The 143,759-nt window shown below is 45.0% G+C and overlaps 3 protein-coding genes, 3 long non-coding RNA genes and 1 pseudogene across 9 annotated transcripts; 3 read left to right on the top strand and 4 right to left on the bottom strand.

Moving 5' to 3' along the window:
- Nucleotides 1–26,655: 26,655 nt before the first annotated feature.
- Nucleotides 26,656–29,616, bottom strand: LOC140696660 (uncharacterized). Its single transcript, XR_012073170.1, has 4 exons — nucleotides 29,439–29,616; nucleotides 27,829–27,952; nucleotides 27,602–27,679; nucleotides 26,656–26,766 (listed from the first exon to the last, which is right to left on the bottom strand). It is a non-coding gene; the product is annotated as an uncharacterized lncRNA (long non-coding RNA).
- A 42,565-nt stretch (nucleotides 29,617–72,181) lies between these two features.
- Nucleotides 72,182–74,656, bottom strand: RPL37A (ribosomal protein L37a). The gene is made up of 4 exons (XM_006207275.3): nucleotides 74,546–74,656; nucleotides 74,030–74,158; nucleotides 73,527–73,609; nucleotides 72,182–72,308 (listed from the first exon to the last, which is right to left on the bottom strand). The coding sequence occupies exons 1-4, from the start codon at nucleotides 74,546–74,548 to the stop codon at nucleotides 72,245–72,247; spliced, it is 279 nt and encodes a 92-aa protein (XP_006207337.1). The 5' UTR covers nucleotides 74,549–74,656; the 3' UTR covers nucleotides 72,182–72,244.
- Nucleotides 74,585–79,436, top strand: LOC140696466 (uncharacterized). The gene is made up of 4 exons (XR_012072861.1): nucleotides 74,585–74,824; nucleotides 75,423–75,541; nucleotides 75,899–75,999; nucleotides 79,131–79,436. It is a non-coding gene; the product is annotated as an uncharacterized lncRNA (long non-coding RNA).
- A 5,064-nt stretch (nucleotides 79,437–84,500) lies between these two features.
- LOC140696468 (uncharacterized) lies at nucleotides 84,501–86,559 on the bottom strand. Its single transcript, XM_072961603.1, has 2 exons — nucleotides 86,190–86,559; nucleotides 84,501–85,727 (listed from the first exon to the last, which is right to left on the bottom strand). The coding sequence occupies exons 1-2, from the start codon at nucleotides 86,286–86,288 to the stop codon at nucleotides 84,774–84,776; spliced, it is 1,053 nt and encodes a 350-aa protein (XP_072817704.1). The 5' UTR covers nucleotides 86,289–86,559; the 3' UTR covers nucleotides 84,501–84,773.
- A 4,911-nt stretch (nucleotides 86,560–91,470) lies between these two features.
- Nucleotides 91,471–143,312, bottom strand: SMARCAL1 (SNF2 related chromatin remodeling annealing helicase 1). 4 transcript variants are annotated; one of them, XM_006207276.4, is made up of 17 exons: nucleotides 142,709–143,311; nucleotides 140,273–141,153; nucleotides 139,617–139,667; nucleotides 136,175–136,414; nucleotides 133,724–133,774; nucleotides 129,016–129,202; nucleotides 126,896–127,046; nucleotides 125,407–125,565; nucleotides 122,300–122,365; nucleotides 115,996–116,136; nucleotides 112,617–112,835; nucleotides 107,033–107,103; nucleotides 103,685–103,787; nucleotides 97,477–97,659; nucleotides 96,043–96,143; nucleotides 94,976–95,072; nucleotides 91,471–91,773 (listed from the first exon to the last, which is right to left on the bottom strand). In XM_006207276.4, the coding sequence occupies exons 2-17, from the start codon at nucleotides 141,093–141,095 to the stop codon at nucleotides 91,543–91,545; spliced, it is 2,874 nt and encodes a 957-aa protein (XP_006207338.2). In that variant the 5' UTR covers nucleotides 141,096–141,153; nucleotides 142,709–143,311; the 3' UTR covers nucleotides 91,471–91,542. The 4 variants fall into 4 exon arrangements, with proteins under 4 accessions (XP_006207338.2, XP_072817702.1, XP_072817701.1 ...); XM_072961601.1 differs by having other exon boundaries at nucleotides 140,273–141,076; nucleotides 142,709–143,310; XM_072961600.1 differs by lacking the exon at nucleotides 122,300–122,365 and having other exon boundaries at nucleotides 142,709–143,312.
- Nucleotides 91,770–93,548, top strand: LOC140696467 (uncharacterized). The gene is made up of 2 exons (XR_012072862.1): nucleotides 91,770–91,954; nucleotides 93,138–93,548. It is a non-coding gene; the product is annotated as an uncharacterized lncRNA (long non-coding RNA).
- On the top strand, nucleotides 114,166–114,812 carry LOC116280552 (tetratricopeptide repeat protein 23-like pseudogene; annotated as a pseudogene).
- Nucleotides 143,313–143,759: the final 447 nt, after the last annotated feature.

Below are 143,759 nucleotides of genomic sequence, written 5' to 3'. Positions count from 1 at the left end.
CTCCAGTCCTGGAATTCCTAATCTGGGGTCCGTGGGGTCCTTGGCAAGCTGTGATGCTCTGTAGTTTCATGCAAAATGTTGAGGGTCTGGGCACTTTCCTGGGGAGAGAGTCCATTGATTCCCATGCTAGTCTCAGATCAGAGACGGGCTCATGGCGCAGGCCCCGCCCCTGGTCCGCCTCCTCATTTTACAGATGCCTAAACAAAGGCCCATGGTGAGTTAATGGCCGTGAGACAGGAGTTAGGCTTGGGGCCTCTCACATTTGTGCTGTGCCATGTCCGTGTGGGTCGCCCTGCGCCTGGAGGCTTCCCTAAACACTGTTCCTCTTTCCTGGATTTCCCCCTTGGTTCCCGTTCTCCACCTCGGCACACACAGTGAGTGCTCCTTGCACTTACTCAGTCCTCGAGCTGGCTATGTAACCGAAGGGACTGAGAGCAAAATGAAGACTGGGGCCTGGCAGAGAGCAGGGAAGCTGACCTTTTTCCAGCTGTCCCAGGAATTGCAACCTTGGTGCCAAGGTACCCTGGGTCCTGGAGGCAGGGTGGGCAGGAGGCCCCTGCTCAGGGGTGCACTGAACAAGCTGAGGGACTGCAAACCAGGGAGGGCAGCCACACCTTGCCCCATGAGAGACCCCATGGGACACAGGCCTGCCAGACTCTGATTGTCCCGGTGCCCACACCCAGGCCAGGGCGGATCAGCCGGGGTGCTGGGCCCACCAGCATGCTGGGCACAGAGTGGCTGCCGTTATGGGGTGAGGACGGGGAGGGGAGGCCAGACAGGGCGCAGGGGCCAGGACTCAAGAGTGGGAGGCTGACACCCCACCCAAGGGAGGCAGAGGGAGGTGGACCCCATGTGAGCAGAGGCTCCAGGACCCTGGGCAATCTCCACTGTCCCACTGGACTTCACTTCAGAGATGAAAGTGTTAAGACTCTCAAGACAAGAGTAGCAGAACAAGTACACCAGCCACAAGCCCCAGCAGCACCCAGACAGCACGTCACAGGTTTCAAAGAACATTCACATCCTTGCCTTTATTCTGACCTCTCATTAGCCCTCTGAATTCATCAGACCGGTCGTCTTTAAGCCCCATTTTACAGGCAAAGATAAGACTCTAAGGTAGTAGACATAGCTTAAACACATGAATTCTGGAGTCATATATAGTTCACCCCTCTGGGCCTCAGTTTCCTAATTTACAAAGGGAGTTTATCACCCTTCTGTAGGGTCATTGTAGGATTACAACAAATAATGTATAAAATGCCTTCCATAGTGCCAGACACAGTCAGAGTGCTCAATAAATGGAAATATCGGCCTGCCCATGGACCTATCTGGCTTTTCCCAAAATCCTATTCATGAACACTTTTCATTAATTTTCAACATTCACAAGCCATCTGTACCATTACTGGGCACAGTATTTTTTTTAAATCTATCTACCTTTTTATACTTAAATTTATTCAGTGGGATAGCTTTATTCTAATGTCATAAGTGAAAGACCAATGACACTCACCTTAAATAGAAGGTGATCATAAAAATAAATTTATGGAAAATGAGAATAGTATGAGAATCTTGCCTGATACCTTGGCTTGCTGAAAACTTAGAGCCCGTACTTTCTCTTTGTTAAAAAGGAAATTGGCAGGCCTTAGCCCCACTCTGAAACTTCGCTTTGACTTAATCTACAGGGAATAATTCTGTCACTATTCCATTCAGTGGTGTTATGTGCCCTGCACGTAATAGGAAGTGGTAGAGCCAAAGTTCACCAGACATGTAGCGTGATTGCAAAAGATGAAAAACCCACACAAACCAGTTCCAAATGCTTTTCATGGACACATGGACTGAAAGAATTCACATCAGTTCCTTAATAGTGATTGCCTCTGAGGAGGGACAGAAGAGGAAAAGGTTGTGGTCAAAGGGACTTTAACCATATTTGTAATGTTAAAATTATTTTATCAAAAACGCTTGAAGCAAATAGGAAACTATTTTTCCAGTTGCTAATTCTGCATAATGAGAGCATGAATGTTCAGTATTCTTTAGACTTTTATTTATTTTAAAATTTTTCCTAAAGTTAAAAAAAGAGAGAGAGAGAGATAAAAAGAAGGGGAAAAAAAGAGTTTGATCCAGCAAAATGCTCCCAGATAAGGTTGCGGGAAGGGTTGAAAGTTCTCTGGTAAGTAAGGGGCTGGGTTAGTTTGCTAAGGCTGCTGTCATAAAATACCACACACTAGGTGGCTTACACAACAGAAATTTATTTTCTCACAGTTCTGGAGGCTGGAGGTCCAAGATCAAGGTTTGGTTTCCTCTGCGTTCTCTCCCCTTGGCTTGGAGATGGCTGCCTTCTCACTGTGTTTTTCACATGGTCTTCCCTCTGTGCATGACTGGATCCTAACCTCCTCTTCTTATAATGATACCAGATAGATTGGGTTAGGGCTCACTCTAATGACCTCATTGTACCTTAATGACTTGTATAGAGACTAGCTCCAAATACAGTCACATTCTGAGGTCCTGGGGGTTCAGACTTCAGCATATGAATTTGAGGGAAACAGCCCATAGCAGGGCTGATGACCCCTGCTGACCTATCTTATCATCCAGGAGTCTCTTGTCACCTCCCTTCACTGACTCTGCTACCCTCCCTCCTCTTTCCAACATGCTGGACATCCAGCCAGGGTTTTCGAACCGCCCCACTGCCAGCATCTTTTTTTTTTTAATTGAGATACAGTTGATGTACAATATTATATAAGATTCAGGTGTCCAACAAAGTGATTCACAATTTTTAAAGTTTATATTCTGTTTATAGTTATGAAATATTGGCTATGCCTGCACCTTCTTGATCCTTCCTGGCATCAACTCCTGCTTTCTCCAGCCAGCCTACTGAGGACCATCCGTCCTCCTCACCCCAGCTCAGCCCTGCTAGCTCCCTTTGAGTCCACACTCATCTTTGGATCCTCCACTTAGGAGTCAGACTAAAACTCTGCAGCTTCACCCAGCTCAGACTAACTACTCATGGACAGCACACACAAGACATTTCCTCCATCTCAGTCTAGCCACTGAATGCCCACAATCCTGTGTCCTGTCTTCCTTCTTGAGGTGCGTCGGCAGTAAGTGTGTTTGTGGCATTCCCCTGCCCCTTCCTCTCTCTGCAGTTCTCATCATTTTCAGGTCATAGATTGTATCAGTAAACATCCCATCAAGAGAGCAGAAAGCTCTCTAGACACTTAACCAGAGGAAATTTAATATAGGGAATTGTTTACAAGGGGGATGGGAGAGCTGAGGAGTCAGGCAGGGCATGGTGAGACGGCTCATGTGAGTAAGGGTGACGCCCTAGAGATGGACGAGCAGCAAGACAGAAAGCACTTGGGTCCACTGCTCCCTGGAACCACCACACTAGCTCTGAACTATATGAGCCCAGGCTGTTAAGTGGAAGAAAACTAACCTCCTGTTGTGTTGAAGCCACTGTTGCTTGGAATCTCTGTTAGGGTAGCCAAGCTCATATCCAGCAAATGCATCTCTTTTTATATTATCTCTTTGGAGGCAGTTTGTAGAGACAGGCCCTCTTCCTTCCCCGAGGAGAAAAACAGACCTGTAGCCTTGGCCTTGCCATCTGAAATGCATTAGACACATTCATTACGCTCAAATGAGTGCTGGAACTTGGGTGGCCAGTTGCCTCAGTTTATGCAGGTATAGGGGGTTTTGTGGAGGTGGAATTTTCAGTGCTTAAATGGGGAGAGGCCCGGGCACACCAGGGTACTTTGCTCGCCCCACCTTCTCCTCGTGCTTGCAGCACCTCTCAGAGTTGCAACCCTGTCCTCCCCTCCCGTGTCCAGGTCCAAACCGCAGTGCAGGTCACCACCCTCACTGAACCTGGTTGCCTCCCAGTGTCTCTTTGAACAAGACGCGGCAAGTTCTTCCGTGTCCACTGTTTCATTCCTGAGGAGAATAAACACCTTTCTGGACTCAGCCTGCTGAGCAGAATCATCAGAGCCCTTCCAGCAGCCTTGGCCCTTTGCACCTGAGACATTTTCCAAAATAAATTCAGTTTCTCTGGATCTGAGGTTCATGTCGCATTCCTTGCTTCTAGGAATTTTCCTGACCACACATTGTGTCTCTGGTCTCGCCTCAAGTAGGTGATGATGGGGTTCTCCCACCACACAGTCGTTGCTGAGCTGAGCTGCTCATCCTCTCGGAAGCGGAGCCTCTCCGTGAGGGCGTCCTCCTCAGCAGGGACCTTCTCTCTTCCTGCTGTCAGCTGAGGAGTAGCTTGCTGGACTGGAGACAGCAATGGATTGAGTTCAGACCTTTGTGTTTGGAAGCCTGCCTCTGCCTCTGTTCTCTCTATAATATTGGGCAGGTTGCCTTGCCTTGCAGAGTCTCAGTTTTCCCATCTGTATAATGGAGTGGAATTGTAGGCTGAAAAATTACCCCCAAAAGATATCCACATCCTAAACCCTGCAATCTGTAAATGCTATTTCATTTCAAAAAGGGGTCTTTGCAGATGTAATTAAGAATCCTAAAATGAGGAAATAATCCTGGATTATCCAGGTGGATCCTAAATGCCATTACAAATGTCCTTAGGAGAGCAAGGTAGAGGGAAATTTCAGACAGAAGAGGAGGGGGCAATGTGACCATGGAGGCAAAGATGAAAATGATGCAGCCACAAGTCAAGGAATGCTGGCAGCCACCAGAGTCCATAAAAAGATAAGGAACAGATTCTCCCCTAGAGCCTCCTGAGGGAGCATGCCCTGATGTTAAGGGCTGAACTATGTGTGTCCCCTCGAAATTCATATGTTGAAGTCTCAACCCCCAGTGCCTCAGGATATAGCCATATTTGGAAATCAGGTTTTTAAAGAGGTGGTTGAGTTAAAATGAGGCTTTTAGGTTGGGGCCCTAATCCAATACGATTGGTATCTTTATAAGAGGAAAGGACACCAGGGACTTACACATACGTGGAGGAGGACCATGTGAGGACCCAGTAAGAGGGCTGCCACCTGCAAGTCAGACAGAGAGGCTCAGGAGAAACCAACCCTTCTGGCATCTTGATCTGGACTTCCAGCCTCCAAACTGTGAGAAAGTAAATGCCTGTCATTTAAGCCACCCACTGTGTGGTACTTTGTCATGGCAGCCCCAGGAAGTTAACACAGGTCGTGATACCTAGCTCATAGTCTTGTTCTAAGATCAAAGCAATCACAAGGTGTGCCTGCAGGGCTGTGGGGAAGTACTCTGCATCTTACTCCGTCTCAGTGGTGTCTGAGCTCTTCTCTCACGGAGACGTGTCTACATGTTCATTCCTCTGCCCAAGCAGAAGTAAAAAAAAAAAAAAATGCACAAGCCATAATGGCTTTTTCTTTTTCATCTTCTCTCCTTTTTTTTTTTTTGGTGCCTGTTTCCCAGCTTACCACTCCATCTTCCTTCAGTGAACCCCATCATCTACCAGGGCTCCATGAATAGCTAATAACTGCCTGTTAACATATCTGTCTCATCACCACTTAACAGCAATGACAACAGCTAATATATATAGTCAGGCGTTGTGCCAAGTGCTTTTTCTAAATTACATCATTTAATTCTCTGAGTGTCCCTTTAATATGGGTACTTTTATTGTTCCAACTTGACAGGGAAACCAAGACACAGAGAGATGAAAGAGTTTGCCCAAGGAAGTGGCAGAGCTGGGAGGCAAACCCAGGCCATCGATGCCCAAGCCCACACCCTTACCCCTGCTAAACCACAGGAGGGCAGGGATCCACCCTACCTCAGTTACCTTTAACCCTCCACTGTGTGCTTGGCACAGAGTTTAAATTCAGTGAAGCCTGGCTGGCTGAATAATGAACGAATGAGTTACACTTTCCATATGCCAAAGAAAAGCCAGGAAGATGCTCTTCAGGACTTTTCTTTGTCCAGCTTCTCTTCAGCTTGACTCTGCCTCTATTGCCTCAACAGCAGCCCCCACCACCCCATCCTGAGAGGACCATACCCACATCACACTGTCTCTGCTTTTAGCCTCTTTCACCCTGGAGCTGAGAGCACCTGAGCTGAAGCATCAGCCCCTGCTGCCCCTCCCCATCCATCATTCAGTGGTGCCTTGTCTCCTCCTCCATCACTCAGTGGTGGTTTTGTCTCCTCCTCCCAATGGCCACTACTCACCCATGTGGACAGAGAGACTGGAATTCTCAAAAGCCTGATGAGAGAAGTCTGGATCCAAAAGGATTATGGAAATTGTGAGGGGCCCTTTACACTTGCCTAAAGCCACAGAAAACTGGGTGTTATTTTTGACTTCAAATCTGGTCTTCTTTCCAACATACCAAGACAGTAAGGCTGGAAGATGCGGTATCAGAATCTGGTTTCAATTCCTACCAGCTGTGTATTGCTAGGTAAATTATATACATTCCCTAACCTTGAGCTCCTTGGCCTACAGAATGGGAGATAGGACTATTTATTGTCTGTCTTTACAGTTAGTGCTGGCTCCAGCAATCACCTAGCCAGGCTCTCCTGGGCCGAGGTCACTGAGACAATCCCGGGAGAGAGGACCCAATTCCAGAACTACATATTTCAGTAATTGACCAGTCTAGACCTCCACCAGTCTCACTCCTGGTGGTCCAGGCCCTTTGGGGGAACAGGCTAGTTTCCTATTAATAACGGGGAAGGGCCTCAGAAACTTTGATTCTAGGTCAGTGCTTTCTGCATCTGTCTCCAAATGAGACCCAGAAAAATGCAGGAAAAGTAGCAGCTCACCTGAATAATTCCATCCCTGAGTAAAACCCCATGACATCTCTTTGGAGTCAAGAAAATATTTACTTGGCAATTGTGTCCTAACTTACTCAGTTGTCCCTCCTTTGTGATGAATGCCTAATCACTATGGAAAATAATCTCTTTTCTAAACTATGTATGTCATGACTTAACCCATACCAGAAACATGCTCCCATGTCTCATCTCTTCTAAACATTTTAACACACATGTGAATGAAAGAAAACAATGCTTTCAATAGAGATCTGCAGTCATGTGTTCATTGAACACAAAGAAGGCCAGCCCTGATGTCATCATTGTAAACCCCTAGAGCAGACTTTCTCACAAGCTCTTAGCATTTTGGACCAGATAATTCTTTGTTTGGGAGGCTGTCCTGTGCATTGCTGGATGTTTAGCAGCATCCCTGGCCTCTACCCAGGAGATGTTAGTAGCACTTCTCTTCCATCATGACAATAAGAAATGCTGCAGATGTTGACAAATGTGCACTGGGGGAAAAAACCATCCCCAGATGAGAACCACTGTCCTGGAGAAAGGGACTAGGCCTGGGAGACTCTCTTCGCCCTATCCGACCTGCAACTAAATACTTTACAGACGTGCTTTTTGACAACGCTGATGAATTAAATGTAGGCATAAGAGTTGGTTGAGCAAGGAGAAAAAAATATATATATATTTTACACTCTGAATGTACAAAATGTGCACATCTTAAAAGACCTTTTACTAAGTTGGCTTCTGGATCATGATGCACAGCAGATTCTTCCTAGGATTCCAATATTTAGCTAGGCAGCTGTGACGACACTGCAAAGTAGACCATTTGTGACTTCATGTACTTTTCTTCAAAAATGGCTGCTCTCCTAGATGTGTCCTCCCCCAGTGAAGTGTTTGTTCTTATTCAATTTCTCTACAGAAAAAAGAAAGTTTACACTGTAGAAATTCCTCAGCAACTTGTCAGAATTTATAGAGAATGTGTTGAAGCTACAAAGCATATAAAAATGGCGTGTGAAGCTTGGGGAAGGACGGGAAGATGCCAGGCTCACTCTGGACAGAAGGCAGACCTCAACATTCGATAGGCTGGTGCTGGAAGCCATATTTTGCACTATGTTGTGCTTGAACCTCCTGGCAGTTGAGAGTGAGTCCTTGGAATAACTGGTTTATTAGAAAGAAGCTTGGACTACCTGTTCCTGTCCCTTTTGGCTCCAGTATTCTAGGATCTGACAATTGTCTGACGTGGTGGATTGTTACTATGTGGCGCCTAATGAATCAAGCCTCCCTTGGGCCCCATTCTCTTTGCTGGGTCACTTTACAGCTGCCTCCACCAGGAGATAGAGTCAATTTTCCCACTCTTTGGACCTGGGATTGGCCTTAAGACTTTCACTGAACAATAGAACACAGAGGAAGAAAGCCTATGAGACCTTCAGGGTTAGTCCTTAAGAGGCCTTGCAGGTTTTGCTTTCACTCCCTTGGAACGCTGCCAGGGGCATGTAAGAGCACAGACCAGTCTCCTTAAGGATTAAAGACCACGTGGAGAGAGAGATCCAGCTTTTTCTGTTGTTGCAGCCAAGCCCAGGGGTTTGCAGACTCACTTACCATGGAAGAGCCCTATGAAGACCCACCTAGTAAACCCACAGAACTGTGAGAACTAGCAAATGGGGCTAACTTTAAGCCACTGCATTTTAGAGTTTGTCACACAGCAATAGATAACTGAGCACCTTATCAAAAGATTGCTTTTAAGAAGCACCTTATGAGCAATCTCCAACATGTGCAGCACATTACAGTAAGACCTTCCTCCTATTGCTGGAGCTTTTCTCCCAAACTAGAACAGACTTTCAGGCTATTTCCTTTTTTGCTGTTTCAGGGGCCATGTCTTCAGGAAGAAAGATTCCTTCCCTGACAGCACGATCAACAGCGCGGGGACGCAGAACAGCAGCAGGCGTAATCAGTTTTCACTAAGAAATTCACTGTCGCTTGGTCTTTCTCTGCTTCCCATTGTTTCCTCTGTGTTTCATCTCTAATTTCTGTTCAAAGAAGTTTAGAATAAAATTGTTCTAACACATCCTGTTTCCTACAGATCAACAAAAGGAAACAGACAAAGGCCATAAAGACTTTCTGAGTTATTCATCAACTGATGGCCCATCTTCAGCCCAACAGACAGAGCGTCAGAGGGCCATCGTGTACAACCTTGGCATAGCTCCTGATGGCATTACCTTTTCTTCATAGCACGTAGTAGAACTCAACTGCAGAAATCAGAGTAGGAGAGATTCTCTTTTGAGTAGCACAATCTCCAATCCCAAAGATACTTGAAAAGACTGTATATGGTAGGGCCCTCCCTACTGAATTGTCATCTGAATGGCTATTAGGGACAATGGATGTATAGTTTCTTGCCATAGCAAATTGCAGGGCTCACACAATCCCACTGCCATTGACCTGGTTTTATTTCCCCTGACTTGATGCAGTCCTAGGAAGAAGTTGAATTTGATGATTATCTTTGCTGGAGGGAGAAATTTAGCATCAGTGGAGGTCATTGGCATTTGGTAGGTACCCACTTGATCTCTGATCAGTCATATGTAATTCTCCCACTTAGAGATGCACTTTGCAGTTCTTTCTCCAAGCTCAGTTTTGAACATGTTGAGATGTCTGTTATTCATCCAAGTGGAGATGTTGAGTAGGAAGTGAGATTTACAAAGTCAAGAGTTCTGGAGAGAAGACTGGGCTAGAGATAAAAATTGAGGGATCAGTCATCAGCATATTGAAGGCCTACTGAGTGCTCAGTGCAACAACACAGCATGGTGAAGCAGTCAGAATAATGCTCTGAAGTGGGCTCTGTCTATGTAACTGGTGACCATGAACATGACCCTTTCCTTGTCTTGAGACCCCATCTCCCCACTGGTAGAACAAAGGGGTGAAATGAGACAATCTCTAAGGTTCCTTCACGAAAGATGTTTGTGATTTTAGGATTTTAATTGCTAAGGTGTTCCCTACCCTCAAAGAGCTTACTCTCCTGCCAAGATGAGCAGATTGAAAAGCCGATTAGTCATGGAACCACAAGGACAAAGAGCAGAAGTCTTCTGCCCTGAAGTCAGCCTGTTCCTACAACAGAATTATTTTACATGGGAGTAGTCCAGAAGACTTCTTGGAGGACCAGGGTGGAGGAGGGGGAATGATGTGGAAGTTTAGGAAGCTCTGGTTTGGAGGAAATGGAGGAGGGTCTTGCACATTTTGGAAATGGAATGAATGAAGGCACAGAGAAGCAGAAGGGCATGTCATTCAAAAGGGTTTTACTGAAGAGAATTGAAAAAAAAGACTTATTTACAAGAGATATGTGCAAAGTTCAGGGAACCATGAAGAGATGGTGAAACACTCAGGGCTTAGCAGCAGTGATGAAGTGGTGGCTCACTGCTGGGCTCAGGGGAGCAAATGCTGTTCCCAGAGCCTGGGCAGAGCTAGAGGGGTGGAAGGGTGCTGTCTGACAGGAGGGACAGTCATGGAAGGTGGTAAGGCAGAGAGGAAGCGGGTATGGAGAAGGGGTGCAGAAAAAGGGAACCTCCTGCACTGCTGGTGGGAATGTAAATTGGTGCAGGCACCATGGAAAATAGTATGGAGCTTCCTTAAAAAACTAAAAATAGAATTGTCATATGATCCAGCAATCTTACTCCTGGGCATACATTCAGAGAAAACTCTAATTCAAAAAGATACATGCACCCCAGTGTTTATAGCAGCACTATTCACAATAGCCAAGACATGGAAGCAACCTAAATGTCCATCAACAGATGAATGTATAAAGATGTGTGTGTGTGTGTGTGTGTGTGTGTGTGTGTAAATAATGGAATGTTACTCACATAAAAAAGAATGAACTAATGCCATTTGCAGCAACATGGATGGACCTAGAGATTGTCATACTAAGTGAAGTAAGTCAGACAGAGAAAGGCAAATATCAAATGATGTCACTTGTATGTGGAATCTAAAAAATGATACAAATGAACTTATTTACAAAATAGAAACAGACTCACAGACATAGAAAACAAATTTATGGTTACCAAAGGGGAAAGGGGATGGGGGAGGGATAAATTAGGAGTTTGGGGTTAGCAGATATACATTAGTATATATAAAATAGATAAACAAAAAGGTCCTAAAAATAAATACATTTTTTAAAAGGAAAAAAATTTTAAGAAAAAAAGGGGAGTTGGCGGAGTATAGCTCAGTGGTAGAGTTTGTGCTTAGCATGCCCAAGACCTTGGGTTCAATCCCCAGGACCTCCATTTAAAAAATAAATAAATAAGTAAATAAACCTAATTACCCACCCCCCCAGAAAAAGGTCCTACTGTCTAGCACAAAGAGCTATATTCCACACCCTGTAATAAACCATAATGGAAAAGAATATGAAAAAGAAAATATGTATGTATGTATATGTTATGAACCAATTTGCTGTACACAAAAAACTAACACAACATTGTAAATCAACTATACTTTATTTAATTAATTAAATAGAAAGAAAAGAAGCAGGGTAATAAATAATTCATCTTCTCCCTCTCCTCCCACTTTTTGATCTCTACCCAGTGCCTCCCACTGGACAACCCAACCAGAAGGCCCAGGCAATGGGGTCTGGGTGATGTGGTCCTTAGAGGTCAGCATCCCAAGGATGCATGGAGCAGAACAGACAGGGGCAGATGATGAGTCTGCTGGGGGGTGGGGCAAATGAAGAATAATCAGCACACAAGGGACATAGAGAAGAAGAGTTCAGTATGAACTCTTTCCAAGAAGGCTTGCTTTCCCTCTGTCCAAATGTAAAAGTTGCTCTGAGTCTCAGTATTCCTGACTGTGAAATGGGCCATGCCTACATCCTGGGTGGTAACGAGAAGCCTATGATACGCCAAGTGGAAGGACCAAGCACAGGGCCTGGTTCGCACTGGAGGCTCCGTGTATGTTAGCTCCTTTACTCTTCTCTGCACACGCCTGAATGGCCCTTTGACCAGATTACCTCTCCAGGTCTGATGCTCCAAGTGATCTAAGAAGTTGCATATCCGTTTCCCTCTATCCATTCATTCGTTCATTCAATAGGTGTATATTTACTGAGCATCAGGTGTGATTGCTGTAGATACCACAGTGGATAATGCAGATGTGTTCCTTGCCCCTTTTCCACCCTTCCTCACACATCTGTCCCCATCTCTCTGATTTGGGTCCCTAGGGTTTCTCTCCTGATTCGCACTGATTTTATACCTTCAACATCTCCCTATCACCACCTCTGACAGAACTGTGAGAATGATCCTGGTTTTCACCTGGACAAGCTGCTATTTAACTTTTCCAGGGACTCTGAGCTCAACGAGCACAGGAAGACAGAAAAGTAGTTGGCTTCATTCTAACCATGAGTCTGTGCCGGAATCAGCTGCACAGCCAAGCAACCGAGAGAGAAGGACCCACCAAGAGAGACAGAGATGGAAAGTTACTGGGAGCCCAGAGCCTTTCTGAACTGTCATCGGAACACCACAAGCTTGGGGGCATGGGAGTGTCCAGAGGTCACCAGATTCAGAGAAACTCTGAGCTGAGCCTCATCGCCAGCCGTTTGTGGCACTGTGCATTGCCTTGCAATTCTAGCAATCTGTGATTCTGTTCAAGGTTCCACCCTCTCTCCAGGACTCTGTATTTAATCTATAATGTGAAGAGTTTGGATCAGATGACTTCTGAGTCCCCCTAGAAGAGTCTAGCTCAGGTATTTTGAGTCTATGGGTGTGGGAAGGCTGAGAACTTTAGAGTTGATTTGATGGTTTTGGATATTCTGGTGGCTTCAATCGTTTTCAGGAAGGTTGAAGATTCTGCAGTCTCGGTAATTCTCCTTCTGAGCTACCACCCAATCTATCCTGGAAAAGAGCCTACACAATTATCTTTCTACCCGGGGGCTTCGGGTAGGCGTCCAGATATGCAAACACTGCAAAGAGAGCATGAATCAGAGCACAAGAGCTAATTGGTACATTGGCGTCCGTTGGAGCCCAAGGCCTGGCCTGGTCCCTAAAGGGTATGACTGCACTGGAGGTTTAGTCACTTTGGCTATCAAAAGAACTAAACTGCACTTGATGAGAAGCTGAACCTGGAGAATATTAATAGATAATCACAACGATAATCACTCTTTACTGAATGCTTTCAATGCGCCAGACTCTACGTCAAGCACTCAGCAAGAACCTCGTTTAATCTTTACAACCCTCTTGGGTGGGTATTATTATTCTTCCCAAGATACGGATGGCAGACTGAAGTTTAAAGGCTTAAGTAACTTGCCCCAAGTCCCTCGGCTATTAAGGGAAGGATCTGGATCTGGGACTGAAACCCAGGTCTGTCTGACTCTGAGATCCCCGAGTAAGCACCCGCTATGCTCTCAGGGCCCCAGTGGACTTTGGAAAAAGCTTTAGTTCATCATATCTGCCTCTGAGGGACTGCTCAGTAGGATCACAATGTTCCCAGTTTAAAGACCTTTGGGATAAACTTTGCAGATTTTCTGCATTCATAACCCCATCTCTGGCTGTGTTTTGTTAATGTCTCAGCCACCCCTCCTTCCTCTGTTTCCAAAAGTCCCCGGGCCACGTTAATACGCCTATATACAAACTCCTTGGCTTTACATTCTCTAGTTGTTTCATTTGGTGCCCTGTCTAAATTCTTTGGGAGGCTGTAGGAGGAGGAGACAGCAATTTGGGCTGAAGGGCAAAGACCAGGCAGAGGGATATCCAAAAATGTGATACACAAGCTCTTTTTGCTACCCAGAGGTTACAGAAATTATGAACGTAGACCTGGGTTCCAGTGGTAGCTCTGAAGCATCATCCAAGTTACCTCCCCTCTCTGAGCCTCAGCTCCCTTGTCTGTACAATGAGGTAGGAAGAAGTCTATCCAAGGTTATTATTAGCACTCCTGGGGATCATGCATCTCCAGGCTTTAGCACAGTGCCTACCACACAGTAAATGCTCCAAACTGGTAGCTGCTATTTGTAGAATGCTCTCATTGGCTGTCAGCTTAGTTCCTTCTCACTTACGTCATGCTGGATGAAGTGGTGCCTCATCTTTTCTGATAGGTTAAAAAGCGTGTCTGCCTCTGGAACTCTCTTCAGACATTGTTCCCCTTCCCATTCTGTGAGCAGGAATAGGACCTGTGGCCTTGAGAAGAAGCATGAATGACAAAGCACTATTGACTCTGCACCAACTGTGTACAAAGCACCAAATTAGGCACCGAGGAACTGCCTAATTATGGAGGAGAGCATCCATAGAGGGTTGAAGAGATAACACCAATACTCATGAAAGTGCTAGGTTGTAAGGATACAAGAGAGTACATAACTCAGCGCTACGCTGGTACAGAGGACAAATGCTAACGTTGCTTAAGACTCACTAATGGCTCATTCACATCCCTGCAGATCTTTATCAGAGGCTCTAGGGAAGTCAGGAATCTCATACTTGGTTGAAACACAAAGAACCTGTGAGAGCCAGGACCATACTGCCGGCACTCTGTGCGGTTGTCCTTGCACGTGCAGCGGCAGTGACTTGTGTGTGGGCTGCTGTTTCCATTCCCGGAGGGCAGAGCTCATGTTTGGGCTCGTAGGGTGTTTCCCACTCAATAAACAAAATGTGGCCACAACAGGATTAGGGCAAAACGGTGAAGGGAAAGATCACTGAACTAGAGGTCAGGGGACCAAGGTCCTCATTCCATCGTGACCACTAACTCCTTGTATGACCTTGAACAAGTCTCTTGCCCTTCTATTTATAAAATCAGAGAGGTAGCCAGAAAGGGATTTTTGAATTGTGTTCCATGTTACCCTAGGGTTTCTAGAAATTCTGGAGCTTCAAGGGCAACAGTGGGTTAAGAGGACAAGTGAGTGGCAATTTGGGGTTCTCTGTCATTCTCCTTTTACCTTTCCCTAACTTCAACCAGAACAGCCCCCATTTACATCTTTTTACACACTGAGGTTCTGTGGCAGCTTTCTTGGAAAATCACCTAACGTGTCTCCCTCCACCATATTCCTTTTCCATACATGTTAGCTGAGGCCTAGAGAGGTAAAGTAACTTGACCAAGGGCATCCAGTGAGTGGCAGAGATGGTACTAAAGTCTCTTTTCTGATGATGTTGACAGTTAATGGCTGTCCAGGGATAAATGTCATTCCCCATATCCTGTAGATTTGGAACATGTATGGCTCCTAAATTCTGAAAAGGGGCAACTGCAACCTGAAAGTAGGGCAGTGACTAGGGACTGGGGATCCATCAGAAAAGATACTTGAGTGCCAGCTCTGACAAAGTCCACCTGAAGCTCAGACAACGCCCAGTGGAGAAGCGGACACAGGATTGGGTCCTTGATGACTCCACTCCCTATTGACAAAGAAGGGGACCCAAGCCAAAGCAAAGAGACTCATTGGTCACTCTGAGGCCTTTCTAGAGTGCTCTTCAACTTCTCCACCCTCTAGCTTCTTAGCTCTTGCCCCAGAAGTCAATATGGCATGCAACCAAAGTTTCTTTATCCTTACTTTTTGTAATTAATAGACATTATTTTTTAAAAGAAAAAATGAGCAGGAAGTACAGAGAGCTCCCATCCACCCCCTCTGCACTCTTCAATTTGTGTCCTACACTTGTCATAATTGATGAACCAATATTGACACATTATCATTAACTACAGTCCAAAGTTTACATTAGAGTTCACTCTTTGGGTGACATAGTCTATGAGTTTTGACAAGTGTGCTATATCATATATCCATCATTACAGTATCATACAGAATAGTTTCACTGCCCTGAAAATCCCCTGTGCTGCTCCGATGGATCCCTCTTTTCTCCCCCTATCCCCAAACTTCAAGTAACCACCAATCTTTCTATCGACTCTATAGTTTTGCCTTTTCAAGAAGTCATATAGTTGGAATCATACAGCATGTAGCCTTGTCAGACTGCCTTCTTTCACTAAGCAATATGCATTTAAATTTCCTCTGTCAACCAAAAAATAATAATGCAAGAGGCTGCAGATAAGAAAAGCGTTTATTTGGGGATCTTAAGAATTGCAATTCGAGAAACACAGATTCAGGTAACCCCAAAAGACTGTTTCAGGAAAGGGACAGAGTCAAGGTCTTATAAAGGCAAAAAGCTATGAAGTCGTTAAAAGTTGCCTGGCAAGAATTGTGATTGATGAGTCAGAAAACATTCATCCTTAAGGACTCGTGAGCTGTTTTAGGGTCGGGGTCTGATAAATAGACAGTCACAAGTTATTTTAGGGTGAGTGTCCGATAAGTATCTTGAGTTTTGGGCAGGTGTTCTGGGTGACTTCACCAGGTCAAAATGTCAGATTCCAACCAGACTGAGACGTGTGTAAGTCACACTTCCTTAATGGACAGCTAGCTCCAATTTGGGGAGCTCTCTAAGCAGTACCGAGTCCATTTTAATTTTCCTTTCACACCTCCATGTCTTTTCATGGTTTGATAGCTCATTTCTTTTTATCACGGAATAATATACCATTATATGTATGTATGATGTGCCACAGTTTATTTATCTATTTACCTATTGAAGGACATCCTCACCACTTTAAATTCTGGTAATATGAATGAGGCTGTTATAAACATTCATGTGCAGGGTTTTGTATGAACGTTAAGTTTCCTACTCTTTTGGATAAGTACCTAGGATTGTGACTGCCGGATCATATGCTAAAAGACTATGTTTATTTTTGTAAGAAACTACAAAACTGTCTTCCAAAGTGGCTGTACCATTTTGCATTCCCACTGTCACAGTATTTTAATTTGCTATTAAATGTTGTTTCAAGAAAAAATTTTAAACTCCGAATTATTAGCATGAATTTTACTGTTCATTTTTATATTGTGCAACGCCAGTTTTAAAAGCAACTATAAAAACATTCACTCGTCTACAGAATCACCAAAATTACACAATTTGTATTTTGTAGCTTATATGTGCATATCTATTTCATTCTCACCAAAAGAGTGGGAACACTGCACAGAACTGACTCAGGTGGTTTTGATATGTGCACCTCCTACCAAAACTCTCTACCTTCAATGTAGTAAGGAAGGAAGGATTCAAAGGACAAGGAACTAAGCATTCCCCTGCCCTTTTCCTTCTGTCATCACTGGTTGGCTTACATAGGGAAGTAGCAAGAGTAAGAAAGGTTCCTTGGTTGTTCTGTTCCTTAGAACATCATTGCCTTCTTTCTGCCTTTAAAGCAAGCTGATTTGAATGGAAAGCATAGTTTTTCAGGGCAGTCAGTCCCCTACTTAGTCAGCTGTTGTCACATTAATACGGAACAGGAGTAGGGAATTCTGGTGTTCAGTGAGACTCAAAGCACCCAGCTTTCATAACACATTTACCTTATACTCATTTTGAGTCTCACTGAACTGCCATGCCTGATGTCCACTGGAATTCCATGGTCCTGGGGCATCCCCAATGCTTCTGGGCCAGCTGTGTGCTCATGTCACAGGTGAGATAAAAGCTCCCAAGTGGGTGAGGGTGTGAGTTGAGTGCTACCCGGCTCATCTCCTCATTTTCCTGGGGTCAGCCTTAGCTTAATTCATTCACATTCCTTGGTAGACTGTGCGTCATTCTTTTTGGGGGTTTCCTGGGCAAATGCTTAGCAACTTTCCATTTGTCAACAACAAGACAAAGGGCTAAAGGCCAGGGAGAATTACCAACCTGTAAGAGAAATCAAGATTTTCAGGGACACCCCCTCTGCCCAGAGCATTCCCTTATTTGGCCCAAACCACAGTTTTACCAAACAAGGTCCACCTAATGTGACACAGAAACAGGGAGGGAAAGGAAGTAGGGTAATTTATGTCATTTCCATCAGAAAATGTTAACACCACTGCACACAGAATGGTTAATCCAGAATGAAGCAGCGAGCACTTGCTCAAAATCGATTTAACGCTTTTCTCAAATCACCTCGGATTGTTGCAAAACCTCTCTGTGCAATTTAAAAAAAAGAAGAAGAAGAAGAACACTAAAGAAAGAAAAGGAAAAACAAAACAGAAAAACAGCAGTTTCGAGTTGGGAACAAAGAGTCCCAGAATAGTTTTATTTCCACACTACAGTCACAGCAAAACAATCCTTTGAAAAATGCTTTTTAGTTAACAAGTCTATTTACTTGTCTCCCTGGGTCCTTGAGACAATGCAAGAGTTCCTTGTAGCACTTTGACACCAAGTCCAAATCCTCTGCGTGCTTTTGAGGTCATCCTCGATCTCAGTCTCTTCCTTTCCTGCAGTCTGTCTCACATTAGTGGGTCCCAAGTTACGCAGGCTCCACTCAGAGGACACCACTTCTAAGGAACACACATGGTCGTGGCTTCTCACAGGCACTCTGGACTACAGTGGATCCCACATGGTCTTTTCTCTCTGATTTCTTTTATAAAGTTTGCCTTCCGTGTTCTGCAGTTTCGCTGTGGTGTATCTTAAAGAATGTTTGGTTTTGTTTGTCCAGTTTGAGCTTTGTTGTGATTCCTGAATCTAAACATTCCCACCTTTCATCAATTCTCAGGCATCTTCCCTTCAAATGTGCTCACCCCAATATCTGTTTTCTCTGCTGGAACTTCTGTTAGTTATACAGGAGACTTTCTCATTTTCTCTTCCATGTCTCCTAATATCTACTTCACAGTTTCCATCTATGGGATCCACCTGGATAATTTCCTAGATTTACCTCCAACTTCAATAGTTCTTTCTTCAGCTGTGTCTAATCTACTATTTAGTTTGTTCATTGAGTTTTACAGTTGAACAAATATTTATTTCTAAGAAAAAGTACTATTTGTTTTATTTTCTGTCTTCCTTATTTTATTCACTTTCTAGATATATATTATGTTTTTAAAGCTTTACTTTATGCTATTAGTCATTTTAACATAGTTTGTGGTCTCCTATGATGATTTTATAATCTAAGATTCTGGGAGTTCAAGTCCTGTTGTTTGTTAGATCTGTGGACTCTGGCTCATGGGTTTTCCTTGTGTGTTGTGTGATTTTGGATTGTGAGCTCATCTTCGTCAGGTCTTTAATCTGGAGAAACCAGTATCATCAAAGTGTTTGCTTCTAACAGAGTATCATTGGTCCAGACAGAATTTTATGTTGTTTCTTAGCCCAGAGGTTTCTAGGTTGTACAAGAACTATTTATTCAAACCCCAAACCCACTAAAGGCTTATGCCAGTGATTTTGAATTCTTAAGGGAGACATTTTCCCCTCCTGACCTAGAGCTCAGTTCAAGATAAACAAGCTTTCTTCCCATTTTTTTTTTATGCTAGAGATTGCCTATTTCTGGTCTACAATTGTTTAAAGGATGTTGTCCTTCCACGGTCTTGGCTTTATGTAGAAGTCTCAGTGCCAACACTCCACATCCCAGAGGCTCAAGATCTTGTTTCTTGTCCCTGAACAGTATTAAAACCCCTGTGTAAATAAAACCAGTACTAACACCAGTACCACTCCTCCATCCCACAGTAATTGCAAAAGACAGCCCCTGCCCTTACTTTTCTAGTTTTCAGTTCCCTCTTGGTTTCTGGCTCCTGGAGGTTTTTTGTACACTCAGCCCTGTTAATAACAGGTAGTATTTCTCGCTACACAATGCTAACTGCGCACACATATTGACTCATTTAACTCCAGTAATACCTCTTAAGTAGGTACTATTATTACCAGTCTCATTTTCATATAAGGAAATTGAGGCACAGAGAAGTAGAGTAACTTACCCAAAGTCTCATGGCTACTAAGTGAAGAAGCTCAGATTGAAACTTGGGCAAACTGGTTTCAGAGCCTGTAGATCCACTTGTGTAAGATCTACCAGAGTCCAGCAGGTATTCTGTGAGAATTGTTCCACATACAGAGACATAATTTGATGTGTCTGTGGAAGAGCATGAGCTCCACGTCCTTCTGTTCCACCATCTTGAACCCCTCCCGAGCGTGTGTTCTCTGTCAATACTCTATACTGCTTTCTTATTTTGGATATTTAGGTGTTTTATCGTGGGAAACTATTTAGACTCCATATTGCATTTTCACACTATTTCTCCCCAAAGTAAATGAAGAATATGTGAATAGAAGTGCTTTCTGTCAAACAGACAGGCAGCCTGGTGATTTTTACTAGCTAGTCTCATAATGTTGAAGCCTGTATCTTGGGGAAGAAGCCAGAATCCAGGCTCTATCATGGGTACTTCCACTCGCTCAAAGTAAATGACTTAAATTTGGGGAAATTTTAGTCCATCAGAGTCATCAGGGACTTCAAAGACAGTCTTTTCCAAGGTTTGGTCCTCAGACCACCTGTATCAGGATAAATCAAAGACACTTCTTAAAAATGCAGATTTTGAGACCCTACCCCAAACCTACTGAGTCAGAGTTCCTAGGGTTGGGCCTAGGAATCTGCCTTTTAAAAACAATCTCTCTATCAGGTTCTAATTCTAAGGTACCCTAGAATTTGAGAGCCACTGCTCAGCATTTGCTTTGGAGCCCAACTTGGGTCCATGTTCCTTCTCACAATGTGACCATGACAGGCACATCCCTTACCTTCCTTTTATGATCTGTTACCACACACCTAATGCACCGATGAGGAAGCAAGCCCACAGAAGATGGTCCTCTGCTGGGCTCCCATTGCACCTAGGTTCCTCCTAGCACATCAAGTACCACCTCATGGTATTATTAATTGTCTTGACTGATGGTCTATCTTCCCGTATAGGCTGTGAAGGCAGAAAATATACCTCAGTCAGCTTTGTGTCCCTAATGCAAACCATAGTACCTGACACGTGGTAATCATTCACTGTTTGTTGAATGAATGGATAAATTGACTTGAGTTGCTTGAGAGCCACTTGCTAATCAATGATGCTGTGAGGGCTACAGCCCAGGTGGTAATTTCTCATGAAACTTTAAATCTTCTGACATTGCCATCCCAGCAGCCATTTTTCTCCCATTCTTTCAGAGGAAGATGGAATTTCCTTTTTTTCCTTCTTTTTTTTGCCAAAAGCAGGTCTGAGGTATGGGACAGCAACTCATTCTTCTCACCCCAGTGAATTCCACTGTGAAACAGGGATTGCTATCCAGGTACCTAACTGGGAGGGGAGTGAGGGCAGGATGAAGGCAGATCACTTAGAAGTTGTGATGTGGCAATCATTCAGAAGTGTTGTAGCCCAGACAGTGATGTAAAGGGCTCAGCAGCCTCCAGACAAAACATTCATACTTCTTGGCACTGGGAGGCAGGGAAGCTGGGTTGAGATGCCAGTAGGCTCCCACCTGTCTTCCTCCTCCAAACATGACCCTTTGACTTGCAGCCTTGCCCCCTTGTGCTACAGTTTCAGTGAAGCCTGGCAAGGAGACCCTGTGTTGGGATAACTAACCCCAATTCCCCATCAACACTCCAGCCCACTGATGTCTCTCCAAGGGACCTCAATCCACATGCCTTTCTTCACATAAGGGTTCACCCCAAGAACTCAGTCCCAAGTTTAGCCAGTTTGCTTAAGGTTGCTGCTCTGGGAAGAAGAGAAGGAGTTCGCCAAAGACTTTCAGTTTGTTTCTGTGTGAAACGTTCTATTCTAGCTCTTTCTATGTGCTAGGCACTGTCTACATTCCCCTGCAGTTTATTGAGATAAACAGAACTTGGACCCCAACCTGATTGCTCAGATGAAAGACAGACATTCACACACATTTAACACACCCCTTGCCAGGTCATCATTCAGGGGACAGTTTCAGACCTCACCGTATCCTGCCTGAACAACTTCTACCCTTTGATGTCTCTGGAGAAGCCAAATCTTGGGTGGTGGTGTTTTAGTGCTCATAGGGCCTACGTGACAAGAGGCACGAAGCTCCAGAGGGTGACCTGCATGCCTCAGTGTCACAGAATCTCAGGTCTCCCCCCAAAGCGTCCCTGCACAGGAATCTAGAAACAGCAAGAATGCTCCTGCCTCCCTCACACGTCTCACTCCTGCTCTGTCTGTCTGCAGTCTCCTCACCTCCCTTGTTTCACCTCTGACTCACACTTGACTGTATCTCTCAGTTTTCACTAATCTGGAAACCTCCTGTGATGCTATTATAGGGGTGTTGTCAGACAAGAATGGAGAATTTCTCCCACCCCCCACAAAATCTGCAGGGGATTAAGAAGACTTGTGAGTCCCAAGACATTAGGACAGCAAACATCAAGGGGTCTGCTCAGGAGCCCTGTCCTCTGCCCAGAGACACTTTGTTTATTTCTTTGTTTGTATTTATTTAAGACAAAGGGGAAGGTACTGGCTCAGGTGTAAGCTGAAAATTCTAACATGGAGCTGAGGCATGATGAAGAGACATTACTTATTTCTCTAGGCCCTGATTTCTCTCTCCTTGTCTCTCAACTCTGCTAACTCTGCTTGGCTCCATCTCAGATCTGCTCTCCCTTGGGGTGGCAAGATGGCCACAGCAGCCCAGGCCCTCACCTCACCTCTAGTCCAATTCCAATGGAAGTGCCAGGACTGGTCCTCGCTGGTTCTAGTTGGTCTGGATTGGGTCATATGACTACTCCCAAACCTATTACCATTGTCAGGAGAACGCAGTTCACCCATTGGCCAGACCTGAGCTTCCGGCCACCATTCCCCCAGGGGTGGAGTCAGCTCCATCAGGACCCCACAGAATGGAAGAAAAATGGAAACAGAGAAAATGAATGCTGATGACCAAAATCAGCAAATGTCTGTAACAACTAATATTTTGAGTACCATAAACAATTTACATGCATTATGTTGTTTAGCACATATCCCATAAGATATCTATAACTAATGGTAAGAAAATCCAAATTTTATCCCAACTGACGGAGAAGGTGTGAGAATCCAGCTCTTCCTGCTTTCAGAGCTATTCTCACTCCATTTTGCCTGTAAATCACCCTATCCTACAAACCACTCAATCTTGAAAATCCAGTCTTCTACCACCTCTCTTTCTCCCTTAACCCCACATCCAGTCATCACCAGATTCTGTCGTTTCTACCGCCGGCACACACAGTCTCCACTCCATCTCTCCTTGCCCTGCCGTCCCGCTGCCTCTGCCCTGGGTGGCCTTCATTGCCTCTCTCCCAAATAAAGACAGTAGCTTCCTAAGGGATCCTGGTGTCCCTACCACAGGGTCCCACACTGATGGGCTCAGACCGGACGCAGTTTATAGACCTGCCTCACTTAGCCTGATTTTTTTTTTAACCAGCATTTTTAAATTGGTGAAAGATTCCTCAAACATAATTAGTATTTCCAGCTTCTCTTTAAAAAAAAAAAACAGGAAGATCTGGAAAAGTTTTAGGCAAGTTTTACAAATTTCTCTAAGCTTCAGTTTCCCATCTAAACTGGAGATAATAATACTTACCTGATAAGGTCGCTGAAGTGATTACACGTGGACCCGTACAGAGAAGGTAGGCTCACATGGGCTTCCTGGCCTCCCTGACTATGAAGATGCTCTCCTGGATTCCTGTAGCATCTTTCTTTAGGTGCCCAAGTGGCTCTCACCTGTGTGGTCTCCGTGAGCCTCGTAGCACTCCCATGACGGGGTTAAGAGCAGCTCTGGACACCACTATGTGAAAAGGAAAAATATGATGCTGGGAAACTGGGACTTTTTTCTAATATCACACCATCAGGTAGAACCAGGAATAGTTATTCTGCCTAATATTTTATCCAGGAAACTTTGCCAAGTCATAGTTTGTAAACATTTGTACAATGTCTGAACAGAAGAGATCCAGGTGGGACAGAAGGAAGAAGAGCTGTTTGTCCTACCTGCAACCAGCCACTGAGGGGAAGTTACACAACCTTCTCTGAGGCCGAAGGATTTAGGGGATCCTGATCACGCAAATAATATTCCTTCTGGAAAGACAATGTCTACCACTGCACCATTGATCCAACTAAATGCTGTAATCAGTCGTGATTTTAGAGTCATCAGTTGTAGTTCTTGGAGAGAACAGCATTATGAAATACTTTGAAACCATTAAAAGCAATGAGGCAGATCTATCTATATGTACTGAGACATGGTTTACTAAAAACTGAAGAGCAATAAAAATAAACAATTGGAAGACCTGGCAACATTAAACCTGAATCTCCCACGCCCATAATGCATAAAACTGCATCGTGGAATCGACACTACATTGTAAACTGACTGTACTTCAATAAAAGTATATTTTAAAAAACTGCATAATGGCTGCCTGCCTTAGGAAGGGCATCCATGCTTCTGTTTGCCCACCTCCCATTATTGCCCTTCTTTTTTAAAAGTAAAATTAAAATATTAGAATTACTAGAGCCACAGATTTCACCCAAAAGTACAAATAGGAATATAGTGAACAGTCTTCTTTCAACTCATCCTACAGCCAAAGAGCTCCCCTCCCTCAGCCTTCCAGAGCCAGTCCGTACACACACAACCAAATACACGCGCATATAACAAGTCATGCTCTTTTTTTCTTTTGTTTACAAAAATAATAGCTCACTAAATTCCCTGCTCTTTTTTTATTGAGATATAATTGATTTACAATGTTTCTAGTGCACAGCAAAGTGATTCTGTTTTACATATATACATATATATATGTATATATATAATCTTGTTTCTCAGATCCTTTTCCATTGTAGGTTATTAAGAGATACTGAATACAGTTCCCTGTGCTCTACAGTAGATCCTTGTTGTTTATCTATTTTATATTCAGTAATGAGTATCTGCTAATCCCAAACTCCTAATTTATCGCTCATTTGCCTTTCCCCTTTGGTAACTATAAGTTTGTTTTCTCTGTCTGTGAGTCTATTTCTGTTTTATAAATTAGTTCATTTGTATCATTTTTTTTCTATTCCACATATAAATGATGTCATATGATACTTGTCTCTGTCTGACTTACTTCACTTAGTACGATAATCTCTAGGTCCATTTATGTAACTGCCAATGACATTATTTCATTCTTTTTTATGGCAGAGAAATATTCCATTGTGTGTATATATATATATACACACACCACGTCTTCTTTATCCAGTCATCTGTTGATGGACATTTAGGTTGCTTCCACGTCTTGGCTAGTGTAAATAGTGCTGCTGTGAACATCGGGGTGCTTGTATCCTTTTGAATCAGAGTTTTGTCTGGATACATGCCCAGCAGTGGGATTGCTGGATCATATGGTAAGTCTATGTTTAGTTTTTTAAGGAACCTCCATACTGTTCTCCATAGTGGCTGCACCAATTTATATTCCCACCAACATAAACTCCCTGCTCTTTACTCTATATTTTCTCTTAACAATGTCTCTCAGAGATTATTTCATATCTGTACAAAAGAGAGTTTTCTCATCACTTTTTTTTGCTGTTTTTGTTTTATTTTTGCCTGTTTGGTTTGTTGTGTGTGGAGCGGGGGCTGTTTTTGTTTTTTTACTGCTGGAGAGAATTTCATTATAGGGATATACCATGGTATATTTAACTGACACCCTACTGATGCACTTTGGGGATATTTCTAATCATTTGCTATTATAAATATTTCTATAACAAATAATCATATGCAAATGGTATCTCACACATAAGTTAGAGTAAATTCTAGAAGTAGAATTGCAGGGTCAAAGAGTGTATGCTAAAATGAAGCTTTTAACGTCATGGGACAAAACATGGTATCAGAAAGATTAAAAATGGCTCTGGCTACACTTGTTGCATGGCGCTGACTGACGCATATTGATGTCTTGCATTGTCTCTTCCACTAGCCAGTAAATTCAAGCAGGGCAAGAATCTGTCTTTTTATCACTGAGAGTTCCTGCTTACCCACAGGCCCTGAGTCCATGACCTAATAAGAAACCATCAGGCCCCCTAAAAAGTCTCCAAAGGACACCAGAGGGGAAAAGGAGAGTAACTGAACTCCAAGGTCAGGCCACAGGAGAGTGAACACGTTTCCTTCCAAGACAAGGGGCTGTAACAGGCGCCACTCTCCTAGTTGGCCTGAGTGAGAACACTACTGTGAGGCCAGACTCTCTGTTCCAGGAAGGGAAAAGTTGAGCTGGAGATAGAAAGGTGGTCCATCAGGGGAAAGACAATCAACCCTCTGGCCTCATTTTAGTTTTAACTAGATCCACATTTGTTCTCCAGCTTGGCAGAACGATGTTGACAAATGCCTTTGTTTTCATCCAGATATTCCCCAGATGGTTTCTGGAGTCCCTGAGCGGTGTTTTAACACAGACCTGCTCTTTGGATCATCAAGAGGTCTCATCCCTAAGCAAATTCAATACAACAAAATGCACAAGTCCTTGGTGCTAGCTTGAATTTTCTCCAAACCCAGTATTAAGGCCTGATGCACTTTTCAAACATGGAGGCCACCAGTAGGCCCACAGTGAAGTTTGCTGAATGCGTGAAGACAGAGTGTTGAAGGTGTCGGAAGATGACACAAAGGGTTTGAGGATCTCTTCCCTCCCAACCCAGTAAAGCCAGGTTTGGGAGGAGGAAGGAGAAGAAGGACTGGGGGAAAAGGGGGAGGAGAGAGCTGGTCCTGCCTGGGGAGAAGGGGATGAGCCTGGAAGGGAAGCAGAAGAGAAGTGAGGCAGAAGCTCTCCACAATCTGCTTCTCTCTCTCTCTCTCTCTCTCTGTCTCTCTTTCCCAGTCTCTCTCTCAGGAAAGGAAAGGAGGAGATGGAGATGGGAGGAGAGGAGGGCAGAGGACAGAAGAGAAGAGGAGAAAGGAGAGGAGAGTTGGGGACACAGGAAGACCTGCAGGGCTTCCGGGCACCTGCTTCCCAAGCGGGGAAGAGCAGACACCTAAACCCCCACCGAATGTCCTTAATGGAAACTGCGGGTCTTCCTGGAGGAAGACCACAGAGTCCACGAGAGGCTGCCTCCTGGGAGGTTATGGAAACAGGGGCTGCGGGCAGGCCAACTGGAGAGGCGTTTCGGCAACGGTTTGCCCTGGTATGTGAAAAATTTTTCCTGCTTAGATAGTTGGCAAACATTTGAGAGGCAAAATGGAATTTATTAAGAGAAAATATTTGTCAAGGATTGTTCCGACTGTTCCCTCCCCCCTCTCTCTGTTCTTTTCTTTGTTTCGCTCTCTCTCTCTCTCTCTCTTTTTTTCCCCAGTCTTCCTCTTCTCAGGGTGGAGGACTTCATCAACAAGATTCTTTCATCTTCCTTTGCAGTTTGGATCTTTAAGCCTGTCTCAAAAGAAGAGGGAGCCGGCTTTAGGGGGAATGCTCGCCACCGCCCACCCCCACCCCCACCCCACAACAGGATAGCTTCTCTCCCTGCAGGTGTCAGCTTTCCCCCCTGGGAAGAGCTTGGACTGACATGGAATTATCTTTCCAGAGGATTCCTCCTGTTTCCCCTGGCATGGGCTTGGAGCTCATAGAACTGCATCTGAATCTATAATTATTATTAGTGGTGTGGCTTTCCTCTTTCTGAGCCTCCATTTCCTTAGGAGTAAAATGAGGGGGGAATAATACTTATCTCTTGCCACTGTTGTGAAGACGAAATGAGAAAGCGTGCTGGTACAGGGTCTGGCCCGGAGCAAAACCTCAGCGGATGTTAGTTCTGCTCCTTCTGGCACAGGACAGAGACCCTGGTGGTAACCTGCCCACAGGGTTAATCAACCAAGGCTTAGAATATGGAGCCTTGGGTATCAGTTAATAAATGAGAGGTAAGACCCAGCCTTGATGAAGCCTACACTTAACCAGAGGCAGCAAAAATAGACAATGTTTATTGAGAGTTTACTAAGAACCAAGATTTTAAAAACCTTTACCAGTGTTATTTAACCTACCCAACTACCCTCCTATTATCCCAAGGCCAATAGAATTAAAGTGGCTAAACCAGCATTGTGCCCAGACCATCTCGTTCCCCTACTTTCTTAATGAAAATGAATGCCCCATTGCTGCAGCAATGAAAGGGAAACACAGAATCATATTCTTGAGAACTGAAAGGGCTTGGAGATCAGCTTTTCCAGTTCTGTTTTCAGGAGGAGGAAAATGAAGCCCAGAGAGGGGAAATTCTCACCCAAGGCCATGTAGCTGGCGATGGTGGAGCCAGGACTAGAAGCCTGGCTTCTGGAATTCTGGGTCAGTGTCCTACCACCTAGAAAGAGAGGAAGAGTCACATCCACTGGGGAGAGAGATTGCTGGTTGGTCACATTGCCCTTGAGAACTGCGGGTCTCAACTTAGATTCCCAAATGGGAATTTAATCCAAATCTCAACCACCCCAAACCAAATGTTTTCTCAAGCACCTTTGATTGGGTGCCTGCTGTGAGGGAGGCATCCCAGAGTGCAGACACCATAGGGGAGACTGAAGATGGAGGATCCCGTATTGGTGGACTGGGACATGGCCAGAGATGAGCTAGAACTTGGCAGCTGCAGGAACATGAATGCAGAAGCAATTGTTAGGCTCTGTGTGGAGATGCCGAGGAAGAAGGACCTGTGGCCTGCTTCTAGAGGGGTCAGAAAGATTCATCTGCAATGACCCTGAGAAACCATGGGCAAGTCTTCATTGTTTCCCATCTAAGCAGAGCCCAATCATACCTGTACACACAGATACAGCCATACAAGTTCTTAAAATATTGGAAACATCCTGTAGCACTTGATAAACAGCCAAGTGAGCCCCACTAGTGCCACTGCCCACCCCACCACCACTCTCTTGCGCGGCACCTGCATACCTTCCTCCAGTCCAGCAACTAAAGAGTTAACGCTTGACCCAGCAGAGGTCCTGGAGAGAGCCTGCTCCTGCCTTTGGAGCTGGCTCTCTGTTAAGACTGGTCTAGGACTAAAATCATTCTTACTGTTTTTAGATAGTTTGAATGTTGCCCCCAGATGAAACTACCCAAATGGAATGAGGCATCTAAACAGAGCCACATGGGGTCCATCTGAGGTGGCTCCCTGGAGGACAAATCTTGCAAAAGAAATCTGAAGGGGTAAGAGATGCAATTTAGTGGCTGGGAGAGTGAGGGTTTGGACAAAAGCTCTGATTAAGGGGCAATCCTCCTGCGCACTCTGGGGTTTAAACACAGGGTTCAGGCGCCGCTGTGGACATCCCTCTGCCCTCAGCTGCCCTCTGGGCCCCTCCCCTGCAACAGACCCTGAGGGCAGGCCTAGCAGCCAGCGGCCACATTATTAATACTCCTTGATCTGCCCGACTCCCTGTGGTTTCCCTGCCAGCAGTACCCTCCCTCCCCTCATTGCTCCTGGACAACACGTGCTGGAAGAATGCAGGTCAGAACAGCCACAGAAGGCTCCCCAGCAACCCCTGAAATCCTTTGCCTGGCAGACCCGCCAGCGGTTATCCAGGCAGGGTTGAGGGTAAGAGGCTTTCACTGGGATGCAGATGTTTTGCTGGTAGAGGTTCAGTAACTTCCAGGGGATGGTGTTCTATATCTTGTGACAGCCGGGGAAGGGTTCCTTAAGGCTTCATCTCAGTCTCTTCTATTTAAAGGGAGAAAGGGCTAATTGGACCACTCACCTTCCCCTGTCTTGCTAAAGAAATACAGGGGCCAGACGGGAACTCATTTCACTGGCTCTGGAGCTGGACAGTCCTGGGTTCACATCCGGGCTCCTCCCTTATCAGCTGTCTGACTCTGACAGGTTACCTAACCTCCCAGAGCCCAGTTTCCTCATCCATAAAATTCAAATAATAATTTTATAATAATAATAACTCAGGGTCCTTGAAAGGATTAAATGAGGTGGTGGATGGAACGCACCTACCCATGTGACTATGGTTCATCCCCTTCTCTTCCTTCATCTTTTGAAGCTGGGCAAGAAAACAAAAATTATGCCCCTAGCCATTCAAATATTTATAAAGTAAGTTGAGGAGTTTCTTCTGCCAGCCAGAGGCTTTCTCACATACCTTCACCTGGTCTTTTCTTTCCTTGGGCTCCCCATCCCTGGTCCTCTCCTGGGAATAAAAGGGTAAGAGGTGCCCAGAGAGTCAGAAGATGGTTCCTGAAGCTGAGCAGACATTCCAGAAGGGAGGGCTCATGAGCTCAGGAGCCTTCCCAGAGAGCATGGTGTTTAACCATGGAACGTCACTTCTAGGAATCAAAGTGAAAACATTCAAAGATTTAAAGTTTCAAAGATTTAGAGATTTACAGATAAGGATATGAGATGCATGTGTGTCTATACACACATGCATATGTTTGACACATATATTTATTTGACATTTAGGTTGTGATAGACATATGATGTAAAATATATATGTGTATTTATATATAAACATAAACTAAATGTCAAGTAAATGCCAAACAAATTAAATAAATAAGTAAATAAATAAATATTTATGCTAGGATATTATCAAGCCATTAAAAATTAGGTTTGGTGCACCCCAGTGTTTATAGCAGTGTTATTTACAATAGTCAAGCTATGAAAGCAAACTAAGTGTCCATCAGCAGATGAGTAGATAAAGAAGATGTGATACACACACACACACACACGTATATATATACACACACATACGCTATGGAGTATTACTCATTTATAAAAAAGAATGAAATTTTGCCATTTGCAACATGGGTGGACTTGCAGGGTATTATGCTGAGTGAAACAAGTCAGACAAAGAAAGACAAATCCTGGATGGTATCACTTATATGTGGACTCTAAAATAAAGAAAACTAGTGAATATAACAAAAAAAAAAGCAGCAGACTCACAGATGTAGAAAGCAAACTATACCTATAAAAATCGTAGCTATAAAAATGGTTACCAGTGGAGAGAGGGAAGCGGGGAGGGACATGATAGGGGTAGGGAATTAAGAAGTACAGACTACTGTGTACTTATTTACTAAAATAAATAAGCTACAGGAATCTATTGTACAGCACAGAGAGTATAGTCAATATTTTATAATAACTAGAAGTGGATATAACCTTTAAGATTGTAAATCACTGTATTGTACACCTGAGACTTATGTAATATTGTACATTAACTATACCTCAATTAAAAAGGGAAAGAAATACAGTGAAGCACCAAAAAAATTAGGTTTGGGAAAATATAGTTATTAAGGGAGAAAAAGTACAGTGGAAAGTCAAGGCAGAAACTGTATTCATGGCACGATCTCAAGTATTCAATAGATGTCTGAGTACAGATGCAAGGCTGGAGGGAAATTCACCAAAATATGAATTCCGGTCAACTCTGAGAGCTGGAATTAAAAGTGAGTTTTATTTCCTTCATTACAAAAGTAATCCATGTCATTGTAGGAAATTTGAAAAATGCAGAAAAGGTTGATTTGAATTTTTTAAGTATCTTAAAAAAAAAAAGAATGGGTGGTTTCAAATGGACCCACCCAGAACATCAGCGGTCACAATGATCAGCTCCTCCCCAACCTGCTACCCACCTCCAATGTTTGCAACACTGTCGTCCCTACACAACTACACAGGCGTGCATACACGCAGGTGCACACACAGCACACCTGAGATTCCCACCTAGGTATGGGGCCAAGTCCCTTGGGGTTGTTGGAGGCGCCTGAGGCTGAGAAGAAGGTGTCTGCTGGAAGGGTGGAAGAGAAAAAAACAAGCGGAGGCGGGGCATGGGGATTGCAAGGGAGACGTGAAATGAAAAGGGGGAGCTGGTTTCTCGGAATGAAATTCCTGCAAATCACCATCTTCGTTCAGAGAGATGAGCTGAGTTTTTTCAGAGAAAGGAGAGTCTACAGGATGGCTGGGGTGGCAACTGCTTTAAGAAAAGTGGAAGCAACTGTCTCAAACGGCTTCGCGGTAACAAACCGCCCCATGACGGTGGCTAAAAGAGCAACACGCGTTCATTGCGCTCAGGTACTTGCGGTTTGGGCGGGGCGGGAGGGGGCGGCTCGTCCCTGCCCCCACACTCTGTTGGCTGGGCTGGCTGGACCGGGAGCTCCAGGATGGCTCACCCACAGGGCTGGCACCCCAGCGCTGGGTGTACAGCCAGGGCCATGGGCTCAGAGCATCGGCTCCTCCCTACGTGGGTCTCCCCTCTTCACAGCCTACTTTGGCTTCCCCTCAGCACGGTGGCTGGCTTCCCAGAGTCAGCATCCCGAGAGACAGGAAGCGGCAGCTGCCAGTTTCTGAAGACCTGGGCCCAGATACAGGCCCAGCGCCTGGTCTGCTGAATTCATTCATCAAATAGACACAAGGCCAGATTCAAGCGGAGAGACAGGGGAGACAGATCCCACCTCTCAAGAAGAAGAGGGTCAAAGAATCTGGAAACTGTGTTTTAAAACTGCCACAGAGGGGGACAGACAAGATCAGTTCTTGGGGGAGGGGGGAGGTTCCTCCAGACCAAGCAGTTTATAACATCTTAGCAGTCGTGAAGGATGGACAGGGTAAGAAAGAGCCACACCACAGCATATCCGTAAAGCAGCAGCCTGCTCCTGCCAGGCAAAGGAAAGCTCAGTTTCTCTCTTTGGCCCACCTCCCTGGCCCCCACAATGTGGATCCCTCCAGCCTCTGGTCTACCCCGCTCCCCACCCTACCCCGCCCCTAATGACTTTAAGCAACCTCCTGACCGTCCCCAGGGCTATGCTGTGACTCCTCAAAGCCAGCTCTAGAAGCCAGAAAATGTCAGAGATCACTCAGGTGTCCCTGAGAAGGCCACTTTCTCCCCATGGAAATAAGGAATGGCCTGATGAGGGGAGGGGGAGCTAGCTGTGCTTTGTCCAATCAGTGTGCAGCCCCATGAGACTGCTCTTCTCATGGACTTCAACTCCATAAAGGATGGAGTCTGGCCCCTCATACTCAGAGGACACTGAGGCTTACAGCAGGGAAGAGGCTAGCCTAGAAAAGACAGGACTAGAACCCAGTTCTCCAGACCCCAAGCTCAGTGCCCCACCACCCCAGCCCATCTCTTAGGGCATGTTCATGGCCTACTACAGAGTTTCTGCTGTGAGTGAGGCACTTACCACAGAGAAGCTCATTTTTGTTGAGAAGATATTTCTAGTCCAGCACCCCCACCCAGAAACCCCGGGCAGGGCATCAAAACATTTCCTCTAAAGAGGCCAGGGGCCAAGGAGAGGTCTGCAAAGCTAGAGCAATCTGCTCCCCATTCCCAATCTCACCACCCCCACCCAACCCAAACTTCTCCAAAGTCAGCAGGGCCACCTTTCGTAAAGGTGGGGACTGTGCTTTCCATGACATGACATAGCCAAGGCTCATACATCATAACAACGATGCTCTCAGTGAATTAGGTAAAAAAGGATGCTGTGTGACAGGCTTCTCATGCCCCCTTCCACACCATACACACACACACACACACACAAACACACACACACACACACACACCTGGCCCCCCAGGTCCCATGCCTGGGATTTTGCTATCTCACTTCAATATTGTGGCTGTCACAGTGGTGGGAAGACTGGCACCTGAATCCAGGCGTCTGGGCATGAAAGCCAGGAGTGTTAAAGTTCAACAGCACACCCACCAGGTCACCACACATGGCTGTACAAGTCGTAACCTGCCTCAGGGCATCCAGGTGAAGGGGCAAGTGGAGACTGAAATTCTGCTGGGGGCTGACTTGCCCAGACATGCCCCTTCAGGCCGCAGGGACCCTGTGCCCCTCACCCTTCCCCACCGGCAAGCAGAATCCACCCTCCCAATATTTCTGGTTTAATAAGCCATTTAACAAATATTTATTGAATATCGATTGTGTGCTGGAAACTTACAGACACTGGGAATAAAACAGAAAAGCGAGGCAAACAAAATCCCTACCCCTGTGAAACCTGTGCCTCCTGGAGGAGACAGTATCAAGCCAGGGGTCGTGAGTGCTATCAAAGCAGTGAAGTGGAGAAGGCACGGAGGGTGCTGGAGCGCTGCTTTAGACACCTGGGTCTCGGAAGATCTTCCTAAGGAAGTGATGTTTGAGCCAGGACCTGAATGGAGTAAAGGGGCCAGGAGGAGATAAGTGAGACCCAAGCTGAGGAGGCATCAACATCAATGCCCTAAATGGGGGGATCCTGGTATTTGAGGCCCGAATGAAGTGAGTCAAGGGAAGAGTCGTAGGAAATGAACCTGCAGAAATAACAAGGGCTCCTGGCACGGGTGAACTGGCACTTGTTTAGTGCCAACTAGGTGGCAGGTACCTGCCTTATTCACCTCTCAAAACCACCCTAGGTGGACACACCCAAAAATCCCGAGCAGGGCATCCACACATTTCCTCTAAAGAGGTCAGAGGCCGAGGAGAGATCTGCAAAGCCAAGGCAATCTGCTCCCCACTCCTGAGCTCACCACCCCGACACGACCCACCGGGAGTGAAACTTCTCCAGTCACCAGGGCCATCTTTCGTAAAGGTGGGAACTGTGCTTTCCATGACATGACGTAGCCAAGGCTGACACACCGTAACAGCTCAGCCTAAATCCCAAACCACCAGACCCTGTAATCACCCTGCCAGGACACGAAGAACAAAATCTGCTTTCCCTTCCAGTTCTGAAGATTCAGGACGTATTTTCCATCCACTTAATAGAGAAAACCTCCTATCAGGTTTCCTTTCAGCCTTCCTCCACTCCTCTTTTCCTTCCTTTGATTCTTTTTTCCTTTATGTATCTTCTTCATCTGTGCTTGTGTGCCGCCCATCTCCCTCTTTCTCTTACTCTCTCGCTCCCTTTTCTTCCCAATTCAATGCAATGGAATGTTTTTCTTTGGGGATCATGCAGGAATTTCTGACATCTGGGAATGGGGACAAGGTGTATGTATTTAGAATATACATATTGAGTTCCATGTCAAGAATTTGCTATTCCTTGATTACAGTCTAATCATATGTGAGGGCAGGAAGACTTTCTGCTGAGGCACCAGCCTCAAGAGAGATGTTCTACCAGCTGTCACAGCCTCCTCCCTGGTCGTTCAGTTGAGAAGCAACATCAGACATCCTTGGGCCATTTCTTACCGAGCAAAAATTTTAGAAGAAACATGCTTCTGGAAAAATAATTAGGACACTTTTAAAGAGACATCCATCATAAAACTTGCTCCTATCTTCTTTGAAAAAAAAAATTAACATTGGAGTAAATCAATCTGGGATTCAAATTTCCAGGGTAGGATTAAAAGAAACATATAAAGGTTCAATGCTAGCAATGATTCTAAATACACATCAGCTTCATGTGTCAAACTGTTTTTCGAATTCAATGCATTTATGAGTGCCTTATGCCCCACCTTAGAACAGAGACATGGAGTCGTGAAAGATGCTTTGTTATCAGGCAACCCTGCTTTTGAATCCTGATTCAGCCACCTACCGGCTGTGGATGTAAAAATACTTCTCTGAGCTTCAGTTTCCTCATCTATGAAACAAGAGCCAAAAAATATCCAACTCTTAGGGTTGAAAAGATTTGATGAGATAATGTTTTAAAGCCCTGGATAAATGTTAATTTCCCTCATTCCCACATCCTTGCCTTCGGTGCAGAGAGAGATGATTCAAACAGGTATTACCACGACCTTAAGTCAAGAAGATTACAACCTTGTTGAAAAGACAACACTTAGTAATATATAATAAGCTGCCAAATTGGTGCAAAGTTGGAAACAATCGACACACAAACAGTAAGGGCATAAAGGGGACAGCCTGACTGGGAATGCTTCACAGAGGAGATGGCTCTTGAAGAATTGCTAGTTTGGAACAGAACTGAAGCTGGCATTTCAGGCCCAGGTGTGGAGGGAAGAATCAGACTAACGTGTTTGTGGGGAGTAGGAAGACAAGCCCAGACTGACCAGAGAAGAGAAGCTGTGGAAGGGAGCCACACACCATGATGCAGCAGGAGAGGGAGAGGGGCAGGGGCTCGGTCTGGAAACGCTGAGCAACCAGGCAGAGGCAGGTAGGCATGACTTCATCAGAAATGGCATTAATTGCAGGTTCTGATATCATGAAATCAGAGTTTGATGGAATGGAATGGAAAGCCAAAGGCCTGCAGGAGGGGCCAGTAGCAGGATCATCACCAAAGGAGGGAACGGGGAGGGTCACTCATGGCTTAGATGCTGGGGTAAAGGGGAGGAGGGATCAGGGTTGACTCCTGGTGTGAGTCAGGATAGCAGGGAGGAGGGGGAACACACTGACAACACGGACACTGAGAAGTTAGGACGGAGGCTGCCTGAAGAGGAAAGCCGTCTGGTGGATTTGGGGCCGGTTTATGTAAGATGGCTGAACAAGAGCCCTCCACGTGGATGTCTCCAGGGCCTGGTTCTACTTCTATTTAATGCCATCCCTCCTCTCACTTTCTTCCAGCATCATGTTTCGTAAATCCTCAGCTGAATTCATAACTGGGTCTGCCTCGAGGCAGGAAGTTATGCAATCTGTCCAGAGGAAGCCAGAGGCAAGCTCAACACCTGCGCTTCCAAAGTCTTGGGCCCCTGAGATAGTCAGCTAGCTGTCCCCCAAATGTTGTGTGCCGACTGCCTCACCTTTTTGCAGAAGGAAAATAAGAGTTTCTGGAAAGGGCTTGATTCCATATCAGGCAAAATCTCATGACTTAGGGAGAGTCAACACCATAGAGAATCTTAGAATCCAGAGATAACCTGGAGATGTTCTTTATGGGCTCTTGAGAATACCCTTCCTCAGTCATGTACATTCCAGCTACTTTCTCCCAGCTGGGAACTTGTCTGTTTCTGTAAGGTGCCCTTTGATGAATGGTCAGAGGGACCTTGCATGGGTCTCCCTGCCCATGCTGCATCCTGCCTCCAGAAAGGCTCACCCTTATCTGCTGCTGCAGTTTACCATGGCTTGGGCTGGCAGAGCTGTGTGGGATTCTGGGCACCAGAATAGCGAGCAGGCCTGGAGGCAGCCAGCATCAGGAATCGAGGAAGGGAGTTCCAGATGGAAGCAGCAGAGTGTGAAGATGCTTGACTGCAGGCCAGCCCCGGGGCGGGGGGAGATGTGCGGGGGCTTGGAATGCCCTAAAAGGTTCCAGACCAGAGGAGAAAGGCTGCTAGGAAAGGCTGAGAGCATCGGCACGCAGACCCAAAGGAACGCCTGGTATTCAGCTCCTATGTTAGAAGATTTGGGGAATTGCAGGCTACCCGGGATTGAAATCACCCTCACCCTAAAATCCTCATGTTCACCCTCGAGCCTCCTGCCGAGATGACCAAAGCGGTGTTTCTCAGAGATGGAAATCTGCCACGACTCTTATGGGTCATTCATTCAAGACCCCCTTCTGTTGCCTTCTATGAAATGTTGAGAAGGATAGAAAAATCTCACTTCAGATTTTTCTGGACAACTAGAAGGAAACATAAACGCAGAGGAAATGATTTACATCAATTACAACAAAATCAATAAAAGTTAGAGAATGTAAGAACTTCTCAGGAGTCCAAGAGGGTGTGAGGCACAGACTACAGTCTCGAAAGCGAGTCTCCATGTTCTTTTGTGGAAGAGACAACCACACTGGGCCTCGGTTTCCTCATCTATAAAATGGGGAGACCATTCCCTACCTTGCCTCACTTGATATCACAGACAGTAAAGCCTATTTGGATACTGAAGACCTTGACATCTCCAAAGGAAATTTCTTATGACTTCTCCAAGGTAGAGACTTAGGAGCCACAAGGTTATCCAACCAAGGAGATGGGAGAATGAGGGCCCTTCACCCCTAGATCCTTTCCCAGAAGCACTGACGGGTACTTGGGGCCAGAGCCACCTGCAGTGTGCCGCCACACGGCGCTTACCCTTTCAGCTGCTGCCACACCTGCTTTCAGGTGGTAGGTAACCTGTTTTATTCCTACTGATGGAATCCTGACTTGACCACTCCCAGGACTGTGATCCCGAGTCCTCCAGGACTATCTCCCGCCAGCCTCCATCAGAGTCCCAGGGAGCAGGTACCTTCTGGAGGCAGGGCCGAGTCACATGCCCAAATGGAGGCAAAGAGAGAACACTGAGGACTGGCTTAGAGCCCGGGAAGCCTGAAGCACCATCTCAGCCTGCAGTTTCAGCTGCAGCCGAGGGAACCCCAGTGTCCTGATGAGCTGGCTCGGTGGGGAGTGGGGGACTAGTCTGGGGTCTCCCACCTCTACCTCAACCACAGTAGCTCTGATGTTATTGGTCCTATATACGGGGGTTCCATATATGCTTTTGTTCACTAAAGGGGTTCCGTGGCTCTAAAAAGGTTTATAAAACTCTATCTACACTAATATATTTTATAGGTAAAGAAACCAAAGCCTAGAGGTGTAAATTAATTGTACTCAAGACTTCTTTAGAATCGGATACCAAATCCAACAGATGAGTTCTACTGGGGGAAGTGCCCACGCTGCCAACCCCAAACTAATGTAACATGCACATAACATAACTCCCATCTATCCTATATTCTCGCTGTGCCTTCAGCTCCTACTGTTCCCTCAATTTCTAAGCACTTCTAGGACAGGTAGAGATGCTATTTAGGAAAATATCCCCTATGTGTCCTCCCTCTAGGGCACTGCAGACCCTCCCCTCAGCTCTGCTTTGTACGTCTTCCATCATTAACACTCCATCCTGTTGGTAGATCTAAGCTATGAACATCTTGAGGGCAGGGACCACGACTAATTCCACAAATCTGTTCAGTCTCCGCATTAGGCACAGTGCCAGTAACTCGGGAAAAGCTCAGTAGATGGTTGCCTGAGTGAGGAAAGGAGGGAAGGAGGGAAGGAAGATACTTCTGCACAGACATAATCTCCTGGTTTCTCTTCTCTAAGTAAGCTAACCTCCTCAGCTTTTTTTTCTTCTGGGTTACAGAGGGCAAATGCTGTAAATCCTCTCGAAGGGGAAAGTTGGGCAGATGTACTTGGGAACATTTGAAAAACTAGGTTGGCATTGGAACGGAAACAGCCAATATATTTAGCTACCCATGGCATGCCAAGGCCTTATTGAGACAGAAATAAGCACTGTAGGAGGAATCTCAATTAAATATTTTTCCAAGCAGTCAGTTCTGGGCTTTGCCTGAACATGGATATAGAGCTGGGGCGAAGCATAGGACAGGAAGCCAAGAGGATTCTGAGCGGGGCTTCTGAGACATCTTGGGGCTCAGCTGCTTGTATTGTAAAGCTGGTGACCCCAGGGGTAGGGGACTGGCCTACCTCCATGATCCAAAGAGCAGGATACCCTCCTTTCAAGCACGTTCCAGAATCCCCTACATGGGAGGGACCCATCATCTCCTCCACATCTATTCTTAAGTAGTGCCATGTCTCTAAAATATTCTCCTACAAGCTCTACCCGACCATTTCCATTAGTTACCACTGCCTAAGAGTCTTGCCTTCTCAAGAAATAAGGTTTCAGAATGACCTGAGGGGAGACCACGCTTTGGGCATGGAACTCCACACACATCCTGCTTATCTTTGTTAAAATACTCAGTTCTTCAATCCAGAGGCATAGGGATGACTGTCCCAAGTTGACTAGGGTGTGAGGAGGGGTTCCATGCTAGGCAGGCTGAGGATGAAAGGGGCTACCTGGCAGTGCCACAGGCAATCCGGTACAGAAGCCAGATCTGTCTGCCAACACACACATGTGTGAATAATAATAGTATCTCTCCTTTTTCATATTTGGGATCATACTGTCTTGAAAACATCTTTTCTTACTTAAAAATGTATCATCAACATTTTCCCATGTCATTGAGTATTCTTCTACGACGTGATTTTTAACATCTATATCGCATGCTCTCATTTAGAAGTCAGACTTTATTTAGCCAACCTCCAGCTGTTAAGCATTTAGATTGTTTCCTGTTATTATAACGCTGAAATGAACACCCCCAGGGCGCAGCCTTGTGTTCATTTCTAATCATTTCAAGAGACAGAACGGCCTGGCGGTTAAGAAGGGCCTTGCAGCTGCTCTCCCCAAATGGCAACCCCTCAGTCGTTAGACGTTGCTCAAGTGGCAGAGCCTCCCTGGGCCTCATTTTCTTTATTTGTAAAATGAGAATTTACTTGTAAAAAGTATTTCTAGTATTGACCTTATAAGATTGTCCTGAGGATTAAGTACGTTAATAAATGTAAAATGCTTAAAAGAATGCCATCCTTGACATTGTGTTGTTGGTTGAAAAAGTACTCAACAAACTTTAATTATTATGTCTTTAGGGTTATATTCTTTGATGAAGGATTTCTGCATCAGCAATTTTATACATTTTTAAGGCCTCTGAGACAGAGCCCAATTGCCTCTCTGAAGGATTATGCCAATTTACATGCCCACAAGCAATTTATAAAGACGTTGGGTGGTCCACAGTCTTCCAAATCTCTTCTTTTAGAATAGTGAAGATGTTTGCTTTCACCAACCTGGATTTCTCTGTACTGGTGGGATTTAGCACTGATGACCCCTCTTTCTTGAAACCGCAATTCCCTGGCTCTCTCTCTCTGTTCTCTGGGTTCTCTTATATCTCTGACCTTTCCTCCATGTCTCCTGTTGCATCCCCTTTCCTGGGACCAAGTAATGCTGAATGTTTCGTCGGGTCCAGACCTCAGCAGCCTCCTCCTCTTTCACCACATCCTTTTTCTCGGAGGTCTCAGCCTCTCCACCTCCTTGGTTTTCCGACGCTTGTAGTTCTCACTTATCACTAACGTCCTAATTCTGCCTCTCCACGTGGGTGTCCCTTCATCTCAAATCTCCAAGTCTAACACCAAGTCCATCATTCTCTGCTTCTTCTCCTCCACCTCCCGATGCAAGCTCCTGTTTCCATCTTCCTGTCAAAAAGCTTAAGACTTCAAAGACGTCTTGAACTCCTCATCCTCCAACATCTAGGCAGTCATCAGACCCACATATTTTTTCTTGGAATCACCTGAAATGTCGCTCCCTTTCCATACCCAACACTATCACCCTTATTCAAACTTTTATCAGAAGGCAGGCCCTCTTGCCAACCAGCTCTCTCCTCCTGCACACACCTTCCTTTGATCACCTCTGGGACGGATCTCTCAACACCCAGCCCCTCCCCTACTCAAGCATCCTCTGCAGCCCCCATTGCCTGAGTGAAGCCCATACTCCTCCATTTGACATTTAAAGACTTCAAAGAACGGATACTACTCTATATTTCAGCCCTGATTGCTGGACATTTTCTTTTGTGATTTTCTTTGCCTAGAATATCCATTTGCTCTAAATCCTATCCATCCTTCAAGTCATTCTCTTCTCTGAAGCCTTTTCTAGCCCACAGTAATAACTTGTTATAGTTGGGACACTTGGGCTACAGGCAATAGTTTGAGAAATGCTCAAACTGGCTTCAATCGTAAGGACATTCACTCTCTTGCCTCAAAGGAAATCTATGGGTAGAGTAGCCAACAGGGTCAACTCTAGCAAACACTGTTGCTCACCCATATCTATTTCTCTCTTCCCCTTTCCTAGCAAAGCTTCGATTGTGCTCGAGTCTCTACCTCTCCTTCACTCAGCCTCGTGCTCTAGGGAGGCTGACCTCATTTCATAACTGAAGTAAATACTGATTAAGGACACAGGGCCTAAGTTCAAAACTTAGTTCTGCCACTTCCTAGCTGCGTGGCCCCTGGGCAAATCATTTTAACTCTGCATTGCAATTTCCTCACGTATAAAATAAGGACAGTAATAGTACTTCTTCTGGAGCATTGTAACACAAGTGTAGCGCTTAGCACAGAGCCCGGCACATAATTAAAGTGTATGTTTGGAGTGCCTGCTGTTTTGTACCCCAACGAAGATAATCAGACAGTCCTGGCATTCCCATTGTCTTTTGGGGGGTAGCCACGGGATCCAGTGCTGGTCGAAAAGTCATCAGGGCAGGCTGCTGGGGACCTTCTGGGGAGATTATCCTAACTCTTAAGGAGGAGACACGAGGTCTACTGCCCGCTGTTTCCATGGACTCTGCCGTGTCTGATGTCTGATGTCCCGGATGTGCAGCCTGAGCAGGTGGGCCCCAGTGTTGGTTGAAGAACGTCGTCCTGGACCCAGACTCTCTTGTCTCTTTGCTCACCGTGCTTCCGTGTGCTGGTTTCTTCCAAGCAGCAAGTTGACTGTAGCAGCCCCAGTCATCACGTTACAGGCACAACAACAACCAGAGAAATAGGGAGCTTGCCCTTCCCTGCAGCTCTTTAGGAGTGAAAGAAGTTTTCCCACAGGCTGCCCGGAGGACCCCCGTTCCCGCCTCATTAGCTAGAATTGCGTCACCTGAACCAACTAATAGCAAAGGAAATAGGGTTTTCCATAGCCCAATCAGGGCAAGCCTAGGGCGGGGAGAGGGGTCATCATCCCCCGAGGCAAAAACGCAGCAGCATTTCTACTGGCTCCTTTGCCCACTGGAAGTGGTGTGAAGGTGAAGGATTTCCATGTAAGGCTCAAGAGACCTGGGTTCTGGTCCTGGCACTGCTGCTAGCTAGCTGGATGACTTTGAACAAGTCATTTAACTTCTCTCGGTCAGCGTGCTCATCAGTAAAGCAGGAATATTAACCTTGCCTTCTTCTTGTAAGAATCCAATGAGACTACGTAAGGTGGCACTTTGAGAGCTTCAAGCTGTTCTGTAAAGTGCGCGGATTTTAAGGGGCTGTTTCCCTTCTTCATGACTCCGCTCTCAGGCAACGGAGCTCCCCAGCCAACAGCCAGCTCGGGAAGTGGGTCAGGGATGGCTGTTCCCTCCCCTCGGCTGCTCTTTTGGGGCCGCCTCATCTCATAACCCACTGCTGTATCAGCAGCCCCACGAGGGGTCATCTGTCCATCTTCACCTCCATAACCACAGGGCTTTTTTGCACTGGAAAGTCTTTAGGAAGAAAAATGGCCTGCCTCCTTCAGATGTCCAGGCCCTTCTGCCTCAAGCCTCATGTCAGAGGGGCTGGGATGTTACGTTTTTATCTAGAAGGTCTAGGTCATCTTTCTTTTGACCCAGTCACCTAAGATCTGTAAAGGCCAGACGGGAAGGTTTTAGAAAGCAGCTTTTGAGAGCATGGACTCCAGAATCAGGCAGTGTCTGGGTTAGATGTGGGCCTCAATGCTCAGTAACTGGCTACTCTAGGCAAATTATTTAGTCTCTGAACTAAGTTTCCCCATCTTTAAAATGAGGCTATCAATGTCTACTTCGTAAGGCAGCTCTTAGATAAAACATGCAAACCACTCAGCACTGGTTTGTGCCTGGCACGTAGCAAGAGCTCAAGAAGCAGCGGCTAGGCCTTCCAGTCTATTTATACCGATTGTTGGGAAAAACTAATTCTAGCTCCTATCCATCCTTCGAGGAGGTAAGAGCCTTGGAAAGAGAACAAAGAGGTCTGGATTCCAGTCCTGGTGCTACCACCACAAACAGTGTGGTCTTGGTCACCCCATTTCTCTCTCAGCTTCCATTTCCTGATCCATAAAGTGGTGGGGGGTGCAGGGAGCAGCCCCTCAGACTGCTCCTTATGCCAGATGCTCATGAGTTTATTTTTGTGGCTTCCAAGTGCTTCCGTGACAAGACTTCCCAGAGTGTCCTGTCCATCAGATATTCAGAATCGGCTCCCAGGATGGTCCACGTCCAGGCACTTGCTCCAGGGAGTTCCTCACCATTTTCGGGCACAGACACTGCATCTCCAGATCGGCGCTGCTGCTACCCTTTCGCTTCTATCCAGGGCTCCTCCTGGGTTTCCATCCCCACCCCATCCCCCAGGCCTCTGTGTCCTTTCACTTTCTTGTCTCCTGCCAAAATTCCTGGCTCCCTAAGCCAGGTAGGAAAGCAGTTTAGTTCGACCCAATCTGGCACTTTCTCAGAACCTCCCCTGCCTCTGGCACATTCCTTGTGTTTGGGCAGAACCCAGGGAGCTAGAGAATTCCTCTCCCTCCTTAGCGTGGGTCCCCGTGTTGGCATGCCAACAGCCCCAAATATTTAAAGCAATCATGAAAATGAGCTCAGAGTCCCATGCCAGGGCCTTGAAAGGAATTAGGCTAAAAACAGGACAAAGGAAGAGGTGAGGCCAGACAGAAAATGCCATGAAAGGCTCTGCCCAGCACTGCCAGGACCCAGATCCCTCCTCACTGGTTTCATTCATCTGTAGCCAGGCACTGTGCTGGGCACCAGGGAGGCTAAGCTAAATGAATCATCGTGCCTGCCCTCGAGGAGCAATCAGTTCAGCGGGAGAAGCTACACAGACAATCAGAGTACCGAATGGTAAGTATGGGCAAGACGTCACCAAAGGCACAATGGAGCCACAAGGAGGGGGGTGTCACCTCGGCCAGGGAGGTCAGCAAGGCAACTCCTAGACCACTGGCCCAGGCCTGGCTTGGGACAGGCGTTTACCAGGGGACAAGGTGGAAGATGTGCTCCCAGGCAGAGGGGAAACAGCAGATGCCAATGCACAGGCGCCTGAGGCAGGGTGGAGGAGAGGGAGAGAGTGCTCATGGGTAGCTGCCTGGTAAACAGTAAAGACCCGGCGTCTCTGTTGGGCGTGCTTCTGCACGTGTAACGCACAAGACAGAGAACGAAGGTAGCCTTACAATTTAAGATTTTTTTTTTAAAATGTTGACAGAGGTGGACATTTGGATGCTTGTGGACAGAAGGAAAATCTTGAGCAGAAAGCCTTTATCAGAAGGGCCTTTGAGTGTGAGCCAAGCACCGTGTGTGTGTAGGGAGGGCAGTGAGGCTGTGTGCCCACGAAGCAGCACCTTTCCTGTGATCAGTCCAGGGAGGCTGATCCCCTGCTGCAGGGGAGATGGGATTTCCCAGGTCACTTATGTGATGGAAGAGAGTCGGCTTGGCAGACTGGGAGAACTGGCAGTCCTCCAGGCACCTGGCACTGCACAGGGAAGGTGCCAAGGTCTAAAGCAGATGCCGAAGTGAGTGAGTTGTGATTAAGGGAGCCCCAAAAGGAGATGAGAGAGGTGGGGCAGGCCCAGCGCCTGCTCCTGCCAGAGTGTTTCCAAGTCTTCACCACAGGGGTGGAGAGTAGCTTTGACCTGAATCTTGGTGTGCTGGGTAGTCACAGAGAAATTTCTTTTGGAAAGAAATGAGCAAGATGAAAATGACGCAAGTGAAATGATCATCAGGTGCTGTAAAAAAGGAAACCTGTTATGACCAAAACATCTGCTAATAACAGTGCTGGTAGCAGCAGTATCTTTATTTATTTAAAAGGTTCTAACATTTACTAAGCACCTACTGTAAGGCTGGCTATGTTAAGCCTCACAGGCACTTAATCTTAACTTCACAGGCACTGAATCACAACAACTTCAAGAGATCAGTATCCTTATTAATGCCATTCTACAGAGGAGGAAATTTCTCCTCAGAAGCCTAAATGAAGGTCCAGGATGCCCTAAAATCAAGCAATGTGCATTTAAAAAGTGAAAGTGTTAGAGGCTAACTTGTGTCCATCCCTCCCTTCAAATTCATATGTTGAAGTCCTAACCCCCAGAACCACAGAATGTGGCTGTATTTGGAGATGGAATCCTTCAAGTAATTAAGTTAAAGTGAGATTAAGGTGGCCCCTAGTCCAATAAGAGAAGGAGATTAGGACACAGGTACAAAGGGAAAACCATCTGAAGACACAGGGAGAAGATGGCCATCTACAAGCCCAAGAGAGAGGCCTCAGAAAAAATCAAACCTGTCAGCACTCTGTTCTTGGACTCCCAGCCTCCAGGATTTTGAGAAAATACATGTGTGCTGTTTAAGCCACCCAGGCTGTAGCGTTTGTCACGGCAGCCCAAGCTGACTAATGCAGGGAGCAGTGGCCCAGGGGTGCCTTAGAGGAGCTAGGTGAATCGAGTCTGCAGGAAGCAGGCGGTGCCCATTCTGGGGAGCTGACCACCACATGCCTTTGCTTTGTTCTTGGCTGTAGGGAACTGGAGCACATCTTGGCATCCTCATCTGAGCGCTGAGCGTGACCAACCTCAGATGGTCCAGAGTTGTGTCGCAACAGTGCCACTGATGAGTGTCTTCCTTCACAAGATCTGGACTTGAAATCAATAGATTTAAAGAGATTAAAGCCCTAGATAGAAAATGAGCAAAGCCACCATAATCTTTCCTTTATATACCTTTATACGCCAGACCTCCAGGAGAGGTGAGGTCAAGGGGGCAGATCAATATCTGCTCGAGAAGCAAAACTGGTACGCTAAAGGAATTCACACTCTCACCTGGAATAGATCGGAGTCCAGAGGATGGACCCTCATGAGAGACATCATTAGGATTGGTCTGTAACGAGGTCAGCAGTCACTGTGTCTGGGCTCTTGAATTCTTCGAAGCAAGTTAATCATTAAAGGGAAGAGGCAAAAATATAGTCTTGAAGTTTGGTTAAATTAAAATTGGTCTAGTCAGAGAGTGGGTTGGGGAAGAGGGTTTCAGGAATTCAATCTGAGGAGACCCAGGTTGCCCTGGAATCTGTAGTTAATCTGGAAATTACCAGAGAAACAGACAGAATGAGGGCTCCAGTTTTCAGGATGGTGGGGTATAGAGATGGAGGAGTCAGGGAGAGGCATCTGAAACTTCAAGAAAGTTGGATTTCTGTGCTGAGAATAGACTTTAAAATAGGTACAGGCTACTAGGACAAAGGGAAGGCTAGCCAGAGAAATATGGAGGACGTCCTGGAGGAGGCACTCTGCAAGCTGGGCTCTGGAGGAAGGAGGATATGAAGCTCAAAGAACAGCCGAGGGTAATTTTTCCCGTAGAAAGTGTGAGAGAGAAATTCAAGACAGTTCAGGGGCAGCAGGCAGGAAGTCCCCCACGAAGAGTTTAAGGCTGGAAGGGAAGTATTGGGCAGCACCCTAGAGAGGGGTGTGTGTGTGTGTGTGTGTGTGCGCGCGCACACGCATGTGCACACACTCTGGGACTTTAATGGGGAGGATCACTTGATCAAACATCTCGGGTGAGAAGAGAAACTGTTAGAGCCAGAGCTAACAACAGTGAGTTGTGGAGAGGGCTGGGGGGACGCAGCAGGTGCCTTCCATGCTGGGAGGGGGGCAGGGATAAGGGGTCATGAAGGAGGCCTGCTGGAGTGTCAAGTTGCAGCTCAAGTGATATCCAAGCATCTCGTATTTCTATTTTATCATTTCCACACTTACTTCCAGCAAGCAGAGCACGCCATCTGCACAATGTTGGGCCAAAGAAACAAAACCCAAGAGGAAATTGCACTACGGGGCAGCATAATCGGTCCGATACGCCTGGGATATTAGCTGAGACATGTGTGTCTTCACTTATCTCAATATTAACATCCTGATTGTTTCGAAGCAGGACGTTTCCCATTTGGCCTGGCCAAGAGGCAGCTCCAAAATCAGCCATGAAGTGGCAGCTTTCCGGTCTCGCCGAACTTCTCTCCCCTGCTCCTAAATCACGTTTCTCCCCAGTCGCTGCAGATAATTCTCACGTGTTGACAGGTTATACACTTCAAGACAAGACACCAGCAGCAGTCTGGGTCTGAACAAGAACCAAAAGTGCAGCAAGGAGGCAACGTGAGATGGATGTTAAGTGACAGGGGCAGAAGGTGACCTGCCCGCCCTTCCCAGCTGTCTCTCTCCTTGGCCAGCTGACATGTCTTCTGCAGCCCATGGGGGCAGTGGCCCATCTCAAATAAGTCATGCAAACTCCTCAAGCCTTAGTTTCTTTCTATGAAAAGCAGGCTCAGCAATGCCTACCTTGCAGGGCAGTAGGAAAAACTCCTAATACAATGCTAGGCACACAATATCCACAGTTTCAAGAAATACTTTGAGTAATAATACTCATAGCGAAGGCTTGTATGGTGCTTACGACATGCCAGGAATGGTTTTAAGTACTTCATTTATATGACTGATTTAATCCTTCATAACCCTATAAGGTGAATCCCATTACTGTCTCCACTTTACGAGGAGGACGCTAAGCCACAGAGAGGTTCTGTAACCTGCCCATGGTCACAGAGCTGGGAGACCAGGGATTCAAGCTCAGGCAGTCTGGCTCCAGAGGCTGGGTGTGAATAGATAAGTGAATTAATTAAAAAGCTGGTGTATTGGTGTATGGATGGACAAAGAACGTGGATCCTCTTGAGCTTCAGTAAGGGGCAGGTTATCTAAGCAGCACACTGACAACCTGACAGCTGGAAGCTCTACTCCCTGCCCTGTGGGGCCTGGGCACCACAGCCAGTCATCTAATGCTGCTGTGCGGTGGCCTCACCCGCTCTGAGCCCCCTTACTGACACAAGGACAGTACATGCTATAATCTGGAAATGTAGAACTGGAAAGGACCCAGAGATCACCTAACCCCTGACGGTACGTTTGAGGGAACTGAGGCAAGAGAGGGGACGTGACCAGCCCAGGGCCATGCGGCGCCTGAGACGGGACCCACGTCCTTGCCCAGCACTGTTTTCATGACACCATATGTCCTCTTCTTCGTGCCAGGAAAGTTGAGTCTGAAAGTTGGAAGAGCAATTACAGACAAAACAGCAAGGCTTCTGAAGAAGAGCTGAATGCATGAATACACGGTAAGCTGCTTTACAATGAGGTCTTCCCTTCTTGCAAGTTCCTATTTATGTGAGTCTGATGAAGTCATCAGGCCCTGCCTCTTCTCCTGCCTTGAAGGCACAGGGAGGCATGGAGGGCACAGGACACTGGTACAGAATGCACCCTCCTCGACCAAACAGGCCATTTGCTGTTCCCCAGCCATCACAGCCAGCACGCACTTTCTGGTCTTGAGGTACCTTAGGCCAGTGTGTAAAGTTCTGGCTCCAGCATCAGCCAGGCCTAGGTGTGACTCTCCATCCTCAGCTCACTGGCAGGTGACCTTTGCCAAGTACCTTAACAGTCTCCCTGTCTCCATTTTCCCATTTATCAATCGGGGATAAGAATCCCCTCCTTGTGGGGTTATATAAATGAGATTAACACATGCACAGAAAGAATTTAGCAGAGGGCCTGGTACTCAGTAAACGGGAGCTAGGATTGCCTACCTGGGAGGTCTTATTCCACATGCCGTCCTGACTTATGGTTGTTTTGGTTTTCGTCTTATCTGCCTCCTAAGGAGATGCCTATCTTACTGGCAGGATCTGGGCCAAGTTCATCTTTCCACTCCTGCTGCACCCAGAGCCCTGCACAGACTCGGTGCTCAGTGAGCATGTGTTCAGTGGATTCAATCGAAGTGAGCAGGACACAAACAGGATGAGTTCACTGTAACCAGAAGCAGGGGTTACAGATTGTGTAAAAAGCCTGCGGTGACTGCCTTTCTAAATAGGCTTCAGCGGTTCTGGGTAGGAATGGAGGCGGGGCATGGCTCACCACTCTCATTACTCATTTTCTTATGGGTGATGAACACAGTAATGATCACCTCCTCCTGTACAGGACTTCAAATAGTCCGTGTCGGGCTCTTCACACTCTCAACCTCATTTCATGCTTACTGAGGTAGACATTATTATCCCAATTTGAGGACAAGGAAACTGAGGCTCAGAGAGATTATGTCATTTGCCAAAGGTCAGAGGCCAAGTGCACAGCTGAGGTGCGGTATGAACGCAGGCCTGTTTGACTCCCAAGTCCACGCTCTATGCCCGGAAGCCTAAAACTGCCTCCCACGTCGGCCCTGCGCCTGTTTCTGTGTGGCCATCAAGCTAAAGGGGGCTTTTACACTTTTAAATAGTTGGGGGGAAAAATATCAAAAGATGACTAATATTTTGTGACACATGAAAATTATATGATATTCCAGTTCCAGTGTCCATGAATAAAGCTTTATTAGAATGCAGCTACATCTCGTCATGTATGTATTGTCTGGCTGCTTTTGTGCTGTAACAGAGGAGTTGGAGTCTTTTCAGGAGAGACTGCATAGCCCTCAAAGCATAAAATATTTACTATCTGGCTCTTTACAGGAAGAGTTTGCTGACCCTTGCCCAATGCCCTGCTGCTTCTTACCGATTAATGTCCTGCAGAGAAAACACCCCCTTCTCTAAAAGTATTGCTGCAGAAAGGACACCCGCTCCTGCAGCTAACAGTACTGACCCCGGATTCTGACTCTCCTCTGCGTGCCCAGCCAGCCCTGGGTTCTCACACCTACCACCCACCTCCCGGAGCAATTTGAAAGGCAGAGCTGGGGGCAGCCTCTGGACTCCGCCAGGCACGGACAGGCCAGAGCAAGCCTGGAAGGAGAGGGAAAGGGATTTAGACCCAGAAGTCAGCTTGACTTCTTTAATACCCTCACCCCCTTGATTCATGGTTTCCTGCCACATCTTGTTCAGCTGTGGACGTGCCCAGGCCCCAGGCAGGGACAGGCAGGCCAGAACCGATGAAAGCACAGGGGCCCCGTGCCCCACTGTCTTATCCGGCTTCCACCCTGGAGGTGGATAGAGGCCAGCTCAGAAGAGCCTCTGGAGGAGGGGATGGGGAATGGGGGCTCTCAGGCTATTTCCTCTTCATCCTCATCTTGAAACAAGAGCTTGGCCTGGCGGCTGTATCCCCCACCTGCCCCACACACCTGCAAAAAGCAGGCCTCTCCTTCACGTTGCGTAATCACCCTGGGAGAGTCTACAACACCCTTTGTCCTTCCATTGCCCCCTGGGGGGTGAGCTCCAAACAGCAGATTTTGTTCTTTGTGGCACTCCTTCATTCAGCAGATTTCTGAGCATCCGCTGTGTGTCCAGCTCTGTAGAGACATGAAGGAGGTAAAAGTAATGGAGGCTCTTTCTATTTGTTTCAGGACACAAGATACACCAAATGGAGAAGCTACAGAACAATCCCAGCACATTCAAATTCTCGTACAAATGCTGAGTGCCAGTCACACACTTGGCATGCTCCAGATACTTCCACATCCGTGCTTTTACTTAAGCCACAAAACACTTTGGTAGCCTGGGTATCCTTAGACCCATTTTTACAAGTAAGGAAACTGAGACTGAAAGTTTGCTTGATCAAACGGCTGTTAAGAGGTGAAGCTAGGCTTTCAATGCAGGCCTCTGGTTCTAAAACCTGTGCATCTTTAAGAAATGGGATTACCTCCCACAAGGTACAGTTGGGTGCCTGAGTGGGTACAGGTTGGTGATGTTGAGACAAATTTCTTACAGAAAAAAAGTCTTAACTGAACCCTGATGCAGCAGCAGAAAGCGCACCAGACTAGCAATCAAAAATTCTTCTAGACCCAGCTCTGCCTTTTAATGAGTGATATGGCCCTGGGTGAGATTTTTTTTTTTCTTCATCCCTGGGCCTCAGTTTCTCCTTCTGTAAAACTACAGTGGAGAAGCTGGACAAAGTGATCTCAAAGTACCACCCAACTTCATTGCCTCTCTCTGAATCTGCTTCACGGCTGCTGCACTTAGGCACAGGATTCATCATTCAGCTCTGGCCCTGAATCACAAAGCTCAACCCTAATGCCTGTATCAGAACCTTAAAAAGACAGAGAAGCCCTAGTGAAACTCAGGTAGTTGAGCTACATTGGTTCAAAACACAAAACTAAATTTTAAGGGAAAAATGGAAACCAAAGATGTTATATAGATGCTATCTTCCCCTCCTAATTTCATCTTGCTTGGCTTTTGTGGAATTCTTTCTAAGAATAACTCAAGCTTCTGTTTAAAACTTGAGTTTTCAGAGCGTCCTGCAGCCAAAAACAAGAGACAGGCATGTTGAAAAGGAAGCTGGTTAGGGCTGGCCAAAGGAGGACTGAGGCTTGAGGAACGGGGAGGATTTAGGCAAAGTGTGGGTGAAGACTTAACAGAAGGAAAGGGAGAAAGGAAGGAAGGAAAGATGGAAGGAAGGAAAGAAGAAAAAACAGAAAGGACCCTAAGGATTTGGGGGGAAATAGTGAGGTTACCAGTTGACTTTGATGGGAATTACCAGGGGGTTAAGAAGGAAAAACTGAAAATATGAGTGTCCTGAATGCTTTCAGTGAATTAAAAATGTGACTTGACATCCTAGTAGCAACAAGCACACCTAGCACCCAAATCTTGGTCTCTAATACCATCCTTGGTATTAGCAGGAACTTGGGCTTCCTGGAGAATGGCTGATTCTACTGCTGCAGCAATAAATAAATAAATTAATTAATTAATTAATTAATTACACACACCCACACCCACACAAGATAAACATCTTAGAATGCCAGAAAGTAAGAAAGTGCTCAAAAATTTTTTTAAAAGTTTAACCCACATTGATGAAAGTATGTTATAGGGACACAGGAGCCAAACAAAAGAGCTCCCAATGGACAAAGCTGGAAAAATCTTTGCAAACAAAGTAAGTAAAGTGATAATGATTTTTAAACCAAAGTAAACAACAAATATCTGTAAGTCTATATTGTTATAAGTATATAATATTCTAAAAAATAAATGAATAAGTAAATGAGGAGGAAGAGTAAAATCTCTTATAGATGAATTCCAAATAATTTATATAGAAACTCCTCCCTTAAGAAAGGGGAGCATAACCATCAATTCCTTAATGTGAGCTGTGTATAATGACTTTCTTTCAAAGAATACAGAATGAAAGTGCAGGAAAAGAGTAATTTTATAGCGGAGAAACTTGACAAGCACAACTGTCTTCTTGCTGTGTCCTCACATGTCTTGTCCTCTTTTTATAAGGGCACCAGCTCCATCAAATCGGGGTCCCACTTTTATGACCTCTTTTAACCTTTATCACCTCCTTACCGATCCTGTCTCTAACATATGATTTTGGGAGGACACAAACATTCAGCCCCATGACACTTACATACAAACCAAATAGCATACTAAATATGCATACTTATGCATATATATGCATATAGCATACTTTTTTTAAATCTCATGGGCTGAAAAATAGTGATAAAAGAAGAAAAATAGGAGCAAGACCATTCATGGAATTTTAGATAGAGATATATGTGTAATAACATTATTGTAATACAAAGGATTGGAATAAACCCAAGTATTCATCAATAGGATGTTGACTTAAATAAATTCTGATAGATGCACACAATGAAAACATTATGCTGCTGTTAAAAAACAAGAAAGAGGATGCTCTCTGCATAACACTCTGGTAACATCACCAAGGTGTATGGTTAAGTAAACAAGTTGGTGCACTATCTATTTAACTTGCAGAATATTTGTGCAAAAAAAGATGACGTGGCAGGGGAATAAGTGTATTTGCATTTTTATCATATGTGCATAAAAAACTTGGTAAGTTATACAAGAAACTGATAACTTTTTAGCAATGAGAAAGGGAGTGGAATCAGGATAATGGGGGCAGGGCAGGGGGCAGAATTCTGACTATGTATCATTTCCTATTGCCTTTTTAATTTTTGAATCATGTAAATGTAGTATTTATTCAAAAAATAAGTTGAACAATGGAATAAAATGTGGTGATTTACAGAAAATCATTAACTTAAATAATAGCGAGGTGATATGTGGCTATGGCAGCAGTCATGAAGGTCCTGTGCAAATGACAGGTGCAGAGAAGCTCTTTTAATTGCCTGCCAATGGTGCCTTGGTCTGGCTCCGACTGATTGATTAGTTGATTACTGATCGCCCTTTAAATCTTATGTGCTGGAAAATAAGGTGATAAGAGAAGAAAAAATACACAGAGACTATTACTAGATTTTCATATGGAGAAGAAACTGAGAGAGGTTCTAACTCAGCGCCCTCAGCAAACAAAAGAAAGCGTAGGGGAAGGAAAGCTCAAGGCGTGTCAAGGCTCGCTGGCAGGGCTGAGACCTCCCTGAGCCCTGGGCCTTGCTCTTTTGGCAGCTCTGTCTCCCATCAAGCATGTCCGAATGCACCCGCGTTGAATAAAGTTTGTTCGTATGATCTCTAAAGCATATTTCTAATTTTGCCTTTGAAGTGGTTTGACTATTAGTAATTTATTAAATTAATGGTTGCTTATGATTCCTGGGTATTTTAATTGTGTTAAATTAAATTAATTGTGTTCCCCAGGGAGTCCTGCAAAATACGAAAACCTCAACTAAAAGTTGTTTTCATAGGAAAATTCTAAATGCTAAATTTCATAGTTAATGAAGATGACATAAGGAGAAGTTCCAATTAAACATATATTAATTTTGATCTTGCAGTTTCCTTTGGTATCTTCTTTTTTCAGGACTTAAAGTTTCCTAACGCCTGCAAAGCTCATAAGTAAGAGGCACTATGAGCTAGTGGCAGCAGAGGTAGAAACCCACACCCTGACCAATGTACCCTCTGAGAACGCCAGTCCTCAAAAGGGAAGACAGAGACCCCACACTCCCATCATTGGCCTTGTCAACCAGAGTCCATCTCCTGCCCACAGGCGCTGCTAAGCAGATCGTGGAGGTGATGGGACCCCACGGGGCCTATCCCCCGCCCATACACCATTCCTGAAATAGCCTGCTGTGCAAGGGGCAGCCCCTCCCTCTTCCAGTGCCTCCCTTCCATCAACCCTTCCAGCAACTCCATAAATCACCGAGGCTCTGCACAAAACCCCCTTCCAAGGTTTCCCAGAAAGGATCACTATGAAGTAAAACACATGGGGAAGGGTGGTGCTTCTTAGAGGCTGGCCAGGCATGAGGAGAGAGAAACCAAGAATGTAAGCTAGGGACTGCAAGCTGATGCCTACCAGGCCTTTGTCTTCACTATCAGAGCTCTTGGGCAGCCTCATTTTCATTTCCACTTGAGGCTGGGGGTGGGGAAGAGGGAGAGCTTTGGAGTGGGGTTCAGTATCCATACAGATGAAGGTGAGTCAAGGCTAGAAGCAGCCAGACGACCAGGACGAAAAGCCTCTGGGTCACAGAGTTCCAACTTCTCTTCACTTTAAGGACCCAAGAGATGACTACAACGCAAGACAAAGAGTCTAAATGTCTGTTTTTTGTGATTGCTTTTGTTTTTGTTTGCTTCAGGATTTTCTGTGACTAGAGATAGTACATTTTGATTTACAATGTTGTACTAGTTTCTGGTGTATAGCAAAGTGACTCACTTATACATACAAAAGTATATATATATATATAAAATTATACATATATCTACCTTCTTTCATATTCTTTTCCAATGAATCTGTCTGTTTTTACAGGATGTGGCAGCACAGGGCCTGCTACATAACTGCCCCTTCTCCTATACTTCAAGGAGAACACAGGAGACAGAGCTATTTAGTTAGTTATGTACTTACCGTCCCTAGTATGTACAAATGTCAATGCATTATTCATTTACTGCATCTTTTATCCACTTAATTAATTCCTGTACTTGCTCAGTGCCTAGACTGTGTCCCTCAAGCCCATCCAGCACAGGCCCCCTGCGTTCCCATAAGGCACTGGCCTTAGCTTAGTCCATGCAAATACAATAATAATAATCATAACAACAACAACAACAGTTAACACTCATAGGCTTCTTTTTTTTCCAGTGGGCTTCTTTCTTGTGCCAGTGATTTTGCTAAGCACTCCATTTTTGTCCCATTTAAATTTTGGAGCAACATGCTGAGATAAGGATTGTTATTATCTCCATTTTACAGATGGGGAAACTGAGGTCTGGAGAAAATAAGTATCTTTTCCAAGTCACACAGCTAGGGAAAGCCAGAGTCAGAAAATCCCAGGTAGTCTGGCTCGAGCTCACCCTTTGAATCAGTCCCACTTACTGCCTTAACTGGCTTCTGATGCTATTACAGGCTTGCTGGTGACCTGTGCTCATGCTCATCATGGGTTAAGATAAAAACCCTCCACTGGACTCAGAGTGGTCATTCCTAAAGCACCTGTGCTCAGGGGCAACACATCTCCATTCTAGCTCTGCGCCCCTGCCCCATCATGCTTTCGTTAACAAGCAGCTGGCACTAGCTTAGCTTTGCACATCCTCTCCTTTGAGTCTCACAGCCTCCCTCTGAGTTGGGCAGGGCAGGCCTTTTATCCCCACTCAGCATATGGGGAAACTGAGCATAACCAGAGTAAAGAGACTCGTCACAGGGCACTGCAAGCATTTGGTAGGGTTGCAACTCTAGCCCAGTTTCTAGAGCAAAAGCCATCTCCTATTGCTGGTACTGCATCTCAAAGTCATGATGAGGAAGGAAGGGAGACTCTCTAGGGTCCTTGGTCTATGGCTTGTCCTCACAATAGCGGTCAAGGGGTTAAGGGGTTAAGGAAAGAGTCTTTCCAGCTAAGACTCTTCCCTTAATTATCTGTTCCTTCAGGTTATGCAGTTCCCAAAATTGGTCTTATGCTCAAAGCACAAATGTCCCCCTGAGGAGAGTAACACACTAGCTTCCTAATCCTTGTTGAGAGAGTTCACGGCCCCCTTGCAACAGAAAGGAGACTACTGAGCTACAAGTGAGGCAAGGGGACAGGGGTGAAAGAGACAGCTGAAGGGAGGTAAGGAGAAACTTCTTTACCGTTCTACCAAAGTTGGTCCAGCACACTACAGGCAGCCTGCTGAGTTCAGGGAATGGGAGATGGAGGCCACCATCTTTTCTCTGATCTTCTCTTCTGCTCTCTCTCCCTCACACTCATTCTGGTTGATCTAGTAGTGTTAAAGGATGCCAGGACTCAAGAGGAGGTTCAGGTGATCTGGGTGGGGTTCATGGGGCTTTTTGAAAGGAAAGCAAGAGGCAGTAAATGAGGCAAACTATTCACCAGGGTCTTTGGAGCCAAAGGAATAATCCCAAAGACAAAATTCTCAAAGAAGTTCAGCATTTTTCAGCACAGTCAGCTTACTAGCTACCCGATGTGACCTTGAGCAGATTGCCTCATTCTCTCCAAACTCAGTTCTCTCAAGTGCAAAGTGAAGCTGGGAAGAGATATACCACCTCAGTATTGGGTGAAGATCAAATGAGACAATCTAAGTTCTCTGTAAACTCTAAGCCAACAGAGAGATGTCATTACTCCTCACTCACTATTCACCTTTACCCCTAACTGTTTGTTGTACTCAAAGTGAGTACCAGATTCTGCCATTAAATTCTTTTATTGGAAGAGATAAAAAAGGCAACACAAATTGAAAAAAAAAAGTTAGCATAAGAGAGCAGGTTTGGAGAGACAGTCCTGAACTGAAGTCAACAGCAGCCTTTACAAAGAAATGCCAAGTTCTCTAACCTTTGCACCACACCTCAAAGGGCAATGGCCTCTGACTCATAGGTAATACAAATATTTTTTACTCTAGTATATTTCTTTGTTCAATACATTCATCCCATTTTCCCTGGGCCGTCTCCATATTTATCGATATTATGGCTTCCTTTTAAACAGTAACCTGAGTAATAAAAATATCACAGGCACTTATTTAACAAGCCAGTTTCTGGAGTGAACCTCATAATTCTGTACCCGTGGCTGACCTCAGATCCATTCTTTCTGAGCCTCTGCATCGGTTTTGTTAAGTCCCAAAGGGCAGAGACTGTCATTTACCAGTGTATCGTCAGGGCACAACACTCAGAAAAGATGCTTGCTAATAAATGGGAAATAACAGAAAGTCTGAAAACTTGTTTCTTAAAGGACTTAACACTTTGTCCCCAACATCATTTCACAACTTCAACCAGTTGCATAATTCCCACCCCTCCTTAAGAAATTCCTGCCACATCAGTTTTCCCATAGTGAACTTTTCTGACACCCCCGGACTGGATTAAGTGGCCCTTGGTTGTGGTTCCACAGCTCTCAGACCAGACCAGCACTTACCTTATATTCTGTTTGTTGACTTTACTGCTAGTCTCCACTCCCCAGCTCCCAGCAAAAAGTTTGCCCCTTTCCTTGAGGACAAGGGCTGTGTTCTCTTCTCTTCTGTGTTTCCACCATAAAGACCAGTGATCAACACTAAGTCAGCAGTGGTTAAATAAATGAACCACAAAGGGTATGAAATGGGATGGGACGGGTGGTAAACACTTTGGGATGGGAGAGGGAAGAGATCCCTCTGTGATGTTTTAGTATAAGGACTCTCTCATCCTACAGTGAGTCACATGACTGTGTGTGGTTTGTTTTCAAGGAATGGAAATTTTGATCTTGTCTGTGGTTTGAGGGTTTTAAGAAATTATTTCAAGGAGCGGGCATCAAGAGATGTTCCTTTTAATGCTGTGGAAGTGTCTCAGTTTTTCATATCAATTTTGACATCCTGAAGCAGGTGTTTCAGTTGGCTCATGCCACAGGATCACTCACACTAAGATTGTATTTCTTTACATAGCAAATTGTCATAAATTGTATTACTGTTCACCACTACCTGGTTACCTCCTGTAAGGAGATCATGCTTAACCACATTGTTGAACTCTATATGGCCTTGTGACTTACTTTGCCAAGTAATATGGGCAGAAGTGATCAGACTCATCTCCAAGTGGATGCTGTAAGACCAGGTGTGTGCTTCAAATGCCCAGGTTCCCGAACAAAGACGAGAATGATAGGAGCAGAGCCCCAGCTGACCCCCAATGGACGCTGAGTGCAGGCAAGAGGTGATCATTCTTTGTTGTAGCCACATAACTTGGGAGTTTTTGGTTTGGGAGTTGTTGCTCCCACATAACCTGGCCTTTCTTGGCTCATGTCCAGATGCCCACATGTCTCTCGCCTTTTTTTAATCAATGAAAGTGTCCACACACAACTAGGCTGGTTTTGTGATTTTAAGAAAACATACTTCTTTATAGCTCTGTGGGCCTCAGTTTCCATGTCTGTAAAGGAAAAGAATAATAACATAATATCAAATGCTAATTAAATGCTTATCATGTGTCAGCTGAGCACTTTAGAAAGAGTATCTCATTTACCTTTACGACAACCTTATGAGGTAGGTATTATTATTATTATCCTCATGATACAGACAAGGGAACAGAGGCCTGGAGGGGTTAGGAAACTTGCCCAGGGAAGTAAAGATACTAAGAATAATGAATGATGGAATGCAAATGACCTGACATCAGATCCTAGTCTCTTGATTTCCGTGCTGCACCTATGGGGTCATCTCTGAGATCCTGTCCATCTGGGACCCACTAAAACTCTGTGACATTGCTATATGGTAACAACTGCCCTAGGTCTTCTATTTTGAAACCAAGACCTGTTTGTTTCCACCACTACCCTACTCTTGGAGGGTTAAGAAAATCATTTGTGCTGTGCTTTGAACATCTTGGAGGAAGCCATCAGAGAAAGGGAGTGGATGCCCCAGTCCACAGAGGAGGATGTGCCTCCCCCGGGTGCAGGGGGTCTGCTCCAGCTACTCTCCTCTCCAAAGTCACTGTCTTGCTGTGTGAGAAACGTGCCGCCAAAGCAGAAAGCATTCCTGCTCCCGCTGGGAGATTTTCATACATAGATGAAAACTGCCTCCTGGAGAAAGGTAGCCAGGTGGGGGCCTCTCCTGAGGGAGGCTTGGATGAGGAGGTGTGGTCTCATCATGTGGCTGTGGACTCAGGTTTGCAGTCCCAGGTTCCAGGGAATTTTGTTCATTTTATCCTACTAATCCTCTTCAGCCCCCTAAGAAAGGAGCAAGTCATGAGAATTTTCCCAAGAATGGATTCCCAGCTTCTTTCATAGATGACATTAGTGGAACACACACAGATGTCACGCATCTTGAGCCCAGTTAGACCTTGCAGTGAAACTGCATCCATCTCCCTTCTTCTGTCAGCAAAAAGGCTGTTCTGAGAAGACATTTTCATTCTCCATGGCCCTCTCTCTTGATGACCTGGCTCGACAGAGTGGGAAAAAAGCTCAAGAATCCAACTGATCTGAAAAGAAACTTGTTCTTTCCAAGGAACAGAAATGCCAAACTAAGGGTTCCAGAGTCTCTCAGCCCAAGGGTGGTAAGGAATCTCTCACCCATAAACTGGTGCCCAAAATAACCCTGAACTCCTTCCAAGGCTCTTGCAGATTCAATTCTGGGTTCTTGTCATGGAAAGGGCCCTGGATTAGACTTTTGCCTCTGTCATCATCTAGCTGTATGACTGTGGGCAAGCCACTTCACTTCTCTGGATCTGCATCGCCTTCTCTTTGAAATGCAGTTGGATGAGACAACCTCGGAGTGTGGCCCCAGCAGCAGTATGATTCCAGGATGCCATGAGGTCTGTGGTTCCGGGACAGTACTGGCATTACTGCCTTGCCTGACCGTTGGAAAGAACAGCATCATTGGTTTACCTCTTCCCATCCACTCAGTTCTCCCTAAGTGTTATCTGGAAGTCTGATTTTTCTTAACTTCTGCCCCTCTACCTACCTTCCAGCCACATCCAAGTCTCCTCCTGCCCGCAATACCAGGGTGTACAACCTGTGGAGGGGAAGTACAGATGGATGCCACCAAATGTCACTGGCCACTTTGTTTTGATCCTCAGCAGCTCTGGCAAAGGACATGGTAGAACTGCTGTTGGGGTGTGTATGAGAATTTCCCTCATCTACCTCCCTATCTGCCATTAGCTGAGTTCATGGAGGTTTGGTTCCATTCTAGCACCTCTAAAAGAGCAGAGTTGAAGCATGAGAGGGACAAGACAGAGTTTTTTTTTAGGGTCTTAAGCAATATGATTTGAGTAACCCCTCGTGTTTTTCTAGAAGAAAGTGTCCCACCAATAGCCAATGTTCAATGACATCAACAAATCAATCCCTTGCTCAAGATCCTCTGACCACAACCCCAGTGCTTTCCATTCAGATTCTCCTCCCCATGCCTTCCTTTGGGCCATTAAATTCTTACTCCCTTCCCAGTGTCCTGCAGCACCTCCCCCTACCCCCAGCTGATCTTGGCCCTGACTCATTGGTGCTGACTCAAAGAAAAGCAGACCCCTCAGGCGGCCGGAGGGTGGACCTGGGCCAGAGCCTGCAGAAATGGGCGGGAGGGCAAGCAGAGGCCAGGAAACCATCAATCAGCCTGTCACCAAGTCTTTGCTGATCCCCTCCCCCACTCCCTACCGGGACTTGGTCCCATGCCGAGCTGCGCAGTGGGGTCCCAGAAAAGGAAGGGGAGAAGACAGGAGTCTTTATTTAGTAGCAACTAAAGATGTAAAGTTGGAGCTCTTTCCTTTTGGGGGTCCCCAAGTATGCTAACCCACCATCACTCACAGGAGGAAGGTTTGAGTACTGCCAGTAAAGGCTGCCACAGTGGAGTTTAGGGCAGGCTGGAAAGGGCAGCCAGGTAGGGTTTTGAAGCTGTATTTACAAAGCTTCAGATGTAAGATTATGTCAGTTGTTTATAAGAGAGAGAGAAGTCAAATGAAAATTATGGGGAGAGTTTAAGGCCCCCAAACCCATACCCTCGGTACTGCCATTGCCACCAGTCCCCACGCTCCTCTCCTACAGGCTTGCTGCATGTGGAGCACCTCCTTTGAGTTAAAGCACTGTTTTGAAAATGTCCCTCCTAACATGAACCAACTAGGCTACTCAGTGTCTTTTTCGCCCTGTTTCTACCCAGGATTACATTTACAGACAGGGACTACAGACCCAGAGATTCAGTGGCACAGAAAAGTGACTTTGGGATGAGGCAGCTACACTCAGCACCCCAGAGCCCTAGGAGCTAGAGTCGCGACCCAATGACTTACCAGTGAGTAACTGAACTGAGGGCAGCTGTTCAATTCCTTTGAGTCTTGGTTTCCTCACCCAGTGAGGAGGAATAAAGCAACCTCCGAGGCCCTTGTGAGGAGGGGCACAATGCTAACACTTCAAGGGCACTTCTGCGAGGGAAACTATACGTGGGCTCTGAATAAAGACGAGAGGGGGAGAAATGAGCTCATGGTGAGGACGCACCAGAGGAAATCTCACTTTCTCATTCTTCCAGACCTGAGTCCAGACTCCGTGAGCAAAACTTATCATGGGCTCCCTCTGCTGTCCATTCCTTTTTTTAAAAAAAATCTTTTAGGATGTTATTAATATTTTATTAATGTCTTATTAGTTCAACTCACAAATTGTGGCAAAGATTGTGCATGTACTTTTCAAAAAGATTTTGACCCATGGATAAATTGAAAAGTGAATGTAATGAATTAGAATATTTTCCCATGCTTTTATAACTACCTTTAGTCTCTTTCTGCATTTTTGTCTTATAGCTAGAGATCTGAGGCATCTCCTCATGTGTAACAAAATGTATGAGAGGTACAATGACCACATATTACAGTTTGCCAGCAGTAGTCTTGGTATATGCTTGTTGGCTCAACAATTCTCTTCACTCTGAAAATGTCCCAGTCAGGATGATAAATTATATGATCAGTCTGAGAACAAAGTACACAGTTACTGGTATTTGTGCATGGAATCAATCTTTTAGGTGTTTTAATGTTATTTGCTTCATCAGTTTATCTTCAGAAAAAAATTCTATTAACTTGAACTGAAATTGTTTTCCAATATTTAGTTTCAATAGTTTTTAGATTCATTTTGATTACGAATTTATACTTAATTTTGTTGGCATATGTTTAAGCGGAGACAAGAATAGGACTTGCAGCCCGGGTTTACCAGGCAAAGTTAGCTTAAGTGTTTGTCCATCCTCTAGTACAGTTTTAAAATTTTAATAACTGTAGATTCTACGTTAGCTAGACCTCACCTGTAAATCATGCTATTTTGGTGCCTGATTTTTATTTGTGTCCAAAATCGCATTGTATCAAATGACATCGAAGGTTATTTGACTTCCAGAGTGTTGGTAAAAATGTCTGACCCTTAAGATGAAATGTTCTAGTACCAAAATAACAAAAATTATCCCGTTCCTGCTCTTGTACTCATATTGACTTTTTAGCATTTGTTAAGAAAAAAATTATTTTTTGCAGTAAGCAATCAAGTCACATGGCATTTTAATACAGAAAAGCTTTACATTGCTTAATAAACTGTGGCTTAAAATAACAAGAAAAAATTGGAGTATTGGAGAAATGTGCTACTTTAGTTACTGTGTAATACTGAGGAAAGAAGAGTGGCAGAAGTTAATGTATAAATGTTCTTTAAGAGAAGGTCAACTTCCATCTCAATCTCATTTAAATATTTCACAGTAGTTCAAATAAAGAAAAGTTTTGAGAGAATCAATTCATGGCATTCCATTCAAAAGAAACAGCTATATAGTATGCATGTGCATGTGTATGTGTTTACCCTATTTTATTGTGAGTAGATGCTGTTTACCCTCATCTTCCTGTGTAAAATACGACGTGCCCAGATTCCTGAATCTGGGCCACAAAATGCACATGCCCCAGTTTACTCAGTGGAGTGCTGTTTGCACTTTGTTAACATTATTTCTTAAAAATTTTCTTCCCTTTCCATTTTGTTGTTCTTTGCCTAACTTTATGCCTTTGTCTTATGCCTAGGTTGGCCCTCCCATCACCAAAGTTCTTCACAATCTGCCACTCCAGAAAACAGTCTCTTTATCTGTAAAAAGAGATTAAATATTCTCTGAAGTTCAAGCCAGTAAATGACAGAACTTAAGCTCAATAACATAACTTGTGGGTCCAAAGTTCATCCTTTTCCTACATTAGTATCCCTAAGTGTGTGCCCTGAGACATAACTTTAACTTCTCTAAGCCTCTTTTTCCTCATCTGTAAAGTAAAGGAAGCAACTGTATTAATGCCATGAGTTTGGTGTGAGGAGAGAGACAACGCAGGAGCAAAGGAGAACTGGCAATACAGCACAATCATACTAGCTATGATCTTAAAGTATGATGCGTTCAAGTTCAGCACGGCTACTGCTCAGAGCGGAAAGAGAACATGAAAACAGGTAAGACTGGGAAGGTAAACAGGAGTCAAGTCATGAGGAGCATTGGAAAACATGGGCCCACAATCACCCAGTGCAGGTGTCGTGAGGATTACATGAAGCCAAGCCCTTAGAACAGTCAGGCGCACGGCAAGGTGCATGTGTTTGGTATTCCTGATAAAACCCTCCTACTGCTAATCACAGCTTAGAAACCAAAGTGGGGAAATCTGTAAGTAGAACAGCCTTGAGTTGATGTGTTTGTTATAAAGAATAGTTGCTTGGGAGGGAAAAAATAAAGACTTAAAAAGACTTAGAAAAAAGAACCTCAGAAAACAGAAGTGAAGATCCACAGCAACCCTCTAATACTGGCCTTTGAATCTTAACAAATTACACCATTTCATGTGCATGTGTGCACACACATATACACACACAGGCCTCCCTCTCAACAGAGAAACCCCTCTCTAACTGGCTCCCTTTCAAGTCACACCTCCACTGAGCATCCTATTAGGTCTGCCCAGTGGTGGCACCATTAGGGCATTTCCCTGCATCACTGTAATCTTTTGACCCACTTTTGAGGGGCCATGCTCTCACTTGGCTTCCCTCATTGGTTTGCGTCTTCTGTTGCTCTAGTTACTCAGTTACAAAGCCCAGCATTTTTGACGATGTAGTTAATACTTTCCTCCTGTACAACATCTTTAAAAGGAAAAAAATTCTTGAACTCTGAAAATGTGGTCAGAGATCTGCACACCCTAAATCTGAGAAGTGCTTGATAAATAAAATCTTATTCAATTAAATATATTTTAAAGATGCATTATCACTACAGAAGTTTTGTTTTTCTAACTGGTAGAAATAATTTTTAATATTATTAACAAAATGAAAATACTAAATTAAAATTTTCTCTTCAAACTAGCAAACCCTAGAAAAAATACCTAAGTTCACCTTAATTATGTATTAGTGGGTTGTTTGTCCCAAAAGACCTGTAATTCTTAAATCCTTTGGTCTCTTTCTTAGTTTTCTTGGTCACATTATAACATTACGGAAATTTTAAAATAACTTGGTACTCTAATTATTTACACACGCTCTTAACCATTTTCTATATGCCCTCAAGATGAATCTTCCAAACGTTGCACTTAACTGCTAGCCTATATTCTTTCTTCTAGTTATATCATATCACCCCCTAGCGTTATATACGATGCTTGCAGCAAGTACATGATGACAAATCTCTGCTTTGCTGAAAGAGTGAATGTCTGTAGTAAAGCACTTTCCTGATTTACTGATTAGGTTCCCAAAGAATAAATGTAAATCCATTAGGTTCCAAGGCCAAAGTGTGCTATATAAACCTTCAAAAATATCTAGAGAAATAGTGACCGTGTCGTGACACTTTATGATGGTTGTTTTCCAAAGTCAGTACACAAAACAAACAGTGAATACAGTGAAACACACATGATTATTCGGTTTTCCCTGGTTAACATTTTTAAAGATCCACCAATGTTTAACGCCAATCCCAGAAAATGGAGCGGCAGGCTTCAGTAACAACGAATAAAACCATGGATGGTTCTAGTTCAGCTAAAAAGGTTAATTATTTATTATTATTATTATTATTATTATTATTATTATTATTATTAGCATCTGTTACTATATCTTGAGCTGCTGGAACATTTCTTGATTATTTTAAGTTTTTGCTTCACAGAATGATCTGTTATTTAGAAATTAACATGTTTTCTAGCTTATGACTCCAACTTGCTGGGTCTTCTTGGTCATTGGCATTGATTTTGCAGAATCTACCGGTTCCCCTTGATTTTCTCGTCAGTGTTTCTCTTAAGTTCTTCAATTAATTCTTTAGTTTGCTACTCAAAAACATCTTCAGAGCCACCCCCCAGTAGCTTATCTAGTGTTTCTCATCTTCATCAGTGGCCCAGAAATGCTGAAAATTCATGCACACTTTTTTTCTGTTTAACAATATAAATGTCCCTCTTTGCTTCTAGCAATGCTTTTCTGCCTTAAAGTCTGCTGTTAAATATTAATATTGCTTTCATTTCATGGATTAATGTTTTCAGTTTATATTCTGTATCCTTTTACTTTAAACCTTTCTGTTCGTTTATAGTACCTCTGTATTATTATTTGTATGATTCTTGAGGTTCACCGTTCTTTAATCTTTATACTTTGTGTATGTAATACAATTTGACTATTTTTAATTGAAGCCTTTAGTCTTTTTATAGGTAATGTTATTACTGATACACACACACGTCTATGCTTAAATCTCCCATCTTACTGCATACTGCATTCTCTTCCTAACCCTTCTGAGTGTTTAATTTTATCTACACTATATTAATTTGTTAGTTATACATTCATTTTCTATTTTTTTTAATGATTACCAGAGATTACAACATATACTTGTAGTTTGACCTCCCCTCCTGAACAATCCAAGAACCTTAGGACATTTTAACACTATTTACTCTCTCAACCTATATGCTGTTGCTATAATTTCAGTATTACCCTCAAATTTATTTTTGCTATTATTTATACAGTCTATCGTCACTTGCATTTACTTATTTCCTTTTTGACTCTCATTCTTTCCTGCATCTTCAAGTTTTCTTATTTCTGTCCAGTAGGTGGATCTGCAGTAATAAGTTTTTCATTTGAAATTGTCTTTATTTCACCTTCATATTTTAAGACTATGGTCACTGAGTATAGAGTTTGAAGAACTTTGAAGATATAAACCTATTGTCTTGTAGAGTCTATTGTTAAGAAGTTGACTGCCTGTCTTGGTGCTGCTCCTTTTTTTCTACTAGTTGTTTTCAAGGTATTCCTTTTGTGTTTGGTATTCATACTGACATTCTTAGGTGTGGTTTTCTTTGCACTTATTTTGCCTAAGGCTTACAGAGATTCTTCAATCTGTGGCTTGATTTTTTTAAATTGATTTATAATTCTTACCCATTATGACCCTTTTCTTTCTGGTACTCGTTACACAAGTATTACAACTCTTCATAGTATCTCTTATGTCTCTTACACATGTTCCTTTCCATTGGTTTTTGGGCTTCTGGGCACTTTCTTTTGTCTTTCAAGACACTGGTTCTCTCTGCATCTAATTTGCTATTAAATCCATCCATGGAGTCTAATTTGAATTACTAAATTCTTGTACTGTTTTCAGTACAAGAACTGTCTTTTCTTGAATTAAATTGAAATTTTTAATCTTGTCTTTTACTACCTTGACCATATTAAGCATCTGTGTGTGTGTGTGTGTGTATATATATATATATTTATATTTTATTTAAGTATAGCCAGTTTACAATGATGTCAATTTCTGGTGTACAGCATGCTTGTCATATGTATACATACATATATTCATTTTCATACTTTTTCATCATGTTACATTGAATATAGTTCCCTGTGCTATACAGTATGAACTTGTTTATGTATTTTATATATAGTAGTATCTGCAAATCTCAAACCCCCAATTTATCCCTTCCACCTCTGATAACCATAAATTTGTTTATGTCTTTGAGTCTGTTTTGTAAGTAATTTTTTTAGATTCCACTTATATCATATGGTATGTGTCTCTTTCTGGCTTACTTCATTTAGGATGACGATCTCCAGGTCCATCCATGTTGCTGCAAATGGCAGTTTTTTTAATAGCTGAGTAGTATTCCATAGCATAAATAAACTTTATCCAGTCACCTGTTGATAGACATTTAGGTTGTTTCCCTGTTTTGACTATTGTAAATAATGCTGCTATGAACACTGGGGTGATTAGGGTGCATGTATCTTTTTGAATTAAGATTCCCTCTGGATATATGCCCAGGAATGGGATTGCTGGGTCATATGGTAAGTCTATTTTTAGTCTTTTGAGGAATCTCCATATTGTTTTCCATAACAGCTGCACCAAACTACATTCCCACCAGCAGTGCAGGAGGGTTCCCTTTTCTCCACACCCTCTCCAGCTCTTCTTGTTTGTGGGCCTTTGAACGTTGGCCGTTCTGACCGGTGTGAGGCAGTTATTTTTAAATCAACATCTAACTCTTTTATTTGGATACCCTCTGGATCTGGTTCCACTATCCATTGTTTCTATTGGTTTTCTCTCCTTGTATACTTGGTTATTTTTACTTGGGTGATAGATACTACACATTAAAAAGTATAGACAATTTATCAAGTTTAGAACATTTTCTAGAGAGGATTTACATTTGTTTCTTGTAGGCAGCTAGGGTACTAGGAATTCTAAATTAACTGAATCCAATCATAGATTAAGATGATTCAGTCTCAGTAAAGGCTTCTTTATTTCTTGTTCACTTCTACTCTCAGTCTGCAGCCTACTTTTACTCCACACTGGGATCACACCATATCAAGGGAAGGGCTAATATCCAGGCAAGAACCTGGGCAACTTAAAAGAATCACAGACATGGAAACTAATGATCTCTTAGGGTACTTCCACTAAAAGACTCAACTCCAACTAACCACCTCTTTCTGTGTGTAACTCTAATTTATAAATTCCCAGAAGAAATAATTTAACCAGTTATATTAGTTTGCATCATGTGACCATCCTTTTGTGGCTAAGGGAAAGGATCCTATCGGTAGACCATCATAACCAATGGAATGAAGGTAAGTTGCCCAAAGGAGAGGTTTGGGGAGACAAAAGTCTTGTTACAGAACATAAGGAAGAGAAAGGAACAGACAGCAAAAGATGGGGAACAAATCTGGGGAAGAATATAGGACTTCAGCTCTAGAAATGTCAAAACAGGCTTCTGGGAAACATCTGTGGAAAAGAGATGGGACACTAAAACGGGGTAAGTGAGTACAGCTGAATGAAGGGACTAAGGTCAACAGTGTGGGCAGCATTAAGGGAGATCGACAGTGGGGGAAGCCTCCCAGGACTAGTAACAATGGAGGGTCAGTACCACCCTGCATCACCAGGCCTGTAGGACTAGGGGGAAGGAGTGGGTACTAAATCTCAGCAAGAGCAGCGGCAAATACAGGAAAGAGCCACCTGAGAGCTGAAGCCTTCAGTACAATGGTCTACCTGAAGCAACTCTGCGAAGAGCAGAGGAAATAAATACCATGACTCCACTTTCTTCTCATTTGCCAAGTCTTCTTCTGGTGCCTCCCATTCACTGAACTTAACCAGAAGCCAGAGAAGAAGAAAACCCACCGCTATCGCCCATACAAGCAAAGAATCTCCTGGAGTAGAGCTGAGTGGTAAAGGTGATGGATCGGGCCTCACTTTTCTGCTTGGTGCTTCAGTGGCATAAAGAACCCAAAATGATCAAAGAACTGTCTCAAGACTTCAATTTAAATGGAATAAAGGTTGTGTTCCCTGGAAGCATTTCTACCTTAGGCACTAAGACCTCCAAACCCATCAAACTCAAGGTCACAACACAAGAAAAACAAAAATGCCTTCAATGGGTCAACTGGCATAACTCTCAGGGGTGAATTCCACTTCTATTCCTTGATTTCTTGACCTGTGCATCCTGGCACTAGGGGAGAAAGCATCATATACTGATAGGTTTAAGGCATATACTGCATCTTGTAAAACAGTACCTAACCTCAGAGTTAACTCCTATATCTTGTAAAACAGTACCTAACCTCAGAGTTAACTCCAAGCTAGTCCTGTTACTGAGCCTTTGGCAAACCATCAAGTCTATCAAGTAAGCTGACTCTGGACAATGGGGCACATGGTAAAACCAATGATTTCCATGAGGATGAGCCGCCAAGTTCTGCAATTCCTTCACTTTCTTCAGTAAGAGACTATACTGTATGGGGTATCAATGATGAATAAGGTGTTCTCTAAGCCCATGAACACTGATACTGGCAGACATCACTGTAGGAAGACAAATCTACACCCATAACACATCTATCTGTAAGACAAACTGCTGTCCTTTGCATGATGAAAGACATGCAATGTCATCCCTTGGCTTAACGGCACCCCTAGGGAATGATGTCACATTAGCTCACCATTGGCCTCTCCTGTTGCAGTCTGCTACTCAGCAGAGTAAACAGCTAGGTCATCCTTGGTAAGGGGAGGTCCCTTTTTTTGAGCTCATACACAGGCTCCATCTCCACTATGACTGCTTTGCTCATGGGCCTACTGAACAAGTGCCAAGGCAGTGGCTGGGGAAAACAGCAGGCACCCACAGAATGGGTCATCTTATTCATCTGACTAGCAAGAACAATATCCATAGTGGATGCTTTCTGGTAGGCATTTACATGGGATACAAATATCAACTCTGTACTCTTCCTAAAAATTGCCTGGGTATTTATTCCTGCAACATCTTGTCACCAATTTTTGATTCTTATTCTTTTCAACTCTCTCAGCCAGCTAATCTCTGGATTAGCCAGCTGGCTAAATCTAAGACCCTGGAGCAGGTTTAAGTTGTGACCCAAGACACTCTGCCACTTAGTCCCCACTACCCAGCAAACTGAACATTCCATTGTAGAATGGAGGCTACTGCACACACCTGATTTTATAGGCCAGGTAGCAAAGTTTACAACCAGCAGTTTCTGACACATAAACTCTCATGTTCTATGTTCAGTCATTCTACCAACAGCAAACAGGAGCTACTTTTCAAATGGTTAATAGATGTTTAAAAAAAAAAAAAGTCCCTAACTCCAAACCCCTAGCACACCATTCTCCTTCTGGAGCATTACAGAACACCTCTACCAGAGACGCTCCCATTTATTGGGATTTTCTAGGTCATAGAACAGCAGAGTAACGTGGACTATGACTTGGACCCCACTCCAAAGTCCTTTCCCTAGTCTCCACTCAAAACTGCCTGCTTTACAGGTTACTCAGTAAATGAGACAGAGCAGCACACCTAAATGTGTTTTGCCTCCAAAATCCAAACAGATACAACAAACATTATGCCTCTTTCTTAGAGACGGTTTAAGGTGAGGAAACTTGTCTGTCGCTTTAGACAGGCAAGGTGACCTATACCACTGTATGCACGTCAAAGGCATGTAAGATTCACAAAACCCCCTTACCTCACCCAGTCATGTTATCACAGTATATAATGGATCACTATGATCTTCTGTGAGATCAACATGGCATGATGCTGGCTCCCTATTGTCAAAAAATCTTGCCTTAGCTCCTCATTCCTTTTGGATCAAAAATATACCCTACAAAAAAATGCTTCCTCAGCCTGAACCTCCCATCTCTCCTTCTTCCCCATCATACTTCATCCTTTTGCCACAGGCAGTTTCCCTCCCAATTCCACCTCCTTTTCTATTGAATTACAGCACCACCATATCCAAACTTAGTAATCTTTCCCTCTCAAGATCCACACCATTAGTGAATGTTCTGAGGCCTAATTCGTCTGAGGAAAAAACTTTTATACCCTTTTTACAGATGAGGAAACTGAAATTCAGAAAAAGAATCAACTTGTTCAGGCTTACTAGCTAATGAGAAATTTAAACTCCTACTTCTGACTCTAGAATCCTTATTTTGAACTACTGTGCTAAACTTTCTTCCTCATGTCCTAAGTCCATTGTTTCCAAATAAATTTTAGGAACATTCTGCAGAGTTCTAGGGAAAGAAAAATAAGCATTTTGATGGGAATTGCCTTATGTAATTACGTTGGAACACTTCTATCACATAGTTTAATGAGGCTTGTTGTTTCACCCCTACTAGTGAGCTCTGAGAGTGGTGATCAATCATGTCTTGTCCTTATTTTAGGAACTGGTCAATTCACTTGTTTTAATGAATGGTCTCTATCCTCAACCCCCTTCTTAACTAGCTGGATCCACAAAAAATACCTGTAGGTCTTTGGTGTCAGCCATACCACCCACTCTCTGGACACTCCTCTCAAGGGTCCTGACCTACAGGGCTGACTATGGCATGACATTAACTTGCCCCTGAATTTATTTTGACTGATACATCCCAAAACATATAATCAAAGTTTCCCTTTCCTGCTGTTGAATTTTGGCCCCAAATGCTATCAACAACAAAATGGCTTTTGGTATTCCAAAGGATAATAGTTAATTGTAAATTTGTTTTAACTTTATACAGACTGCTTAGTTCCGGTTGCTAGCTTCAAAACTGCTGAAATACTCTATCTTAATCGAGTCGTCCCAAAGTTCCTTCTCAGCCCCAAAACTCAGTTTCTAGTCCTCATCTCTCCCTGATAATCCTTTAAAACAAAGCTCAAGTATCCCCATCCCTCATTTCCATCCGCTAAACAAAACCTGGAATTAGATGTGTTCCTGTTTTGGCTTTCTGGATACCTGCATACACATGCAAATGGTATTTAGAATACAAGATGGCCTATAAACTTAGTCTGGTGAGGAACACATGCCTTTTTCATCTTTATATCCTGATGTAGTCAATTAAACAACTTAAATCAAAGGTTCAGAAAACCACTGTAAAAACAAGCCACAAAGTTGGGATCTTTAATCTATAAAGATTTAAGAAGGAACACACATGAACCCATAAAAAATAAGACAGCCTAGCACAGTGAGAAAAACACGGACTACGAGTCAGAAACCCAATTTTCAGCCATACCCCCACCAGCTGCCTTCTGTAGCCTTGGAAAAGCCACTATTTTCTTAGCCACAAAACTACTATTTTGACAACCTCCTAGTTTGTCTCTATGTCCTCCATCCACCCCCTTCAACTACCATAAAAAACAAGTATGCCTAGTAATACCAGCTCTGGAGCCAAGAATACATGGATTGAAATCCCTAAAGTTGAGGGATTAAATGGTACTCCACACTTAGAATATTCAGGCTCAACATTACCTCACTGCTTACAAAATTCTGATGATTCTCTATTGCCTACAGAATCAGAATCACATCCTGATTTCTAAGAAAAGCTACACAAAAGCCTTCAAATAAGACTCCTAAGTTAGTAATCCCAGCTCCCATCATTCCATTCTACTATCAGGCATTGCTCATCCAACTAAAACAGACAAAGGTTAAGTAACAGACCACACAACTATCTAAGGCAGTTTGGCTGAGTTGGTAATTCTTAACCACAGCCACCTGAAGCTTATTCATTTCCGAATGCGGATGCAAAGTCCTAGCCATTCACCTGGGAATTTCTGAAAACCTGTGTCAAACATCTCTACAAAAAGTTAACATGTGGTGATACAAAACACCAAGTTAATAGGCAATATATGTCATCCTACCTTTAAAATATTAAAAAAAAAGTATCAACTGATTTTAAAATAAATTTTCACAATTTGAACCATTGTATCTCAAAGAAGTCAATGAGGCTCATATTCTTTTATCATGTATCATTTGACTACTAAAAAAACAAACAGAACTGGATTTTAACATCTCAGAATGCTTTTCCAACAAAAATTAGAAGGATTTTAATATCCAAGTATTTTTTTAGAAAGCAAAATTAATGTAATGCAATTAAGAACATCTAATAAAAGTAACAACAACCCAAAGTAATTTTGTTACATAAATTAACCCATTTATTATAGGCTAGCAATGTTTCAAATGGTGGTGCTTCTACTGGTCCTTCAATTCCTTCAGTCTTCTGATGGCAGACTTTACTGTGACGGCAGAAGTGGTGCTGTAAGGAGAAACAAATTTGGTTCCAACATAATTAACTAGGTTAACATGTGAAATGGCAAATGAGAAATCTGCCTCATTTTTACATTACAATGTTGATGATGGTGGCATCCATTTAACAGTTGTGACTTCAGGATCTCATGCATCTGATTTCTCAACTATCAGAGCATGAAATTAACAGGAAGGAATGGTTGCAAGAGGCCAACTAAACTCATTAAAAGGAAATGGACAGAATGTCAGAAAAAACAAATTATACAATGGTACAATGACAGGTATCAAGAAAACAGTGTCTAAAGCAGTAGAGCAGACTACATATAGCACACTGAAAATAAAAAAACGTTTTACAACATTCAGGAACTGTACCTAAAAACCACATATCCATCCCACCCCTCTAAACATGAATGCTAATTCATTTTACCATAACCACCAATGAACACCCCACTCCGTTTTCCCTCATAAAACCCCCACAGAATGCATACATATATAATACATATCACATTATCATTTCAACATTTTCCAGTATTTTACCCTCCTTCAATTTTAAATTAAAAAAAAATCTAACAATTTCAACTACACTAACTGTATCAACTTTACTGTACGTAAATGACTAGGGTACTGGACAGCACAAGTCTATACACTGGCTCGAGGGAAAACACCTCAGCCTTCAGGGTCAGCAATGAATTCCAAGAATAGAGGCCCTCAGGCATGGCTTGAATTTCCAGAAATGGGTAAACTTAAAAGTCCACACGAGCAATAACCAGCATAGAGGGAATCTCAGCAATATCACCTGGCCCTCATCAGTCACAAAACTGAAGAAGTCCAACCAATACTGTTTATAATGGCAAAGCTGTGGTGGCCTAGATGGCCTCAATACATACGCAGTAGTAAGCTAAAAGACCTCTTAATTTTTGTAAAAACAGCCTGCCATACAAGTATTCAGAAGTCTGCCCAACTAACGGACCTGCACCATACACACTGATAACACTAATGACTCTTTAAAATTCTAAAACAATGTCAACAAGACTATAGTTTTATTTCAGTAGTTTTGTTTCTACTGAATAACTGAAAATAGACTCTAACGCTCAAAGAGTCTTGAAAAAAAAAAAAGAGCACTTTACTTCCTCAGTCTTTTAAGAGTTAAAACTAGCCCATCCAGCATTACACCTGGATTTCTGACGTGGTCCACACACTTCCAAATACCATAAAGAAACGGACTCACTTGTAGGTCCAGGCACCACCAGCTACCGTTTTCATGCAGGAACCACAGTGCCAGATGCCCACGGCTCGTCTCTTCATCTTGGTCTGTAAAATACAATCATTTTCCCCATGAACCAAAGAAAAGTCCTTCCTATTATAAACACCCAGGAGTCTAAATTACACTAGAAAACTAAAGCTGATGTATTTTATGAAGTATGTAGTTCATTTTTCTAATTTTAAGTTCCCTGGTGGAAAATTTGCATTCACCATGGTGACACTGTCACGGATGTGAAAGACGAGCCCCCCCGCACAAAAAATAGCTATAATGCACACAGAAAATATTAAAAAAAGGAAAAACTAAACAAAAAACTCTAGCAACACCAGAAGACAAAACCGACAGCCAATGGTATGTGCAATTCTAACCGCTCGACGACTTAGAACCAGCAAACTATAAACGTCCCTTCCTCACTTGGGAAGGAACCTCCCCTCCGCGCCTCCAACTCCCCGGCCCAGAGACCATCTTACTTTGCCGCAGAAGGAGCAAGTGTACTTGGCGTGCTGGCTGATTTCAATTTTCTTCACCATTTTCCGGAGGGAGGCACCATAACGGGTCCCGTATTTACCGACGATTCCGACCTTCTTGGTGCGTTTGGCCTGTTAAAAGAGTTGAGAGAAATCAGTGACATTAGGTCCCAGGAACAGAGGCCTTGCCCTCCGCCCAATCCAGGCGCCTCCCTACCCCATTCTTCCACTCTCCCAGCCCCAGACTGTCACCTAGCTTCCCCTACGCCAACCCGGTAAAGAGGCCCCACACTGGGCCCTGTGCGCCGAGGGCACCCCGTTAACCCCGCCGGATGCCCCAGCTCCCGCCAAGCCGCTCCGGCCCCTCGCTCAAGTTTCCGTCCGAGAGAAGCCGCGAGAGCACGGAGGCCTGGGCCACGGCACAGAGCGGGCGAGCAGAGGCGGGTTAGCGCGGAAAATACAAGAAAAAGGCAGATGAAGGCGGATAGATATCCAGGCCTCCAAGAGGCCGATACTCACCATGTCGGAACAAACAAGTCCAAGCCCAGAGAGGAAGAAATACACTGCGCAGGAGCGGTTTTAGGCTGGCGAGCGGAAGTGACGAGTAGGAGGCCCATCTAGGAACTGAACTCTATGGTCTGGAGGTTTCCTCATACCCAGTGCCTCCTGGGTAACGTGGCCAGCTGTATCTCCTTCAAGTTTACCCTGATTCACAAATTGTAGCAACAAACTATAACGCAGAAGCTGTTCACACATCGACATTGTCTTACGCATATTTCACGAAATTCTGCAAAGCAGGTACGATTTCCTGCATTTTATTGACAAGGAAAGATTCACATTTTAAGTGACTTATCCACTTGCACTTGGCTTGGAGAAGCACTTAAATCTTATGACTCTAAATCTTGCTGCTTTCTGCATTATGCCTTCTAAAAGCGGCAAGCCTTGTGTAGGGGGGCCAGCGTAGAGGTGACTGAAAACCATGGCTCCGCTCTCATCAGTTATAGTCCAGCGAGGGGAAGCCATGGGACCACATTGACAAGTTCTAAAATTTAAAATTGATCAGAGCTCTGAAGGAGGGAAGATGATTCCACCTGCACCTCAAACGGAAGGGCCTGAACAAAGTCTGAGATTCGAAAGCTTAAGGGGAGTGAACAGGAGCAATGGTCTTTTAGCTTCTCCCTCCGTGTGAATTCCGATGGCCTGACTTTTGTTTCAGTACAGAATCCACTCCCATGATTGAAGCAAGGTCAGGTAATCACAACAATGGTAACAAATGGCTAGAGTTCACAAATGATTTTAGTATTAACTGTCTCAAATTGTTTTGCTTGTGGTCATGTTTCTTCACAAGTGTATTAAAACCACCTTGCAAGCAGTTAACATACTTCGTACTTCATAGGGTTACAATCTTTGGACCCTTCAACGATTTGAGTGCGGCACTGGGAGAATCACTGGGACTCGCAGCAGCAGAAGTGGTGATAATAATGCCAGCTGGTGTTGGTTGAAAGGTGACATGTGGTAGGCACTGTTCTGAGTATTTTACATGGATGTTCACATTTACTTTTGACTACGATCCTTTGAGCTAGGAAGAATCATCTTCACTATTAGGATAAAAAGAGGAGGTCTCATGTAATGGTTAGGAACGTAGGTCTGGTTTAAAGCAGGGCTCTGCTATTTACCCCTTATGGGACCTCTGACAAGTTATTTTATTTTTTTCTGTGCTGGCTTCCTCAACTGTAAAATCTGAATAACTGTAATACCTACCTCGTGAAGTTGCTGTGAAGAGTCCATGAGTTAAATGCATGAAAAGTTTTTGCCACAGTGCCTAGAACATAGACAACACTAAACAGGTAACTATTACTGTTCCTATTTCAGATGAAGAAACCACGACCCAGAGAGGTTAAGTACTTTGCCCAAGGTCGCACAGCAATCAGTAGTGGAACTAGAACTCAAATCCAGGTGTATCTGACCCCAAAGTAAGTTCTCTTAATTGTTGGCTTATATCACTCCAAGTCATATTTATTGCACTGAAAAATCATAGAAGAAAATGTACTTAACTTGAAATCAGGCACTCAGTCCAGGCCAGGCTTTGTGACCACCTTGTGGTATGCCTGGTTTAGCCACAGTCCCTGCATGACCTGGAGAATGGCCTCCTTGCCTCCCAGCAGTGACCATCTTTTCACAATGAGGGGCTTGACCCAATGGCCTCCAAGGTCCCACCAGTTCTTATGTTCTATGATTCCAGGAAATGTTTCCAGACTTTGAGTGCTACTGTGGCAGCTGACTGACCAGGCAATTTGTCTTGTCACCATCCTGTCGACTTTTTGTGGAACAAAAATAGTTGTCTCTTTATCCTCCCCAATCCATTACGCCAGCTCTAGCTTCTTCTAGACAAAAAGCAAAAAGTCTACTGTTCTGTGTTGTGGATAGTGGGAATATTTAAATTATTTTTGTCTTTATACATTTCTGTATTTTCTAGTTATCTCTTATAATAAGCTTGTATTTATAATCAGAAAAAAGTACAGTTAAAAAAAATCCCATCAGCAATGAGTACACCTAGCACCCAGATTTTGGTTCCTAATGCTGTTCTTCAATGAAAAGAACCAGGGCTCTTTGGAGAAATGACTGATTCCAAGACTGCTGCAAGACATATACAAGATGAGACTGAAGTATCTTGTAGTGCCAGAAAGTAAAGAGGTACTCAGAAAGCAAAAACAAACAAACAAAAACCTACTGTGATAGAGCTATGTCAAAGGGACATAGGAACCAATCAAAAGAACTCCATGGATAAAGTCTGGAAAATTTTGAGCAAAAAAGAAAGTAGTATTGATCTTTAACCCAAAGTAGAAAGTAAATGTCCATGAGTCCATGCTGATATAGATAAATGATTGAATAAATAAATAAATGGGGGAGAAGAGACAAATCTCTCTTGCAGAAGAATTTTAAATAATTTACGTGGATTCTCTGCCCTCTGGGAAAGGAGATATAACTCCTCACTCCTTAACTGTGAGCTGTGCAGAGTGACTCCTTCCAAAGCGCACAATATAGAAAAGGGGAGAAAAGAGTAACTTTATAGTGGACAGACCTGCCAAACACTACCAGAGCCAGGTCAAGGTCAGTATCAACAGTCATAAATCATGGAGCTAGTATGTCCCTTTAATTTGATATGATGACAATGGCACTTAACTTTTTAAAAAACTTTTTTAATGAAATGTAGTCGATTTACAATGTTAGTTTCAGGTGTACTGCAAAGTGATTCAGTTATACATACATACATTTTTTTCTTTTCAGATTCTTTTCCATTATATGTTATTATAAGAAATTGAATATAATTCCCTGTGCTATACAGTAGGTTCTTGTTGTTTATCTATTTTATATGTAGTAACATGTGTCTGTTAATCCCCAACCCCTAATTTATTCCTCCCTGCCCATTCCTCTTTGGTAACCATAGTTTGTTTTCTATGTCCATGAGTCTGTTTTTGGTTTGTAAAATAGAATTTGTATCTTTTTTTTTAGATTCTACATATAAATGATAACATATCATACTTGTCTTTCTCTGTCTGATATACTTCACTCTGTGTGGTGATCTTTAGGTCCATCTATGTTGCTACAAGTGGCATTATTTCATTATTTTTTATGGCTGAGTAATATTCCATTGTGTGTCTCTGTGTGTGTGTGTGTGTGAGTGTGTATACACCATATCTTCTTTATCCAGTCATCTGTTGATGGACATTTATGTTGTTTCCATGTCTTGGCTACTGTGAATAATGCTGCTGTGGACATTGGGGTGCACGTATCTTTTCAAATTATAGTTTTCTCTGGATATATGCCCAGAAGTGGGATTGCTAGATCATCTGGTAAGTCTATATTCAGTTTTTTAAGCAATCTCCATACTGTCCTCCATAGTGCAATGGCACTTTAGTTTTGTGCTCCTCCTCCCTCCAAACCCATAACCCCAGTCAAATCATGAAAATAAAATCAGACAAATTCCAATAGTAGGGTGTCCTACAAAATACTTGACCAGTACGCCCCAAAACTGTTAAGATCATAAAAAACAAGAGAGTCTAAAAACTGTCACAGCCAAGGGGAGCTTAAGGAGACATGATGACCAAATGTAAGATGGGACCCTGAAACAGAAAAAAGATATTAGGTAAAAACCAAGGAGCTCTGAATAAACTGTGGATTTTAGTTAATAATAATGTATCCATGTTGGTTCATTGATTATAATACATGCACCATACTAAGGTGAGATGTTAGTAATAGGGGAAGCTGGGAGAGTATCTGGGAACTAGCTCTTCAATTTTTCTATAAATCTAAAACCTTTCTAAAAAATAAAGTCTATTTGAAAGAACAACAAGTCAAGGTCACCACAAGTCCAGTCTATGAGGACAGGCCTCCGTTGTCCACCTCTGCATCCCAGGACTGAGCACACACAGAGCCCGGCAGGTCAGTGGTGATGGCTAGTTCTTGAGTGGGGAAATGTTCCCTCACATGGGGTAATGGTGATTATGGGTTTTAAGGGTTTTAAAGGGTTATCTTTGTTCATGCTGCTTTGCCTTACCAAGTCAAGTTGCCTATGTCAGAACTAAAAAAGTCTTTAGAGGTGGTGTGGCCCAAACTGGATACAGAGGCCCAGGGAGGTCAGGTGACCTGCCCGAAGTCATACAGCCAATAAACGACTCCCAGACCAGCGCTGTTTCTGCTGTATCATGAGATTCAAGCTGTTTCCTTAGCTGCACAATGAGTATACCACACACCTTCTAAAGTCCTTGGGAGGCTAAAATAACTAATCAAGTGCCTACTGCATTTCTAAATGATCATTATTACTCTTGTAATGGATGATGATGATACCTAGTTTCAATGTCTCTTGATGCCTTTTCAGTCCTGTTTTCTCCTCTGCAACACTCTGGGAATTAGAACAGATCTGCTTTCTGCTGTCCCTTAAAAAATATGCCCATCTCTTTTCTCCTTAATTTCTTTAGCTTGGGCTCAGTGAGACCATTCTAGTCATGGCTACTCCTACCTGAGGCCAGCCGATGGAGTAGGGTGTGCTTAGCGTTTCTCAGTTCTACCAGAGCCTCTACCCACGCGTTCTCTGCCCCTGTAGGGTGAAGAATGGGAAGGGACCAAGGGAGCAAGTCTCTCCTCCCCCAGAAGAGAAACTCACCACACTTGGAGAATGACTTCCGGAAACCTCTCCACCCAAACTATGCCCTGTCTCCAGAAAACTATCAATAAAAACGTATTGGTGGAGACAAATGGGACTGGTGGAAGGAGTGTTGAGAAACAAGCACTCTGATGGTCCTCTGGTTCCAGTCTGTGCCTCTAGGCCAGCCAGGAGCCGTGCTCACTCGCCCTGGGTAGGTGAATAAGCATGACCAGCCTCGCACTGGGGCAGCCCAAGCCGAGACGAGCTCTCCTGGGCTGGATCCAGAGTCTAGTTCAGATCATCTTTTACCAAATTTACCTTCTCCCAACCCATCCCCTTTATAAGCTGCCTACCTCTCTGGCCTTCAGAGAGCCTGAGAGAGAAAGAACAAGAGGAGAGAGAATGCATGAGTAAGAATGCAGTCGATTGGCTGAAAATGAGACCTTCCATTATAAGGGGGAAATTGTTCATGTTCAGAGCAATTTTTTCAAAACTGAACAATTCTCTGTAAATGGCGAGCTCAAGGATGTACAAAGAGCACTCTCATGAAATCAGCTCTAAGTGGCTTCAGAGGACTCTGAGTGGAGCCTCAGTTTGTCTTACCTGTGAGGCAGTGAATCTCCATCCCCATTAGAGGCCCATCAGGTGTATAGACTGTTAACTATAATGTGTGCCCATAAGCATCTCAGGAAAGAGCTCTGCTGAATCACCCCTGTTCCTTGGGAGCCCTCCACATTCACTTTTTGCCTTTAGAAAACTAAGTAAGTTAAAGGTTGCCTCCAAAGAAGAGTTCTTTTAGCACTGTGTCAACCAGTTCCCTTGGGAGTGTGTAGCACATTTTATTCTTGAAATCTGAGGTGCAAGCATCATCCTAAATTCGTCTCATGCTGGAGAAGAAAGGCTTATCCTGGAGTCCCTGGCCCCTTGTTGTGTCTTCACTTTGTGCCTAAAGTGCTCTTGCTCGCCCATACTGGTAGCCACAGACCAGAGCAAAGTTTGCCCAGAATTGTCAGGAGTCCAGTGGGCCACGCTCCCCAGGGAAGAGCTGACTCAGCAAGGGGAGGGCAAGGTTGCCAAGGTCCAGGCCTGGACACCTGGGGAGAATCAGGTGTCTGAAATTAGCTTCAGCACGTGGATTCTTTCCTTCCTCCCTGTTTCTACAAATTTACTTTAAATTCATTGAAGTTGTTTTTTGAATGGACATTTCACAGAGCCTTGACACAGGCAGTGCCTCCATCAGGATGGGTTACTTGTCAACTCTTAGAAGGGATGAGAGGGTGTCAGCCGAGGGAGGCTGATGTGGGGTTCTAGGAGGTGAGCGGCCCAAACGAAAAAATGCACGAGGAGTTGCCATACTGCTGGACAGACTTTAACCGGAGACACCATGGGGTTAACAACACTTTATTGCCACAGGGAGGTGCGCGCCTATGATGCACCTGTCCTGCTTTTATCTGTTTTCTGTCAGCACATGCGTGGTCTGAGTTTTTTTGTTCATTAGGCTTACAGAATATCTCTAGCACATGCGTACTTCTATTTTCTTTGTTCTAAATTTTATATAATTGACGCATGTGTGGAGCAATTATTTACTGCATACTACAAACATGCTCTGTAGTCGTGGCCTTGGGTCCCACAGCCTTAACTTATCTCAAGGCTCTGGCCATGGCCTTGGGTCCCACGGCCTTAACTCGTCTCAAGGCCAGCTCACATTCCACCCCCTAGGTCGTGGGGACCCTAGCCCATAGGGCAGAGCATTGTGCCCAAAGACCACAACAACAATACAAAGTACAGCATCCTACCAATACACAAACAGCAACAATAGCTAGGACAGTTAGGCTCCATCTCCAGGAGGACGTCAAGGATGACCACCAATTCTTAAGGGGGTCTTGAGTTACATGATCTATGCGATCCAATTCCTCATTTTTACATGAACATTATTTATCCATCCCCACCCATTTTATACAGTCCTTTCAGTTGGGGGGGGGCATTGCCCCGCTCACGTTGAATTATTTTTTTAATAGTCTGCCACCGCAAGTCCCAGGGCGATCTCGCTGTCCTGTTGGCATTCCATTGAATTAAGGTGTTCCAATTAGCTCTGGACACGGGGTGGAGGTGCCACGGCAGTCCATCTCCTGTGTCTACAGGAAGTTCAGTACAGACCCAACAGTGAGAGACGTTGTGGACTTGCGCGAATGTGTGTGCCCAGGAGAACACGGTATTTGCTGTTACCCTGGACGGAAGGACAGAGCAGAGGTGGACACCATGATTGGCAAATCTTTCCCTTTTGGGAGGATGCAAGCCACTTTCTCATCCTGTGAGAGTACAGTGGCAGGAAGGGCTGTTTGCCCTGGGCGGTGGTACCACACCAACCCGCCCACACTAGGTTGGTTACACTCTGGGAGAGCTTCAGGAGCTATCAGTGGAATTGCCCAAAGCCGTAGGGCTTTTGTTCCTTTAAGTAGGGACACTCCTGTTTTCCCTAGAGTAACCTGCACATCAAAAGGCCATTTCCCCAGTCGTGGGGTTACCTGCAGGGCTTTTTCTAGCCCATTGCCCCATGGTTCCAAAAGGGCTAGCCAGGGGCCTTTAGTCTGGACCTGATTCTTCCATGTCCAGGTGTCCTGTTTTCCTGAGTTCAACACCCTGGGGGCGCATAATATTAATGCATGCCCCACTATTGAGACATCGGAGGCATCCTGCATGGGCCCAACTCTGAGTCTCCGAATAGTACCCTTGCAATAACTTTTCCAGTGGGCTCATACCTGTATGGCGAGGTTGTTTATTTAAAAGACGTACCGCCTGCGGCAAGACATTGTTTCAGCCTCGCCCTTGTGGTTTGAGAGCCCTCAGTTTGTCCTTCAATAGGCCATTGTACCGTTCAATCATTTCTGCTGCTTGAGGACGGTAAGGCACATGTAATATCCAGTTAATATCATTTTTTTGGGCCCATTCCTGGGTCTGTTGGGCAGTGAAAGGGGTCCCTCTATCACTTTGTATTTTTAAGGGAGTCCCATAGAAGGCCCGTAAAACTTCCAGTGCTCTAATAGTAGAGTCTTGTGTAGCTCGGGGCACATGGTGAGCAAAACCTAGACCAGTAACGGTGTCTACTGCTGTCAGCAGGTACCGCAAGCCCGTACTCGGAGCAAAGGGGCCTACGTAATCTATTTGCCATACCTGCAGTGGCTGAATTTCCCATGCAATCTTTTCTATCTGTTGGGGCCATCGCTGCCGGTGCAGGTGGTGCTTAGCACACCATGGACAGTGCCGCACGGCATCTTTGGCTTCACTGTGGCTCAGGTGCAGGCCCCACCGGTCGGCTACCTGCCTCATTGTGTATGAGCCAACATGACCAAGTTTCTTATGGAGCCAGGGACCTATATTGGGTCCTGGGACCATAGCCTGTACAGGGCGGAGTTGGGCTAGCGCGTCAGCAGCATCATTGCCCGGTGCCAGGGCTGGGCGGTGCCCTGGTACGTGGTAAACAGTATATTGGCCTTCTTGGCCTTTGTCCCATAACTGTTTCCACATCCGTTGTCCCCACAGGGGCCGGTGCCCAATTATCCAGTCTTGCAGGGCCCATTGGGGTATCCACAATGTAAGGCCTCGATACATGGCCCAACTATCTGTACAAATCTGCAAGGGGCTAGGTTTATTCATTAACATCAGCCATATTGCCCATAACTCAGCCCATTGGCTGGATTGGCCTTCTCCGGTCTCATACCAGAAGGCTTTAGTGGCAGGGTTCAGTGCTACTGCAACCCAAGTGGGCGGATTGCCCTTACAAGATCCATCAGCATATCAAGCAGTTTTCGGGGGTGGCCCTTTCCCTTCATGAAAGGGACTGGGCACAGGGTCCACCCCTTGTTGTGGGAGAGTCTGTACATCAGACGCAACAAATTTTACAGGCCCTAACACCTGCTGCAACTCTGCAGCCAAGGGGCTAGTGGTGTATTGGGCTCTCTGTTCCAAATAAGCACCCCACTTCGTCAGAGTTGGGGTTTGGGCAGTTCCCGATCGGGGTTGTTTTGTCCATGTCTGTACCCATCCTGCAATAGGGTATGTGGTCTGCACTTGGACCTCTTGCCTCCCCGTCAGGGGTTCAGTGGCAATCAAGGATGTATAAGTTGCTAGCAACTGTTTTTCAATCAGAGAATAACGACATTTAGCCCCTTTCCATAACTGAGACCAGAATCTTATGGGCACCTTCCGCTGCCCATGTTTCTGCCGTAAGCCCCAGCCATATCCATCATTGTCCACATGGACTGTCAACCAGAAAGGGAGGTCTGGATCTATAGTGCGCAGTGCTTGCGCTTGGGCCACTGCCCTCTTAGTTTTAACAAATGTACATTTGGTCTCATCAGACCAATTTCAGACTTTTCCCTTTTTAATCAGTTTATACAGGGGTTTGGCTATTTGGGCCAAATGAGGAATAAACACCCGCCAGTATCCCAGAAGACCTAAATAAGTCTGTAACTGTTTAACTGTTTTAGGGCGGGAATATGCCTGGATTTTGTCTATTACTGCTTCAGGCAGCACTTTTGTCTTACCCGACCAGACAACATCTAAGAATTTGACAGAATATCCAGGTCCTTGTACTTTGTCCTCGTTCACGGCCCACCTCTAGCCCGCCAGGGCTTCTCGCAGCGCTGTGGCACTGGTTTCCAAATTTGAAAGAGAATCAGAGGTTAGCATTATGTCATCAATATAATGGAACAAGCGGACGGTATCTGGTTTGCTTCATGTAGCCAGGTCCTGGGCCACCAGGCCATGACACAGTGTAGGGCTGTGCAGATACCCCTGTGGCAACACAACAAATGTCCATTGTCTGCCTTCCCAGGTGAAGGCAAACTGTTCTTGGCTCTCAGGGGCTATGTTTATCGAGAAGAATGTATTAGTCAGGTCAACCACATAGTGACAAGTACCCAGTTCATGGGACAGTCGGTCCATTAAATCTGTTATATTTGGCTCCGCGGCATGCATGGGGGGAGTGACTTTATTTAGTTCCCGATAGTCCACTGTCATCCTCCAGGAGCCGTCTGGCTTCCGCACTGGCCATACTGGAGAGTTATATGGGCTATGCGTAGCCCGAATTATATTGGCTTCCTCAAGCATCAGAATAGTCTGTCCTATTTCCTTATGGCCTCCGGGCAATCAATATTGCTGGACATTCACCACTCGTGTGGCCTGTGGCAAAATCAAAGGTGCATGATGAGGATGCCCCCGTACAACTGTTTTCACTACACGGTCTCTCAGGCGAAATTTTTCTTGAGTCGTCTGTATTTGCAATCCTTGCAAAATGTCTATCCCCAGAATGTATTTAGTTACTGGGGATATATGTACTTTATATGCAGCAAGGGGCAGACGGCCAATGCCCCAAATCAGAGTCACTCGTTTAACACATATTTGCTTGTTTCCATATCCTTCTATATCAACCCATGGTCCCTGAAAACGCTCTGGATTTCCATGCACCAATGTAATTTCAGCTCCTGTGTCTACTAGTGCCAGCACTCGCTGTTTATTCATGGGGGACCAGTGAATAGTCAGCTCAACATGTGGCCTCCGGTCGTCGGGGTGCCCCACGTCCCGAACACCTTGGCCTTCCTCCTAGTCTGGGAGGAAATCAGCAAAGGCCACCTCTCGGGCCTGATGGGAGGTTGGCAATGGAGTATATTGTTGCTCAGGCTGTAATTTTTTCCATAAGGCCACCAGCACCTCCAATGGCTGGCCATCTAATTTTACACGGGCCAGGCCAGCTGCCAGTAAATCACACCATATCTGCCGGCGATCTAGCTTTTGGGGCCCTCCTAAAATTGGAGCATTCCCTTTTTTCCTTCTTGGTGTGGACTTTCCTTTCTGTGTCACTGCACGGGAGGAGGGGGTCTTGGACTCACCTTGAGTCTTGGCAGCACGTACCCACTTTTGGCGCACCTCTATGTCCCCCAGACGAGCCAGAGCCTCAGTTACTTCATGAATGGGGCGGTCTACATACGGTGCTAGTAGCGCCGCCATAGTTCCAAACGTTTCCGTTGGGCCATTAGCCAAAATCAAATCTTTAATTCGAGCTGTAAGGAGCTCATTAGCTGGACTACGGAAATGCAAAGAAAACATCATCTGGCGCATGCCCATTTCCCGGATAACTTGCGCTAAGTCTAAATACGTGGTCCATTTACTCACATGTTCAGGCAAGTCCCCTGCACTTTCCCACACAGTGCGTACAGCAGCCATTAACCAGCTTATCAGCGTATGGTTGCCAGCATCAGCATTTGACTGGGGAATAGTTTGTAGCCTCTGCCGCAGTGAGGGGACAGTTGTTATGCTGGCCAGCTGGCTCATCTCCTTTGGAGATAGCTCAGTCTGGTCAGCCCCATCATCCCAAAGGCGCAGTAGCCATGCGGGGATTGACTCACCCATACGCTGCTTGCATTGCTTTGCCAGGTCCCTCAATTCCATTGATGTGTAGGATGTATAGGTGGTTTGTCTTGTCACTTGCCGTGGCCCCGTAGGAATTCCCCCCTGAGCCATGGGCTCCTCCATTTTCATCCGCTGTCTCACCACGGGCTGTAGACGCAGTGGAATGGGGGGAGGGGTTGGGCTTATCACTCCCAGGGGCAGTGGGACCGGAGCTATACAGGCATAGCTGCTCTCAGAGGCGGCGGAGCTAGGACCATGCAGACATCTTTCTGCTGTGCTGAGTCTCTGCTTAAGCGCCTCTTCTTTACACTGTAACTCCTCCACTTGTATCTGTAAATCTCTCATGTCTTGGCTAGCATGCCGTAAAACAGATAAGAACATCTAGGCCACCCTCTCGGCTGCCTCTCGGTGGGCTAATGGGACATTATTTTCTAACAGCTCCAACGCCCTCCGGACGTCATCTGGCCGGGGCGCCACTGTGTCCCAATCCTCAGGCTGAGCCCACATCAGCAAATAGGCTGCCACCGGGTACCATACAGAGGTAGGGGGCCACTTTGCTTCCATCAGAGCATCCCCATCAGGGGCAGGGGGTTCAGAAGGGGCACTCACCTCATCCTGCCGACTACGCCAAGTGTCAGCCGAGGGAGGCTGATGTGGGGTTCTAGGAGGTGAGCGGCCCAAACGAAAAAATGCACGAGGAGTTGCCATACTGCTGGACAGACTTTAACCGGAGACACCATGGGGTTAACAACACTTTATTGCCACAGGGAGGTGCGCGCCTATGATGCACCTGTCCTGCTTTTATCTGTTTTCTGTCAGCACATGCGTGGTCTGAGTTTTTTTGTTCATTAGGCTTACAGAATATCTCTAGCACATGCGTACTTCTATTTTCTTTGTTCTAAATTTTATATAATTGACGCATGCGTGGAGCAATTATTTACTGCATACTACAAACATGCTCTGTAGTCGTGGCCTTGGGTCCCACAGCTTTAACTTATCTCAAGGCTCTGGCCATGGCCTTGGGTCCCACGGCCCTAACTCGTCTCAAGGCCAGCTCACAGAGGGACAAATATAAAACAATGACCAAATATGTAAAATTAGCCATTGTCAGTATGAAAAGTTTGATACAATTTTTATAAGAACAAATTCTATGTATGTTTAATTACACAGGTTTGTATGCATAGCAAATAAATTACCAACGGCTTCATCTCAAATTGTTTGTATTAGTTATCACCTCCAGGGGTAGGGTGGATGAGGATGTAGGACTTTCATTTTTTTAAGTTTATGCATTTCCAGATTCGTTGATTTTTACATAGAATTTATAGCAGTGAATAGAGCAGCGGAGGAAGGGACAATCTTTTCAGTAAGTGGTGCTGAGATAACTACATATTCATATGGGAAAAAATAAACGTTGACCTTATCTCCCCCATGTACAAAAATCAACTCCAGGTGGATTGTAGATCTCAGTGTTAAACACAAAACAATAAAGCTTCTGGAACATATTATATTCATAACCTTGGGGTCATGGTTACACAGTGTTTACTTTATAGCATTTTGTTAAGCTGTAAATTTGTTTGATGAACTCTTTTGTGTGTTATATTTCACCCTCCCGAAGAGGTGGTAAAAAGAGAGGAAGAATGCCTAGTACTCAATGTATTTGCTGAATGGGTTGGGGGTGTGGGATGTGGGTAGAGGGTTTTGCAAAACCAGATAACTGTTGGCTGTCATAATGAGCAAAAAACTGTGACTCACAGGCTTCTTCATACTTTCTGCTGTGATTAGGAATCCATTTTCTTTGCTGAGACCACCCCTCTCCTCGGAAAACACAAAACCAAAATAAAACATAGGTATGAGAGGTTGCGCCAGGAAATCCCCTTTAACCTTCTAAGCTTTATTTTTTTTTTAATCTTGTGATCCTTAACTTTGTAGGGAGTGAGAGGATAGGGTAAAGAAATAAGGTTGGACTTCTTTTCATCCCCTTCACAGTTTAAATTTCACTTAAAAAAGAGCTTCAGAAAACATCAAGTTTCCAATAGACAAGAAGGCACAAATCAGGGAAAACCTAAGAACCGGCAGTGAGGGGACAGCACCTCCGGCCCTATTTCTCAGCTCTCCCTCTGACCTAGAAAAAGGCTGGTGGGAAGCCAGAAAGGAAGAGACATGATTCACGCAAGCACAAGTGGATCAAGGCTAACGGGATTCCTTACTGCCTCTTGGAGTCTTCCTGACGCCGGCCCTCAAGGCAGAAGTTAACCAGGGCCATTCAGGGACCGAGACTCCACTTAATGACCTGGGGAGGGGAGGCAAAGATAGCTCCAGTGAGCCGGTAGGGGCCTAATTTAGTAAAACCTTTTAAGGGGACAGTTGATGGCAGGGACAGGAGTGGAATGAGATGCAACCAGATTTGCTTCATTCCAACTGACATTTCCAGAAAACACGATGGATGAGGAGAGGGGGGGAGTGTGTCTGAACTGAGGTGCAGAGTCCATGAGGGAAAGGAGGGAGTGTGGAAATCCTTTCTTAAACCCAGAGGTATTCAGTCTCTAAACAAGTCCAAGTGTCGTTTACTGAATCATGCAGAAGTGGCTGGAAAGCTCTCAACAAATTTCAGAGGTACATTTGGGAAGGTACAACTTAAAGTATGTAGGCTACATGGTCTAAATAAAATTTGCTTTGGAGGACCTCAGGGACATCTCAGATTGAAAAAGAGAGAGAGTGAGTGTAGGCAAAACTGAGGTTTAACTAGAGGCCTCAGGTGGAAGTTCAACAAAGTAACTAAGACCACAAAGGAATAGTGGTTTCAAACACAAGCAGCCTCCCACTGGCAGACACTGACCTGACACCTTGCAGTATGTCAAGGGCTGCTCTGTGTGGGAGGCCCTGGGTGAATGCAGCCAGGATCTGTTAATTTAATTTAGAAGTGATTCTTCTAAGCAACACTGTATATTTCAAAATCACCAAGGCATTCACTTCTACTTTGAAGCATACCCCTTGTATCCTGGCCACATCCCTGGAGTAAGGAGGGACTATTAACAGAAGTCAGAAATGAGAGCCTAAGCAATTAAAGAACTTGACCAAACGCCAGTGGGGCCCATGGAAAAGCAGTACTCACATTCTCTGGAGACCCTGATGAGGGTGGAGCGAGCAGCAGGCAGGTGGCAGCATCTCTGGGCAGTAGTCTGGATGTCCGCAGACTCAGGGGACAGGGCCTCTCAACGTACGTCAAGCTGTGTGATGTGAGTGTGTAGCGCAGGGGCTGTGATGAGGCACTGGGGCCGGCCAGGAAGAGCTGCTTCTTTCTGAGACTTTCTCAGGATTTGACTGTGGTCCAGAACCTTTCTTCTTCCTGGCTGCAGGTCCTGCTCTGCCTCTTCCCAGCTGAGACGCCCTGGGCACAGTTTCTGTACCTGCACAAGGAAAATATAACTACCTTCTTCCGAGACTGGGTTCACTGCGTCAATAGATTAAAGTGCTCAGCCCCCCGCACGTAGTCCACAGAGCAAAAGTGAAAACCATTCTGGTCTAACAAACAATCCACACACCATCCACCAGCACAACGTGGTGTTCACTGCTGCCGAGGAAACTGGGCTGACTCTAAGCCCTCAATTACACCTGGCCCCTGGCTGCCTACAATACCAATGAGAGCAGCAACTCCTTTGTTCTTGAAACACTTAAAAAAAAAATCCCCTTCCTGCACACTCACGTGGGTCTCCTTCTCCTCTTCCCAACCCTAGATGTTGGGTGCATAGGGGTCAGTCAGAGCCAGTTTTCTCCTGATGCCATCAGGCCCCTGGATGATCTCATCCACCCTGGGGCTACAAGCACCATTTACATCTGGTGCAGCCTGAGTCAGAAGACTCCGACACCCTACTGCCTACGGAGCATCTCCGCTTGGACCTTGCCACAGGTTAGGTTTTCCAGAAACACACTGAGATGAGTTTGGGGTGCAAGATGTTCATTAGAGAGCCTTTCCTGTGAAAGGAAGGGCGAGGAAGGAAGGCGGGGCAGAGGGACCTCCCTCTGGGATACAAGCCTGAAATCGCCTCTGACAACCCAGTGGGCAGTAGGGAGACTTGTGGGGGTACTGCCCATCAGAGGGGGTGCCCACCAGGCCAAGCTGCCCGGCCTTCGCGCCCACCTTGCTCAGCCACCGATGCACGCTGCCCCAGGAAGGGCGTAACCTCAGACAAAATGGTTTCCTGCGGTCTGGGACTAAATGGAAGTTGTGGTCAGGTGGAGACTGTTTGCCAGCTGCACTCCCGCAGCTGGGCAGCAAGTCCCTTCTCAAAGTGGGCGCTGGGCAGGGGGGTCTCCAGGTCTGCCAGATTGTCTAACAGCTGTCTCAGACTCAACAAGTCCAAAACCAAACCCTTGATTTCACCCTGGCCCCCAATCTCTCCTCCCCCATCTTTTTTTTTTAAATCTATCTCTAAATGGTTAAGACCACTAACACTTTGCTGAGGCAACACCCCAGGTCTCAGTATTGACCACTCTTCCTGAAATGCAAACGGTCAATCCATCTGCAAATTCTTTCAGATTTACACCCAAAATATGTCCAGATTCCAACTGATTCTCACCACCTTCACACTGCTCCTCAGCTCGACCACACCCCAGCACCACCCCCAAAGTCAGCTGTGAGCTCGGTAGCCTCTTCTACCCAACCCCTTCCTCCGTTCATCCTTTCTGATCTCTTTTCTACACACAAACCAGGCGATCTGCTCAAAACCAGTCAGTGCTTCCATTCACATTCAAAATGAAATGTTTCCTTACCATGACCTAGGACATCCGGCCCGGCTCTCTCTTCGACATCATCATCTGTTACTTTTCCCACTTGGCACTCCCCTCCCCTCACCCCTCTCTAAAGGTGCGCTGTCCAGCACAGGAGCCACCAGCCGTGACACCTGAAACATGGCAAATTCAGGCTGTTGATGTATGGTTACTGTCAAATACACACTGGATTTTGGAGGTTTGGTACGAAAAAACAAATGAGAAGTTTCTCAGTAATTTTTAACAGTGATTATGTTGAAATGACAGTAGTTTGAATGTATTGGGTTACAAAAAATGTTACTAATTTGGTCCTTTATTTTTTAAAGTGCTCTTTAGAAAACTGAAATCCCCTATCTGCCCTGCGTTGTATTTCTGTCGGGCAGCGCTGCTCTGAACCAGGGGTTAGCAAACCATGGTCTGTGGGCCAAACTCTGCCCACTGCCTGCTTTTGTATGGCCTGTGAGCCAAGTACAGTTTTCACATTTTTCAATGGTTGAAAGTAAAAGAATAGTAATTTGTGACATATGAAAATTATATGAAATTCAAAATTCAGTGTCCATAACAGAATTTTACTGGAAAAGAGCAATCATTTGTTTCTGGATTACCTATGGTTGATTTCACATGACAGGAGCAGAGGTGAGTAGTTCTGACAGAGACATCCTGGCCTGTAGACTCAAAATTATTATCTGGTTATTTATAGAAAAAGCTTGTCAACCCCTGCTCTAAACCCTTTACTTACTTTTTCTTCATAGAACATGTAACTATTGCCTCTTCTGTTATATGATAAACTCGGCAAAGGCCTGCACTTTTCCTCTTTTGTTCAGTGAATTACTGCCAGCACCTAGAACAGTGCCTGGCACATACCAGGTGCTCTGTTGAATCACTACATTTGAAAACTCCAGATTTGGGGGACTGTGTAGGAAACATCTCATTAACGCAAGAACACGAGCCACCACTACTACAATCCACTGCCTCTGTTCCTCAGCCGGGAAAGCTGAGGTTAACTGAGACCCGAGCAAACCCACACATGAGAGGGGAAAGGAAATGCTGACCCTGGGCCTGGTCACCTCCTGGGCTTGAAGACAGAGACCAGTGCTGTGCTAATGACGGGGGGAGCACGGGCTTTAGAAACAAAATGCCTTATTTTATTTTACTTTAATGAATCCCATGATTTTTCATGCTTTTTTGGCCCCTTCTACAGAGGAGAGGTAAAGCTGTCCCAGTTATCAAAAAATTCAAATCTCTTTTTCTTCAGTGGACTGCCCAGCAGTGTGCTTTCATCTGGCGTGTCTCCCGTGTCCCGGGAACCAGCCCCGGAGGCACTTCCTGGGTCGAAGGACTCCGCTGCCTCCAGGAGCGCCGCGTCACTGCCGTCCTCCTCAAAGGACTTCTGGAACAGGTCATAGATCTTCTGCTGCTTTGGGTCCTTCATCGGAGAAAGAAAAGACAAGACGTCAGCACCTGGGCACCAACACTGGCTCCCTCCACCACGGAGGCTGGGGAGAGGACACTAAGGAAGGCAGGGGACCAGCTGGGTGAACTGCTCATCACCCAAGCAGCCTTGGGCCTTCGTGTCTGGTTTCTCATCTTCTCAGCTGCTTGTTGGGGTAAAGAAAAAGAAATCATTGTGAGAACAAAACAAAGAAGCTGCTCTCACACAAATTTATGCTGGGGATATTTTCTCCCTTCTGACTTCATAAATCGGTATTTCAGTACTGAAATAGCCCCCAAGCTCTCACTTCCTTCAAAACCTTCCTCCACTGAGAGGTTAGTTAAGCTGTGATTCAACTCCCAAATCGGTGTGTTCAGCCATGGCTTACACCTGACTTTCAGAGTGGATGTAAAAATACACACACTTAACATATTAGTAAGTAGGTACGTGTGCCTGTTTCTGACTACTCTGAAATTACAAATGATCAAAATGCCTGCCAACTGCATCTGTGCGTTGACAACAATGGTGCAGTGTTAAAATCACACCCAGCAGTTACAACCACAACACACGACAGGCTTGTTTTCATCCGTCTGCTGATCTCTCCGAAATCTAAATTTCCAACCCTGCCCATCCATCATCCAACCCAGAGGCACATATTCAGTATCTCCACTGATATCCCACAGTTCCATAAAATTAAACTTGTTTAAAAACCAAAACCATCCCTCATCTCACTCCTACATCCTCGAACCAGCTCCAGTTCCTGACTTTTGATGGTCTACTACCATTCTCGTAGTCTGCCCGGCTTGCAATCACCAAGGCATCTTGACTCCGTATCTCACACATCACCGCATGGAGTTGCTTTCTGCTTTCTATTCCCTCCTCGATACCTCGTAGGCAGGCTCTTTCCTTGGCCACACCACTTTCTACCTGCCTGGATTTGCAATGGCTTCACTGCACTTCCTGCCTCAGGCCTCCTCCCATTTCAACTGCTCACAGGTCCCTGCCAGGCTCATTTTGCCTCCAGACTATCGTTTGCTTATTTTTAATGGCGGTACTGGAGGTTGAACCCAAGACCCCATGCATGCTAAACATGTGCTCTAACCACTGAGCTATACCTTCCCCCAGACTACCCTTTAACAAGATTTTCTTCACATGTCATTGGGCACCCCTGTGTCTACCTCATCAAGTCTAACGTGGCTTTTCAGGCCCTTTATAATCAGGTCTCAACCTAACTGGCCACTGTTTCTTCACTTTCACAGAAGCCCTCCACACTGGTGAAATGAAGGTCCTTGAAAACGAGTCCTGTAAGGACTCTGGAGTATTCCATAACCTGTCCTCCACCCTCCCTTGCCTTTCAGGATCCCAGCCTTTCAGATAGGAAGAGACATTAGAGATCGTCAAGGTCAGCCCCACAGCGTCCACGTGTCCTCCTCTACCATGTCTTCATCAGCTTCTGTCTGAACAACTGCAAGGTCAAGGAAAGGCCACCTGCAAGGCAGCCCCCTCCAGGAAGAACTGACTGCTCACATGCATTCGAGTATGCTGTGGGAGCACGGTGCGCTAACTTGGAGCACGCGTAACTACATTCCAAGACCAGATGAGTGTGTCACTTCCCCTCTCAGCAGGCAGGCAGGCATAAACCTTTGTTTTTGGCTCCTCTACAGGAAGCAACATTTTCTTTTACTAGAAGTTGATAACATTTCGGCCCTATTTTCATAAAAAAATAAATTGATATAATTATTAATCAAAATAAATGCTGATAAACTCCATCTATATTATTTTGCATTTGTACTTTAGGCAGAATTCTTAACTAATTCAAAGCAACTGAGGGCCAGGCCAATCTGAATAAAAGAGTTATAAATAAACCCATTCTCATGGGCTGAGAATCCTTTAAAGATAAGGCTCTTGCTCTTTAATGGGCACATAATAACCAAGGCTCTGTCAGAACAGTCACCACTGAACTAGAAAGTTCTTTAAAAAAGTTTAAAAATAAGGTTGTTTTAAAATTGGCTTATAAAAGTTGGCTTATTAAATCAACTATACTTCAAAGAAAAATAAAACAGGCTTATTAACTATAAGGATAATTTATACTTAATGTTTAAAAATATGTCCTCCCTACCCTGAGTCATATTTATCCCAATAACTACCTTCTGAAGAGGGAACGTGGTTGCTCAGTAAATGCAAATGAAAGCTCATATCCTCAGACTGAGTCTCAGTATCGCCTACAAGGCTGTGTTGACTTAACCCTCAGCCTCTGATGCGCTGCAATTCCACGGGAAGGCGCAGGCACTTTGATCTCCTGAAGAGCAAGGCCACCTTTCTGCATGAGGCTCAGACCTCTGCCCAAGCCCTCGTGTTAGAAATAGTCCACTCAGGAGCCGCCCTCCAGCAGGCAGTTGCCCCCTAGTCCTCACTGTCCTGCCAACCGTCCGAGCAGGTGAAAGAAGACCAGCACCTCTCACTCCTCTTTATCTGGTTTCATTGAGATGGAGGAGGAAGGGCTGGGGCAACTGCGGCCGCAGAGCTAGGCCAGGGCAGGCCTGCTGGGCCCCGGGCTGCTCTCTCCACAGGCAAACAAGCCACGGAAGGAAAGAAGCCGCTGGCCTCTTTGTCCTCTTGATAATAAGCGGGGCTGTCGCATGGGGAATGCTGGGCGGAGCTGGGACGCCTTCGGCCTTGGGCTGGCTTCCCATGACCCGTGACTGCGAGCGAGACATTGCTCTGCAAGCCTCGGTTCACCCCTTTACAAAGTGGGAGACACCAGGGATAAAATGCAGTGACAGAGGGGAAAATATGCTATATAAAGGCAATACCCCGTGTGAAACACTCCCCATCCTGTGCGGGGGGCGTGTTCCGGTGGCAGGCCTGCTGCTTGGTGTTGCTGTGCGTTTTTTTGCAACAACACAAGGGGAGTTTTCTGTCAGTTTCTAATGGCCTGATGGAAGAGGCAGCATTTGGAGGCTCTGGTTTTATGAGGATCTAGGTGGGCGTGTCAGAAGCAGCAGGCCTTAATGCCAGCACTTCTGCATAAGGGGAGGCAGACACAATTGAACCAAGAATGACTGCAGCCATCACTTTAGCTCCTGGGCTGTGGGAGGTCCCCAGGAGTGATTCACACCCTCCCTCCCAGGACCACAGGACGCTGAGCAGGCAGCTCAAGGCCTCCCTCTGCCCCCGGGGTACGTGCTGGTGGTACCTTGTAGAAATAACCTGTGGCTTCTGTCATTTCTGAAAAATTGGTCTCAGAAAGCCCGGCTTCCCCCAGAACTTTAATCTTCTCTTGAATCAGGGGCCTGTTGGGGAGAAACGAGCTTCAGTGGAAACAACCTGCACAGAACCAGCAGACCGATTAAAATGACACCACCCCCTGTTCTCATGGGACCGCGACAGGCTTACTGTTTCACACCTTTGCACCTTTCCAGGCACAAGTGCCCATCCTGAAATAGTTACCTCCTCTCTACTGTAAACTGACCAATTCAGGGCTCATATCATCAGGCTCAAAATTCTTTCCACTGGAAGATGTGTAGGAAATGAATGCCATTACAACATTTTGAACCTGGCGCTGTTGTGAGCTGCCCAATTAACAAATCCACTAACAAAGAGAGGGAAGTAGGGGCAACCTGTGCACGCCATAAAGGTAGGGTGATGCCTTAGTCATAAGTGTGGAAACAGAGATAAGTAGTGGAAACTAATGAGACAATCAAGAAACTCAGTATCAGGAAGGGGGATGTGGGATTAGGGAGGAGGCATTTGGGGACTTTTCTTGCTGAGGTAGTGGACATGAAATCCCAGAGCTGGAAGTTTTACCCCAGCTCTGCTAAGGAGGCACTACATGGCCCAGGGTGAGCCACCTTCTCCCACTGGCCCGGCAGCAGCACTGCAGGATGTGGCCTCATGGTACCGACGCATGTCATGAAGGGAAAAGGGGGCCATTTCCCTGTCTCAGCAAGCGCCCTCCTGCTTAGGAACAGGGTGTTTTACAAACTAAAGTCCACCGATTTTATCCCAAGTTCCCCTCCCTTATCTCAGGCCAGTGGGAAGGAACCACATCCCCTTATTCCTACGAGATTTCCTCATGCTCCCTGCAGCCACCAGTAATGCTGCGTAGGAGGCCAAACAGGGTCGTGATGAAAGAGGGTGGGCCCTACTAACAGGTCTTCTGTGGGGATCCCTGAAGTCCTCAGCAAAAGCAGAAGCTCTCGGGAGCAAAGGAAATCTGTCACTGGTGTCAACCCCAGCTGCCGGGCCAGCCAGAGGCGTTACCAAAGGTAGTCGTCAGCCGTGCCTCTCGCCACGAGGTAGTGGATGCCCACGGAGTTCAACTGTCCGATGCGGTGCACCCGGTCCTCAGCCTGGATCAGCACCTGCCAGGCAAGGATGGGATGCATGGAGGTCAAGCCCGGGAGCGGCTCAGCCCAGCACAGCAGGCAACCTCTTGCCCCTGCGCCACCCGACTCCCAGCCCTTCCTCCTCACTGCACGTCACATGGCAGAGGGCCTGTGAGGCTCTACCCACAAAGGACCTGACAGCTGATAAAAGGGAGAAGCAAACGCAACACTGCTCAGGGAACTCAATCTGCAGCTGGGTAGCTGCAGATGGCCCTTCCACGTCAGGCCTGGTGCTGGGCGCTGCGGAGGGAGAACGAGCTTTAGCTCTGCCACCAGCCGTGACCAAGGGCAGACAGACTCGGCACACTTTTATTCTTCCTCCGTGGAACAAATAAAGTTATCTTCTAAATAAATAAAAGTACCGCACCCAGGGAGAGGCCATATATCATCAGGGGTAGGGGGTAATGGATAGAAAATTGTGGTATATGCATACAATGGAATATTAGCAGCAGTAAAAAGGAACGAACTACTGATACACATAATAACACGTATGAATCTCAAAATATATTGAGTGAGAGAAATCAGGTTTAAAAAAAGAGTACACACTGTATGAGTCTACATTTATATAAAGCTCTAAAAATGCTTTTTTATGTGTAGGTAAACCCTACAATGAATACTAAGAACTCAGAGCATGGTTTCTGTTATAAATGCCTTCAGCCTCCAAGTCCTCCCACTGTTACAGCTGTTGCCTATGTGTGGTCACTGAGAGCCATACCGAGTCAGAACGGAAGGGAAGAACTTTCTGGAGTTCAGGAGAAAAGCTTAAGTCCAAACAAATGTCTTCCATCTGCTGCCACAGCCCTCAGCTGATCAGATAAGGCCAGTGGGCACCACAACTGCGTTCAAGGAACACCCACCAGTCACTCCGCTGTGGCCCCACGGGTAAAGCGGCTCATGAGGGTGGTCGATAAACGGTGCTCATGCTAGGAAGCCAGAGTCCTGGGCTGGGGCCTGGGCTGCCAGGTGCTCCCCTTTAAGTGACAGCTGTGCTCTTGAATTCTCTGTGCCCCAATTTCTTCATAGAGAGATGGAGCCTGACATTCCTCCTAAAACGTCAGTCTTCCCATCGATAATAAGAAGGAGTTGATAATGCTACAGTAATAATCCAACCCAGTAGGTTGCTGTGAAGATCCAATACCTGGCCAACGAACTTAAAGACAGACATATGGAAAGTACAAACGTGTTTCTGAGGCTTAACAGAAATGGAGGGAAGAAGATGAAACTGGCACCAGGGACAGAGCCCAGAAACCCTGCCTTCCCCCACTGACACTAGCTCCCTCCTCCCCGCAACCCAGGGCATGCCCCTTACCCCTGGGTTCCAGAATAACTCTGCGAACACCACCAGCTCAGCTGAGGAGAAGGTGAGGCCCATGTTGGCGGCAGTGATGGACAGCACAGCCACGGCGTGCCCCTGGGACTGCTGGAACTGCTGGCACAGGTCCTCACGGTCGGCCGAGGGGGTGGAGCCATCGATGCGGATGTGCTGCACGCGCTGCCGAACAAGGGAGGGACACAAGGTGGGCTGCACGGTGCCAGGCCAGCCTTGGGGGCACAGCTCCAGGGACAGAGCCCCGCGCTGCTCTGGCTCAAAGCTGGCGGAGCATCGAGCTGTCACTTGGTACTGCTTCCCAAGCTTCTTTTCTGGTCTTTCCTTTGCTTTCAAATTGAAACTTGTGTTGAGACAATCGAAGATTCACATGCAGTTTAAACAATAATACAGAGAGATTCCTTGTACATTTTGCCAGTTTCCCCTGGCATTAGTAACACTGGCAAAACTATAGCATAACATCACAACTAGTATACTAACTTTGCTACAATCCACTGATCTTATCCAGATTTCCCCACTTATACTTAAACTTGTGTGTATTTTATACAATTTTATCTCGCAGGTGGGTTTTCACGTACCCACCTTCACAGCAGAGATAGTGAACAGTTCTAACATCACAGGGATGCTCTATAGCCCTTGTATAGCCACACCCATCTCCCTCCTGCTTCCCCTCACTCACCCGTCCCTAAACAATCCGTCCTGCCTTTCTAAAATGTTCCATAATGTTGTATAAGTGGAGTCACACACTGGGTAATCTTTGGGGTTGGGCTCTTTAAACTCAGCATCACTACCCGGAGACTCATCCAAGTCATTGCACATATGGACACTTCACATGCACTGGTGACTCATTCCTCCTCATTGCTGAGCAGCGTTCCATGGCATGGATGTACCACAGTGTAGCCACTCACCTCTGGAAGGACATCTGGGCTGGTTCTAGCTTTGCACTGCTACAAATAAAGCTACCATGAATATCTGGGTACAAGTTTCTCTGTGAACATAAGTTTTCATTCCTTTGAGATAAACACCCAGGAGTCAACTGCTGGATCTTATCTGACAGTTGAAGGTTTAGTTCAACTTATTTTAGGCATTTATTTATTTTTTTAATGATAAAGACAGAAATTATAATGATAACATACATCATTCTAATGATAAAGACAAGAAAAATAAAAATTAGTAATATTACCCATCCATTTTTTCCTGTCACTCTTCTCAATGTGTATGACATATTTTTTAAATAAAAAGTTTTACATCTTGCTTTTCTCCAATAAACATTATGTTGTAAATAAAGTAAGTTATTAAAAAGTTTTCTAAAACATGATTTTTAGTGGCTGTATAATATTTCATTATGCAACAATAGTATAATTTAACCATTCATCTCCTTCCTCACATTTGGGTTTTTTTTTTTTAATTTTCGCTAAAAAAGAAGGGTTGGCAAATATCCACCAAATTGTTGTCTATGCTCATAATGGAATACTACTCAGCAATAAAAAGGAATGAACTGTTGATACACACAATAACATGTATGAATCTCAAAATATGTTGAGTGAGGGAAATCAGGTTAAAAAAAGAGCACACACTGTATGATTCCACATTTATATAAAGCTCTAAAAATGCAAACTAGTCTACAGTGACAGAGAGCAGATGCGTGGCGGCCTGGAGCTGGGAGGATGGGGAGAAACAGGCAATACAAAGGGCACAAGGAAACTTCTGGGGCTGACAGATACATTCACTACTGTATGGCTGTTAGCATCACTGGAGCCATCTTGGGCCCATTCAGTTCCTCCTGTCCTTCCACTGATCCTTACCTGGGGCTGTACTGTGCAATAAATTTCTTTGTCATCCAGGGCTTTGTAGTTAACAGATACTGTTTAATGATCATTGGGTCCAAGTGGCCTCTACACTCGGTTAGTCTCTAAACAATGACAACGACCTTTGATGCTGTATTCCCGACGCTCATGATACTAGTTACCCATCATAAATCTTGACTTAGGGAGGCACTTCCTGTCTCCAAGCACACACCCCTGTACCCTAGGTTAGCTATAAAACCATCCCAGCGGCTCCTTGGCATTGCAGAGAGCAGCTGCAAATGCTTCTGGATCACCATCCACCCAGTCCTACCCTGTATGTAAATTCTACTCTGTAATAAACTGATCCATTGATTATGTGGAGCTGCCTGCCTTGTTTTTCAGTCTCAAGATACCTTCTCAGTTTGGCAGGCATTTTTCATTCTCTCTGCCCTCCAACAACTATCTTGACTCTTACCCAGTTGTACACTTCAAATATGTAGTTTATTGCATGGTAATTATACCTCAATAAAGCTTATTAATACAAAAAATTTTAAAGAGATGGGTTAAAATAAACCCGTTCATGGTTCTTTGTCTATACTTGGTCATTTCCTTAGACTAGACTACTAAAAATCAAAGTGCATGGCAAAAGAGAAAAACTTCATTGACACCTCCTGACATGACCACTGAATTACTTTCCAATAAGTAACATATAAGCATGTCCAGCTCACTGCATTGTTATCAATAGTGAGCCCTGTGTATTTTTAAAACCTCTGCTGGTTTGATAGGTTTTAAAAATTATCTCATTTTAATTTTCATTTATTTGATTACTACTGGAGTTGAAATTTTTCGTATTTCAGATTCTTAGCAGGTCCAGTGATCTCCACAAAAAAGAATTGATCTGCATCATTGTTTTTTATGGATGAATGGACTATTATTTAATGGGACACCTACTGATGAACATTTGGGCTTCTAATTATTCAATATTATAAATAACAACATGACTAATATTCTTGTACATAAATCTTCCTGACTGGTCTGGTTATTTCCTTAGGATAAATTTCTAGAAAAGGAGCTTGGAAAAATTCATGTGCACATTAAGTTATTGCCAAATTGCTCTACCAAAACAATGTACCAAATGTGTAAAGGAACAATGATTTAACCACTGTGTATGTGTGACAGTACAGACCCAAATTTTTAGTAATCTGAATAATTTTTTCCTTTGTAATTTCTTTCATTGTTTTTATGCTTAGAAAGTCATTCACCCATCCAGTGATCAGGTATGTGTTCATTTATATTTTCTTCTAATACTTTATGTTTCAAAAAGTTTTGATTCATCTGGAATTTAATAAACAGTGAATTAAAATTTCAGTTAAGTTCTCTACCCAATTATTTAGCCATTACCCAAACTTTATTTGTTGAATAAATTAAATCTGATTTGTGATGACTTCTTGGTCACATATTTGTTTTTTATTTATATTAAAAGGCTATCTATTAATTCCACACATCTGTCCACCAGTTCTTGAACCAGCATGACTGAGTTTTACAATAGGGACAAGTCTGGAGGGACAAGTCTATCAACATTGCTTCTCTTTCTCAAAGGTGTCTTAGATATTATATTGCTCATGCTTATTTTTTTTGAGACTCCTTTAGAATAACAGTGTAAATTTCCTTTAGAAAAATCTGATGGGAATTTTTATTAGACTTGAATTGAACCTACAAAATAACTTGAGACGGATAGACATTTTTACACTTTTTAGCCTTTACAGAGAAGAATATGGCATAAGTCTTTCCAATTCTTCATTAGTTTCTACCCTCTTCTTGGTGAGATTATTATTAATTACTTTTTATTTTCTTGTTGCTGTGAACTTAGCTTTTTCCCATTACATTAACTAATTAGTTACAGCCGATACATTAAAAAAAGCAATTTATTTTAGTTTATTTGGAATTCAAGTACCCTACTAAACTTTTATGCATTCTAACAGTTTTCTAATTAATTTGGTTTCTTGAAATTGGAAACAGTTCTGATTTTTCCTTTCCAGGGAATGAACTATTAATTCTATTGGCTGGCTTCCTGTATCACATTATATACAAAATTCAAGTCCACCTCTAAGATTTTCAGAAAAAAACAAAACAAACAAACAAAACAACAACAACAAAAAAAACAAAAACACCCCTGTCCTCCCCTAGCCCAAAAACAAACAAACAAACAAAAAACCAGAAGAAAATCTTCATGACCTCAAGTACGGAAAGATTTCTTAAACCAGTCATAGAAGTTAAAAACCATAAAGAAAAAAACTACAAGCATATGTGAAATATATTATAATTAAAAATTAAAATAAAAATGTAAAACTGTCCAATAGAAACAAAGTGAAAACACAGATCATAATTGGCAAAGGACTGACATCTAGAATTTATGAAGACTATTTCCAAATCAGTAAGAAAGAGACAAATAATCAACAGGCAAAGGACACAAATCAGAATGCTTACAGAAAAGAGCCTGAAATGATACTAAACATATAAAAAGATATGCCTTTTACTGGTGGTCAGGGAAAGGCAAATTAAAGTAAGAATGAAATGAGACTTCATTTCAAAAGTAAAAAGTCTGATTAATACAAAGTGTTGATGAGTACACAGAACAGCAGGAATTCTCAAATGCTCCTGGTGGGATTACAAATTTGAATAACCACCTTGGAGAGCAATTTGACAATACCTAGTAGAGTGGAGGATAAGCCTATCCAAGGGTCGTGCAAGATCATTCCTGGACATGCCTATGTACACACACAAGGCATACTTATGTGTGTACACATATGTACAAAAATGTATTTCCATACTTACTTACAACCACAACATGGAAGCAACCTAAATGTCCATCAACAGATGACTGGATAAAGAAGTTGTCATGTATATATACAATGGAATACTACTCAGCCATAAGAAATAATAAAATAATGCATTGGCAGCATCATAGATGGACATGGAGATTGTCATTCTAAGTGAAGTAAGCCAGAAAGAGAAAGAAAAATACCATATATCACTTATGTGTAGAATCTAAAAAAAAAAACAAAAACCCACAAATGAACTTATTTAAAAAACAGAGACAGACTCACAGACATAGAAGACAAACTTATGGTTACAGAGGTAGGAGGGAGTGGGGAGGATTAAACTGGGAGCTCACAATTTGTAGCTAACCACTACATATAAAACAGATAAACAGCAACGTCCTACTGCATAGCACAATAACTTGTAATGGCCTATAATGAAAAAGAATATGAAAAGGAATATACATATGGATAAATGAATCAGTATGCTGTACATGAGAAATTAACACAACATTGTAAATCGACCATACTTCAATAAAAATTAGCATAATAGCAAAAACTGTAAATAAAATTCAACATCCATCAGCAGGAGAATGGTATAGTTATTCAATGAGATACTATTCAGTAATTACAGTGAGTGAACTAAACCTGTAATGCTATGTAGAGAAATCTCTAAAACAAGGTTGAACAAAAAAGTAAACTGCAAGATACACTATGATGCTGTTCATGTAAATATATTGCTATATATTGGTGGCTATATATTGCTCAGGGATACCTACTTTTAGAGTGAAGTATTACAATATTGGAGGGGAAAGATTCAGCATAGCGATTTCCCCCAGGGAGGAAGGGACAGGAATAAATTAGAGGGTTATCTTATTACTTAAAAAATAAACTTTGAAATAAATACGGCAAAATTTTCATTTATTAAATCTGGATGGGGGACTCAGAGATGTTTGTTGTATATTTCCCTGTACTCTTCTGTGTATTTGAAATAGTATGTAAATGTAAGAGACGAAGAAAGACCAAAGGAAATTTATGGCCTGAAATTTAACCAAAAAGGAAAAGGGAGGGGAAAATATGATGTGTTTAGTTTTAATAAAGATCCTTGGAAATCATTCTAGACATTTTCTACTCAATTTAATGAGAGCCATAAAACCCTGTGCTGAAGTTTGCGCTCAGCCACATGCAATGAGTAAAGCCACCCTGACAGCAATAGGAGGAGCAAAAGGAGGGGGAAAGGACGCATCTCTACACAAGAGAACAACTTTTGCTGCCTCCTGTCTTGTCAATCTTGTAATTATTTACACAGAATAATGGAAGACCCAGTGGGAGATGTTCCCACAGTGAGACTCCTGGGATATCGGTGTAAAGCTTGAGGGAAGCTGAATGACACTGCTGGGAAAATATTTTGATCCCACCCTGGTTCTGTAAGCAAGAAAAACTCTTCAGAAAGTCTTCAGCAATGTTTCTGGAAACCATCATCTCACTTCTTTGCTCAGATCGGACCTTGGCCTGCTCGGAACAGTTCAGCACCCAACACACAAACTGAAAAGCGTCCTGTGTTGAATTTCCAAGGGAGCTTACCTTCCTCTCAAGCTGTTTCGTAATTGCATCCAGAACCACCTTATGGTGTGCAAACACTAGAAACTTCTCTCTTCCACTTTCCAGTAGGTCCAGGATGTATTCACTGTATTGGACAATGACAAGACAATAAACTAAACATACACTCACCTGCTGAGGCTATTCCTGCATCTGCAGAAGACACCTTTGGGGTACCTGCCCTCCGGGGGCCTCTCTCCCCCTTCTCTGAGAGCTGACCTGTCCCCCTTTCCCTCAGGAGCTGTGGGGACATCATCATCTGAGTTCCTCCACACTCTTTAGTCATCTCCCAAACACAAATCAATTGAAGTTTTCTTATGTTTTATGTGTCTCCGATAGGTTGCTGAAACATTTGTATTGCCTGGGGTCACGGAAGATAATTAACAGTTTGCACTCTGGCTGCTACTATCATTGTCTCGTGTTTTCAATAAAAACTGAAGTGTCGTCTGTAGATCTGAAAATGCCTGGGCAAGGATTAAGAGATTCTTGACAGTAATCAAATTCTTGGAAGTATAACACTGAAACATAAGTAATAATACTGAAAAGACAGTCAAGGATAGCTTTTTAGCTCCTTCCCACATCAGACCGCAAACTACAGGCCAGCAATTAATTTAGTGGTAGATTTTCTGAGGCCAAGAACTATGGGGTGAAAGGCCTTATTTGCTTGGTCTTTATTCTCCCTTAATTTACTTCTCTTCCATCTACTGTGTTTTTTCTGCTCCTTATCTTTAGCTGTGGCCTGAAAAGAAAGTAGCTCCCCCCAGGAGTTGCAGGAAGGAGAGTCACCCAGTCAGCAGCCCCTTGCCCTGGGACTGGTGCCCTGCGGAGAGTTCCCAATTCCAGCACAGGTCACTGCTCTGGCAGGGGCAGCGGGAAGGTGTGCCTCCCCGGACAGGACACAAGGAGCACTCGCTCTGCCTGAGGCCGTCCCCACACCCGGGTGCATCCGGGCAGAGAACAGACATCGCTCTCCTTGGGAAAGGATGAATCTCCAGGGTCTCCTATTATAATATTATAGGCAGGTGGTGGAAAGGTAAGTGGACTGTCTTCTAAACAGCTAAGAATTATTTTCAAACAACACTATGGCCAACCAGGGCATGGATTTGAGTTCAATCTGTGAATTGTTGGTACTAATAGAATCTAAACTTTAATTAGTTTGAGAGACATAAAATTTGCCATGACACAAGCAAAAAAGTTTATTGCTATAGCATCAGCAAGTCACAAGGCCATAAAAGAAGTGTGGCCAGCCCATAAACACCACAGCTCCCAATCTTCCTAATGTTTCTCTCCCCGCTACATCTCAGACATGACGTTGTCACTCTGCCCTTCCTCACATCCCTAAGCTAAGGCTGCAAACACTTGCCAACCACAATAACCTTGGCTTTTATAGTGGAAGATGTCCATTAAAATGAAAACAACAGCAAAAAGGGGAAGAAAAGCAACTATTAGAGGAAATTGGGGTCGTAAGATTTATAACCTAATTTCTACTTACTAACTGTGTGATTCTGAAGTTCAGAGATTTATATGAGATTTGCTCAATTTCTGCATTTTAAAAATGGGGCCAAACAAGGAAATAGTCTTACTTCTCTTAAAAAAAATTGGGGCCAAAAGAACTTTTATTGATCTCACAAAGAGGCTGTAAATGTGAAATGAGTTAACAGATGTCAAAATTGCTGGAAACTATAAAGCACTGTATAATTTATCATGGATTTCTGAAAAAGCATGATAAGGTATGTTATGGACTGAAAGTCTGTGTCCCTCCCCTTCTCCCCGTGCCCCCAGTTCATATGTTGAAATCTTAACCCCCAAGGTGATGGCAGTGGGAGGCTGGGGATGGTACTGGGAGGAGATGGAGTTAGTGCTCTTATAAAGGAGACCTTAGGGAGCACCCCTGTCCCGTCCACCATGTGAGGACACAGTGAGAAGATGGTTGTCTAGGATCCAGGAAGAGAACTCTCACCAGACCCTGAATCTGCCAGTGCCTTGAACTTGGCCTTCCCAGCCTCTAGGATGGCGAGAAATAGCTATTTGTGGTTTAAGGCAGATGGCCTATGATATTTTTGTTAAAGCAGCACAAACGGACTCAAGACAAGGTGCTACTGAAGTTTATCTATAAGGTGGAAAAATGGCTAGATTTAAAATTTCTAAAGGCAATGGGTGGTTCTGGGCCCAGCACTCAAGGAGCCTGGATTTCTTTGGTCACAAGCCGAGAAAGCGAGGGAGAGGCTCACACCCTTGCCATCTGTTACTCAGCAGCACGTGAGAAATGGGTCGGTGGGGGCAATTCAGAGTAGTTTCTGAGAGAGAAGTTTCCAGGCCATAAAAACCACATCTGGAGTTCATCAGCCTCCTAAGGGCATCATAAATGAAAAGGGCAGCAGCCAGCGGGTGAGGGCGCAGTCTTCGTGGGGAGTCTTGGATTTGAACAATGCAGTGAGCTCACTCTCAGACCACATTTAAGGGTGCGGAGGGAGAGGCTGGTGAGGCTGGAAGATGTGGAGGCTGAGTGAGAGGGCGGGGCAGGCTGTGTGTCCCAATTTATCCACGGATCTCGGTCCCCACAGCCAATCTGGCACCGCTCAACCCACACGGAGCTCATTGTCATTGTAATCTAACCACTGGGACCATTATTCTGCCAGAGTCTCACATGAACGTTAAACAAAAAATGAGGCAAGCTGCATGTCGTTAGCATCGCTTCGAGTTTCTACCACAGTGATGTGTGAACGGCTGTGGGTTTTTCTTTCTTTAGCAAAGGCAGACAATTGAGATTTTTTTTCAGGTCAGTGAAGAATTTTAAGAACAGAAATGATTACCTCAGCTTTAGTTCATAAGGCAGAAGAAGAACCAAGTGTGACAACGGCCACTTGCCCGTATCTTTTGAACACCTTTGACATTCGCCCTTTCTCATTTAGGTAAATGATGGCTGAAACACGACGTCTGCGGAGAAGACCAGAGGATCCTGGTCTTCCATGAAATCCCTAATTTTTTCCTACAGGCAAGTGACCACAGTTCTCCTGGTGAGAGGGAAACTTCCCTTCAGTGTTTGGGTCCACCTTCCACATCAGGGGCTGCGGCTTCAGCTCACTGGGGTTAAGACAGGATCTCACAGGGACCCCAAGCACATCCTGATCGTGCTCCAGTGACAGGCCTACATCTGCCTCTCGGGTGCTAAGTCTGTGGTGCCCTAAACCTGATACTCAAGGCAGCTATGATTCAAATCTGTCAACTCTAATCACTTCTTACAGAGCAATAAAACCATCCTGGCTGACTAAGGTAACAGGTGTTTCTTTTTTAGAAAGAGCGCGAGAGAAGTCACGCTTGGTGACCACTTACATGACAGATGGGATTTTAGCTTCAGCTGTTCTGTTGAAGAAGAGAATGAGGGCTTCTTTCTGCTGCTGTTTCTGTGGAAGGAGAAATTGAGAATTTGGTCTCCTGCTCTGAGAACTCTGAGGTAGGCTGATGTCATTATCACCACCACGAGCTTCACACATCCTAACATCAATCGTCAGAGCCAAGAGACCCTGACTTATCCACTTGCTTTAGCCAAGCCACAGGAACTGTCTGGGCTTTGGTTTTGTCCTGGGAGACATGGCATTATAGCTACTCTGTCATCCTTCGAGAACAGCTGTGAGAATCCAAAATGCGGCAAGGAACATGAAAGTTCTTTGGAAAGGCATTTCAGGTAGGGCCTCAGCATCCATACCAAGCTCAGGTGCTCGGCTGAAATGCAGCCTTGCTAAGCACACCTATTTACTACAGGCATTACAACCGAGTGACAACTTACACATGACATTGGCCCCAGGTGTGCCCCCCACCCTCCCTTTTCACCTGCCCAGTTGTATCCACACCCAACTGACTAAGCTCACCTCCAAGATTTACTGAATCAATTCCAACCAACCCCAACTAGTCTATTCTAGTATCATCTCAAAACTATTATTCACGCATTTCTGGCCTGTCTCTACATAAAGTAATTGACTTCAAGAGGAAACCGTATTTTCTTTGTAGTCTGTATCTAAATAAATCCCAATAAAGAATGCTAACACAGGAGATGCTTAGTTTCCTGACAATATGAGACAACACTTACTGTCACTCTTGAGTTCCCAGAGATGACAGACACTCTTACCATCAGTGGTAGGGCAGCCGTCTCCTTCCACTGGCCAGCCTGGGTTTACAGATACCCCCACTTTTGGGTTCTGGGCCCTGTGAGGCCAGTGACCAACCTGGCAACTTTGGTTCTTCACAGAACAAAGCAGTAATAACACCTATGGCCCTGAACTCATCAATAACTCAGGAAACAGCCACAGCCAGACTGTACCTTAAATTACAGACACCGCAGACGGTGAGAAAAGCTACCTGCTCAAAATAGTTTTTTGCCTTTAAACAGCATCTTCCCTCTAGGCCTTGACAAGAAGGAAGAAGAGACCCAGAAACCACAGGAATCCACAGGGACACTGACAGGCAGTGGATCCATTTTATGTTCTGTGTGTCATGGCAGTGGTGGCCACCGTCCATTCTATTTGGGGGCAGCAGTTCAACTGAACAACTCAAACTTCCTGGGAACTCATGTTGAAGAGGTGATTCTGTGTGTGTATGTGTGTCTTAACACGCTTCTCAGCCCCACGCCCAGTCAGGACTCAGACACATGCACAACTTTGTGAGTGTGGCCCATGAGCTCACACGAAGTCCATTCGTGGCCCTCAAAGGGTTCCCTGCAGCAGGTTAGGCCCTCCAACCGAACGCGTCCCCAGCAGGACACGTGGAAGGGCTAGACAGTGTCAGGCTTCCGTATGATGACCTCACCTACCGTGTGGACCCCTCAAGCAGACTGCACCCCACTCATCCTCAATCTACAATTTTACTCCCGAGTCCTTCAGAGACTCTTGGCAGGCCCTTCCCTCTGACCTACACCCACTCACTCCACACTTGCTAATAAGAAAGGGGGAGGGCAAAACAAACAGATGGAGAAATGGTGAAAAGCACTTTCAGAAACCTTGCCCCAAGATTTAACACGTAGAGCTGATGTGGGTGTGAGAAAACAAACATCCTTATCACACTCGGCTGGGGGGATGGTCCCCCGGGCTAACCCTTTTGGGGATGATTTGTCAGTACGGTTCCAAAAGCTTTCAAAATATGCCCATACCCTACGATGCAGCAACTTATTACCCCTTAAGATTTATCCTCATGATACAACTGGAGGTATACAAATTCATAACTGCTTTTTCAGTGCAGTATTACTTAGAATAGTGAACAACTGAAATCACTTAAATGTCCAACTAAAAATGATTGGCAAAATTATAATACAGCCAGGTGAGAATCACCAGGCAGCCTTCAAATACTATACTTCAAAAGAATATATATCATGGAAAAGCGTACAGATACAGTTTTGCAACCTGCTTTCCTCCCCACTTGATGTATCTTTATAAAATCCCAATTCTGCTTTTAAAATACATATGTTGCTCATTACATACATAAGCTACATATATATTTCTATATAAATATATATTTTAAAGCCAAATACACATATATTTTATAAAAAAAATACCCTAGTATATATGTCAAAATTACGTAATACAAAAACGAGTGAATCTTTTTTATGGTATAGTAATAAAAAACATTTAATAAATGTTACTTATTATAAGTAATTTTCTTTTTTTCAGAATTTATACAATAGACATCTATTATATTTTTAATGTGGGAGAAATCAATAGATTTATCTTAAGGAAAAAAAGCTCCCAAAACTGAGTAGACATAATACTAATCCATTTAATGATCTCACTTCTTTTGCCAGCCATGGGCTGGGAAATTTTAAATAACCTGCATTCTTTGTTCCTGCCTCCTAGACTTTTATTAAATTAGACCCACTGGGATTCTGAATTTATTTTTCTATGCTGGAATTTGAGTGGATTGTCAAACAGCAGAAAGGTGAGCTGATACTGTCACCAGGAAACCTGCACGGACTAGCTCCACTTTTCTGCTCCTGGTCTTGCTGATCAAAAAATGGCTTTAGACGGAAGATGATTAGAGTCTGTTTTTCTTAGCCTGTGAAGAGCTATATATTATTTCAGCTGAAAAATGAGAAAAAGCTTTCGCTGTGCATTATGTTTTATAAATTGGCTGCTTCACCTCGGCTTCTGTGATTTAAAGCTTTTCAAAAAATGTCTTCCTCCAGATGGGAAGGTGTGAGGGAACAAAGAAAGACTCTCTTCTTAACAGGCCAGCAGAGCTTTGCTGGAACCACTATAATGTGCAAAATTGCACGGAAACTTGGGGCTACAGAGTCACTGTAAAAACGGTGGTGGTGCTGGGGTGCTTTCTGTAGATTCACCGACTAAAACCATAAAACCGTGATCCTCCATTTTAAGTCTTTCAGCTCCAGATTTCACAGCCATTCACGGTTCGGAAGGCATGTCAATGGTCATCTGGTCCAAGCCCCGGCCGGCACCGGCTCCCCTTCCTGAGTTAAGCTGTGGGGGTGCTCCCAGTTGGAGTCATGGTGTGCAGAGGCACCAAATCCAGGGCTTTATGGTAAGAAAGGTTCTGATGTTCTAAAGTGTCATGCTCATAAATTCATTTGCCACTTGGATTTTCTATTATAAAAATGAATTTACATTAAAGAACAAAAAAGAAAACCAAATTTTCAAGGATTTATCTTATTATCGAAAAGAATTTAGTATCTGGTTTGAGCGTCATGCTGAAGGTAATTTGTACCAGCTCAATTTCTCTCTTAGGGACAATCTCTAATGTCCCCAGATGCCAAGGAAGCACATAGCAACTCCTAAGCACTGGACTGGGAAGAGCTCTAGTTTCCTTCTCCACTGGATTCTTTAAGAATGACACCGCAATTTAAGGCTTGTTTTCACAGTCTGCAAAATAGCATTTAGATTCTGGGGTGAAGAAGCAGAGACCACAATCACACAACAGGTGGGACACAGAGCAACTGCCACTAGCCTTTCGTACTTTCTGGCACCAACCCTGTGAGGCAGGTCGTGGCTCCCCTTTTAGGTAAGATGAGGAATTTTCATAGCTATGGGAAGTTATAAACACCGAACATTCCTCATTTCCATAGCTCAGACTTGTCAATTTCATATCCTTGCCTGTAAACTCAGAAATCAAACTTGCAGGTTACACCTACAATCATCTTTGGAAAGAGCCACTCACCTAACTATACACATTGGTGGAAAGTTTAAAAAATGGTTTCAAACCTTGCTGCACTAAGTTCAAGATTCCCATACATCTTTGTCTTCTTTTTCTTTTTGGCCATACTACACAATTTACAGTTGCCTCTTGACCTTCTGTGACTTTCCTCCTCAATTCAAATGTTCACTGACCACTTTGTCAATTGTCTACACTGGCTGTTCTCCACCTGGTTCAGGAGGTGGACTGGGTACACAGCAGGATGTTCTCTGGGGATTCCCATGGACTACTGACAGACTTTCTTCTGTCACACAAGGAACTAAAACATAGCATTTTATAAACATTCAGTTCTTTACATCTAAAAATATCACACATCTGAATTTTTTCCATCAATATTATATATGCTATTCATGTCCATTGGTTTTCTTGTCTGTAGAGTTTATTAGGGGGCAAGTTAGTAGACATTAAGGTTTAATAAAGTTCTAAGAAAACATTTTACATTGGAAAGAAAAACTATTCATTGAGTTTTTATCTATAGAAATCAGAAAAAGACCACCAGCACTGATTCTAGCAACAGAACACCCTGGTTCGGCTCCAGGGTTCCACCGAAATACAATTTGAAAACCACTGGTCTATGCGTTCACGTCCATACATACGGAACTTTGTTTGAAAACTCCACGACAAAAAAATTATGCCTGCTCCCTTCCTCCAGGCCGCCCATATGATTATGCATCATACAGCATACACTAAATACAGCTAGACAGTTAACCAGTGCATCCTCTGCCCTACACTGTTTCTTAAAAGTTACTAGCCAGACTTGCTCATCACAAGGTAAAATAACATTAAAAAAAAAAAAATCACACCTCTGCCTCCTGTCATTCTGATTTATTTTGCACTCTCCCAGAAGGCTGAGATCTCACCTAGATCTACGTTTCTGTATACAGGGAATTATCAAGCCCACATAGTGCTTTATGATAATGTCAAAAAATGTCAATGACTTATTTTCTGGGGAATGAAAATTGCAAGGTTTTATCCCAAGAGGACAGAGACAGAGCTGGTATAGATTACTTTACAGCACTTAGCACAGTATGACACTAAAGACAGACATGAAATGAAAGTGTTTTGAAAAGATAAAACCACCATCTTGGAAAGAGCCCTAAAATATAGGACTAACAGGCTTGGTTATAGCCTCAGCTCTGTCGTGGAGTAGCCATAAGACCTTGGGCAAATCACAGTCTCTGTGAGCCTCAGTTTCCTTCTCTGTAAAATTGGGATGCCAACTTCCTGCCAATGATAATGACTGTGGTGAGGGATAAGAGGGTTTGAAAACTATTGTATCTGTCAGTTTGTTGCTCTGACTAAACAAATGGCATGGGATGGTTAGAGGGTTAACTTATATACCAAATACACTTAGGACTAACTTCCAACAACTGTTACTAGACTGAGACATTCTCAAAACACACTAAACATTGATTGCAACTGTCTTTAAGGGATTCAGAATATATATCACCATCCTATGGTTGCCCTGGGATTTATTTTTAAGACCATCTGTCAACAGTGATCTATACAAGTATAAAAGTGCAAATTAATAAAAGATTCTGGAAGCAGATTAGGTAGGCTGAGAAATGAAGCGGGCTCCCGGTCCTGGCCCAGGGAGACGGGGAGAGGTTACAGAAAGACAAGGGCAGGGACGGCTGGGTAATCTCCGCAGAGCCCCTTCCAGAAAGGAGCAGCTGTGGACACACGGACTTCCAAACCCCTCCTCCAGCCTTGGACTCACAGTTTTGTCCTTGGTGGTCATCTCCTTGGCCATGGCATCTAGGGCAGCTCTGGTCCCAGCGCTGATCTGGCCTGGGGCCACCACCACCATCTTGCGCTGCTTGGCTGGGAGCTGGGAGAGGACGTCACACTTGAGGCGTCGCAGCATGACCGCCTCCTCCAGCAGGAGCTTCAGCTCTCCGAGGTTGGAGGAGCCCGAATAATCCCATCCCCAGGGCATCTGTGGAGGCAGGACCGAGATACGGCCTGTGAGGTTTTCCCAGGGCTGAGTAACAGGGCCGTGAGCCCCAGATACAACCTTCTCTTCCCTGGTCTCTGCTCAGAGAACTCCAAGTGGCCTTGCAGGATGAATAAAACCTCATAAAATACAAATGAGAAACAGGAAGGAAAAGGGAGAAAGAAAATCAGGAGTGAGGTGGACCAATAACACGTATCATCGTGTCCCACAGTTTGGCACTAAGCTTTCTAGCTGCAAAGGCAGGATGTCAAGAGGTTTGGTGTCCATTACGCTCAAGAACTAACAAGGCACTCAGCTTGTCCCAGATACTAAATGCAGAAATAATCCTTCCTGGGGCTTACCCTTCAAAACCCATTTCACAATATAATAGATGATGTTGTAGTATCTTTATTGGATGAGGTTTACGAGGATTTACAAAGCTGTTCTTCCTCAGTGTGGGTTATGCCAACAGAAACAAGCATGGCGTGGTGAACACAATCGCGGTGGAGGGGGGGGAGCTGAAGGGAGAAGCCCAGAGCACAGGTGTCTGCAGTCTGGCTGAAACCAGAAGGGGTTTTATTTAGAGTACCCAGGGAGTCCTTCAAAAAAAGAGTCCCTTCATTTAGCTGCTCATGGGAGACAGTGAGCAAGAATGTCTATTTCCTACCACACAGCTGGATAAGATGTTACCAGTTGAAATAAAAACCCTGTCCTTTACTAACAACTTCCTGGAAACAGGACTGACTTCTATGGTCTTGCAGAAAATCAGGGAGCCAGGGTGCCTGCTGCCTTAGAGTTTCAGTTGCTCGTCTCCCCTTGTGCCTCAGCCCACCCTGGACTGTGAACTTCTGAGGGCAGGGGCTTGATCATTTTCCAGGGCCAGTGTACCTAGAACAATCATGGAAAATTTATAGGACACCTTTGCTAAACTGAGAACAGGAAAAGACAGCCCAAGGTGGAGAAATAACATAATAAAACTGCTTCTTTTTAAAAAAACAAAATTCTGAAATCAACTAGAAGTTCTCTGCAAATGCCTTCATGCTATGAGGTCGAAAATGAGCTTGGCATGGGGCATTCTCTTCAGTGGCTTCTCTTCATGCAAGAATCTGGCCACAAAAAGAAAAAAGAAAGAAAAAGAAAAGGAAAAAAAAGGCGGCCCGGCCTACCAGCTGCTTTATATAAAAATCATGCTAGGAACAAAAGGGTATCATAATTAATTTGGGTATCATGAACCTACATTCTCATATTGTCAGCTCTTAATCTTACAGGTTAAAACTCAATAATACCAAAGGCTGACAGCTCAGCTGATTAACGGAAATAACAAACACCTAAGATGATTCTCTGTGTCATCCTTTCTCGGGTCATTTTGGGGAGGAACACTGGAAATGTGTGCAGGCCCTGGCCAACCTGGCTATGGTCGGTCACCTGACACTGAAAGGCCCCTGGCCCAAGCCAGGAAACATACCGAGTCCACCAAGAACACACTGCTGAGCTGCAAGAGAGGCACAGCCACAGACAAGGAGAGCTTTCGTCATGCTCCACTGCACTCTGGGGGTGGCCCCGCTCCTGCCGAATCAAGGCAGAGAGGCCTACTTCAACCCGCAGAGGCAGAGGGCACACAGAGGAGCTGAAAGAATTACGTAAGGTAAGTGTTTGCGGATTACCAGTCTCAGAGAGAGACCAACTTGCTGGGGCGGGGTCTCCTTGGCCATCCGCTGGTTGAAAACAGCCCTGGCATACTCTGTGAAGGCACCTGGCAACATTCATTACTGCCGACAGTGACAGGACGTCGGATGTGACCAGTCTACAGTGGAACCACGCCCAGGCCCGCCAGCACTGGCTGCAGGCCCATTCGACCTGTGTTTCTCTGTGCACTGAGCCAGCCCCCAGACCGCAGAGATGAGCGTGTTACCAGCCGAGGCCTATGCCATGTCTGGAGGGGCCCAGCACAGAGAATCTCAGCAAAGTCCACCCACGTGAAGACTGGAGCTCGCACGGGCGATGCATCCGCTGACGAGGAGACCAGCGGTAACAGGGCCAAGCACTGGCTCCGCCCACACCCCCTTCTGCTGCTCTCAACCTCCAGGCCCCTTTCCTCTGGTTCACAAGAGACGCTGGTAGCACCTAGAATTTTCTTTTCCCTTTGTCTGGCAAGGCCATCCTTCTGAAAGCGAGTGGCTTTGGAAGGGACATAGGGAACTTGTGAGGAGGACAGCGGCTCCCGCTCCGCCGCCTGGGTCAAACTGATGAACACTAATGCCCGTCAGGAGGAACTGGGGTTTGTGAATAATGTAACTTAAACATTTACAAGTCGCTGGTTTCCTCACTGGGACGAGAAATGGACAATGGCAATCCACTTTGGTGTACACTGTCTTCCAGGCATATGTGAGAGAGACAGAGAGAGGAGGAGAAGGGGAAGGGGGTGGGGAAGGGAGAGGAAGAATGAATAATTAATTATAAGGAATGTTTTGCATCCTACTTCTTCCCACTCTTTTATTTCTCCATGTCATTAAATATCCTTTTTTCCTTAAGTTAAAAAAAGTTGAGGTTTTAGAAGTGGAGACTTTGATGGCAATGGCATTCGTGTTTACGAGGCTTCCTCTGCCATATTTGGAGAAGAGAGGCCATGCGGGTTGTAGCTCCAGCAGCATCTGCCCCACTGGCACCAAATTCACAGAAATAATCTGTAGGTCAGAGGCTTCTGGCCTGGTGACCAGGCACAATTCACTATAATGAGTCAACGCCTGTGAGCAGAGGCCCGCTGATGAGAGCCCACCGGGGCGGCCCAAGATCCGCTCCCCGCCCCGCCTTCCCCAAGGCCCCCTCTGTCTTCCCACAGAGCGTGCAGGGCCTCGGCCTCGCCTGGGACTCACCCCGGCAACCCCTCTCGGGGGAGAGCCGCTGGCCCTCAGGGCTCCACACACCTACGTGTCAGCCACCGGTTTCTTTGTCGGAGAACACTAACCCGGACCCACCACAGGTGTTAAAGCTCAGAGGGGCCTAACCCCTGAGGACAGGCCACGGTCAGAGTTAGGTGCGAAGCAGAACTGAAATCTGGCCTGCGCTTTTCTGATCACACCATGGCCAAAGGGAAGGAGCAAAGGCCAGTGTGAAAGTCAGAGTGAGGGATGCTCTGGGAGGAGAGGGAACGGAGAATAAATACCCGCTTGGCACCACAGTAGCGAAGTCCAAAGGCGTGGAACTGAGGGAAGAAGGTTGGCTTGACAGCAAGGATCTGCGTGTAGAGCTCAGCAGGCCGGGACATGGCTGGCGTGCCTGACAGTAAGATCACCCGCTTGGCAACCTGGAAGACAAACAGTAGAAGATGCCGAGAGGCGCAGAGGACAGGCTGGGAATCTCCCCGGCGCCCTGTGAGCTGGAGACGATGCCCCCGGAATAGTATGTTCCCCTGGAATCTTGCATGAACACCTCCAGTTTCTGGTACTTCTCAAGATTACTCACCTCAGAACCAAGGTGGATCTAGCTTCCAAAGACATGGAAGCTGGCCTCACACCCCAGCTCCGTGGGGCCACACCCTGGGTGGGAAGTCTAAGTGAAGATACTGTGACTGGAGAAAAAGAGCACGCATGCTCCAAGAACCTCACGGTGTGACACGTGTAAGAGGCTGGACGTCCTCTCCTAAGCTGCCTCAGCTGCGCCCCCTGCCCACCTCTATGTGAGCACTTAGAACACTATACTGAATTCCACCTTGTCTTCTCCCTCACTGGACTGCAGGCTTCTTGAGATCAAGGACCGGGCTGTGATCACTTTTATACTCTGTAGCACCATGGCTGGCACAAAGTAAGCAATCAATAATTATTCATGTTGCCTAAAAGTATTTAGAAGGAAGCTAATGAGCATCCCAGGAAACTTGGAGTGAACTCAAAGAATCCAGCATTGGAAGAGGAAGTGAGAGTATGGGAGATGGCAGCAGCTCTGAACTTTTTCCAGGATAGACTTCCGACCCCCAGGCAGAACCTATGAGCAGATAGCAACACCTAGGACCAGTCCTTTCTCAGTCCCAGGAGGAAGAGCAATGGCCTACATATAAGCCTCTATTTGATTTTCTTTACAGGGAAAAAGAAAAGGCCATCTCTAACTCAGCTGCAAAATGCTTTTCAGCCTTGAGATCTCTGACTCAAGCTCATTTTGCAGTTAATAAGGACTTTAATAAAAGATGGGACCTGGATCCATTAACCCTACACTCAGCTCGGGCCTGCAGCAGCCGTGGGCAGCATGGGCATAAATAGTTGGTGGATTCCAATGACAGACTCCAGGCTCCCCATTATCCCGACACCAGCCTGACCCAAGGAGACCAGACCCAAACATCTCACCTCTTACTCAGATGAGAAAGAGGGCGAGATAAAAAAGGAGACACTTCCCACTGTATGAGAACATGGAATGGCCAAAGATCACTGGAGGTAAAGTGCATTTCACCTCTGGAAAGGGACCCTGCCGTGGGGCTCAGTTGTCTAGAAACAGCTTGTTAACCACTGTCACCTTGACTTAGTGACAGCAGCATAAGGCAACTGCATGCAGTCAATCACCTACAGGAGGAAATTAGGTTTTCAAATGGATACACTGCCTCATAAAAATAAATAAATAAAGATGCAACAGAGGAAAGAAAAATGATTCTTTATAAATATACAATATATACAATTTTCAAGATGCACTTCTGCCCTCTCAGCAACCACCAATACCTAATTCCACTATGACAGGAGAGCTATGAATTTCTCCAGCTATCATTTTCCGCAGTTCAATTACCCGGCCTTCTAATTTCCTGCACGGTTTAATGCAGACTCATTAAAATAACAATGAGCTTCTTGAATGACGCCTGTAGCATCGCTTGCCTTGGCTCAAGACCATTTCAATGAAACGGGGAAAATGAAAAGTCTTATCAGGAAGAAAAAATCAGCTCATCGTCCCAAAGCTCTTCCCCACGTGACTGCTGCTGCAGCCTCGGGATGGAGCCTGGGCAGCAGCTCACGGATCAGGGGATGGAAATTAACCCCAGGGTTCTCGGTCAGGTACTCATAGGATAGAGTGAATGCAGAGTCAGACCTCCCATACATGGTCCAACCGTGGAAAATGGATGCTTGTGGGTGTGAACAGGCAGAGGCAGCATCATGGAAAAAGAAAAAGGCCAGCTGTGAAAAGAAGCCAGGACGGCATCTCATCTCCACGGAATGATTTAGCCTGAGCAGCCCCAGCACGTCTGACTGTCAGCACTGCCACCCGTGAGGCCTTTAATTGTGCCCCGCTGCACATGATTTATACGTCACTCTCCACCTCTGAGAACTTCCAATTTAGGAAACTATAAATGCAAAAAACTACATAAATCAACACTAAATTGAACACTTCATAGTTAAATCCTCTGGCACTCAAGAAATGCACAATGGAACAATGTAAAAAAAATGATTTCTATTTGCCTTTGGAGAGAAGTCTGGCGATTCACACGAGCAGGGGACCCCTCCTGTTGCCTGCCTGATCACTGTGGGAGGGCAGACCCTCCAGCTGACACCACTCCCCTCTGACCTGGAGAGGCAAAGAGCCATCTCTTTAAAATGCGAAGGGTTTTGGGTTTTCTCTTCTAGGTGCAGGGGAACTGGGCTTTCTACTCCCCACTTGTGTTATCACATGAAAAGCTGGCCATTGCAGTGCTGTACCTAACACCCAAAGCCTGGTTACAAAGCCACCACAAGGGAACAGATGATGCACATTATGGCAGATTCATACAACAGAATACCATCTGCAAGAATGAGGTCAAGTCATCAGGAACGAGGTGGAAAGATTACCAAGATACAACACTAAGGGAAAAAAGGTAGGTGCAAAATGGTGATTGTCGAACACTCGGGAGGGAGAAAGGAAACACATGTGCGTGTACTTTCATGCGCATGGACTAACTTTTAGAAGTGAACCTGAACACTGGGCAGCTGTGGCTGCCTTCAGGGAGACGACTGGGGACTAGGAATCCAGAGGTGGGAGAAAGTTATTCTTCACTGTACACCCTTTTGTACTATTTGAATATGCCGTCTGTTTCAACTAATGAAAAAGGAAAAAGAAAAAGCTATACACCTTAGACCACTATTCTCATCCAGCCAATCGGCAGAGATTAAAGGACTCTACACACACAAAGAGGAACAGCGAGTTATTTGGAAAGGATGGCGGGATTCTGAGGGCCTTTTTCCTTCTAAAGAAATAATCTAACTGGTTTAACAATAAAAAGTACTATAAATAAAACACCACTAAAGGAAACTCAAACACACACCTCACTGCTCAAAAGGGAAAAGTCTGATAACATTCAGGGCTGGGGTCACGTGGAGAAAAAGACCATGTTATTCAGGCCGAACAGGAGTGAAGACGGTGCTGCCCGAGCAGCCTGGACTGCAGAGGCATCTATCAAAAGGTAAAATTACGACCCAGAAACTCTGAATGTAAGAATCTGTCCTAAGAGGACAAAGTATACAAGCTGTGAATATTCAGATGACGTTCATTTGCAGAATTACTTATAATAGCAAAACAGCCTCCAACACTAAGGGCTAAATTATGGGATGTGTCCATATAACGAAATGCTCCCAAGCCATTAAAAATGACGATCTTGCCCTGCAACTGACAGTGTTAGAACAACAGTGGTTTTCTATGTTGGAAGAAGTAAAGGTGATTTTAGTTTTGTTCTTTATAGTTTCTGTCTTGCCTACTTTCACACAGTTGACACTTAATCAGTGTGGGTTTGCACCGCACAGGTCCACTTATCAGCAGGTATTTTTCAATAGTAAACTCTACAGTACTACATGGTCCAAGGCTGGATGAATCAGAGGATACGGAGGAACTGCAGTTGCCAAGGACCAACTAACTATAAGTTAAGGGCAGACTGACCCCCACGCTGTTCGAGGGTCAACTGTATATGACAGGGACCATCTTGCTTAGCATAGCCCAGGTGAATGGTGCTGCAGGGGAAGAAAGATGTCACACTTCCCGGGGGACAGTGACGCCAGTTTCTTACAACCTCAGCGCCATGTCCTCTGGACGCAGCTGCTGTTTCCATTCACGAAACCTGCATTATCTGGCCTGGCTCTCTCACAGGCAGTATGAGCTAATCTAATTACCTCATTACGGACATTTGCTGAAAATATCTTAAAATACGAATTATCATAACACAGTTCTATGAGATGCACAAGTTAAGAGGAGCAATCAAGTGCTATTAAATTAGGCCCTTATGTGGCTTTTCAAAGGCATTATTTACTTCTTCCCAACTCTGTTTATTCCCAAAATACTTAAATTCATTTCCTTAGAGTATATAGATCAGTGGTTCTCAACAGAGAAGGGGAGGAGTGATTTGCTCCCTTACCCCCAGGGAACATCTGGCAATATCTGGAGACAACTGTGGTTGTCACAACTGGGGGTGCTCGCAGCATTTAGTGGGTAGAGGCCAGGGATGCTGCAAAGCATCCCACGATGCTCGATACAGCCCTGTGGATAACCAGCAACTGTCCAGCCTAAAACAGCACGAGTCGAGTGCCAAGGTTGAGGAACGCTGGTCTAGATGAAAACACAGCAGACAGATGAGAGGTTTGATTAACAGAGTAACACAGAATGTCTCATTCTCCATCTCCACTCAGTCACGTTAAAATTCCAGCATCACGTGAAGTCAACGTTAGGGGCGAGCGCAGCTTCAAGATGCTCATCAACAGGCTATGCTCATGGGTCCTATTTTAAAATGTCAATTCATCCAAGTTCTGCTGCATAGGCAGAGTAACATATACTAGTTAGCAGTTAAAAGATTTGTTTTAAATGTGTCACTTTGAAAGAGACCCAAGATATTAAAAACGTAAACACTGCTTTAAAAGTGTTTTAAAAGCTTCTGGCTCAGAAGCACATAATTTAGAAGCCAATATTTAAGTCCATATTGTCTGGCCAGGCAATGAGTGAATTAACAAGATAGCTGCTAAGAAGCTTTGCTGTTTATCCTTAACGATATAATCTATCTACCATGCAGTTTCTTTTGTCTAAATAGTCAGGGGTACAGATTTAATTTTAGTTATGGCTGTAATACCGGAACCATAGTACCAAGGCCTATTAAAATTTTTCAGAAGAAAACAATAAAACCTCCCAAAAGAAAAGTCAACACTCCGGGAAAAACATTTCATTTAAGTGTGTCCATAAATGGCTCTCAACCTATGAACGTTTGTAGGTAATACGAGCAGAGGATCAAGCTTTTTAAGTAAAGGACTTTTAGCTTTGGAGAAAATAACATAGTCCTGCTTTGGAAGATGTATTATATTACCTGCTGTTCCTAACACAAAGCAAACTTGAAATGAGTAGACACTTGCATGTGTTCTACGGGGAGTTAGAAAAAAACTGAATTAATTTTCAAATACTAGTAAGTTTCACCAACATTTAGCATTTGTTTTCCCTAGCTTAGGTACAATTTAAAGCTACTTAAAGCTTCTTTTAAGCAGGAAAAAAAAAAGGCTGCAGTTTTAAAATGCTTACGCAACCCAAAGGCTGCTTTAATAGAGTCCAGTTTGCTCAGTCCATACAAACCAAAGGAGAGTCCCCCAAAGTCCTCTGTGAGACGTTTCTACCTAGCTATGAGAGAAAAGACTACTTTTCTAACTGTACTATTTTTTCCCAATAGTAGGATAAAGCTCACTACAAAAAGATGGAAGGAGATGGGTCTTCCCTCTGCCGGGACACAAAATACAGACCCAGAAGTGTGTGCCATACAAAACAGGGAGCTTATACTGCAATCAGAATGGAATGCTTTTGGATAAAGACTTGAGGCTGCACTGTACACACACACAGACACACACAGATACACACACACACACATACACACACACACATACCCCTTCTGCTCTGAAGCCAGGACTCAAGCAAACCGCTCAGCACAGGTTTAGACCACCCCAGGAAGGGAAGTGCACGGTTGGCCCTCCCATTAACATTCTCGGAGCCGCCCCAGAAAAGCGCATCATCTTATAAAGCCAGTCTTAGCTTTGTAGCGCCTCCTGCTGGTGCCCATGGCCTGGTTCTAAGTCTGCATAACACATAGCCCTTGGTTTCCAGCACCATGAGAGCTTTGTGACTTAGAAGACGGGCAGTTCCTCCTGGGCTACTTAGAGGACACGCTGCTGGAGGCTGTCCCTCTGCCTCGTCCAGGAGGAGCCCAAGAAGGTTCTGGAGTGAGTCTCGACCAGGCCTGTGACCTTCAACAGGTCTTCATCTTTGAGAGACAGACAGACGCACTGACCACTGGTTCCTTGGAAGGATGCTAAGGAAGAAAAACTAATCTGGCACTTAAGCCCTAAGTAGAGATGCCCTGAGTCGATGCCAAGTCACATCCACGGCCCGCAGACCTGGACTTGCAGCCCCTGTTCCCCTTGGGCCCTTGGCCAGCCCAAGCCAAATACAGTGGATCTCAGTGCCAAGTGTGCTCAGGTACCAGGTCTGTTCTCAGCAGCACTCACCTTGAGGAGAGGCATAGCCGCGCGACAGCGGGCGGTCTTAATATTTTTGAGGAAGTGAGATTCATCCTGAAAGGGAAACAGTCATGTAAGTGAACAAGGCCAAATCCTGAATGGATGGAGAGAAGGCCCACATTCAGCCTGGCCCTGGCATGGCATTACATTGAGTCTGCCTCCCTTAGCACGTTCTCATTCAGGGAGACGGCTGTGAGCCTGGATAAGGCCCAGGCTCCAGTGCATCTTCTCCATGACATTCCCGGCAAGATGCTTTATCTCTCAGGGACGGTTTTCCACCTGCCACGTGGGCTTGGCGACTCCCCTTCCCTCCACCTCACAGGATGCACAGAACAAACCACTGAAAGGTGGTTTGCTGGTTTGCAAGATGCATCTGACATCTGCAAGGCACTAACATAGTGTGCTGCAGACCCACTGTGTGCCGGGCACTGGTGTGAGGTGCCGCGGCCCCCACCAGCCACTCTGACACCTGCTCAGATCGTGTACTGCATGCTGTCACCAAGGTGGATGCAACACGGGACAGTGGGAACTTAGGGAAAGACGACGTGATTCTCTCCTCAAGGGACTGACTGTCACGTTTAGAATGTGGAGTTTGATTATTTAGAGCTCTGCATTCTGTGCATAAGCAAACTAGAATACGTCATATTTCACAAAGCCAAACAAATAACTAACACTTCTTAGTATCAGGGGGAAAATTCCAAGTTACTTGCTGTGTGATTCGGAGCAACTACTTGACCTCTCTACAGCGCCAGTTCCTCCATCTGTAACACAGGAACAGTAAGGGTACCTAACATTATCACGTTGTTGTCTTAAATGGACTGACGCACACGAAGCCCCTAAAACAGTCCAGCTACTTAGACAGTTATCAGTTGCCCTAAGACGGGGACACCAGGGAGATCCCAGCTCTGTCCCTGAAGATGATCTATGAGAAACCCTGTTCTGTTTCAGCTATGATGAACCAAAAAGGAACCCAAAAGCACAAAAAGGGGAGTGTGAGATGAATCCCCAAATATTAAGACAATACGTACTCTCAGAAGCCTGGGGTGCAACATTCATGCTCTTGTCTAATGATGATCCTGCCTGACAGCCAAGAAAAAGAGGTTTAGAAAGCAAAGTAGCAGAAAGTACAGAGGATACGGATGGGAACAGGCTCTTTCCACCAGTGGGTAAAAATGTACCACTATTATAACTCATCAGAGGGAGAGGCTTTATCCGAATCTCTTCTGAGAAGTGTGACATCACAGAACCAGCCCTTTATTCCTTCCAACAACATTGCTCTGAAATCAGAAGACGACAGGGTTCTTACTTAACTGAACAGACCAACACTGGTGGGGAGTGGCTTGCCAAAAATCATATGGAAGGTCAAGTGTTGAGCCAGAAACAGAAAAACATGAATTCTGAAGCAGATGCAACCCAGCTTTGATTAGTGTCTCTTCACCCTGCACCTGCAGGCAAATCAGGTGCCCTCTGTCACTGACAGTCTCATCAGCTGTGATGCCTTCCGGGCCATGGGAGGATTAGCCATCACACACAAAGTACCCCCTGGATGCTTCTTCCTCCTACACACTGTACAGTCATCACCATCATGCTGCAAGACTTCTTTTAATGTTTTCATTCCACATTTGTGCTGATATCTTTTCAAAGACGTACATAGATCTGTGCCAAATCAGTAATGACTCCTCCCAAGACTCATTACTCTTAAAGCTATGAAAAAATGCAAATGTTTAAGTTGGCATATGCTAAGAACACAATATGGTTCTCATGTCCAAATTACAAAAACAGACCCCCAAGGTCAGTGACTGTGTCTTCTCCTTCCCCTCTGAGCGCCCACAGTCCTTGGCTTCCAGGTCTCTGAATGCACTGGAATGGATTGTAAAGATCTGCGTGTGTGTCCACCTGTCCTGCTGGACTGCGGCTCCACAGAGGGCGGGGGCTAACCTTCCTCCCTCCACACCCTCCATGCACAGCACTGTAGGGCGCGGAGCTGGTTTCAACCTCTAGCTAGATGAGTGAGCGGATAAGCGTGCCTCCCACGGCCACCAGCCTGCTGCTGGGAAAACCAAGGCATGGTCTCTACCGCAGTCTGGTTGGCGGGGGCGATTCAGAGGCTCTGGAAGGGTTTTCTAAAAGCCTTTCCCTGCCTCTCCTTCCAGGTGAGATAATCACTGGGTTAAGAGGAGCAGCGAGATCTGGGAAGCCACTGCCCATGGAGAATCCTATTTTTAGAGGAAGAAAATACCATGGGCTTTTTCAAGTCACACATTTGAATAAAGGACATTTCATGTCACCTGGAGGCACTGGGTTTCCCTGTTTTGTCAGGAGGAAAAGTGAGGATAAACTTCCCCTGGAAATCACCCACCACACGCTTTGTCCTGGAACGTGTCACAGGACTGGGTGTGGGAACCAGATGGATGGGGACGGGGATGAGAGAAACTCACACCTTTTCAGAGCTATGTTTGAGAGTCATGTAGACACACTGAGTGCTGACAGAGGAGGCTGGAAGCAGGTCTCCCCAGACCTCCCTGATGAAGTATGAGAGGAGTTAGAACAAGGAAAGTTGGCAATTAAAAGATGTGTCGCCACATCTGAAAGCAGGACACTAAAGACTTCTTAAAAAAAAAAACAACCCAGGGTAAAAAGTACTTTTTTGTGGAGAGAACTGTCTTTATATTGGCTGGAAGAAAATCTGTCAGCTGTCTGAATGCACATCTAAGTCATCCCGACAAGAGGCACCAGATGAAGGCACACACCCATGCTGTCCAGCCTGCAGTTCCTGGAGCCCCAGTAGTCCTGGGTCCACATGTTCGCCTCCATCCATGACCCCACGTGGGGAGAGAGGGGCAAGAAACCCCTGGTGCAGAACCAGTAAATCACAGGTTTTTAACAAACCCCCAGGAGATTCTAACGTGTACCCAGGGCTGAGAACCACTAACTGAGACGAATGGAATATCAGTTTCCCACAAAACAAAGACAGTGATTTCCATTCTCCTAGAAACCTAGTGAGGCTCTGTGACATGGACATGGACACTCCTGGAACTTTTAAGAAGAAAGCTTCCACAGAGATAAAGCACTAAAGACGGTGCCAAGTCACTTACAATGATGACAACTTTAAAAGGGGTTTTGAGTTGCCTTTCTAACTTGCTCAGAAGGTCAAAACTGACAATGTTGACCAGGCCAGCCGTTAGGCAGTCCTTCCCAGTCACCACGACATTGATGCGGTCTGGCCTCAGAGACGGCAGCCACCGACGGAAGGCCTGGGGACGACAGGACAGAACAAAACTGAAATGATGATCCGGCCCGGCAGCAGACAGCTGCGACCCCCGCCAACCCACCCACTGACTCTCCACGTGGACCAATGTTAACGCCCCCTGAAAAGAAACTGGGTCTCCTTCCCTCCCCGTCCTCCTGCATTTGTCATAACCTTGTCCCACGGGCAGCAGTCATCTCCCTTGTGCTCAGACCCAGCCCCTCACTTCCCACTAACAGGACACTTCCCCTTGGTAAGCAAGCACCCGTTAGCAGTCACTTTGGGTGCCTGGGTTCAACTTCTGTCACCTTTAGCTGGATGGCAAGTTTCTGCAGAGAACGAATGCATCTCTTTTTAAGAATTTTATAAGGGATTGTTAGCAGAGCCTGGTACACCGAGGGCACTGATGATGATGAAAATATTCATGTCAGTGTTTGCTACAAAGCCAGTGGACAGCCACCAGGTGCCCCTGTGTCAGCAGCCGGGGGTCTGGTGCTCCCGGCAAGCCTGGGCCGACACAGTCCTGATACTGGAGTGCCAGTCCTTTTTCCAGGCTCCATCCTGCTAATAACCATCTTACCATATGACCCTTCCCTGGCATCTCTGAGGGTGCTGTGGGAATCGAAGACACACACAAATAAATGTGTGTCGAACTGTTAGTTCCTAGAGGTTCTGGCACAACTCAGATCGCAAGGACAGAAGAATGAGGTACTGGTTTGACGCACATTTTTTAAATTTCGCTTTCTCTCCAATCGGAGGGGCATATCGGGCATCAAGGCCCCTGGCTGCAGGCAAAGCTGCCTCTTCCCCAAGAGCAGCTCCCGGGGCTGAGTAAGAAGCCACAGCGTGAGGAAGCCAACGGCCACCTCGGGTAGCATAAAGCAGGGAAGAGCTACGGACGATGAACCAGGCCTTCCTTCCTCAACTTTGCTTGTGTGGATTTTTATTCGTTTCACAGGAACCCTCTGATCCTTGCATTTATGGCTGACAAAGCTCGTGGCTGAGTGATAACACAATGTTCATGTCGGGTTCTCCAGCCATAGAGGTTCCTAGGAGACCGTGACTATCCCAACCACACTGCCTCCTACAGGGTGCAAAGCCCCCGAGCCACGAAGTCAGGGGGTGCAACTTCAAGGCCTGAGCTTGGTAAGGCCTTGACTTTCCTCTCTAGAGGCGTAAGCTGATTCTAACCCAGAAAACCAGGAGCCTGGCCAGCCTCCTGCCTTCAGCTGAGACAAGATCTTTCAGGCTCCCCAGGTCTTGTTCCCAAACTATCATTTCATGGCTCTAACACTGAGGAAAACCCTTCTTTTTAAAACCACACCAGGAGAGCTGACCTGCTCCCAGGTGAAGCGCACGGATGAAGGTACCACCACCAGGAGCGGCCACTCCTTCTGGTAGTAGGCCACGATGCAGATGGCTTGGATGGTCTTCCCCAGGCCCATGTCATCGGCCAGCAGCAGGCGGCCTCTTTTCGCGATGGCAAAACTGAAAGCAGATAAGGTGAGGAGAGGGCACCACGCGAGTCCCACAGTGCTGGTTAACCCGCCATCGTGCCCCCACGTGAAGCCACCCTGCTGCTCGGCATGGGCTGCCTGTTCACAAGGAGAGACCTGCTCCCCAGAGCAGGAAGACAGAAGCCAAACAGGGGGCAGAGTGATAACAATGAAGAAAAGGCTACAAACAGGGACAATGTGAAATGTCGTCCAAAGGTAGGGAGAAGCTCTAGAAGCCAATCAGGTTGTGGGAGCCGAGGGAGAGGGTTCCAGGAAGGAGCCGTCCTCAGCCCAGGCCAGGTGAGGCCCAGGGGATGTGGAAGGAGGAGAGTGGGAAACAGCCCCTAACGAGGTGCTGGGAGGAGGGCGCTTGTCACATCAGGGATCTGCTGGGAAAGGAAGAAAGACGACGACGGGGCAGGGGGGTCAAAATAAGGCTTTCTCAAGATCAGAGAGGGCACTGTGTGCATAAAGCTAGCAAAGACAGAAGATGCTGGAGAAAAGGAGGACAGCCAGAGGAAAGGATGGAGCGATGGTGTCTGTCTAAGACGGGGCACCAGCCTCAGCAAGGGCTCTCATTACCCAGCAGCCTCCAGGGTCCCCCAGCCCTTCAGAGCTGCAGCCCTTGCCAACAGTGTGTGAAGGGGCGTGGAGTTATTACCCTGCTCCTTCAGAGCCCGACTGGCCTGGAATCCTAATTCCACCTCTTGGGAGCTGTACGCCTTTGTGCAAGCTGTCTGACTTCCTCGTGCTTCAGCTATGACGTGGGACTAACAGCAGGAAGCACCCCAGAGAGCACTGCCAGGGTGCATAATGTTTAAAGCCCTCAGAACAGCGCCTGGGGCCTGCGAAGGTGCTGAGGAAGTGTTTCTCTTATAACTATTATCCAGGGAGAGCCTTCTGTTTCAGCCTCTAAGGGGTAGCTATCCATTTGGCTTCAGCCCCCCGGTCATTCCCAAAGCAAAAAAGACCCCTGAATTTCATACTTTCCTTTTACCCTGCCTTGAGGTAGCCCAGCTTAGGAACAAAGTGATAAATAATGAGAACAAAGACAATGCCAGGATGATAAACAATCACCTGCTGAACGCCATTTAACAGGGTAGTTTAGTATTAAAGAAAAAATGCTGCACACATCGTCGAAGACGTGGATTTTGGCCCCAGTTCCCCTTTTGGAAGCTGAGTGACTTTAGGCTGTGACTTAGACTGTCTTTCTTGGTCTCAACTCACTCCTTATTAAAAGGAACTGTTTAGATATTGGAGCAGGCTGATACATATCTAAGGGATTTTGCTCTGTACATTAAAGGGAGTTTTCAATTTTAGTTCTAACAAAAGACAAAGCAAAACAAAAAAACCATGGAATTGACAGCCCTCTTCTCCCAATAGCAAACTCCTTGGGAAACGAAAACTGACATCTGGATTTAACTGGAAGTTCTGAGGAAAGGCTGTGAGTACCACTGGCAGTTTCAGAGCGATCGAGGAAAGGATGGCAACAGCCCCCACGCGCTGGCTCTGACGCCTGTCGGCCCGGGGGTGCCTCACACAAACAGCGTCTCAGTGGCGACAGGTTAGCTGGAGAGGCCAGCACACACCGCGTGGACCCAGCGATCTCTCTTGGAGCCATGAGGAGCCTGCGCTCTGAAGATGGGGGTCGTCCAGAGCTGGGTGCAGGCAACCTCTCTCGGAGTTAACGAAGGAGCCAGAGGGGGAAAGATGAAAGGGAAACCGAGCCCGAGCCCCGGTGAAAGGAGGCCCAAAGGATGTCTCGACAGATGAAGGACTGAAATGGCAAAGCATGTTGTCTGAGAGAGAGAGCAGCACCCCGGCTGTTTCATGCTAACACGCAGGCCCTTCTAGACGGCGGTGAAAGAGGAGCCTTCGCAAAAGAAGGAGCGTCTGCGTGAACCCGTCCGTGGTGAGTGATGACATCCGAGGAGAGGGCAAGGGGAAGATGAAGGACCTACTTGACCCCAGTCCTCTGGAAGGGCAGCAGGCTAGACACAAGCTTGGAATCCACCCCGGAAAGGTCTGCCTCAGGGATGTCTGCCACTGGACAGAGAGACGTCTTCTCGAGCTGAGAAGCGAAAGCCAGGGTGAGCGTCTTGGGCAAAGGATCCAGCTGAACTTGGGGAAGGCAGCGCGCCCTTTCAACTAGAAAAAAGAACAGAGGCGAATGAATTGGAGTGTCAATGCCCAGGATCTCCGTGGGGAAAGCAGGGACTTCGAAATACCAAGGTCAGGGGCTGGAATTCTGCTGCTTGCCATCTTCTCCCAACAGTAACTGGAGAGAAAACTGGGTGCTGACAGATGCACTGTGGAGAACTAGCTTGCCCTCTCTATTCCCACTGTCTGCAAACCAGAGGGCAGTCAGTAATGCAAAACTGATTTTCTTCACTACACAAACACTGGAAAGAGCAAAAATGTTTTTATGACTGATTTCTTTTAAAACCAAAGTAACTTTTAAAATTTATCTTGGTATTCCCATTCAATAAATAAGAACCCATGTTCTTAAAAAAAAATAATCAGCCCAGGAAAAGCAAGACTTAGAATGAATAAATCTTGTCTTGTTTCCACTCTCCCTGTTTTATTTTGACTCCGGTGTTTTAGCAGTCAGAGAATTCTAAGTCACCAGCTAACAACAGGCAAGGAAGCGCCGCGCTCTGTGCAAAGAAGCTGTTCAGCATTTCTGAGGAAGATCAGGAGGGCAGTGATGCTGACCACAAACAACAATTAAGGGCAGAGTCCACGCAAAGGCCGCCAACCAATCACACTGCACGTGGCCCTGCACACTTCTGACCCTTTCCATAAGAGAATCATCATCTCCCCTTGACAGAGGTGAGTTTTTTACAGGTGTCAGCAAGCTAAGGCCTGTGGGCCAAATCGGCCTATTACCTGTCCTGGTAAACAAGGTTTACTGGAACTCAGCCAACCTACTTGTGTATGGACTGTCAATGGCTGCTGTCACACCACGACGGCAGAGCTGAGTAGTTGGGACAGGGACTGCAAAGTCCATGAAGCCGAAAATATTGACTACCGAGCCTTTTATAAAAAAAGTTTGCCAACCCCTGCTAAGCTTAGAGTCTAAACTATTACTAAGAGTGACCAAGGCTCTCAGTTAAAGCTTATATTTAGGGTCTTCACTTTCTTCCAAGTGCGCTGGTTCCAGACCCCTACAGGATAGATGGGGAAATCTCGTCTTCTAGCCGAAGTCACTAAACCAAGTGGGAAAAATTAATTACTTGGTATCTAGATGGAAATGGAAGCAAATTCATTTTGCTGATTTTGCCTTCGAAGGAATTTAGCTTCACCTGATTTTAAAATTATTAAGAGGGGAAAAAAAACCCTTTATTCAATAGAGAAACAGAAAAAGAATAACCAGAGCTACAGACACAAATAAAACACAATTCTGGGGGGTGGAGGAGGCAAGCGAAGACAAGTTCAAAATTTTTAAAGTTAGAGAGAAGATGATAGACTAGAAATCTCTGGTGGTAGAATTATCATTAAACTACCCATCACAGCCGGCTGGCCTACAGTTGTAATTTTTAAGATGTTCTTCCCTTTGATCATTTCCTCTGAAAAATCTACTTAGAAGAATGAACATTGTTTACAGATCCTCAATTGCTCTTTATCCTTTACCTTTTCAGAGGCACCCAGGAGAGTTATAGTAACTCACCATGGGGTTAACTGTCTTCAAGAATCCAGAAGGAACCAGATAGAGAACGTGGGTCTCCTTCATTTCTACCCAATATCATTTGAAATCTAAAGTCGTTAATTCTCTAGTCCATATGTTTGTGCGTTTTCATAATCTCCTCACCACTATTCCAAGTCTTTTGCCACAGCCATCAATCGGCAGTTACAAACACTGGTGTGAATATGGAGGTCCAAGCCATCTACGGTCACCTTAAATTGCTTTGTCTTTTTAGTATATTTAAACCCATTTCGGTCTTTCCCTAAATGTATGTTCCAGTTATTTCTGGAAACAGTTTGCATGAACAGAATCACTATGATAAGAAATTAGGTGAGGTTGACGGCTTTAATATAAAAGAGACTGTCCATATTGATGCAGAAACACGTTTTATACTTTCAAATTAAATCTGAGCGTGCTGGTTTCTGCACACTTCAACAGACTGAGCACTCCATGCGCTTTCAGAACCCATTTTCATTTTAATCCTAGGGATCTTCAGCACTCAGATACCTGATGAAAGCTAAGAAAGGGCTGACGATCCAGCTGGGGTGAAATGTGGTGCTTTGTAAGCATTATGTCCTTTCAGCCACTGAAGAGGGAGAAATCCAACCTCCACTCTGTTTCCTACTGACTAGCGTCTCCCAGACCCTACGCTGCTCGTTCAGCCAGCTGGGTGTGTTTCTGAGACAGCCTCCATCCGCTGTCAATGGCTGTCCCTGCTAGCCCTTTCCCGTGCTGGGAGATGACAGCAAAGTGTCGTCTGGCTTCATGACTCATCGACAAGTCATCTCTGTGAAATAGCTCTCTGGCAGTATGCAACCGAGCCACCAGGAAGAGAGATGTTCGTGTTTTCAAATAGCAGCTAACAAGACCAGACCATCGAGGGGCACGCAGAACCCTCTGGACTGTAACAGGCAGGGGAAAACAGAGGGCCCTTTGCCAATTTCACTGTGGCCAAGAGAGCCCAAATCCGCCTGAGGAGAGCGAGGAGGAAGGCTCTGAGACGGGCCTTATCTGGAGACAGTAACAGTCGCACCCCAGCAGTGAGCACTCACACACTCAGCTCTCACTGCCCCTTCATCAGGTTCATATGCACGTGCCCACTGCTCAGGTCAACACTCTGACCCTACACATGAGGAACGAGACCTACGGGTGAGGAGGGAGGTGCAAAGTCCCAGGTTTACCGTCTGTTAACAGTGGAATCAGAACTAAACTGGGGACTGATATTCTGCAGCACCTCACCTCCTGGGCCTCTTAGCTCCTGGACCTGGCTTCTAAATTTCCTAATGGGTCATATCACAAACTCAAAACTGTAATTTCAGTCCAACTTGTTTGTAACACTGCAGTGTTCCAGACAAGGAAAACAACTGTTTCCTTTCTCTGGCTCCAAGCTTCTCCTAGTCTATGAAATGGGGAGAATCAGCCTTACAGTCTACAGGACATTATAACAAGGAGACAGCATGTTAAAAAGCAATCTGGACTCTAACTCTGAATTCTCAACTCAGGACCCTTGGGATTAGTGATATCAAAAGCAAAATCTTACGTGTAGCCATTATGTGCATTTTTCTGGGTGAAGAATCCTTTGTCTTCATCAGACATTTCAAGGAGTCCCTGGCCCACAAGACTTGGAACTATTATATATAACGCTATGTGAACTGTGAGTCATAGTTTTTCAACATTATGTCTATCTGCTAATGCTGTAAACATCCTGTTTTTTGTCCTTCCGTAAAAGTCAAAGCCTCTATAACTCACATATTTATATGTCTCTCTGTGGTTGAAAGACAAAGGGGTGAGAGAGAAATCATCAAAAATTCAGCTCTGGCCAAATGGTTTGCTCTCAATCACAGGTTCCAAACGGCACACGCCATGGGGTCTCAGATCGACGTCAGCCAACCTTCCTGCATCAGCGAGTGTTTGCTGATACTAAATAAGTAACTCATCATATTCAAACTTAACCTTGACTTTGCAGCAAGTCTTTCCTCAAGGAATTAAAAGCGCTTCCCTTTTATTTAATTTCTCTCAGTAGGACAGAAATGGATGAAATACACCTCCTCCTTTTTTTAACTGAAGGGACAAATGGGACCCAGAATATTCAATTACCTACCTGACACAGCAAGTCACATAAGGACACAGAGGGAAGGGACCCTCTTCCTTAAGGCCCTAGCCTGGTGGGCAAGACGGCTAATGACTTGGAGCCCCCCAGCTGGAGTATGTCTCTCTTGGCCTGACTGGTACCACCTTTGGTACCAGGAAGTCCTCAAAGGGTCACACAGGAGGAACCTATGCTGTACCAGCTTCATACCCCACAGGATCATGACAGCCTGGAAGATTGGTGACGGACAGGCTGAGATATGACCACACCCAGGAGATACACCATGCTGCTCTCTGAGATCCATTGCCCCACCCAAGCAGAACACTGAGAAACGTAAGCCCAAATTGGCTTCTCCTTCCTATAGTTGACCTGTACACAGAGCCCTTCCCTTGGTCAGTATCCAAAGCGCTTATTAAATGTTTACGCGCCCTGGCCTTGGCTTCAGAATTCAGCCCATTATGAAGCCTGTAACCACTAAGGCTCTCCAACCTTCACTGACCACCTGGTGCTAGAAGTAAACTGAGAGCCTGTTCTCAGAAGGAATTCAAAACAGCTTCCATTTAAGCCAAGCAATCCTAGCTCGCCTTTGATTCCCAAAGTCCATATACCCTTACTTCCAGTACTTCGATGGGTAGGAGGTTTCACAGGCCCCAAGAATTTGACCAGGACTGCCTCACCCTGATGGAAGAAGAGGCCCTGCGTTTGCCTGGGCTGCTATAAAGCCGCCACCCCAGCGGACAGGGACCATCTTCACCTCTACCAGTCCTGTATGCCAGCATGCGACATTAACGCAGTAGAGGGGAGGACGTGATTCTTTTAAAAGACATTCAATTGAAGGCAGATAATTAAGGCTTAGCAACAGCATGATATAAAACAAACAAGGGGGGCATCTCACTTAGTTTATTGTGCTCTTCCAGGAGAAAGTTCCACTTCCTGGTCTTGACATCTGCAATGACAAGAAACAAAGAGGAAAATGTGACACCTTGCTCTCGTATAATGTCATTGCACTTAATCACTCCCTGGTTTTATAACCCCCCAAGGAGACTCACGTGATGTGGCTGATCTTGGGTGCCTGGCACTATGGACACAGAAATTGAGAGGCCCTGTCCTCGTGGCTTTCACAGAATTCAGGGAGGAAAGACAGGCAAATGTGGTGACAGCACTGGCTTATAAGAGTGTTGATAAAGGGTGCTAAGGGGACACATCCCTGGGGACGGCCCTGCAGGTCAGGCAGGAATGCCCTGAATTTCCAAGGTCAGGATAATACTTGTAGCTTACACTTATTCAGTGCTTACCTTAAGACAGAGACGGTGCCAAGAGGTTCATACACACCATCTCCTTGGCTCCTCAATAGGCTACAAGCTGGGCACCATTATTAGTTCCATTTTGTACATGGGAAACAAGCTGCATATGTGGCCAGAGTAGTCAAACAGCCTTGGTTCAAATCCCAGATCTGCCACTTCCTGGCTGTGTGACCTTGGGCAAGTTATGTAACGTCTCTGTGCCTCAGCTCCCACATCTCAAAAAAAGGAGGATCCTACAGCCCCTGCCTCACAGGGTTCTTGTGGGGATTATGTAAAATTTAAATGTCAAATGCTTATGAAAGGGTATCTGGTAAACAATGCACACTCAAAAAAAAGGGGAGTAATTCTAAATCATGATGATGATAACAAGGATGCCATCTCCTGATTAGCACAGTGGAGCATAACCTACGTACATTAACTAAGAAGAGTGAGCATCTCACTACCCAGTGCTGGCCAATTACTTAGAGAGCTTTTCCGACCAATCAACCCACTGAGAAAAGCAAGCTCCAAATCAGCAAGTGCTTCTTCCCAGGCAGCAGCAGTTAATTCTTCTAGGTATGGTCACTGAGGGAGCAGGTGGTTAGGGAAATGGCACTGTAGACATAGTGAGTCCACTTCAGGAAAAAAGCAAGCTGGCCTAGGTGCAACCTGACAAAGACCAAAGGCAGACAGACTACTCTTTTTTTCCTTTTTTGTTATTTCCCATGATTTTTTCAGGTCATTTTGCTTTTTTTTTTTTTTTCATTGAAGTATAATCAGTTTACCATGTGTCAATTTCTACTGTACAGCATAATGTTTCAGTCATACGTATATGTACACTTATTCCTTTTCATATTCTTTGTCATTATAGGTTACTACAAGATATTGAATATAGTTCCCTGAGCTATACAGAAGAAACCTGTTGTTTATCTATTTTATATATAGTAGTTAATATTTTCAAATCTTGAACTCCCAATTTATCCCTTCCCACCATCTTTCACTCCTGGTAACCATAAGTTTGTTCACTATGGCAGACAGACTACTTTTGATATGGGAATAGTGCAGGAGGCCCTTTCTGACAACAGCTTGATCCTAACAATGGCAGGGCAGTAAACAGGAAAGTCTGTGGATAACTGCTATGGATGAAATGAAATGAAATGAAAAATAAAATAAAATGAAATGAAATGAAATAAAAACAGAGCCAATCATGGGTTTTCGATGTCTGCGTCTGGGCAGGGTTGGATGTCAATATTTCAGCTGTTCACATTCAGGTGGGAGGTTTTAAAGGTTTGTTTTCTACTTGCCAAAGGAAACACTAAAACCACTTCAAGAATGGGAATATGAATCCGTAAAAGCCACACTGTTTTCTAGAACAACATGGCCCAAGCTAAGAACGAAACCAAGGAATTCAGAATTCTTCTGTTCCTTATTCTGATAGGGCAGCTTTTGAAGAACCTCACAAAACATACAGCAAAACTGCTCTGCTTTGGCTGGTGGTTTTCAATCCTGACTGATTATAGACCCACCTGAAGATTTTTTTAAAATGCCAGTGCCCAGGCCCCACCTCAAGCCAATTAAATCAGTATCTCCTGGTGGGAACCAGGCTTCAGTGTTTACACTGGGGGTGGGGCTCAGAAATCTGTGTTTTACCCACCCCTCAAGGTGGTTTGGATGCATGCTCAAGTTTGAGAACCATTGGCTTTGTCTACCCAAAGGCATTTAATTCTATGGCAAACATCTATTTTTCAAGCTCTCCTAAGGACAAAATAAAAATAGGTGAGTTTAAGTGGCTGAAGCAGTAACTTACCTGCTTCCACCAAGAAGACACTGACCAGGTGACTGGGGAAGGAGTCTTCTCTTTGCGAGGCCTTTAAGGACAAAAGAGGCCCCACTACGTGTTCGACCACCTGGAACAATTTAGACAGCACCTTTCCATAGAGGAGCAGGCTAAGAAGACTCTATCAAGAAAGTCCTCTCTGAATACTCAAAGAGGGGAAGACACCCTACTCTGAGATCACAGACCACTGTGCATCCTGGGAGCGAGGCAGAAGCCAATTACTTGCCGTAATGTCTGGAATCCATCTGTTGAAACAGTGCAATCAGGCCTTCTGAGTAGCCGATGTCTGCCTCGAAGCGGGCCCGGGAGATGAGCATGCACTGCCCTTTGACAAAGGTGAGGGAGGGAGCTGCAGGAAGGCAGGCCTGGGCCACGCTGCCGCTGCCAGTGGAGGGTGGCTCCCTGCGGCCCTCGGCCCCTTCCAAAGGCTGCAGGGTGACAGCAGGGAGGTGTTGGGCTGCTCTCACTGCCAAAGAAGAAGAAAACAGAGATGACGACCCAGGAGGCTTTCATGCGGCCCTGGATGCTCAGGCAGGCAGAGGAGGAAAGCAGGAGCAGGGGCAGGAGTTACGTCTGGCAGGCAGGTGAGATGGGGACTGCCTGATGGGGAAGGCGTGCATGTGCGCTTTCACTGGGGCTTCGGGAATTTCAGTATTTCCTGAACCTGACTCTTCTATTCCGTAGGTTTCCAAATTTTAAAAATTCAGAATTCAGAAATGAACAGGGGAAAGAGGAACCTCAGCACGATGAGTAAACTTATTAGATAATTTCTGTTGCCGTGTCAGAGAAGCCACCCAGGTGCGTCAGCACACCCGAAACCACCCATTTAACCCTATGCCCAGGTGACTGCTCTGCCTGCCGCTGGGAGGACAAGGAAGGAACGCAGGACCATCAGGCCACAAACACACAGTTTGGAACCTTACTTCCTCTATTACTGACACATTTTAAAGATTAGTAGATTTGATGACATAAAACTAAATTGTCAAAAAACACAGGCTGAAATGAAAGGCAAAACTCCTGAATAAAGATACTTGCAAGAAATATAAACAGAGCTCATACTTTAAAAAAATACAAAGATAAGAAGACAGAGATGTAACCAATTCAAAAGAGGAGGGGAAAGGACTAATAGACATTTGGAGAAATGTGCAACTTCACAAATAATCAGAGTAATAAAAAGCCACGTTTTACTTATCAAACCTGTGGGATTAGGAAAACAGACAACAGCATTGCCAGATGGGAATAAAACCTTCTGGAAAACAGTTTGGCAATAATATATGGCAAGATAAAAAGTGGTCATAATGATTCAACTTCCAGGAATCTATCTCAACTAACAGTTGAAAATACAAAAATTTATAGACCAAAATGTTCCTTACAGCTTTAACACTAGGAAAACTGGGAGCAATTAAAATTAAACAAAAAGAAAATGATTTACCCAATTTCCAACCCATCCTTACAATGGAATGTTATATAGCCATTAATTTCTTTTTTTGGAAGAAATTTTGGAAAAGACAAAAATAACAAAAAACAATATTAAGTTCAACAGTATGAAATCATTTTTTTGGAGGCCAAAGTGGTTCAATAATGGATACATACACTTTTCATTACTCTGAACTGTTTAACATGCACCATTGAAATAAAAATGCTTATGCAGGAACACTCAGTGAAAAAGGCAAGATATAAATTAAATTGCATATATAAAATATTGTATATTTTAACGCACAGGAAAAAAGGCTGGAAGGAACAAAACTAAAATGCTAACGGTGTTTAAGTGAGTGGGGAGAGATGGGGGCTGTTTTTCTTCTTTGCACATTGATATGCTTTCCATATGACCGATGACGAGTGTGTGGTAGGTTAAAGAGGCAAAATTCAGAGGCATACCCAAAGGAGAGTGACAGAAAGACTGACAGAGATAGTCTTTATATTTTATATTAATAAAAAGTATAATCTACTAAGAAGACACAGCAATCATGAACTGCCTGAAAATTAAGAAACAAATGCACAAATCCACAATCGTTGCAAGAGTATTCAAGGTGTATCTTGTTAGAGAGCAGACTGAGTGTGCCAAACACTGATAAGGATACAGAGGAGTTAAACAACTGATCATCAGCAAAATTCATCTGAAAGCTACAGAGAGAATTCTGTGCCCAATAAACAGTTTTCTAAAGAAAAAAACATGTGGAGTGTTACCAAAAACAACCATACCACCCAAGAAAACATGAATGAATTTGCAAAAGCAGAAGTCATCCAAGTCACCATGCACTGTGGTCAGAGAACAGGAGTAAAAAGATGACAAAACAAAACAGATTTTTAAACAGTCTTTGTAGGTTACTTTTGCATACATCTATAAAAGTATAAAAAAAGTGAAAAAGAAAAAAACATTTGACCTGACATGAAAAAGACTTTGTAACAGTGGAAATCACTGGTTTAACACAAGCAACAGTGAGACTACCAGGTGTCAAGACCTGCAGTCTTTTTTTTTTAATATTATTTCTAACTTATTTATTCATTTAATGTTTTTTGGGGGTGAGGGATTAATAAGGTCTATTTATTTATTTCAGTGGAGGTACTGGGGATTGAACCCAGGACCTGGTGCATGCTAAGCACGCGCTCTACCACTGAAGTGATCCCCTCCTGGACAAGAACTGCAGTCTTAATCCCGAGCACGGGTCTTCTCCTCCCAGTACCTAACAAATGGATTAAAGTAATGGTAAAAGTGAGCTCCCCAAAAAGATCACCAGCAGCTTCCAAAGGAAGAGATGCCACTGGATGCCGTGCATTTCAACAGGCAGAGGCCAAGGAGAGACATTCTGCAGGGAGCTGTCCCATCATCCCCGGAAACTGTCCTGGTGACTCCAGAGAATTCTACCTTGTGCCCCCAAATGGTAAGGGAGTGACTTCACCATGCACCCTCTGCTTTCGGCTTTTTGAACGGGGTGGGGACAGAGAGGGAACAGGAGTGGCTGCCGGGATTGACAAGCAGAACGGGAGATGAGAACACCCACGGCTGACTCTGACTGAGGTGCAGGCTCCAGGCCCCGGGAGAAGGTGACAAAAACCTTGGTGGAAGACAGTCAACAAAACCTCAGAAGGCAGTGTGGTGCACCCAAGGGGCCCGACCAACACCAGACATGCACTGGCTGGAGCCAGTCTGGGCAACGCTCCCTCCCCGCACTCTCGGGTTAACTAGCCGCAGAGAGAGTATGGTGAGGATCTGCACTGTTTGCTGAACTGTTACCCTTCCTGGGAGCAGGGCGTTCACAGCTGCCTGACATGGCTGGAACCTGCAGTCCAACAGGAATATGCACTCTCAAGTCAGATAGCCTGGGTTTGAATCCCAGTTGCACAACCTATTGGCTATGAGATCCTCTCTGGGCCTCAGTTTTCCCATCTCTAAAATGGCTGTTATACGGAATAAAAGAGTTAGCATATATAAGGGGCTTATAACAACCTGGCATGTAGCAGGCTCCCTTAAGTGCTACCTTTTGTTAATATGACCAGTGACTTCCTCCCAAGGACCTGCCTTACTAGGCTGGCCATGGTGAGAAGGAGGATGGGCCTTGGCACCCATAAAGTCATATGAACAACCAGCTAGACTACATCTCCTCCTCCAGAGGAACTTTTCAAAACCAGCATCTTCCTGCACGAGGGGCAATGACACAGCTACTTACTTAGGGCATCGTAGTCCGTCATGCTGAAGTTCCACGTCTTGGTGGCAGGATCTGAAATGAAACAGAAGTACCTGGTTTGCCCACAATGAGGCTGATGGCTGTTGTTATAAGTTGTACTTGGATATTTAACAAAGGTTTATTGAATGAATGAATGAATGAATGAATGCTAAGTTCAAAACAGTTGACTGAAAAGCCCCTATTGCCGTACAAAATCCCTGCAGAGAACAAACAGCAAATATAAATGAGGATAATGCTTCTGCTCTGTCCTTGTGGATGAACCAAACTGAGTACGTCACTTCATCTTGCTGAGCCAGTTCCATCGCCTTTGAAATGTAAATAACACCTACTTATGGCAAAGAACTGTTGTTAGGCTTCAGTGCTACAAGGCATAGAAAGCACCTGGCAGGGGCATCTGCCTCTGAGTAAATATCCATCTACGCTCTGTATGGCCATGCAGCAGCCCCTGGGTGGGGCAACGGTTTGAAGGCATGTCTGTTACAAAAGGAAACATGAGCTAAAATAGAAAATTTTTAACAACTGGATAGACAGAATGTACCAATGCACTCTCTTCATGTTTATGAGAAACCGTCAGAGTTAAAGAGATTCTAGAAATATGACAAAACATCCGAACAAGAACTAGATGGAAGACTTATTACCGTAACGTCTGCTGGGCAGACTCTTAAACACTGCAATGAGCTCCACATTGTACCCGATCTTCACCTGGAAACGGTCTCCATCCCTTATGCATGTTCCCTGCTGGGAGCTTGCCGCTTTCTGGAGTGGGGTCCCCGATTTCTGTTGGAGTCTTCCTTCTGTCTTAGGCGTCACACTCCCTGAGCCACAACGGATGTCAGAAATGTTCTGTCCGGAGGTGGAGGGTCTTGACATCTTGGCCTCTAATTCAGGATCTCTGGGTCGGGAGGAAGAAGCTGCTGTTTCCTGGGAATTCTTTGCTTTGGCCAAAGGCTCATGAGCTGTGTTAGCAAAAGGTGTCAATGTGGTCTCGTGTGAAGCCTGAGGATGACCATAACCTAACTCATAACCCAAGAGCTGTTGGCTGGTGACCTCTGGAGGGCTGTGTGCCAAGGGAGGGGAGATGCCAGTGACAGTCATTTGGCTCGGTGGGCTGTGGCTTGGGCAGGATGTGGGCATCTTCTCTTGCCTTTTCCATGTCCCCTGTGCCCACGTTGAGGTGCTGAGTTGAAAACTCTGGGAATATGGGGGTCTCTGGTCACCATTTGATGAACTCCTGGGATTCTGTTGCTTGAAAACAACACCATGGCTCCCTGAGTTAGAAGGATCCCTGGGGAGGTTTTGAGAAGGGCCCTGCTTGGACTGGGAAGGTGTGGCAGCAACGGCGAAGCCAGAGCCTGCGTTCTGACGCTGTTCTGCCAATAATTTCTCAGCTCTACGGGCCAGAGCCTTTTGCCGATTCTCTTCAATTTTTTTCCTCTGCTCCTCTGTAAGAGGCAAGGACATTTTAACAGGAAAACGCTCATGCAGGAATGTCAGTCTTTAATCAGAAACTTGGCAAAAGCTGAGGAAGGAAAAACAATATTGAAATAAACATTAAATGTATTTATTTGCTTACTTTGATTTTAACAAGCTTTTGTGCCAGGAAATGCACAAGAAGCATAATCAGAGAATAAATTAAGGTTTCTTTTATAATTAAACACTCACACACACACAGGGACAGTAGGTACCATATGCCAAAAACCATGACCTTGACAAAAAGAGCAAAAAGCAAGGTCGATCAAATCCAAAGCTGAAAAGGTTATTTCAACTGCAGTATTTCTCTCTCTCTCGTGCACCAACCAATACAAGTTATCAGATCTCAAGAAAGTTATGCAGTGCAAATTAAATCCATCAGATAACGAGAAGGGTGACATTTCAAACTAGAAAGGATAATGGATTAGACTGACATAGACCAAAATAACCAAATACCATGGAGTGACCCTTGCTAAAATAGCCTCTTTCCAACCTGGAAGAAGGAAAAAAGCATTCGCATCACACACACTGCACACTAAATTCACCTGCCTCCCTGCCCCCCAAAATCAATCCTCTTATCATTCCTGGCAAATCAATCTGCAGATGGTCAGGTGCAAACCTTAGCATGCTTTCCAAATCTACCACCATGGAGCAATCAAGTGACTCTTGAGAAAAATAAGGGGAAAAAATATATATTCTCATTGTACAAATTCAGATGCTACATAAAGAAAAGAGTAAAACTAATCTGTAATCTCATCATCCACCAATAACCACTGTTCATAATTTAAAGAATAATTCTGATTTTTTTCCTATCTATATCCATAGGTATATGTCATGTATTTGGAAGATAGATGAATTTATTACAAAATAGGATCATTAGTGTTCTGTTTTGTATCCACCCCCCTCCCTTTTTTTCTTGCCAATTAATTTACCTAAGTCATTTTTTCTATGAGCTGAGTCACTTTTACAGTACCCTAAACCCAGGGCGCTGGAAACAAATTTCTCTGGCTTGGTTCAGAATAAATAGCTTCCATTCAACGTAATACCATGTGATGCTTACAATGATAACATGGGGACCCCGAGGAGTCAAAGGTTTCCATCCTTGACAAGAACTTCCTTGACAAGAACCCCAAACATCTATCTCCAGAGACCTCCCACTTCCTCCAACCACCAGCAGTTAAGAAAGGGTTAGGGAACGGTTTTGTTCCCGGGGCACGGCTGAAGCTCTCAGGCTCCCTGAGTAAAACACTCTTGCCTAACTTTCCAACCAGGGCTCTCCTGAGCCCCCAAAACTTCCAGGTCCAAGTCCTGGTGTGCTGCCTCCACTAGCCAGGGGAGTCAAGGCCATAGAACGAAGTCCCATTGATCAGCCCCAAACTTATGGTCCCGCCACACGGACGCCCCTCTTCTTTTCTCTGGGACCTGTGTTCCACGCTATTTGGGGGTGCGCCTCTCCCCGACCCCGCAGTACGGGAGCGCCACGTCCCACTCCCACCCCTATCACCTCCACTTGGATTCACCCTTCCCGTTGGCCTACTCCCTGCCCCAGGCTAGCATTTGGTCTCGTCCGCCTCCACCGCCTTCCTCCCAGTTTATCTTCTCACCTAGAGAGAGGCCTGGAAAGCGAGCCACGTTCGCGGCCGACCCCGAGCCGAGGCGCGTCTCCAGAGCCCTCCCGAACCAGATTACTCCTCCGGGTGGCCAGTTAGGAGCCGGTATTTTAACGCTGCCAGTTCGCCCGCCTTATTTCAGGCGCAGGGCCTGGAGGTAGTGTTGGTGGCGGAGTTGTTCACCGTGGAACTACATTTCCCAGCGGGCAACGCGGCCCCAGCTACGCTTCAAAAAGTTAGCGTTATGAGACCGGAGCGGCGCTGCAAGGTCTTCTGGGATTTGTAGTTTGAACCCGGAGCCTGGTGAGAATTAGGAGAGACGCAACGTCATGAGAGGGGCTAGAATGGTGCACCCTGGGAAGTATAGTCCTCGGTGCCCTCAAAGGTTTCATGAAACCTTTCGAGTTCTGGGTCCTGAAAGCCTGGGTCCTTCAGGTTTCCTAAATTAGAGTCTCGCTGACAGAGCTCTCAGAAGGCTGTCAGAGCTGTCTCCAAAGGGCTTCCCAGACGGGCAAACAGATTTGGTAGCTCTTAATAAAAGAAGCCCCAGAGGCGTCCATTATTGAATTGATAACCTTGCAGTTTAAGCCCCACTTGCTGTTCAACTCCAGCCTGACCTTCCTGGATCAAAAGAGAGTTAGCATTGTCGTCATTGTCTTCGTCATCATCATTGTGCTGAGCATTTAGTGTGAATTACCTCATTTAATCCTCACTACAGCCTTACAGCACACACAGTATTTCTATCCTCCTTTTACACATCGGAAAACTGACTAGCTTTTTCAAAGCCTTGGGAGGCTATTTGTGATTCTGATTCTGGAGTGCAGGCTTCTGAGAGAAAATTAGTAAATTGACACTATCAGAGTCAGTCTACCCCATTTCTGAGCACTAGACCCATTTCCATTCCATAATCAACTCCACTATTAAATATTGGCAGTAAATATAAATTTTCCCCTATCATCAGTGTACACGTAAATGTTGATATTCTGTTTTCAAACATGGCTCATTTAAAAACAAAAAGGTAGAGCTCTACTTAAGGATTTGGAAA

This window comes from Vicugna pacos, chromosome 5 (assembly GCF_048564905.1).
Source record: "Vicugna pacos chromosome 5, VicPac4, whole genome shotgun sequence".
NCBI classification, from domain to species: Eukaryota; Metazoa; Chordata; class Mammalia; order Artiodactyla; family Camelidae; genus Vicugna; species Vicugna pacos.
The sequence above is the reverse complement of the archived record's forward strand: the minus strand, read 5'-3'. Positions and strand labels throughout refer to the sequence as shown.

Excerpts from the sequence above, each read along its gene's own strand:
- RPL37A (XM_006207275.3), bottom strand. Across the intron at positions 73,610-74,029 it reads CTTGCTCCTTCTGCGGCAAA|ACCAAGATGAAGAGACGAGC; the intron begins GTAAGATGGTCT and ends TGTATTTTACAG. Across the intron at positions 72,309-73,526 it reads GGTGGTGCCTGGACCTACAA|CACCACTTCTGCCGTCACAG; the intron begins GTGAGTCCGTTT and ends TTCTCCTTACAG.
- LOC140696468 (XM_072961603.1), bottom strand. The coding sequence starts at position 86,288 with ATGGCAACTCCTCGTGCATTTTTTCGTTTGGGCCGCTCACCTCCTAGA. Across the intron at positions 85,728-86,189 it reads GGCGTAGTCGGCAGGATGAG|CCCGTGGTGAGACAGCGGAT; the intron begins GTGAGTGCCCCT and ends CTGCGTCTACAG.
- SMARCAL1 (XM_006207276.4), bottom strand. The coding sequence starts at position 141,095 with ATGTCCTTGCCTCTTACAGAGGAGCAGAGGAAAAAAATTGAAGAGAAT. Across the intron at positions 129,203-133,723 it reads GGAAGAGCACAATAAACTAA|TTGAAAGGGCGCGCTGCCTT; the intron begins GTGAGATGCCCC and ends TCTTTTTTCTAG. Across the intron at positions 127,047-129,015 it reads TTCCAGAGGACTGGGGTCAA|TTTTGCCATCGCGAAAAGAG; the intron begins GTAGGTCCTTCA and ends ATCTGCTTTCAG.